General features: G+C 44.3%; 1 protein-coding gene and 3 long non-coding RNA genes across 8 annotated transcripts in view; 2 read left to right on the forward strand and 2 right to left on the reverse strand.

Moving 5' to 3' along the window:
* The window catches only part of LOC122709233, a 7675-nt gene extending 920 nt beyond the window's left edge, over nt 1–6755 (reverse strand). Inside the window, exons 1-2 of the long non-coding RNA XR_006345440.1 lie at nt 6639–6755; nt 6330–6405 (exon numbers count right to left, since the gene is read on the reverse strand). This is a non-coding gene — a long non-coding RNA (uncharacterized LOC122709233). The remainder of the gene's footprint in view (nt 1–6329; nt 6406–6638) is intronic.
* Nucleotides 6756–19963: 13208 nt separating this feature from the next.
* Nucleotides 19964–74500, forward strand: WDR11 (WD repeat domain 11). Of its 3 annotated transcripts, none has more exons than XM_043925499.1 (29): nt 19964–20119; nt 21121–21232; nt 27032–27185; nt 28142–28315; nt 30433–30619; nt 33170–33335; nt 33747–33861; nt 36289–36484; nt 36763–36866; nt 40624–40800; nt 43779–43863; nt 49613–49719; nt 51683–51758; nt 54564–54672; nt 56659–56783; nt 57477–57624; nt 61312–61418; nt 61837–61951; nt 62321–62492; nt 64786–64894; nt 66225–66287; nt 67571–67636; nt 68395–68572; nt 69184–69279; nt 69785–69950; nt 70663–70760; nt 71217–71362; nt 72147–72226; nt 73560–74500. In XM_043925499.1, the coding sequence occupies exons 1-29, from the start codon at nt 20034–20036 to the stop codon at nt 73712–73714; spliced, it is 3672 nt and encodes a 1223-aa protein (XP_043781434.1). In that variant the 5' UTR covers nt 19964–20033; the 3' UTR covers nt 73715–74500. The 3 variants fall into 3 exon arrangements, with proteins under 3 accessions (XP_043781434.1, XP_043781435.1, XP_043781436.1); XM_043925500.1 differs by having other exon boundaries at nt 36766–36866; XM_043925501.1 differs by lacking the exons at nt 21121–21232; nt 27032–27185 and having other exon boundaries at nt 19987–20119.
* An 11528-nt stretch (nt 74501–86028) lies between these two features.
* LOC122709524 lies at nt 86029–96114 on the reverse strand. Of its 3 annotated transcripts, none has more exons than XR_006345541.1 (6): nt 95694–96114; nt 95500–95542; nt 94087–94445; nt 93561–93748; nt 92307–92524; nt 86029–87456 (listed from the first exon to the last, which is right to left on the reverse strand). It is a non-coding gene; the product is annotated as an uncharacterized LOC122709524 (long non-coding RNA). The 3 variants fall into 3 exon arrangements; XR_006345542.1 differs by having other exon boundaries at nt 93561–93765; XR_006345540.1 differs by having other exon boundaries at nt 93561–94445.
* A 14247-nt stretch (nt 96115–110361) lies between these two features.
* Nucleotides 110362–128164, forward strand: LOC122709287. Its single transcript, XR_006345463.1, has 3 exons — nt 110362–110626; nt 118017–118081; nt 127858–128164. It is a non-coding gene; the product is annotated as an uncharacterized LOC122709287 (long non-coding RNA).
* The last annotated feature ends 16015 nt before the right edge of the window (nt 128165–144179 follow it).

Genomic DNA, 144179 nt, shown 5'->3' on the forward strand with positions numbered 1-144179 from the left:
TTAGCAGGATAACATATCTGTTCATCTGACCCAGTGGGACCCTTGAAAAACCATTCATTTAAGAGTCGTATCTGATGGATGCTTCCAAGACTGTACTTTGCACTCTTGGCAAATGGCACACTGTATTAAGAGGGACAAAATAGAATGATTTGTATATTTTAGAGTCAAGTGCTACTTTACGTAGAAGTGCTGGATTTCTCAACTTCAGCACTGTTGACATTTGGAGCAGGATAAAAATTCTTTGCTGTGAGGTCTATCTTTGTCACTTTAACATATTAAGCTGCATCCCTGACCTCTTCTTGTTAGATATCAGTAGCGCTCTCCTCCTCTGCTCCGTTTGTGACAGCCAAGAATATCTCCAGACATTGTCAAAGCCACTGGGGAGTTAAAGTCACCCCCGTTTGAAAACCATTGACGTGAAGATTCTTACAATAGGATTTCATGTACAAATCTAGGTAGATTCAGCCTCAGATAGTCATGACTATCTGAAATAGCACCTGACTTTAGGGGATGAAGGGACTGACTTCAGAGAGGCTTCCCAGGTGGCGCTAGTGGTAAAGAATCTACCTGCCACTGCAGGAGATGCAAGAACCTCAGGTTTGATCCCTGGGTCAGGAAGATACCTTGGAGAAGGAAATGGCAACCGACTCCAGTGTTCTTGCCTGGGAAATCTCATGGACAGAGGAGCCTGGCAGGCTACAGTCCATGGGGCCACAAAGGATTGGACACAACTTAGCATACAAACAGAGGATGAGAAACACTTACCTTTAGGGTTTAGAAGAATCTTGAGCTCAAGATTCAGAATCAGACAGATTTGGATTTGATGTGGCTCTACTTACTATGTAGCCTTGTGTAAATTACTCAACCCTTCTCAGCCTCAGTTTTCTCATCTCTAAATAGATTTTAAGAAAAATTTCTATCTTCCAAGGTACTTAGGAGGATTAAAAGAGGCATGACATACAAAGCATTTTAACCCAATAATATTGTAACCACGATGATGGTTGCTATTAACTGTTATTGTTATTGGACATTATGTGGCTGTTAAGTTGCTTCAGTAGTGTCCAAGTCTTTGCAACCCCATGGACTGTAGCCTGCCAGGCTCCTCTGTCCGTGGGATTCTACAGGCAAAAATACTGGAGTGCGTTGCCATGCCCTTCTCCAGGGGACCTTCCCAACCCAGGGATCAAACCCACATCTCTTGTGTCTCCTGCATTGGCAGACAAGTTCTTTACCACTAGTGCCACTGGGAAGCTCTATTAGATGTTGGACAGTCATATGATGGCTGAATGGGCTGCTATATTCTGGAAAGTACTGTGGACAAGGTAATTTTTCTTAAGAATAGGCCCTTTGAAAGAAAAATCATTATACATTAAATAGTTGGACCTGTCATATAGTTCTACTGGAGACCTGCTTTCCAGGTATCTGACTCAGTAAACAAGTGGGTACATGTTTATTGTATTAAAGGATTCTTAATACTCATGGTGCATGAGCCTCAATTTAGCTTGGCCCCCATGGCACAACCCTACCTCTCCCAAAATCTAACCTAAGTCTCAACTGGGGAGACAGTCACTGAGGTCCTGAGGCCAGGACTGCACTGTCAACCTTTAGTCACACACAATCACTCATGCTCCAGGTGACAGTCCTTCCAGGTCAAAGTCTACTCCAGACTGGGATATGCCAAGAGGGTGTGAGCCATTTGTGGTCCCAGGAGAGTCCCTGAAACTCAACTTCTCATGACCGATCCTGCGCTTTACCTTTATACCTGGCTGTGCTTATAAATGTTTACTTAACCCTCTCTGAACGTTGACATCTTCACCTGTAAAATAAAGACAGATAATGCCTACTTCTCAGGTGAGCATGCATATTAAATAAACTCATCGGCATGGCACCTAGACATAGTAAAGGCCTTACATGTACTTGCTATCTGTCTGCCTCTCAGATGCTCGTGGATGGGAAATGAAGCAACGCTGACCAGTGCCCGCTGTGTCCCTCCCACCCCTTCCCTCACCCCTCGCTCCTTGCTCCTTTAACGCCCTTAGGGAGGCATTTGCTGGGGACCCTGGGGTGCCTAGATTGAGGTTCCTTGTCCATTCCCGGGTGAGTGCAGAGGAGCAGAGAGAAAAGGGGCAGCAGCGTGAGGTTCCCCACGGCCCCAGCCTGAGCACCAAGAAGGCCAGTTTGTGAGAGAGGCTTTGCAGGTGGGAGACCCCCCTCCCCTGATTGAAGACCCCACCTCACTCAGATATACAGCAGGGAGGAGAAGGTATTGTCTTAACAGCAGGTCAACTGAGCCAATAGGAATAGTGCCCAGGGCCAGTGGAACTTTTAAGGACCTGTGTGTGTGTTAATCACTCAGTTGTGTCCGACTCTTTGCAACTCCATGGACTGTAGCCCGCCAGGCTCCTCTGTCCATGGAATTCTCCAGGCAAGAATACTAGAGTGGGTTGCCATTCCCTTCTCCAGGGGACCTCCCCAACCTAGAGATCAAACCCAGGTCTCCTGCATTGCAGGCAGATTCTTTACCATCTGAGCCACAAGGGAAGATCTCCTTAGCAAGTTTTAATTTCTCTTAAAATCAAAACTAAAAAAAAGAAATACAATACAACTAAGGTTATATTTTCCTTAAACCAACGTAGTCATAAATATCTGTGCTCAGTCGTGTTGTACTCCTTGCAACCCTTTGGACTGTAGCCTGCTAGACTCCTCTGTCCACGGAATTCTCACGGCAAGAATACTGAGTGAGCTGCTGTTTCTTTCTTCAGGGGATCTTTCCAACCCAGGGATTGAACCCAAATCTCCTGTGTCTCTTGCATTGCAGGCAGAGTCTTTACCACTGGGCCATCAGGAAAATCCCAGTCATAAATATAATTACATATATATAAATATATATATATATACACAAATATGTATAAAGATAGGTAGATAAATGAATGAGGTGGCCCATGAAAGTAAAAGTGCTGAGGACCCACTGAAGTCATGTGTCCCTGCCTCATGGTTCAGCATTCAATTGGTCTTAGGAAGATCTTATGATTGGCTTGAGGGCTTGGTGCTTATTTGGGAGTTATTTGTGGGGCCCCCAAATCACTTTCCTTATTTCTCTCTCAACTTATCCTAAATTTGATTCTACTAGTAAATTTTGTGCAGGTGGAGTTTAAGTGAAAAAGAAACTGAACGAGAGCCAAGTTCCAGCTTGACACAAGTGATGCCAAGTCAGCAACACAGTCTAAAAGGAGGATCCAGCACCAGGGTGGCGGCCTGGAGACCCTGCACCATCAGTGACTCAGGGTAATGGCTGGAAAGGCTCTAAATTTGGGGATACAGTGACTATCTTATCCAAACAACAAGGGGTGGCGTGGTCCTACACAGCATTAGAGTCACATGTCACAAACACCCTATCTCCCTTCTTCTCTGCTTGTCACTTTCACAGTGGATTCTCTACTTCCTAATGTGCTTATGTATAACAGAGAAGGCATCCCTGGTGTGAATTATCCCCAGTAGACATCCTCAATGATCCTCATGAAGACCAACGCTCTCCCTGGGCTGGGATGGAAGCCGGAGAGAGGAAGCCCTGAAGCTCAAGTGAGCAATGGCTCTACCAGCAAACTGCATGAAAACTGGAGCACTGATTCATGACTGCAAAAGGCTGCTGGGTGGGCAGGTGGGGAGTGACTGCTAATGAGTATTTTTTGGGACTGATGAAATTTTTGGAGTTAGATGGTGATGATAGTTGCACAATCTTGCAAATATTTTAAAAAAACAAAACCAAAAAAAAAAAAAAAACCCCTCTGAATTAAAAAAAGGTAAAGGTGGGACAAATCCAGGGCAGACTTTAGAAATGGCAGGATGCATGGGGCCTCCACAGTATCTGTAAGTCCCATCACTTTCCTCCTGTAGCTCTGCTCTGCTTTGGGTGGGTGGTTCCACATTTAGACAGACCGCCTCTCACTGGGCAGGGGGTCGGGGTGCCGAGGGATGCAGTGGGATTCCTGCAGCCCCAGGCTTACACATCCTCCCTGCTCTGTGCTCTGCCTCAAGCACAAAGAGGGGTTCTCTTAACATTGCAGAGAAGTTTTCAGGGCTTGACTGTTCCCATGGCCCTCTTCCCTGAATCGGACATTGTGGCCGGAGGTAGGATTTGCTGATTGCCTTAAGCCTGAGTCACATACCCATCCACCCCACTCACTGGGGGTTGGGGAGGGGAGGGCGAGACTGGGAGCGGGCAGAGGGAGTTGCCAACCTCAAGCAAACCACAGGCAGTGAGAGTAGGGGATGGGTGGGTGGCTCCCCGAGGGTAAACGGAGTATTGTTAGCAAAAGCAGCAATGGAGATTAGCTAGGCAAAAACAAAAGAGATTGAATAAGCAGCTGGGTGACCTTGAATTAGCCTCTAGGCCTTAGTTTCCCCACCTGTAAAATGAGAATAATAGTAATACCTGCCCCCGCAGGAAGTGACAATAGCAGAGCAAGCACAGTGCTGCGTTATCATCTGCACATATCATCTGTTAAATTTCTATAATGAGTGCGGGCTACTTACTTCCTCACCAGAGTGGATCTTTCCTTAGTTGTCAGCAACTTTTGAATGCTTTTTAGCAAGAGCCCGTCAGCTCTTGATTTTTGGCATAAAATGACTACAAAGCATGTGACCAATTTCTACATGAGACTGAAGTGACCATCACAGCCTCAATAATTGCTGTAAGACTGCTAGGATTGAGCTATATTCCTGGCCAGCCTTTCTCCTAGGTCTAAATTCCAGGCATTCTTGGGACTTCACCACCTGGTGGTTCAGGGGTTAAGAATCTGCCTTGCAAGATGCAGGGTTTGATTCCTGATGGGGGAAATAAGGTCCCACTTTTCTAGGCTATTCTTGCAGGTCCCTGGAGGTTCACTGTTTCTCCAAGGAAAAAGCAGCCTTTTGCGATTCTCACTGATACTAGGGCCTTTCTTTTCCCCACTGGTGGCTAAAGCCAGAGGGGGAAAAAGGCAGAACTCTGGGTCTATACATGTCACATTGCATTAGTGCTTATTTCTAGAGACAAATGGCTCCATTAAACACTGGGAAAGCCTTCTCATACCTGGACAGCCAGCTGAAAATATTTAAATTGAATTTCACTCTCATAGCAGAAATCCGTCTCTATAATACAGTCCCCAAAACTCCTTCAAAGGGTTTTGTGTGCACAGCTTCTGAGATCTGATGATAAGAAATGATTGCTTTGTGGGAGGGGGGCAGTGGAGAAGATTATTTCATTAGCTTTGTCAGCCTTGGCATGAGGTGACATTATGAAAGGAATTAGCAGCCCTGTGGACTATTCAGGGTATAAATAAATATTTTAATATAATTTGGAAGACACTGCAATAAGGTCCAGCCTGGATAATCCGCTCCTTTCATTATGATGTGCTTATGGTTGAAATTCATATCTCTGAAAAGTCAATGAAATAGTCCTACTCATTTTAAGAGAGAAAATACACATGACAATTTTCCAAACAAGGATTTATACAGGTGCAGCTGACCTCAAGGCCCATGCAGTGTTGGGGGCTGGGTTAGAGCCCTCTCAGGCAGATTCTGGGGCCTGGCACTGGGGTTGGCTTCTAGTTACCTGGACAACAAAGAGGGAACCAGGGGTATTTATGCTCCATCCAGACCTGACCCAGTGGGCCAGGGAAGATAGGGGGCAAGTAATCCCTAAGCTCTAAAAATCCCCCAGAAATTCATTGAGAATCTTTTGCAGGGCTTCCTTGGTAGCTCAGTGATAAAGAATCCACCTGCCAATGCAGGAGACACAGGTTTGATACCTCGTCCAGGAAGATCCCACATACTGTGGAGTAGCTAAGTCCATGTACCACAAATACTGAACCTGAGCTCTCGAACCCGGGAGCCACAGCCACTGAAGCCCCCCCATGCTCTGCAACTACAGAAAAGCTCGAGCAGCAATGAAGACCCAGAACAGCCAAAAAAAAAAAAAACAAAAAACAAATCCTAATAACTACCTAACTAAATAAAAAAATTATAAAGAATGTATACAAGTTATTTTTTTTTTAATTTTTAATGTTTTTTTTTAAACACCAAAAACATTTTGTATTGGGGTATATCCAGTTAACAAGGTTCTCAGGTGAACAGTGAAGGGACTCAGCCACAGCAGACAAGCTATTATTAAAAAAAAAAAAAAAAAAAAGAATCCTTTGTGAGGATGGATAAAAGAAGTATATTTTCACCATATCAGGACTGAGCAGATTCTCAGCCAGCTACCACCATCCTCACCCCTTCTCCCCAGGGTGGTCCATGGAGAGGGTCTCTAACGTGCTGCCTGCCAGCAAATTCCATCCCTTTCTTACCAGGAGATCTTAGGCAAGTTCTCTTGTTCCATTGAGCCTCCAAATGCAGATGCTTCCTCAGGATGTGCTCTGAGGACTGAATGAAATGAGGAACATGAAGCACTGAATACAGCAATGCAGCGTCTGGCTCCTGCAGGGTGTCCTCACCCCTTTCTTCTTTTCTGACACAGAGGTAGGAAGGGATTCTTAATTCCTCTTTAAATAGCAACAACATATTGTCATGGGTTACACATTCCTGTTTGTTGTAGGGTTCTAAGAAGCTGAGAAGTATGATCTTCCGAGGAGAATTAGACTCAATTTTTTTCTTACCTCTCATTTTCTGTGTGACCCTTGATAAGCCCCCTTGAGTAAGCTGGTTCCTGGTTACTTGGACCAGCTGGTCCCCTGACTGCCTCCCAGCTCTGTCATTTGCTGCCTTCATAGCTGAGGCTGTGTAGAGTGAGACTTCCAGGGATCATTTGTATGAAACTTCTCCTTTTTTTCAGAAACATCTCCCTCATGCACACAACTATATGGGGTCCCTTACATTTTTACATAGCCTGGCTTCCCCTGGCCAGTGGGGATTCTTCTAAGCACCTGACCCAAACAGGTAAATCAAAGTCCATCTCCAATCAAAAGAAAAGAAAAAATAAACAAAAGAAAAAGCAAAACAAATTCATCTCCATCAGTTGTTCTGGGATTGAAAAAGAGCCTCAGGAAGCAATGAAACTTAGCTCAAAGCTGCTGACAGCCATCTTGCCAGCAATTTAGTAGAAAAAGGGGCTGCAAGGAGAGAAAGAAAAAAGCCAACAGAGAGAGCAGCAGAGAGCAAAGATGCAGGGAGGGCGCTGAGTCTAGCCAGTACTTGACTTTCTAATTCGGTTCCATCAGATGCCTGCCTGCACCACTCTCCTCCTTACAGTTTGGATATTTCCTTTCTTTGGGTTTTATGAGCCAAAGAATTTTCTTTTGGCCAAAGTGAGTTTGAGTTGAATTTCTGTCCTTTGCAACCAAAATTCTTGATTTGGAGCACCATTTTTATTTGATCCAAATATCCCTCATGTTTATTTGGGATGGCATGGTTGTTTCTTTGTATGGGTTTTTATTTTTACATTTTATTTTATTATAAGGACATTTAAAATAATATCTAACTCTTAACAGAGATCTAAATATACAACATGGGCTTCCCTGGTGGCTAAGTGGTAAAAAAAACTTGTCTACCAATGTAGGAGATGAGTGTTCGATCCCTGGGTCAGGACGATCCCCTGGAGGAGGAAATGGTACCCCGCTCCAGTATTCTTCCCTGGAGAACTCCATGGACAGAGAAGCCTGTACCTGGGGTGGCAAAAAGTTGGACACAACTAAGTGACTAACAGTTTCACTTTCACAATGTATTTTCAACTGATCTCTGAAACAGGTGTCAAGAATACACAATGGAGAAAGGATAGTCTCTTCAATAAATAATTTTGGGAAAACTGTATATCCCTTTGCAAGACAGTGAAAGTGAACATTATATTTTATTCCATCAAAAAATAGAATTCAAAATGAATAAAGACTTAAAGATAAGACCTGAAATTGTAAAACTCCTAGAAGAAAACAGTGGAAAACCTTCTTGACATTGATCTGGGCACTGATTTCTTGGATATGACATCAAAAACACAGATAACAAAAGCAAAAATACAGTGGAACTATATCAAACTAGAAAAATTCTACACAGCAAAGGAAACAGTCAATAGAGTGGAAAAGGTCACCTTTGGAATGGAAGAAAATGGTTGCAAACTATATATCTGATAAGGACTTCATCTCTAAAATATATAAGGAACTCCTATAACTCAAGAGAAACAACAAAAAAACCCTAATAAATTGATTTTTAAAATGGATAAAAGAATGGACATTTCTCCAAAAAAGACATACAAGTAGCCAAGTATATGGGGACTTCCCTGTTGGTCCAGTAGTTGACTCCGCCTTGCAATGCAGGGGATGGGTGTTTGATCCCTGGTTTTGGAACTGAGATCTCACTTGCTGTGGAGCAGTTAAGCCCATGTACCACACAGGGAGGCTGGCGCTGAAATGAATGATCTCCATGACATAATGAAGATCCTGCATGCGGCAACTAAGACCTGATGTGGGTCTTTATTTATAAATAAACACTCAAAATTTTAAAATGGCCAAGTACAGGAAAAGATGCTCAAGGTCACTAATGTTCATCATCAGGGAGCTGCACATCAAAACAACCGTGAGATACCACACTTACTAGGATCAGTTCAGATCAGTTCAGTCGCTCAGTCGTGTCCAACTCTGCGACCCCATGGACTGCAGCACGCCAGGTTTCCCTGTCCATCACAAACTCCCGGAGCTTGCTCAAACTCATGTCCATCGAGCCGGTGATGCCATCAAACCATCTCATCCTCTGTTGTCCGCTTCTCCTCCTGCCTTCAATCCTTCCCAGCAATAGGATCTTTTCCGATGAGTTAGTTCTTTGCACTGGAGTTTCAGTTTCAGCATCAGTCCTTCCAATGAATATTCAGGACTGATTTGCTTTAGGATTCACTGGTTTGATCTCCTTATAGTCCAAGGGACTCTCAAGAGTCTTCTCAACACCACAGTTCAAAGGCATCAATTTTTCAGCACTCAGCTTTCTTTACGGTTCAACTCTCACATCTCACATCTCTTACTAGGATGGCTATTGTTTAAAAAAAAAAAAGACAGTAAATGTTGGCAAGAATGTGGAGAAATTAAAACCCTAGAACACCTTGGTGGGATGGCATGGTTTTTAATATTTTATTAAATCTGCTAGCATGCTACCCTTGAATTTCATCCTCTTTTGCAACATGCTATTATCTCTAGGGAAAACTGGGAATTCCTCAGGGGTGTATAATCTTCCATCTCCAGGTCCAAAAGCTATCTTCACCATGAGTGTCTGAAAAAGAACTCATCACCACCAGCCTAGCAGGTAGAAGACAGAACAGTCTGGAGTGCCTCCGAATGTGTTATCTTCAGTTATGCTTATAGGTGTGGAGTTTATTACACAGTAGATTTAACTTTCTGAGCAGGAAGTACAAATGCTCCTCCAGGAGGTTTCGACACATTTTGTTGTTGTTGTTCAGTTGCTAAGTTGTATCTGACTCTTTCCAACCACATGAACTGCAGCACCCCAGGCTTCCCTGTCCTTCACTATCTCCCTGAGTTTGCTCAAACTCATGTCCATTGAGTCAGTGATGCCACACTTAGGCAGAATAAAAAGTCAACCATGACTTCAAGCTCTGGAGTTCTGCATTCTAAAATGGATCAGCAGGGTTACCTTGGGGGCTCAGCTCTTAGAGGAAGTTGTGTTTCGTGAAGCAACAAGGACCCCACGTTTCTCAAAAAATTCCAAGAAGAATCTTGTTTCCCAGGCAACAGCTTTTCTATTGCTGACTCTCAGCTGGCTCCCCACAAATTAATCATGAATATAAATGAAAATGCTTCTCAGGGTAAGTGATTGCTGCCCTCCTGGGCCTGTTAGAATAGTAGTGGAGAAATGGAGAGCTGAAAGCAGTCTTAAGAAAATCAATGGCACAACTCAAGGCTAAGTGTCCAGACGACAGCTGAGTGGCTGAAATGTTGGTCAAAATGGGGTCTGCCGGACTCAGATGTTACAGGAGCAGGAATTGCTTTCACAGGAGCTTGATGTTTCCTGATAGGAGGCAGTGTGTACCTTCTGCATTTAATGACATCCCTGATGGGGAGTGTGGACTGCTCATCCACTCTTATCAAAGAATGCTTTCAGACGCTGCTTGCACCGATATTCTATTGCTATGATTTAACTTTTGGAGTATGTATTATTTCCAGTGTCAAAAGATGTCAGCCTTTAGGTGTTTTAGGCTTCAGTAACAGAAAACGAACTCAAACTGGATTAAACTGAAAATCCACCTACACAAGAGAAAGTCTGAAGATAGGGTGAGTCTTGGGGTAGCTGACATCAGGCTTAGGATATCACTAGACCCCAAACTCTTTCCATGATTCTCCTCTGATTCCAGAGTCAATTGCATCCTAAATTGGGTTTTCCTCCGGCTCATAGGGTGGCTTTAGCAGTAAGTAGGACTAATTCTCCCTTGTTCACATCCAAGAGGAGAAACGGAGAGTTGTTTCTTAAAGTCTCTCAGAGGACCAAGGAAGAATGTTCTCAGAAATCTCCAGCAAAACACTTCTCATATTTTACTAGCCAGAAGCGTACACGTGTGTGTGCGCTCAGCTGCTCAGTCATATTTGACTCTTTGTGAGCCCTTGGACCGTAGTCTGCCAGGCTCCTCTGTCCACAGAATTTTCCAGGCGAGAATACTACAGTGGCTTACCATTTCCTCCTCTAGGGGATCTTCCTGACCCAGGGATCAAACCTGCATATCTTGTGTCTCCTGCATTGGCAAGCATGTTCTTTACCACCGAGTCACCTGGGAAGCCCAGGCAGAAGCATATTTCATCTCAATTGTCAAAAAACAGCCACTGATAAAGAGGAAGAGGACTCAGTTGAACCGATCAGGCCCAAGCTTACAGCCAAGGGTAGTGAAGTCAGCGTCTCCTGAGGTTTATGGTTTATTTGGGAAGGGGTACACAGCTGAATCAGGTCTGAGTCCTATTAGATGAGACTCAAGGGAATTACACGATCGGCAGATGTGTATTTAGCTAGTGCTAACTAGCTATATGTTTGAACAGCCCCCTTTCCTTTCCAGGTTTCACTGTCAACACAAATACTCTTTCTAGTTTAATTCTTAAACCTCCACTTCTCTCTTATGGATGGAATGCTTGTATCCACTCAAAGTTCATATGTAGGAATCCTCACTCCCAATGTGATGGGGCCTGTGGAAGGGACCCTTAGTCGTTTTGGCTGCCCAGGTTGGGCCTCATATAGAAGCAGGAGGGGAAGGGCAGCAGTCAGGGGAGACCATGGTTTCCCGGGAGGATAGATCTGATTCATGGGGGCCACCGGGAAGGCTTGTAAAGTTTTCAGAGCATAAAGGAAATTTTTAGTGCACTCGGCACACTCCATTTTAGAGGAATAGGTACTGTTCAGAGGTGGACAATTTCCCCTTAATTTAAAAACTGATGTGTTATTATCACTTCCTTGAATCACTTAAGTTCATATTAAGGCACTTCCTACCTCCTATTGTAGATTAATGAGCCCTAATACAAATCCTGCAATACCAATATAGCCCTGATACGAATACATTACCATAGAAAGACTCTTCTAATGGGCTGAAGGAAGCAGAGAGCCAATGGATTCCTCAATCACAGACACCATAAATATCTTCAATAATGGCTGCTCTATCAGCCCTTACTACTCTGGCCTCAGGAGTAGCTCACGTCTTCTGCTTCCCAAGCCCACAGAGAGTGCTCAGCCAGGACAGGCAAGACTCAGTAGAACATTTTAACATCACTGCCATTTTACTAGATTCTTCCCTGGTAGCTCAGATGGTACAGAACCTGCCTACAATGTGGGAGACCTGTGTTCGATCTCCAGGTCAGGAATCTTCCTCAGAGAAGGAAATGGCAACCCACTCCAATATTCTTGCCAGGAGAACTCTAAGGATAGATGAGCCAGGTGGGCTATAGTCCATGGGGTCACAAAGAGTTGGACACTACGGAGTAACTCTTAGAGAATATTTGTATTTGTAATTATGTACATGTACCTAGTCAGAAATACAAACTTTTAGTGTACTGCTTCTCAATAAACAGCACTGTTACTCAGGTCATCAAGATTCATAAAATGTCCCTTTCTACAATTATGCAAGAATCCTAGTGGCTTTCCCTTTAAAATACCGTAAGTGCAATTTAAACCTGTATCCTACAGAGAATTAACTTTCATGACCGCTACGTTCTGTCATGAAGAAGATTTATGACTTTTCCTTCTCTTTATTGAAACCCTTTGTGCAAACGAGACAGATATGAGAGATATGGCCCACAAAAACACCAGGGGTCACTTTCCTAATGAATTTGGCTGGAAATCCCTAGGCATTAACTTCACCCTCAAAACAGCATCCTTCAAAGGCAGGAGCTGAATTCTCAATAATCAGCTTGTTTGGTGACCACCTGGTAGGTCTGTCTTGGGGCAGACTCGTGGGTCTGACAGCTGTCTCCCGCCCTCTGGACTAGACTCCCAGGTGTTGAGCTCAGTGACACCCAAGGGACCAGGAAAGACCAGAAAAGACAGGGAATCCCAGGCTCCCCAGGGGGACCATGTAGATAGTGAGTGCAGATTCTGGGAGACAGTTCCTGCTGCACCCAGCGTCCCCATGGGGAAAACAGCAGGCCAGCAAGAGGAGCAGGATAAGCAGGAAAGAGAAACGACACCCCCAGTCCTGGCACCTGGCTCAGCTCCAGACTTGGAATCACCTGGGGGCTTCAGAAAGGGCTCCTTTTCTTCAGTTTCCTTGATTGACACCAGGCCTAGAGTCGGGGGTGTTACGACAAACACGGAACACTGCACTGTCAAATGGTAGCCTGGTAGTCAAGCAATGAAAGACCTACTTTTGTTGTATGAAAAGGGCATACAATGGGCGATGCATTTGATTCCCGTAGAAGATGTTAAATTTCTGTATTTCCCCAAATTCACCAAATAAAGGGCAAATTAAATTAGGGAAATATTTGCAAATGATTACATCTCATTACTGAGTGGAAAAGACAGTAAAATTAGTTCTTAGACGATGACCTCAATTTTATTAAAAAGATGCATTTTTTAAAGGAAGAGATATTTAGTCACTTAAAAGAAGCCAATATTACCAGTGATCATATAATAATATTTTTTTTATATTTATGCTCTTCTGGAACTCCCATATTTTCTATAATAAGCACTTGTTTATTTTCTAATTTAGAAAAATTTTAATAGTAAAATAAAAGACAATTATACTCACTCCTGTGAATTATTTTAGGGAAATAACACAGAATTAAAACCAACTCTGAGCATGAAGATATTTACTGTGGCTTTATCTTTTTTATTAAAAATGGAAATAATTTAAATATCGGCAGATAGTGAAATAGCTAAATAAATAATTGTTTATCTATTCTATGAAATACTGTTAATTCATTTGAATGATAATTATGATGACTATATAAGTATTTTAAGTATACTTATGATGTGAAAGTGTTAGTCGCTCAGTCATGTCCAACTTTTTGCAACCCCATGGGCTGCAGCCCGACAGGCTCCTCTGTCCATTGAATTCTCCAGGCAAGTGTACTGGAGTGGGTTGCCATTTCCTTCTCTAGGGGATATTTCTGACTCAGGGTTCAAACCCGGGTCTTCCACACTGCAGGCACATTCTTTACAGTCTGAGCCACTACGGAAGCCCCATACTTACAATAGAAGGGTCAAAAAAAGATTAATAAAACATGTTTTATTATGAAAGTATGAAATACATCTTTATTTGAGCAGGATTGGGAGAAAAATGTAAAATAAATGCAAAAGGGCAAAATGGTTGTCTGAAGAGACCTTACAAAATAGATGAGAAAAGAAGAGAAGCTAAGAGCAAAGGAGAAAAGGAAAGATATACTCCATTTGCATGCAGAGTTCCAAAGAATAACAAAGAGAGATAAGAAAGCCTTCCTCGGTGATCAATGCAAAGAAACAGAGGAAAACAATAGAATGGGAAAGACTAGAGATCTCTTCAAGAAAATTAGATACAAAGGGAACATTTCATGCAAAGATAGGTACAGTAAAGGACAGAAAAGGTATGGACCTAACAGAAGCTGAAAAGATTAAGAAGAGGTGGCAAGAATACACGGAAGAACTACACAAAAAAGATCTTCATGACCCAGATAACCACGATGGTGTTATCACTCACCTAGAGCAAGACATCCTGGAATGTGTAGTCAAATGGGCCTTAGGAAGCATCACTATGAACAAAGCTAGTGGAGGTGATGGAATTCCAGCTGAGCTATTTCAAGTCCTAAAAGATGATGCTGTGAAAGTGCTGCACTCAATATGCCTGCAAATTTGGAAAACTCAGCAGTGGCCACAGGACTGGAAAAGATCAGTTTTCATTCCAATCGCAAAGAAAGGCAATGCCAAAGAATGTTCAAACTACTGCATAATTGCACTCATCTCACACACTAGCAAAGTAAAACTCGAAATTCTCCAAGTGAGGCTTCAACAGTATGTGAAACAAGAACTTCCCAATGTTCAGGCTGGATTCAGAAAAGGCAGAGGAACCAGAGATCAAATTGCCAACATCCATTGGATCACAGAAAAAGCAAAAGAACTCCAGAAAAACATTTACTTCTGCTTCATTGACTATGCCAAAGCCTTTGTTTGGATCACAACAAACTGTGGAAAATTCTGAAAGAGATAGGAATACCAGACCACCTGACCTGCCTCTTGAGAAATCTGTGTGCAAACCAGGAAGAAATAATTAGACCTGGACATGAAACAACAGACTGGTTCCAAATCAGGAAAGGAGTACGTCAAGGCTGTATATTGTCACCCTGCTTATTTAACTTATATGCAGAGTACATCATGAGAAACACTGGACTGGATGAAACACAAGCTGGAATCAAGATTGCTGGGAGAAATATCAATAACCTCAGATATGCAGATGACACCACCCTTATGGAAGAAAGTGAAGAGGAAGTGAGGAGCCTCTTGATGAAAGTGAAAGAGGAGAGTGAAAAAGATGGCTTAAACAACATTCAAAAAATGAAGATCATGGCATATGGTCCCATCACTTCATGGCAAATAGATGGAGAAATAATGGAAACAGTGACAGACTTTATTTTCATGGACTCCAAAATCACTGAAGATGGTGACTGCAGCCATGAAGTTAAAAGTTGCTTGCTCCTTGGAAGAAAAGCTATGACCAACCTAGACAGCATATTAAAAAGCAGAGATAATACTTTGTTGACAAAGGTCTGTCTTGTCAAAGCTATGGTTTTTCCAGTAGTCATCTATGGATGTGAGAGTTGGACTGTAAAGAAAGCTGTGCGCTGAAGAAGTGATATTTTTGAACTGTGGTGTTGGAGAAGACTCTTGAGAGTCCCTTGGACTGCAAGGAGATCCAACCAGTCCCTCCTAAAGGAGATCAGTCCTGAATATTCATTGGAAGGACTGATGCTGAAGCTGAAACTTCAATACTTAGGCCACCTGATTCGAAGAACTGACTCATTGGAAAAGACCCTGATGCTGGGAAAGATTGAAGGCTGGAGGAGAAGGTGATGACAGAGGATGAAATGTTTGGATGGCATCACCGACTCAATGGACTTTAATTTGAGTAAACTCCGGGAGTTGATGGACAGGGAGGCCTGGCGTGCTGCAGTCCATGGGGTTGCAAAGAATTGGACACGACTGAGCGACTGAACTGAACTGAATTGAATATAAAAATTACATTAGCAAGTAAAGATTATGGACACATTTTTCTCTTTTTAAAAACTGTGATATTGTTCTTAATATTTCAAGAGAGTAAAACTAGATGCTCTTAGATTAACACTTTCAGGATGCATCAGGGGGCTTACAAATTCACTTTTTTATCTTATGCTGGCTTCTAGGCCTCTGGATTTAGTCTGTCTACTCTCAAGACTTATTCTAGGGCAGACTTTGAATTACAAGCCAGCCATCTACCCTGAGTAGGAATACAAATATGACACCCAGAAGTGTCAAATTGGCATTTATTTTTAACTGCAACAACTGGAAGATTCTGTGAAAGACCAGACAATGTTGTGAAACCCTTAAGCCTGTTAGAGTGTCTCACAGTCTATTTCTACCAAGATCCAAGCTCGTTAAGAATGTGTAATCAATAGAATTACTTCTTCTCAAGAAAGCATGATTGCGCACCAGCTACAAGTTTGTAAAGTTAATCTAATTTATGAAATGCTATTCCATGAGCTCAATATTAAGACATGGTTTATTTGGACTAATAAAATTCTGATGAATGAATCAAATAAGGATGTCCCCTAGCTTATTCTTCTGTTAAAAACAGCCAATAATTTGATAAGCACACACTGACAGAGCCCCAGGGACCCCAGGAATTAGTTTTGCCTGCAGGTCAGTTATGTGGACCAGCTGGAAAGAGAGAAGGGGCCCGAATGGGTGCACACCTGGTTCCTTGTCCTTAATACCCAGGACAACCATTTGGAGCATCTTACATACAATATTTCAAGCCCTAAATTTTCCCAAAGTCACAGAGCTAGGAGGTGGCTGGGCCAGAGCAGGACTCCTACCTGTCTGTCTGTCTGTCTAACCACAAAGCCCTCGCCATTTCCAGAAACACCTGACTGCCTCTCCTTGTGCTCAGGATGTAAGAAAAACACATCCCTCACACAGCTTCCTCAGGAGAAGTCCATTTCACCATGACTGCTTTTCTCAGAAACCTCCTTTAGTCTAATAAACCTCAATTACCAAGTCATAAAGTGCAGTGACTGATCCATTGTACTGTAATAATTACCCATAATATGTGCAGACACAAAAAGAGATCAATAACAAGAGTAGTCAGATAATAATTCGGACTGATGATCATCCACAAGGAAGTAGAGGGTGGGTGGAAGGTATTTAAAGAAAAACCCAAGGAAAGATAAATAGATGCTAAGTCTAGGCTGTCAACCCAGTACTCCCTCCTGTTCATCCAGTCCCCCACTCAGCTGCCGACTGGGCCTCCCATGTTACTGGGTGCCTTTCCTTTAAAATGTGTTGACTGCACAAAGTGTGCATGCATGGTCCCCATTTCATCCCCGGCAACAATGCAGAACCATACCTAAACCTCACATGAGAGCAGTTCTGCGTCCTGGACTGAGCCCTGAGTGGGTGGAAGTTCACCTCTTTCACTGGCCAGAAATGTGATCTTGGGTAAGTCACTTCCCCTTTCTGAGGCTGCGTTTCTCCATCTAGAACTTGGAGTTGGCAATACCTACCACTGATAAAACAGGGTTGGTTTGTAGTTCAGATGCTTTCATTTAAAATAAGACAGGATTGACCAATTTAAAACAGCAGTGTTATAATAAAAATAATCTAACTAATGTAGTAAATGTTGTGGCCCATATTGATGTTAGAGGTAGTGGGAGGCTAAGTGACCTTCTCCTGACAGGAGAAGGGTTTGAGTAAAGACACAGCCTGAGAAGGGAAGCTCAGGAGACCCAAGTCTGGAAAAGAAGGGGGCATCGTTATCCTGAAAGATACACAAGTTGCAGTCTTTTAAAGCTAACTCCTGAGGCTACAGACTTGAGCTCCAGACTGCATCGTAAGCATGGTATGACTGCAGGGTGGCCAGAGGAGCACTGGTTAGGGCTTGCCTAGCAGCTCAAACAGCCTATGTCTTTGGCTTTGTGTACAGACAGGCTGGCTTTTTAGAAATAGCTGAATTACCCCTTCAGGGCCAAGGTCATCATGGTCCATCCAGAACTGCGATTCCCCAAAGCCTGTCTGATATGTTCACTATTGGGATCCCTTAAAGCCCTGCTCTTAAAGCAAATCACTGTGGTTTTGGTATCCCTGTGAGTGACTCAGCAAATCCAACTCCACTTTTAGCCAAATTCTCATTACTTCTTCTCTTGCAGGATACACCTTAGAGAGGGAAGATCTTTCTTCAAATTTAAGGTCGCTTAGAGGGACTTGGGCCCCCATGAGCGTCGCCAAGGAATGGGTCTCCAAGACTCTTGGAGAACACTCTTGAGGGTCCCTGGGACTGCAAGGAGATCAAACCAGTCAATCCTAAAGGAAATCAGTCCTGAATAGTCATTGGAAGGACTGATGCTGAAACTAAAACTCCACTACTTTGGCCACCTGATGTGAAAGAGCAAACTCATTGGAAAAGACCCTGATACTGGGAAAGACTGAGGCAGGAGGAGAAGGGGACAACAGAGGATGAGATGGTTGGATGGCATCACTGACTCAATGGACATGAGTTTGAGGAAGCTTCAGGAGTTGGTGATGGACAGGGAAGCCTGGCGTGCTGCAGTCCACGGGGTCACAAAGGGTTGGACACGACTGAGTGACTGAACTGATTGAGCTTAGTTGGGGGTGGGGGCTTCCCTGGTAGCTTAGCTGGTAAAGAATCCACCTGCAGTGCAGGAGACTCCTGTTCGATTCCTGGGTTGGGAAGATTCCCTGGAGGAGGGCACGGCAACCCCCTCCAGTATTCTTGCCTGGAGAATCCCCATGGACAGAGGAGCCAGGAGCCCAGTGGGCTACAGTCCACAGGGTGGAAAAGCACTGGACACGACTGAGTGACTAAGCACAGCACAGCTTAAAGGGCCAGTGCTGTCCCACCCCCACCCCCAAAAGGACCTGTATTCATATTCCAGCTCTGCCAGTAAATCATAAGGCACTTAGGAATCTAAGAGCTGTGTTAGGTTCTTTAACATATTATCTAACATAAGGTTTTTAATCATCCAAGGATAATTACCCTCCCCCATATAATAGAAGAAAAGGAGGCTTAATGAACTCAAGTGATCTGCCCAAAGTCACAATAAATGCCCTTCTATTACTGATAGTAACCTTTCAAGATGCCTAGGGCCAGAAGAAGGAAATCCAGCGTGAGCATCAAAGAAAAGGCTTAGCTCACATGGAAAGTCCTTAGTTTACTGCCTAGCACGTGGTAATTCCCAACAAATGATATATGGTATTAGTAATAGCAGTTCATTACAGGAACCATTAATGGATCATATACAGTGCATGGTTGCCATTGAAAAATTTTGTAATTCCGGCTCTTCATCTCATTCACTCTCTCCATTCATCCAGTGAATCCTATACATTCACTTATTCTTTTTTTTTTTTTTAGATCATGGAAACATTCTTAAATCCACAATCTCATTTATTCTATAAACTCGATAAGGGTAGAGACTTTGTGTCCTCTTCACCCCTATATCCCCAACACCTACAACAGTGCCTGGCATTGGTTCAGTTCAGTTCAGTTCAGTCGTTCAGTCTTGTCCAATTCTTTGCGACTCCATGGACTGCAGCACGCCAGGCCTCCCTGTCCATCACCAACTTCCAGAGCTTACTCAAACTCACGTCCATCACATCCATGATACCATCCAACCATCTCATCCTCTGTCATCCCCTGCCTTCAGTCTTTCCCAGCATCAGGGTCTTTTCAAATGAGTCAGTTCTTCGCATCAGGTGGCCAAAGTATTGAAGCTTCAGCTTCAGCATCAGTCCTTCCAATGAATGTTCAGGACTGATTTCCTTTAGGATTGACTGGTTGGATCTGCTTGCAGTCCAAGGGACTCTCAAGAGTCTTCCCCAACACCACAGTTCAAAAACATCAATTCTTTGGCGCTCAGCTTTCTTTACAGTCCAACTCTCACATCCACACATGACTACTGGAAAAGCCATAGCTTTGACTAGACATTGGTAGTTTTCCTAAGTTAACTGATCGAAGGCAGAAGGCTAATTGGGACTTGTAGCTCTTGCTTTTCACAATTTTCATCAGGACACATAGGCTTACATTTTCATCAGGGCACATAAGCTTACGCACTCCCAGTCTTAAGAAAACAGACGTAACCCCAGCCACCACCTTTTCCTTCAAGGCACAACCAGATCCTATGCTGAGCTACGGAACCCTCACGGTGGCGGAACCCTGAAGCAGACGGAACACAGGAGTGACGGAACCTGAAGGCAACGGAATCCCGGAGCTGTGGAACCTCGGATTTGGCGGAACCAAATTGCGGCGCCCAAGGAGCCACCCGGACTCTGTTTGGAACGGAAGCCCAGTGGCCGCTGGCTTCCTGGTTGCGCGGCGGCCCTGAGGGCCCAGTTTAGCCGTGGCGATGTTGCCCTACACCGTGAATTTTAAGGTGTCGGCGCGCACCCTCACCGGGGCCCTCAATGCCCACAACAAGGCGGCGGTGGACTGGTGAGGGCGCCGGGCTCCGAGGCCGCCAGGCTCGGCCAGGAGTCTGTGAGGGGAAGGGGAAAGAACAAGAGGTTTCATCCCCCTGTTTAGTTCTCGTCAAGAGTGGACGCTGCCTTCACACTTTATAGAGATTTTCATTTTTAAATGCTGGCTTTCTGTTGTTACTATAAAAGCTGTAAATACTCCTATGTGGGAACTTGCCTTGGGTGGATATATTTGCCCTCGTTCTCCCATCTCTTGTTTCTCTTTGCTCTTTCTTCTCAGTTTCCTCGCCGTCCCCGTTCCCCACTCTTACCCTCTCCCCCAAGTCTCCGGGCTTCTCGCCCCCATGTCAGTTCCGTTCTTCCCCAATTCTGTCTTCTTTTTCTTTCATCCCCGTTTCTTAACCTGTATCCATTCAACAGTGTGCTGGACGCTGTGCCAGGCCCCTGGGCTCTCTCCAACTCTTCATTTCACCTTTATCTTTTTACTATAAAGTGACACCGATAATTAATAACCAGGCAAATACAAAGCAGACTGCTTGTAGCTGTGGCTCCTGGGAAGGTTGGCAAGAGTACAGAAGCTTCCTGTTCAGGGTTTGTCTTTTTATCTGGTTGGAGGGACCAGGGCTAATCCCAGAGTGTGGAGTGTGTCCCACGCACTCTATGGATGCTCAGCATTCAAAGTTGACTAAGACGAGGCATAAGCTCTAGGAGACAAATAGACGATCTGAGTCGCTTTATGTCTTTATGCCTCTACAGGCATATCTCTCAGAACTTTTTTTTTTTAAATCCGGAAAAAAAAAAGAATTTCAACAAGTTTTTTTTTTTTTTTTTTTTGTTAAGCTTAGCTAGACCTTTTCTATTTAAATGGTAAAATGTAAAGTACTAGCCTTTGGGCTTACATAATAATTTTATTAATGGTGGTGCCTGTTGGTTAGATTTATCTGTTTATGATGCCTCTTGGCAAGAGAGAAGTTGTTTTGCTTTGCTCTTCACTTAAATGTTCACACTTTTTGTTAGGGGCTGGCAAGGTTTAATTGCTTATGGATGTCATTCGCTTGTGGTAGTGATTGATTCCAATACTGCTCAAACGCTTCAAGTTTTAGAAAAGCATAAAGCTGATGTTGTCAAGGTAAGTCAGATCCTACTTCCACCCTATTATAAATTGTCTGTTCTAAAGTTTTAAATATCGCTGGAATCTCATTAAAGTCATGTGTAGAAATGTTGAGTAGGTTTTACATGTGATACTCTATTTGGGGTAGCCTAATATGGGGTTTCCCGAGTGGCTCAGTGGTAAAGAACCCACCTGCCAGTGTAGGAGTCTCAGGTTCCATCCTTGGGTCAGGAAGATCCCCTGGAAGAGGAAATGGAACCCACTCCAGTATTCTTGCGTGAAGAAACCCATGGACAGAGGAGCCTGGCCCGCCACAGTCCATGGAGTCACAAAGAGTTGGACAAGACTGAGCACACATGCACATGCAGTATTTCCATATATACATTTACTGTCGCATCAGGATGAACTATTAAATGCTAGTTCTTAGGTCATTTTAATGCTAGTGGAAAACACTAATTTTGTCCTGTACTGCACCACTCATTTCAGTCATTAGTTTTGAGCATCTAGTATGTGCTAAGAGTATAGAGATGAAAGCCCTCAAGCAATTCATTTTCTAGGGAGGAAGGGTGAAAAGAAAACAGAGTGTGGTAAGTGAGACCTGTTTTATGTGCTCTAGGAAGACAGAGGAGCTACAGATCACCTGGTTGTAGGGATCAGAGGAGGGCTCAGAATTCTTTCCATTTTAGGGACTGGTAAACAGTATCTGGCTGAGTGAAAAATTAGGAAGTGCACTGCAGGAAAAAAGGAGGATAGATTCAAAAGGAAGCAGTGTGTAAAGGATGGCTAAAAGATGGAATACACATGTAATCAGTAGGAGTGACAAAAGAAGGCAGCCTGAGAAATTCACCTACCCTGAAAGGTTTATAAGATTATGATGGATTTGGGATTTTTAAGGAGGAGATTGATTTGATCATATTTGCATTTTAGAAAAACTCACTCTGGCAGTGGTGGAGGATCTGTTGGAAAAAGGCAAGACAATGCAATGGGGTCATTTAGGAGAGTTGTAGTAATTTTGGTAGGAAATCCTTAGGGCCTAAATAAAAAGGAGACAAAAAGGAGTCAGATTTAGGAGCTCTCTAAGAGGTGAATTTGATAGCATTTATGGTACACAGTCTTAAGGGAGAGTCATTCTGACTTCAGTGCAGGAGACCCCGGTTTGATTCCTGGGTTCAGAAGATCCACTGGAGAAGGGATAGGCTACCCAGTTCAGTATTCTTGGGCTTCCTGGGTGGCTCAGAAGGTAATCCACCTGCAGTGTGGGAGACCTGGGTTCATCCCTGGGTTGGGAAGATCCCCTGGAGAAGGGAACAGCTACCCACTCCAGTATTCTGGCCTGGAGAATTCCGTGGACAGAGAAGCCTGGCAGGCAACAGTCCATGGGTTCTGAGAGTCAGACATGACTGAGCAACTTTCACTTTAGAGGTGAACTTGAAAGCCTTTATAGTGAACAATCTTAAGGGAGAATCAGAATGACTCAAGGTTTCTGTTTGAGTAACTGAATGGTAGTTTTGTTTTGATGAGGTGAGTGTGTGTGAAGTCAGTGTTTAAGGTGCAAAGTCTGAGACACCTGGGGCAGTTGAATTATACTGATCTGAAATTTTAGGAAAGACATTACTATTGGAGATAGACATCTGGGGGCTTTTATTGGTTGTTAATTGTTTTATTAAGATACTCATACCATAAAATTCACCCATTTAAAGCATGCAGTTCCATGACTTTCAGTATATCCACAGAGTTGTGTAGCCATTACCACAATTTCGTAACCCCCCAAACGAAACCTTGTACACCTTAGCAGTTGCCACCCATCCCCTTTCCCTTCATCCCTGCTGCTGCTAAGTCACTTCAGTCGTGTCCGACTCTGTGCGACCCCATGCACTGCAGCCTACCAGGCTCCTCCGTTCAAGGGATTTTCCAGGCGAGAGCACTGGAGTGGGTTGCCATTGCCTTCTCTGCCCTTCATCCCTAGGCAACCACTAATCTGCTGTCTGTTCTGTAGATGTGTCTGTTCTAGACATTTGAAATAAATGAGATGATACAGTGTGAGCCTGGCTTCTTTCGCCTAGCATAATGTTTTTCAAGATTCATCCATGTTATATAGCTTGTGTCAGTACTCTCTTCCTTTTTATTGCTGAATAATATTCCACTGATACAACATTTATTTATTGATGGATATTTGGCATATCTCACTTTTGAGGTATTATGAACAATGCTGCCATGAACATTTGTGTACAGTTTATTTGTGTGAACCTCTGTTTTCATTTCTCTTGGGTATATGCCTCAAAGTAGAATTGCTGACTCACATGGTAACTCTCTATTTAACTTTTTGAGGAACTGCCAGACTGTTTACCAGAGAGGCTTCAGTATTTTACATGCCCATAGCAATGTATCAGAGCTGGAATTTCTCCTCAAACTCAACATTTGTTGTTACTTGTTCCTTTGATTATAGCCCTCCTAGGGGGTTCAGAGTGGTTCTCATTGTGGTTTTGGTTTGCATTTCCTTAATGTTTCCTTAATGTTTAGTATCTTTTCATGTGCTTATTGGTCATTTGTAGATATTCTTTGAGAAACGTCTATTCATTCCTTTGCCCATTTTAAAATTGTATTTTTTAAGATATTGGAGTTGTAAGAGTTCTTTATGGTTCTAGATACAAGTCCCTTATCGGATATATGCTTGGCAAATATTTTCTCTCATTCTGTGATAGTGCCCTCTGAAGCACAAAAGTTTTAAATTTTGATGTAGGTACAAATCTTTTTTTTTTCTTTTTTGGCTGTATCCAGGAACCATTGCTTTTCCCAGTGTCAAGAGGATTTATACCTTTGTTTTTGTCTAAGGATATTACGGGTTTAGCTCTTATATTTAGGTTTCAGATCCATTTTGAGTTAATTTTTGTATGTAATGTGCAATAGGGAAAAATACAGGGGATTTTTTTTTTTTTAATATCTACATGTATCCTATGATCTTGCTAAACTCATTAGAGCTAGTAATTTGAGTGGTATTGTTTTGTTTTTCTTCCATAGACAATCATGGTCTCTGCAGATAATGACAGCTTGGATTTTTCACTAGTAATCTGGTGTCTTTTCTTTCTTTTCCTTGTCCTGTTGTATTGACTGGGACCTATACTACAGTGCTTAGGACTGAGGGAGAATGCTCTTGTCTTATCCTGAGCCTAGGAAGAAAGCATTCAGTCTTTCACCATCAAGTCTAATATTAGGTATAGGTTTTGTTTTTTACTTTTTTTGCTTTTTGGGAAGAAATATTATCTCTCCCCCCATTTCTGTCTTTTTCACATTTCTGGAGTTTTCATTTCTTAGTATAGATCTGTGTTTTAGTCTGGTGTCATATTCCTTTTGGCTAAAGAATTTCCTTCAAGTCCTTGAGGCATGTATCTGATATTGGTTGATCCTTTCTGATTTTATTTGTCTGAGAAATTGTTTCACCAGTACTTTTTTTTTCCTTGTAGTGCTTTAAAGATCACTCCATTATCTCCCAGAGTAATTTTTGTTGGGAAATTTTTGTCTTTGTTTCTCTGTATGCAATGTATCTTTCCTCATCTCCTTATCTTGATTTTCAGCAGTTTGATTATGATGTGTTTAGGTGATTTTTTAAAAAATATATACAGAGATGGAATTCAAGTACTACACACACACACACATACACACACCCTACAGTAATTCTTATCTGTGATAGTTTTATTCTGTAAAGTTGTTGGAAACACTGAATTAGCAAATACTGCTGCTGCTGCTAAGTCACTTCAGTTGTGTCTGACTCTGTGCGACCCCGTAGACGGCAGCCCACCAGGCTCCTCTGTCCCTGGGATTCTCCAGACAAGAGTACTAGAGTGGGTTGCCTTTTTCTTCTCCAATGCATGAAAGTGAAAAGTAAAAGTGAAGTTGCTCAGTCATATCCAGCTCGTCGTGACCCCATGGACTGCAGCCTACCAGGCTCCTCCGTCTGTGGTATCTTCCAGGCAAGAGTGCTGGAGTGGGGTGCCATTGCCTTCTCCAAATTAGCAAATACTGAAACACTGATTGCTCCTAGGGGAAAGAATGCAATTTGGTTCCTAGTGAGCCTCTAGTTGCAATATTTTCATCAACTGATTGATATATAACCTTGTTTTGTATGTGTTTCTGTTAAAAGATATCTTATTTATTATATACTGTTGACTTATTGTCATTGAACTCAGGCCGACAGCACCATAACTCATGCCTGGACAAAGCTTATTTTCATGTGTTTTTTTCTATAATGCTGGCACAGCTTTTTGTGCTTAGGAGCACTAGACAGCACTTTAGCACTGTGCTGGGGGACCACTTTAAACAGTGAAGTCACAACTGGAAGCACAGGAATGCAAAAACACGGGAATACGTAGGCCTCCAAAAAGACATGTTTACGTTATGAGAATTGACACAAGAGCACCTTGTTCAGCGGCAGCTGGGATGCTCTTGTATGTTGAGTGGCTCAGATGTTTCACCGCTCTGCGTGTGTCCATTATCGACTGTAAAAGCACTGCAGATAAAAGCACTGATTTTACAAATAAAATTACAAATACGTTTTAGCGAGTAGGCAAATTCACAAATACAGATTCTGTAAATAACAAGGAGGGAGAGTATACTTAGCTTCACACATGTATAAAGTAAATATATACATACATACCCACTCAAACATATATACATGCATATGTGCAGATACACATTTTAATTTTAAAAGAACTCTTGCCTGAGGAAAAGATGTGTCTCATTAACTCTGAAGTTCGGAAAACTTTTTGCCATCTTTTTCATGAATGCTATTGGAATTGATTAGCATGCTCCCCTACCCTCGCATTTTCTCTGAGTGTGTTTACTTTTATATGTACATACATTTGTGTGTACATAGGTATATGCCTATATATTCAAATATAGCTATATGTTTGAGGAGTCTGTAGTGTTAAGTTTGTTTACTAAACACATACTTGAACGTCAGCTGCAGGCACTGTGTTAGGGTCTGGGAATAGAAATGTGAGCAAGGCCCCCATGATCCTGCCATATGGAGTGGGACTGGTGATAGGTCAAAACAAAGTAAATAAAATAATTACAGAGTATTATGTGGGAAATGGTCCAAAGTAAGCAAGTAGGACGCTGAGCTAGAAAAGGGAGGTTGTGGCCAGGGAAGACCTTGGCTCAGAGTAAGGACTCATTTTATTCCTTATTCTGTCAGTGTTCAGTGCTCAGGAATTAACCTGATTTGTGCTGGGATTCTTTTATTTTTTATTTAAAAAGCTATTAATGTTATTATAAAAAGTATGATGCATAAATTTTTTTAGAGAAAAACCTGTTAACAATTTTTTTCCGATTTTATGAGAGGGATACCCAGATTTTTTGTTTGATTTTGTTTTCCTTTTGCAGGATTTTTGTAGCTTCAAGTTTCCTTTTTATTAGAAGAATAGAATGCAAGAGAAGATTCTTCTTAACAATTTAGAATTTTACGTGTTTTGTCAGAATTAGATTTTATGGTCTTTACTGTGATTAGATGATATACCAGTGATCATACCATTTTAAGAGATGGTATTCTGGAATTTTTACCTGAATTCTTCAGATTATTAAGGCTTTGTGTCATTTCTGATATTTTAAAGGCAATGAAGTTGTGATATTTTCAAAACTATTTTAATTGTGACTTAAAAAAAATCATAATAAAAATGTCTGACTTTTGAGGAAGCTAATTTCCTATTTTTGTAATGTAAGTGTAGAATGTAGCTTTGAGTTCTGGTCAGTGTTTTATGAAAATTATATATGGTTTACATCCAGTGCAAGTATTTACTTGATTTGGTTTCTTCTTGATACTAGGTTAAATGGGCCAGGGAAAATTATCATCATAACATTGGCTCGCCATATTCCTTGCGCTTAGCTTCTGCTGATGTCAATGGAAAGATCATCGTTTGGGATGTAGCAGCAGGAGTAGCGCAGTGTGAGATCCAAGAGCATGCCAAGCCTATTCAGGGTGAGGAAAGTCCACGCTCGGCCGAGCGTCTGTAATAATACACTTACTGTTAGAGCGGTTGGTTTTTGTCCCTTTCATTTACTTTCATCACTTGTCAAGTTACCTCTTGATTGTGTGTAGCCAGTTCTGTGGATCTGAATCTAGCTTTCTTTTCCTTATCAATATACTTCTGGGCTTATTTCCTCAGATCTCAGTTGATTTGTGCTTTGGTAAAATGCATTAATTTCAACCTTGCCTTCAGTTGAGCATGAAGAGAAAAATTAAGCTCCTTATAAATGGTCTTGTAAATCTAAGCTATAAATAAACTCCCCTGAACTGCTCCTTTGAATTAGCCCTCAATGCTTACTTTCTGTTAATAGAGATAAAATGTTCTCATTTTCATATATCAATAGATCACTTGCTTGCTTGCTTATGTTACTGACCTAATCAATACAGTATTCCTGGCTTTGACTGAGTGGCTCTCTTGACTGGGTGAATCTTTTAAATGACTGTTAAAAAAATACTTATTGAGTACTTACTGTACCCATTGAACTAGATCTTTAACTTCTTTATTATCATGAAAAAACGTGCAATTCTGTAAAGTCCCATTAAGTAACTCCACAAAAACAATAGGAGAGTCTGACATTGATCATGGCTAGGACAAGTCTGTGACATAAAGTTTTAACTAATGAATAGTGTAAATTGCCTTGTATTTTCTTTGAAGTAATATTTCAGATTACTTTGGAAATGCTGACCTCGAGATTCTAATGTTCAGGCAGCTTATTTTTATGTAAAATTAGTTTTCCCTGTCAATCTTGACACATACACTTAGATGCAACATTGAAGAGGAGGGGGAAAGTTAAGGTTTTAAGGATTATGAAAACACATACACACAACTAGATATAAAGGATACATTAACCAAGTGTTTTAAAGTGGGTGATTTCTGAATTTTGCCTTTATTTATCTGGTCTTTGCAGATGTTCAGTGGTTATGGAATCAAGATGCTTCCCGGGATTTATTGCTTGCTATCCATCCGCCAAATTACATTGTGCTCTGGAATGCAGATACTGGCACCAAACTCTGGAAGAAGAGCTATGCAGATAACATTCTTTCTTTTTCTTTTGATCCTTTTGATCCCTCACATTTAACTTGTGAGTACTAGTTTCTTGTGGAAAATGAATTGAGGTATTTGTAATATATATGGTTAATGCTATATACATAAGATACACATAGACACACACCCAGTCATACATCATACATCTTAAAATGAGAAGCACATCTAGTTCATATCTTTTCAGCTCTTAGTACAGATACTAAATCATAACCCATATTTTTTGCAAGTATTCTGATGATCAGAAATTTAAATCAGCAAGCTAGACCTTCAGTGTGTGGAATTTGTGATCAGAATTAGATTAGTCAGAGAACGAGAGAGTGGCTGTGTTATTCTAATTCAGACTTAATTAAATTTTTTTTCTAGGAACATCAAAAGAACCTGAGTCAAGGGTTTCATTTAGTCTGTGGCCAAATTCATTTCTTCCTTTTCAGAATATTGTTCTAATTCATTCCAAGCCTTTTGAGTGCCATAAACAGATGCATGTCAGGAACAGACTAAGCCCAAGGGAGTTTTTTCTGGCAGAGACTGTTTTTGCCAGTATACTTTAATGTTTTACTGAGCCACTGATCTAAAAATCAGATTCTGGACAGATATTTTTGTGACTGAATTATTTAGAAAATATTTTTTATTCAGTTATCCAGCAAATATTTCCTGAGCTTTTACTTACTATATGCCAGGAGTGTTCTGGGAGTCTGGAATATATCAGTGAACCAAAACAAGGATTCTTGCCTTCATAAAGTTTGCATTCTAGTGAGCAAGAATTAGGTGATAACCTATGGGCGTAATGAATTGGTACACTGCAATATATTATGAGTGGTATAAAAAATAAGATAAAGGGAGTGGGATTGGGCTTGTTGTATTAGATAAAGTGGTCAAGGTAGGCTTCATTTTGATATTTGATGAACAACTTAAAAGAGATGAGGGAATCTACTATGGTAAAGAATGTTTTCCCTGGATTTGAATGACTCAAAATTCCAACTTGTATCCTCCAGTATTTATTGAGGGGTATGTGAGTTGATGGAGGGACAGAAGGTCAGACAAGTAGAAATTAAAATGAGAAACACAGCTGTGTAAATAACTGCAACATGGTGTGTTTAGGCTTTGTATGTGTAAATGTGCATACATGAACATATGTGTGCACTCATTGGGTTGCTGTGGAAGGCAGTGCTGTGGGAGCCCTGAGGAGAACAGGCTTAGCTGACAGTCAGGGAGTGAGGACATCACAGAAGGAGGGGACAGACCTCACCCTTGAAGGATGCCTTCTGTAATCTGAAATGGAGACAAAGCTTCAGGTTAATTTACTGCATCTCTGTAATTTAGTTGATGAAAGCACAAGATTTCAAAGCATCAGTTGACCTAACATCTTTGATTTGCTCATTGAATGTGCTGGGTTTGTCATAATTCTTGAATGCTTTGTTCCCTGTGGTTAAAGCAGCCTCACTCATTGCCAGGAGCCAGGGTAGATAAAATTTTTATGATCAGATAGGTGTTAGTCGGCCCCAGTTTTGAGGGGGATTATTTTTTCAGTCATAAAAAGGCGTAAAATATTTCTGTTTCCTGTACACTTAGTAAGCCCCTGTTGGCACTTTTACTCTAGATATTAAGTGAAAACACTCTGCACATCCTGAGCTTCAGTCTGACACTCAAGAAGAAAAAGGAAGTAAAGTTAGACAGAGCAACTCATGATAATGATAAAAAATTAGTATCAGCAAGTTAAATATTTGAACTTGCCAACTGTGGTATGCAGAACCTCATATATGGGTTTTTTTTTCCCCTCTTCTGTGAATTTTATATTCTGAAAGTCTTTGGATTTTGAAGTTATGAGATATAATGAGGAAAGGTTTCTAATGAAAGTCTGTACACTGAATTTATTTGGAAGAACAAACATTTGCTCTTTCTGCCAGTAACCTTCTGGTATCTTTTTAATATAAAACATTAATTTAGAGCACTGAGCTTGGAGGCCTCTGATGAATTGTAATGGACCACCTGTTTCCCTTTAACTTGGAGAACATTCCCATTATGTTATGTCTGCATAATACTGCCAGTTCTTTATTATTAAAATTATCATTACCTTGCTCTCAAAAGTGTATTGGAATAAAACTCTATGCTAAACTTGATTAAACTTTAATCAGAGTTTCACTTCTCTCAGTACAGTACTCACCAGCGAGGGCATTGTATTCATCTCAGATTTCTCTCCATCCAAGCCTCCCTCAGGCCCTGGGAAAAAAGTTTACATATCCAGTCCACACTCCAGCCCAGCTCACAACAAGCTGGCTGCAGCCACAGGGGCCAAGAAGGCTCTTAATAAAGTGAAAATCTTAATCACTCAAGAGAAACCTAGGTAAGTTGCAAGTATAAAACTAGCAGTAACATTCATGTAATTCAACGTTTATCTGTTTATTGAAAATATCATTTTTGGAGATGTATTAAGATTGATTTTCTTGTTCATGTTACCCTTTCTTGTTTCTAATTTTGAATTTATAAGAGGAAAAATATTTTTTTGTTTCCTCCTCTAAGAAGAGATTTAGCACTTAACATGGTTCCTTTGTTTCCAGTAAAGCAGTAAACACCCCCCACCAATTTTCACAGAGAACATCTTTGACTTCTGAAAATGAGAGAGAAAGATTCTAAGATGGGGGCCACTGAGCACATTAAAAATTGGGGAGCAAAAGTGGATTATGATTTGGAATACATTTTCCTGACTTAAATGCCGTGTAATGTCATTAGCCAGTAAAATATGGGTGTTTTTCTTCTGCATGTAAAGGTGTTTCCCATAGTGGTTAAGGGCCAAGATTCTAGGGGAACTATAGCTCTGTGACTTGGGAGTATACTTTAATCTTTCTCAGGTTTCACTCTTCCAATTAGCCAACATAGTGTTTTAAAGTATTTCATAGGGCTATTGTAAAGATTAATAGATACAGAAACTTAACTCCTTGTCATAATATCTGATACTTAATAAGCATTCTTTTGGTAAATGCTAGCTATTTTTGTTTATTTCAGAAATTTCAACTGAATGAAATTTTATTTTGAAGAACTAATTTTATGCATTAAAGATAGATTTCTGTTTTTTTCCTAGTGCTGTGGTTCTTAAATTTTTATTGCTTTGGTAGTTTTTTGGCATTCATTTTAAAAATGCTTTTATTTTTAATACACTGATTATTCTATCTAAACTTTGTGGGTAATTACCTGAAAAACACATGATAAAATACAAATTACTCTACAAATTCTGAACTGATGTGTAAAGATCAGTTTTATATATTAAACCATAGGCTGGTTAAATTTATCCCTAATTTATCCCCCACCCTATGCCGAAATGATTGAAGATTGCTCCTTAAGTATCTTAAGAGCTCATTTCTTTTGCAGTTATGCTGTATCATAGTTTTATAAGTTATGACCTACATAATGTATTTTCTCTCATGTGAATCATATGTTCAACTGTATGAGGAAATTGAGTCTTACATTTTTTAAATTTGTTATTTAAGCTTGCCCAACTGGGAAGTGCAGAGCCAGAATTTTAATGCAGTCCACATCCCTCTCCATGGTCCTCTGATCTAACTTTATTTTAAATTTCAAAACCTATGTAAAAAGATGGTACATAATTATATGCCCATTCCTATTGAAATAAATATAAATATGTAAATTATAAACACAAAGTTGTGATTAAGTATATACAACAATCACAAATTACTGAAATGATTTTTGAGACTCTTCAACAATCTTTACAGCCCTAATGTTGTTTCATCTCTCTTATTTACACAGAAGAAAATTCTGTGGTAAGTGAATAAAATACCCAACTTTGTTCCAAAAAATCTTTAAGACAGTTGAAGAGTGAAGGAAGGCAGAGTAGAGGAAGTGACTTGCTCAAGGCCACACAGATAGTCCATTGACTCGTGATCCAGTTGTCTAGCCCTGATTAAATGCTTTTGTTTTAAATCCAAGGCTTCTTTTCAGCAGTCCATCTAGCAGTTCTGATTACAGAATAAGAATGACAGTACTATCTTATGAGTGCTGTGTAGTACTGTCACTTACCATCTCATATCATAGACTTACTAGTTTACTTTAAAGTTTCAGTGATTTGGAAACTTGTCTCTCTAGCCTATCCAATGTTGTTGTCATAATTTGGATTTTGGCACAAAGGAGAGATCTAATTTTTAGATGCTAGCTCATGTTGGTTATTTCAGGAGACGGTTGTACATTCTCATTGATGGTTATTATGTGGAGAGTACAAAATTCAGTCCTTTTTTAGCTTTTTCTGATATGAATAAAGTCTCATTCATTTTTTAAAATTGAAGTGTAGTTGATTTACAATGTTGTGTTAATTCCTGGTATACAGCAAAGTGATTCAGTTATACATATTATATTACATGGGGCCTCGCTGGTGGCTCAGACAGTAAAGAATCTGCCTGCAATGCAAGAAACCTGGGTTCTATCCCTGGGTTGGGAAGGTCTCCTGAGAAGGGAATGGCAACCCACTCTAGTATTCTTGCCTGGGAATCCCATGGACAGAGGAGCCTGGCGGGCTATGGTCCATGAGGTTGCAAAGAGTCGGACACGACTGAGTGACGCAATGCCTGCATGCACACACACACACAGCAAAGTGATTCAGTTATACATGTTATATTACTATTCTTTTTCATATTCTTTTCCATTGTGGTTTATTGTAGGATATTGAATCTAGTTCCTTGTGCCATATAGTAGGACCTTGTTTATATAGACTAGTTTGTATCTGCCCATCTCAAACTCTTAATTTATCCCTCCCTCACTGCCACCCTACCTTTGGTAACCGTAAGTTTGTTTTCATGTCTGTGGGTCTGTATCTGTTTTGTACATATGTTCATGTGTGAGTCTGACTCATTTCTTGATGCCTGAAGTAAATGTTTACTTTTTCCAGTGCAGAATTCATAACTCTCAATGATTGCCTTCAGTTGGCATATCTGCCTTCCAAAAGGAATCACATGTTGCTGCTCTATCCTCGTGAGATTTTAATCCTTGATCTTGAAGTGAATCAGACAGTGGGTGTGATTGCAATAGAGCGAACAGGAGTTCCTTTTCTGCAGGTATCTACAGCTTACAAATTACATTACCAAAAGTTGATTATGAATTATATAGAGAAAGATAATCTATACTTTTGCATAGTCTTGCAAAAGTCCTTAGTTTTCACTTTTTTTCTATTATTTAAGGATTGACAATGTTATTTTACATTCCTTATTTTTCTGGATTTTTGATTGGTTTGATTTAACCTTAGAAATTCTTCTCGCATATTTGGAGATAGATACTGAACTATTTAAGATACATGAATAAAAAACAGATTTTTTTAGGATTGATGGATTAGGGGATTATATGTGTGCTTTTGTGTTTTTGTTTTACTTTTTGCCTGTGTTCTGTAAATAATGAGTTTATGAGTCTCACCATGTATATAATTTTAAAATGTGTTGTTTTAAAAAAATAAATACATCATCTATTTAAAGGTAATTCCCTGCTTTCAACGTGATGGTTTATTTTGCCTACATGAAAATGGTTGTATAACCTTACGTGTTCGAAGATCTTACAGTAGTATTTTCACCACTTCAAATGAGGAACCAGGTAAGTTTATATCTCACGATAATGTTCACTTTATTTTTCTTTAGAATTATTTTATAAAGCTTTATGTGGCGAATAGTAGCCAAAGCATGGAGTTAATCATAATCCTTGCCTTAAGATAATAGAATATAGTTATAGTATGAGGCATGAGAAAGCATAAACCCCGGATAGTCTCTGGGTATTACGACAGTGCACCTCCTGTAATGCAGCAAAAATAGTAATATTTTGTAATCCCTTCTTGACTGTATCCGTGAGCCAAGTGCATGTTATCTTTTGTGACTATTTCTTTAGCACAAGTCCAACCTTGTATATACCTTTATTATTACACTCCTTTGACTTTTCTTCTGCTTTAGGAAGGAATGTCTTAAACCTGTGTCACTTCCATGGTAAAGTAGCATAGGTTGTCTTCAGGGCATTCAGTTGTCTTTTTCAATCTTATCCTGGAGAATAAAACTGATGTTTTTAATGGAATGATGTGTGCTGTAAAGGTGAAAGTGACTTTCACATCTTTCATAAAATACATTTATTTTTAGGCTTACTGTTCAGTTCTGTCACTCAGTCATGTCTGACTCTTTGCAACCTTATGGACTGCAGCACGCCAGGCTTCCCTGTCCATCACCAACTCGTGGAGCTTGCTCAAACTCATGTCCATAGATTAAGTGCCATCCAGCCATCTCATCCTCTGTTGTCCTCTTCTTCTCCCGCCTTCAGTCTTTCGCAGCATCAGGGTCTTTTCCAGTGAGTCACTTCTTTGCATTAGGTGGCCAAAGTATTGGAGCTTCAGCTTTAGCATCAGTCCTTCCAATGAATATTCAGGACCGATTTCCTTTAGGATTGACTAGTTTGATCTCCCTGTTGTCCAAGGGACTCTCAAGAGCCTTCTCCAACACCACAGTACAAAAACATAAATTCTTCAGCATTAAGCCTTCTTTATGATCCAACTCTTACATCTATATGTGACTACTGAAAAAACCATAGCTTTGACTAGATGGACCTTTTCAGCAAAGTAATACCTCTGCTTTTTAATATGCTATCTATGTTGGTCATAGCTTTTCTTCAGAGGAGCAAGCGTCTTCATTTCATGGCTGCAGTCACCATCTGCAGTGATTTTGGAGTCCAAGAAAATAAAATCTATCACTGTTTCCATTGTTTCCCCACCTATTTGCCATGAAGTGATGGGACCAGGTGCCATGATCTTCATTTTTTGAATGTTGAGTTTTAAGCCAGCTTTTGCACTCTCCTCTTTCAGTTTCATCAAGAGGCTCTTTAGTTCTTCTTTGCTTTCTGCCATAAGTATGATGTCATCTGCATATCTGAGGTTATTGATATTTCTCCTGGCAATCTTGATTCCAGCTTATGCTTTATCCAGCCCAACATCTCACATGATGTATTCTGCATATAAGTTAAATAAGCAAGGTGACAATATACAAACTTGATGTACTCCTTTCCCAATTGGAACCAGTCTAGTTCCATATCTGGTTCTAACTTGGTTCTTGACCTGCATGCAAATTTCTCAGGAGGCAGTTAAGGTGGTCTGGTATTCCCATCTCTTGAAGAATTTTTCACAATTTGTTGTGATCCACACAGTCAAAGGCTTTGGCATAGTCAGTGAAGCAGAAGTAGATGTTTTTCTGGGATTCTCTTGCTTTTTTGATGATCCAGCAGATGTTGGCAATTTGATCTCTGGTTCCTCTGCCTTTCTAAATCCAGCTTGAACATCTGGAAGTTCTCGGTTCATGTACTGTTGAAGCCTGGCTTGGGGAATTTTGAGCATTATTTTGCTAGCATGTGAGATGAGTATAGTTGTGTGGTAATTTGAACATTCTTTGACGTTCCCTTTCTTTGGGATTGGAATGAAAACTGACCTTTTCCAGTCCTGTGGCCACTGCTGAATTTTCAAAATTTGCTGGCATATTGAGTGCAGCACTTTCACAGCATCATCTTTCAGGACTTGTAATAGCAAAGCTGGAACTCCGTCACCTCCACTAGCTTTGTTCACAGTGATGCTTCCTAAGGCCCACTTGACTTCGCATTCTAGGATGTCTGGCTCTAGGTGAGTGATCACACCATTGTGATGTAGAGCACAGTAAATTATTATGATGGGCTACAGGTGCACTGTTCATTATTTAATCATATATCACTGTTGATCCTTTTTTGTAGGATTTTCTTCACTTAAAAAATATTAAATAAGCTATTTTGATAATTGCTATTATGGACATTAAACTTGGCGTGGACAGTCATTAAGTTAATTGTCTTATATCCTGAAGAAATTAGTAATTGTAAACACAGGGAAGCCATTTTTGACAAACTTTGCCTTAGTTGAAGGGATGATGTTCTTTTTGGTTGAGGTATTATTTACATTGAAACAAGTAGCAGTGACATTAATATGGTTGCCTTCTAATACTTAAAGAAAACAATACTCTTGTTAAGATCCAGATCCTGTCCAGGAGCTTACCTATGACCTACGAAGCCAGTGTGATGCAATCAGGGTGACAAAAACTGTCCGTCCCTTCAGTATGGTGTGTTGTCCCGTCAATGAGAACGCAGCTGCCCTCATAGTAAGCGATGGCAGGGTCATGATATGGGAACTGAAGTCGGCTGTTTGTAATCGGAATTCACGGAGCAGGTAAGGAGCCAGTAGGATCTCTCTTTGTTTTGCTTTGCTTCCCCCCCTTTAAGGTTGCCAGAATCATATAAAAATAGGGCCTTTTTTCTGTAACAAATATTTAGACATTAGATTATAAGGGGATTATGTAAACCTCCTAGAGATATTTCACCTGTGGTTTAAAATATTAGTGTAAAAAATGGATAGAGTACTGTGATCTAAAGTTAGTAATTTCAGTTACTAACATATGATGCAGACTTTAAATATGTAAGAACTGTCTAATTATTATATCTTTGCAGTAGTTCTGGCGTGTCACCTTTATATTCACCAGTGTCTTTCTGTGGAATTCCTGTAGGAGTCCTACAGAATAAACTCCCAGACCTCTCCTTAGATAACATGATTGGTAAGCCACTTTTTTTTTCCCTTCTGACTTTCATGTTAGGTATACTTTTTGAAGGGCAAAATTAATAGTCAGTGATTGTAGTTACTATTAAATAAAAGTTAATACTTCAGAAAACTAAAATGTAGATTCATTCTTTTCTGATAAATCAGACGGGTGTAAAATAAATAAAATTTATGTGGTCCTGAGAGTTACCTGCCGATTGTCACTGTGATCTTACTTGTCTGTGTCTTCCTGTAGGTTATTCGTACCACGAGGGTGGGACAGAGCTTCATTCAGCCTTGCATTCCCAGCACTCGGCACAGGGTGTTGCCCATTCTAGATGTACAGTAAATAGTTACTGAAGAAATAATTAACTGAGCAGTATTAGAAAAAAATAGTCTTCCCGACTTACATTTTCTTATTTTTATGTTGGGAATTCTTACTTTCACCAAATATTTATTTGCAAATAAATTATTTCAGACTTACTTATCTAGTTATTATAGAGCCAGAATATAGTCAAGGAAGAATGAGGGTTGGTGATTTCAAATATTACACAACTAGCAATTATAAATATGCCAAGCAGAATTGACATGTAATTCACTTAAAATTGTGGCCAGTGGTCTATAAAGTATTTTCTTTACCATTATTTGTTATTCCATAATGTAGTTAAATGTGGACATTATTTACTAGGTTTCTTTTTGTTTGTTTAAATGCTATAAAGATAAATGATATACTAGAAAGAAGAGCATTAGCTTATTGATCTTCTTAATCAGAGATGACATTTATTGGGGGCTTAATACTATATTAAATGCTGTCTCAAATTCTCTACGTAATACCTTGACAACCCTGTGGACTAGGTACTATTATTATTATTTCCATTTTATATATGTGGGAACTAAGACCCAGAGAGATTAAAACACTTGCCCCAAAGTACACAGCCAGTAAGTGGAAATGTGGTCATAATTGACAGAATCAATTCCTAGGCAGATTGATAAGAAGTCCAGGGATCCCCACGGAGAGAGGGGTCTGGAATTCTCAAGGAGGAAGAAAGGATCAAACTTTTTTGTCCCTCTACATTCCTTAGGATTATGTAACAATAATGTATCCTGCTTGAGGACAGTCTTTGGAAAATACCTTCTGGCTAATCCTGTTATCTTAAGGTGTAAGCTATGGGAGTAGGTCTAGTGAGGTCTTTACAACCTCCAGACCTTCTTTTGATTCACTGTCATAACTAATTAGAGAGCGTATAACTCCATGGCTAACACTAGCAAGGGGGTCCTCGTTCTGCCCCCTTCTGAGGCCTGTGTCAGAAGCTTCCTCTATCTCCTTTATACTTTAATAAAACTCTACTACACAAAAGCTCTGAGCGATCAAGCCTTGTCTCTGGCCCCGGATTGAATTCTCCTCCAGTGGCCAAGAATCCCAGCGTCTTTGCGTGTTCAACAACCACCTTCATAATCATCCCAGTTTGGAGTCTGCTTCTTGGCCATGACCTGGCTGCTTCACTGTGACCGAAGCAAGGCTTGAGCTCTCCATACCCTGGTATTCTCATAATTCCTGCCAGTTTTGGAATCTTTGTGCTCACTGATGCTAACTTACATACTTCAGATTTTTTCTTCTCACCTTTCAGACAAAAATCCCTATGAAGAAGTTCAGACACATAATTGTTTTGCAAAATTTATTTTATTAGTAACATAATTTTCTGAGTTAATTGACCCTGTCTGCACTTAATATAAACTATTAAAGTGAAAAGAATTATGAACCCACATGCATAGAACTAATCAGCAATATGAAGCCCATAGGAGTTTGAAATTTTATGCTGTTTAGGTATCTAAGTGATATAAATTACATTTTTTAGGGGACAAAATGATACAGATTGTATAGCAGTTCTTGACAACGTTGTTGATTTGAAAGTATTAAATAATTAAATCTTTGTTACTTGAAAACATTTTAATTAAAACTTTTAATTAAACTTTTAATTTGAAATTCACTATGTACTTAGTGATAATTGAAAGCAATTCAGTTAAGTACAGAGGTCTGATTTATATTCATTGAGTAAAGGCTGTTGCTTATTAAGACCTAATCTGCCCTGCTTTATGAATCACTTCACATGGAAAATGCTGGAAGAGAAATATGCAGTTTCCTGGAATCAGCTCCAAGCTGTCAAAAGTTGGTAAACATGGCACCTACTTGTTGCCATTGCTTTAGACCCCATCTTTGTTACTAAAAATGAGTATCAGTTGTGTGGCTTATACTAAGGGATCATTTATTCAGATTCAGTTGATCCTTATTTTTTATGTATATCTTACTGATTTTATAATAACATTTTATTAGAACAACTTGACAGGTTTAAAAGGTTTATTTAGAATCCCATCACTCACTCTGAATAATTATTTACATTTTTCCCTTTCACAATGTGTGTATATGTGTGTGTACATATATATACACACACATGTACTAATACGTGCTTGTGTTCAGTCGTGTCCAACTCTTTGTGACCCTATGGACTGTAGCCAGCCAGGCTCTTCTGCCCATGGAATTTTCCAGGCAAGAATACTGGAGTAGGATGCCATTTGCTACTCCAGGGAATCTTTCTGACCCAGGGGATTGAACCTGTATCTCTTGTGTTTTCTGCATGGACAGGTGGATTGTTTACCAGTAGCACCACCTGTGATAAACACACATGCACATACACTCACACATATTCTTGTGTGATAACTTTGTCCCAGTCTTTTGGTGGTGCTAGTGGTAAAGAACCTGCCTGCCAGTGCAGGAGACATAAGGGACACAGGTTTGATCCCTGGGTGGGAAGATCCCCTGGAGAAGGACATGGCAACCCACTCCAGTGTTCTTGCCTGGAATCCCGTGGAGAGAGGAGCCTGGTGGGCTATAGTCCATGGCATCAGAAAGAGTTGGACACGACTGAAGTAACTTAACACACACAAAGGAAGGAAAATTTTAAACCCTTATTAGTGAATTAAAGTTTCAATTTTGCTGCACTCTTTTGTAGTCACATTTTGTTGCTGTTGTTCAGTTGCAAAGTTGTGTCCGACTCTTTGTGACCCCGTGGACTGCAGAAAGCCAGGCTTCCCTGTCCTTCACTATCTCCCTGAGTTTACTCAGACTGATGTCCATTGAGTTGGTGATTCCATCCACGTTTCTCATCCTCTGTCATCCCCTTCTCCTCCTGCCCTCAATCTTTCCCAGCATCAGGGTCTTTTCCAATGAGTCAACTCTTTGCATCGGGTAGCCAGAGTATTGGAGCTTCAGCTTCAGCATCAGTCTTTGCAATGAATATTCAGAGTTGATTTCCTTTAGGTTTGACTGGTTTGAGCTCTTTGAACCTATTTTTGTTTACCAATTTTATGTGCACTATAAAGAGCATCAGATCAAAACATAACCCTTTAGGAAGGCAGTGAGACAGGAATATGCTGTAATATGTCATGTACAGAAATTGTTCTCTAACCCTAGTCCTTCTCTATTTGCCTTTGATGCCCTGAAGCCAGCACCTTTGGCTAAAAGTGTTTCTTAGAAGATAAAGGCCCCTGAATTGAATTATGGATAGCAATACTCTGGAGTAATCGAACCTTTGAGATATTAGATGATACAAATTAAGTCCCATCGCTAAATAAGACCTAGTGTATAGCTAAGCCCCCAGAGTGCTACGTGACACCTTCTAGATCTGAAGAGTACTTCCATGGTAAAGTTCCTTTAGATTTTTAAGATCAGCATATGTTGCAATTAATGTATTTTTTGTTGTTATTTTATTACAAACCAGGGCAAAGTGCAATTGCTGGGGAAGAACATCCCAAAGGCTCCATTCTGCAGGAAGTGCAGCTCAAGTTCCTGCTAACAGGTCTGCTTTCAGGACTGCCCTCCCCACAGTTCGCTATCCGTATGTGCCCCCCGTTGACCACAAAAAACATCAAGATGTATCAGCCGTTGCTTGCTGTTGGTGAGTTCCTGTTTTAACTCTTAATGTCTGTTTTACATTTTTAAGACATTAAAGTTTCCTGGTTATTAGAAAATCCTTTATTCTCCTTTAGAATGCTTTAAGTGGAGGAAGAGGCTCCATGAAATTGTGTAAATACTCATCTTGAGGTGCTTTTTTTCCCCTGTCTTGTTAATCTTTTTAAATCACAACAATAACTCATTCACCTATGGCAGATGACAGATTCTGACACCATGGGTGTGTTTTTGAAAGGTCAGGAGGGTAGTTCTGTGTGATGCTGAAACCAGACTGCTGGTTTTTTCTTGGACCATCTCAAGCTCTTCCTGTACATGTCATTTTGTTTTCAGTTTTTGTTAACTAACATTGTGGTCAAAGTTAATATTTAGCATCAGCAAGGATCTATATTTGCTAAGAATTGTATGTTAAACCTGGTTTTATTTTGTTCAAAGTGGCTCTTGTCTTTGTAAACTAAAGATTTGCCTTCTGGGTTGAAATTGCAATTTTTATGTTTTAGATTAATAAAAAATTGGTCTGGGTTTCAGCTTGCTGTCACAGTAATTTCATGGTAATGTGATTAACCTGGTTTCTTTTACAGAGAAAACCCAATTTTAATTTGCTTTTGAATATGTAAGGTTAAAAATTCATTTCTCTAAAATTTTGAAAAATAGAATATTTGAAATTGTCATTACTTTTCTTAAGATGCTATTGGTTTGAGTTCTGGTTTTTTCCCAGTACTCTAAACATGTGATTCATGATTCTTTTTTTTTTTTTTTTCCTAAAATGAAAATCTGATCACATGTATCTTGCAGCCCTTGTGTCTTAGCTGAGTTGCTGGCTTGTGAGACCTAATGGCTCATTTGAGTATTACTGTTTGGCAGTACTGTTATTTTCTCATTTTTTTCTGTTATCATCTTTTGAAAGTAATTTGAATTTTAAGATTCAGTGATCTGTGCTTATATGTATCCAGATTTATATAAATACAGATAGATGTTTAATTTTTGCTCTAGAAACTATTGATTCATATTAAATCTCTTATTGAAATTTCAGTTGGAATTTGTCAATGTACATAGAATGTATGTCTCTGAATGTCAGTATACCTAATTTGTCAATTAGGATTTTATTAATTTCTTGGTGAAAATTATGTCTTGAGATAGTTAGATAATAAGAGTTGATCAGAATCTGAGATTTCCATTGTAGAATAAGCTGTATTATAGTGGTATATAGTGAATAGCAAGTCATTTATTGAATTTAGTATAATAGCAAAGTAAAAGCAAAAAATATATGTGCCTGAAGTCTTGCAGAGTCATTAGGAAACATAAGCAGAGCTCAGCTGGATTTACTTCTCCTTCTAGGGCCTGTAGATCATAGTTTCAACATCAAAATGTGCAGAATATAGAAATCATATAATCATTTTAAACATTTGCTAATTGAAAAGTTTGAGTAATTTAGATATTTTCTCAGTACTAGAACTAGAAGATATTGTGGCATAGGTAATAAATATAAAGTTGTAATACCATATTTCTCTAAAATAGTTTTGCAAGAAATTTCTGAAGCTTTAATTCAGCAAGTTAACCAAGATTGGAATTTGCCTAGCATTTTTGCTTTTACTATTATTACATGATCCCTGGGTTGGGAAGATCCCCTGGAGAAGGGAAAGGCTACCTACTCCAGTATTCTGTCCTGGAGAATTCCATGGACTGTATAGTCCATGGGGTCACAAAGAGTCGGACATGACTGAGCAACTTTTTCTTTCACTTTCACATTATTATATTATTATTTCTACAATCAATTGCTTTGTATGAATCCATTAATTCTTTCAGTCATGTGTAGTGAGAAAGTGATTATGCAACCACTGACATTGTTCACTTTTCTTGCTTCACTTATAAAAACATATTAAGGGCTGAAACATTAATTTCTGAAGAATTTCAAGTGGCCATGTCCCTTCTAATTAAATTTTAGACTTATTATCTGAGACTGTGAAAAGGTTTAGGCATAATAATCACTACAAATCATAATACAGTGCTAACAGTAATAGTAATAATCACATCCTTACATTGTGCTGAGTGTTGTACTAAGTGTTTTACACGTACGTTTCTCATTTAATCTCCAATGAATAAATAGATTTTCAATGCAAACAAGAAAACTGCAAGAGTGTAGGGCAGAGCCAGGGCTTAAACTTAGGCTTCTTTAACTGTGAAATCCACAGTAAGCCACTGTACTTTACCATCTCTTCATGATGTATTTAATGTTAAAGACAGAGCAAAAATCTTTGTAAAGAAAACTAGAAAAATCTGGTTAATGAGTTCTGCTCAGTTGCATTTTTGAGGACCAGTTATAATAATAAACATTCAAAAAGCTCAAGAAAGTACATCGTCAAATTTTGTGTGTATTGAATTTGATTTTGAAGTCTTTCTTTGAAAATCTGTTTCTGAGTTTAGGTAAGGTTACAGAGTTCATGGGACTTCCCTGGTAGCTCAGCTGGTAAAGAATCTGCCTGCAATGCAGGAGGCCCTGGTTTGATTCCTGGGTTGGGAAGATACCCTGGAGAAGAGATAGGTTACCCACTCCAGTATTCTTGGGCTTCCCTGGTGGCTCAGATGGTAAAGAATTCGCCTGCAATGTGGGAGACCTGGGTTTGATCCGTTGGATGAGAAGACTCTCTGGAGGAGGGCATGGCAACTCACTCCAATGTTCTTGCCTGGAAAATCCCACGGAGAGAAGAGCCTGGAGAGCTCCAGTCCGTGGGGTCGCAAAGAGTTGGACACGACTGAGTGACTAAGCACAGCGCAGCGCAGAGTCCGTGAGATTAGACCCATTTTGAAAAGAGGGAAGACAGAGAAATATACTCTTCCTTCACACCTAGCTTAGGTTCCTTTTATAAAAGATAGATGTTTTAAAAGGATTAAAATCTTGAGAGAAGACTTTTGTTAGATCTGGAACTTCCACTAGATTAATTCTCCTCTATCATGTCATTTTGATAGGTACAAGCAATGGTTCTGTCCTGGTGTACCATCTCACCAGTGGGCTGCTGCACAAGGAGTTAAGCATCCATTCGTGTGAAGTCAAGTGAGTCTGTCATTGGGATATTGAGCTCATAAACATACGTAATATCAAAAAAGTTCTTAAGGACTTTTCTACACGAAATGCTCTGCAGTGATTATTTGACTGAAAGCTTTGAATCATAGATATTCTTGTCCAACTAATGGCTGTGTTCATTAAGGATGAGTACTAACTGTTTACTTCCTAGAGGACCTTAATTCAGTGGAGAATTTTTTCTCACTTTATTTCTGCATCTTACTTATTTCCCCTAAGATCTAGGCTATTTTCTTCCTGGATATAACTCTCTTTCCTTGTTCCAGTTTATATAGTTATTTTTTCCACTTCTGTAAAGATCTTATAGTCAGACTTCTGATGAAAAATTTGAGTAAAGTCACTTTAATTTTTAATTAATGTCATTTATTCTTTCATTTGACTTATGACCTGTTTTATGAGTTCTCTGAATGCAGAGGTATCTGAGGAAAGGCTAACAGGTCAGAAGGAAGCCTCTTGCTCTATGTTTTAAAGTATTATATCCCACTCCAATAAAAATAAAAATAAAAAGCATATACCTACCTGCTCCATAGCATTATTTTGCTGATCACATGACTGTATTATTTTCTTTGCCCTGGTAATGACGGATTGTAAAGTTACACATGTAAAATATAAATTTGTTAATCTTCAGTTATTTTTGGATGATTTTGGAACAAATGTATCAGGCTATTTTCTTACTTCTGTATATTATATAAATTATAGGTCTCATGTATATGTTAAAATTCTTGGTGAACCCTTAGCGTACACGTTATTCTGAATAAATGCATTTTCTAAATGGGAAGGGTCAGTGCTTGAAGTATCACAACTTCTGATTGTGATGGAAGTTTCTGAGAGTTAATGTTGCCTTAATCTTTCAAATGCATGATTTTTTGGTATAGCCTAAGTGACTGTTTATCGTCACTTTATGCTATTTCCCCCCACTGCCCCCCAGTATCTCCATAAATACACCTACATGGAGGAATAATGTCTTCAAAAGCATTAGGTATCTATTTGGATTCTTTCAGATTGTTGGTCATCTTTTTCTCTCCTTCCAGTAGTCCCTGATGCCACTGATACCTTCTCTCTCCCTTTCTTTCCCATTTGTATTGACATTTCCTCTCACCCTTGGATTTTGTGTGTAGTGTTCCCTTTTATGGCAAACAGCAATGAATCAAAACTCATCATTTAATCAATACTTGTTCTAAGGATTATGTTAAATATTAATACTTGGCTTTCGTTGTTTCATTGATTCCTCACTACAACTCTATGCAGTAGGCACTATTATTGTTCCCAGTTTACAGAAGAAGAAACAGAGTATTGTAGAGTCATCTGTGAAAAGGTATATGGAATTCAGTCTAGGCCTTTTAGGCTTCAGAACTGAGCTTGTAGCATCCATGTCCTGGGTCTTCAGATAAAACAGTTCACGTAGATTAATTGGAAACAGTTTGGCAGTAAGATAAAAGTGTTGACTAAACCAAGATTAATACCAAGAATTTGGTACATGCTTCTGGGAAATCAAGCACATTTTCATCTTTTTCTGAACACTGAAATCTTATTTATTTATTTATATTGAGGTGCAGTAAGATATATTAGTTTCAGATGTACCATGTAATAATACTTGTATGTGTGGTGAAATGATCACCACAATATGAAGTTTTTAATAAAGACACAATAGCTAGTTAATCAGTGAGCTATTTGCTATAAGTAAGATGGTTATTCTGGATTGCTCAGGTTGTAGGTGTCACTAAGAACATGATTTACACATTATGATAGTATTTGTTATTGACACAAAAATTATTTATAAAGTGTTGCTTGGGGTACCAAATAACTCTCAAGGGTATGCTACTCAGTCAGGCTAGTGTTGTGAATGATCTCGTAACTACACTCATTTTTTTAATATAAATTTTCCCTCTTAATTGCTATTTTAAAGATAATTCACATTTTACATCCAGAGATGGTGCTCAAGAGGATGCTTAAATACTGCTGTCTTTGTGTTTCAGTTAATGCAATTATAGTATTATAATTAAAAACCATTATGAAAATTTCACAGATGTGTTCTAAAATTTGCTGAACTTACTAGCAATAAACCCAATACATTCTAGATACTCATATGTAAATTAAACACCAACTTTTAAAAGGTGGTTTTTCTACCTTGTACTAAATGTGTTTTTTAAAACCACTTAATCTTAAATACTTCAGTCTTATGCATACCCATGGCCTGGAACTCCCTAACTATAGATAGTTTATATCAGTGTGTTTTTCAAAACCATGATGTTTTAATCAGTTACACTTTATAAATATGAAATATATATTGAATCTCTTCTCTGTGCATGTAAGCAGACAAAATCTTGGAGGCTTATAATCCAGTGGAAGATACCTAGAAGTAAACAATGTGGAGTGGTACATACAGGTTTTCTTAGATTATTAGAGTTCTTATATTATTAGTTGGTATCTTTGTCCTGTAGACTAAAATTACAATAATATAGCCCAATATTATGCTCATGGTCAAAAATTGTTACAATGTGTATGGGTATCAGAACACTGATGGACTTAGTATCACTTTGAGTCCATTGAGTTATTTGGGCAAAGTAAAATGATCTCCATTTTGTTCCTCTGTAAATGTGCAGAAGTTAGTTTCATATCATTGTAGAACTTCAAGGCTTTTCAGAAAGTGTGTGCTTCCCTCCAACTCCCCGGTGTTGAGAGGTAGCCAGGGTGGCATCCCCAGTACCGGTGACCAGGGCAGAACTTGGGAATCTGTAAGTGAGAGCCTGAACACTTGTCGGTAGATTTTAAGGTTATGGTTGTTCAGTAGTGAGGACTGCTACAAAACCAACTTAGATTATCTGAGTCAGAACACAAGCTACAGTTCTTACAAGTTTTTTTTAATAGAGCTCAGTGTATGGTTAAACATAGATGGACAGTGGTTTTCTAATCCTGGGAGCAGTGTTGTGCTCAGCTGTTTAACAAGAGTTTTCATTCTTTTCTTTTGAGAAATAATCCCCTCCTTATCTCATACTCTTTGAAGTCCAACGTGATTTTTATTTTTTTTAGTCATTCACTAGGAGTCAGATATACAGGCTGCTGCTGGAATCTGTTCACAAGCAATATACTTGTGCTCAATTATAAATAAGCAGCCACTCATGTTCTGTTACATCCTCAACACTGGGATGTCCTGTAAACAGTGGGGAAAGCCCTTCTCTGGATATGAACAGCACTTAGAAACATAAGGAAGCGTGGTAGGCTTTTTTTGGACATCATTCTTTTAATCTAACAGAATTTGCTGAGTGCCTGTCATGTGCTTGGATTGCCAGGACAGGTACCTCCCTCCTAAGAGAGTACAGTCTAGAGCTGTGCTTCTCCATCCATTGCACTGTTTCCTCAGCTTTTCTGGCTCTCAGGCAAAGCCCTGTTTGCCCTTTGAGTCTCAGCTTTAATGTTTCTCCAGGAAGCCCTACCTGGCCCGTGAGATCAGATTTCTGTGTGACTCGTGCAAGCTCCTGTTGAACTTGGCGCTGCTCTGTTTTGTGATAGATAACTCCAGATGCACTTGTATAATGCCTCTTTCCTGCCAGATCACCGGGCTCTTGAAGGACAGTAGTTAAGTCTGCCTCATTTGCAGCTGTATTCCCTAGCCTGGCAAGTTGCTCACATGTCCTGGGTACTTAATAGCACAGGCACCAGCATTTATGGGGTACTTAACAGATGTATCTTTAAAATAATAATTGAAAAGTGAGAGGACTGAAATTTTTCCTGTCTAGAGATAGCAGCATTACTATACCGGAGTATCAGATTTCCATCAACAAGACTTGAAAAGTATATCTTAAGGTTTCTGTGGGTAAAGAGATCTGATTGAAGCTACCAGACTTATGTAGAGAGCAGAAGTCCAAAATGCTTCTTCTCTCATTGTATTCACTCTAAATAGAAAAATTAATGAGTGCTCCACGTTAGGGGAAAGAAAGAGAAACAAGAGACAAAGGAACTCTTCCAGTGAATAATTAACCAACTTACATTGTAGTTACTGTGGTTTGAGTGTAGTTCATGGAGAGGCTTAGAGATCCCGAAAAAAGCGTAATTGATGGTGATGATGAGTCTCTGCAGCACTGACTCTGTGCCAGGCCTTCTTTATGCGCTCAGTGTTGTTACCCCTCCACAGCAGAGGAGGAAGCTGAGCTGTGGAGGAGCACAGAGCCAGTAAGTGCTGGAGCTGGAACTTGAACCAGGTAGTAGTCGAAGAGAGAAGGAGAAGTGGCCACTCCAGGCATGAAAATTCTGAAGAGTGCTCAGTTTTCAGCAATCTAATCTGATTGTTTCAACAACAAGTTTACATTTAAAGAGGTATAAATTGATAATAGGAATTCCCGGCTCTTGCAAATGTTACTTTCAGTTCTCTTGGGATTATCTTTGCTCCTCTGAGAAAAGACAAGTAGACAGATACACAAGGGGTCAGTGAGGAAAAGTTACTCTTGTTGAAGTAGCAGACAGGTTCAGATGATTGAGAGGTACCTGTGTTGCTGGGTAGCTTTGAAAATCACAGAGAACAGCGTGGATGTGATGCAGGAGCCATCACACCTTTTCTTGGGCAGGTGAGAGAGGTGGTCAGAGCAATTATGCTAACTCGAGCAATAGTGTTCAAATTAGAGTAGACATGGAAAAATTAGATCAGTCAGCAGGCGTTCCCCCTTAAAGGACAGAAGGCAAATATTTTAAGCTTTGTAGGCCGTAAGGTTTCTGGCGCAGTTACTCAGCCCTGCCATGGTGCTGTGAAAGCAGCCATTGATATTCTGTTGTTGTCTTGTAAGGGCTGATGAGCAATCGTGTGTAGAACAGAGGTTTAGATTTGCCTCCTAGCCAGCTGTCACCTTGTCTAGTAGAGACTCTGTGACCCCATGAACTGTAGCCCGCCAGGCCCCTCTGTCCATGGCATTTCCCAGGTAAGAGTATTAGAGTGAGTTGTCATTTCCTTCTCCAGGGGGTCTTCCCAAGGCAGGGATCAAACCTGCGTCTCCTGTATTAGCAGGCGGGTTCTTTACCGCTGAGCCACCAGGGAGACCCCATTACCTTGTAAGCAGTGCAGGGTAATAATAGTGTTTCTCACTTCTTTTTGTGACTACTGTGATGAACTCACATGTCCTGAGTCCCCTCGTTTTCCATTGATGGTTAAGCCGGTTATGTCAGTGGAAAAAAAACATGGACTCACCCACTGCCAGTCCCAAGGAAACGGGACTCAACAGGGCATTAGGCTGATAGGTTAGTGTCTTGTCATACATGTTTATTTTTTTCTTTTGTGCTTTTCTTTAATTGATACACTGTTTGGAGCTTTCATCCACTTCCAGTCTAACAGTTCAGTCTGTTTCTTCAGGAATTTCTGCTTCCTAACCAGCTAGGAATTTTGATAAAATTTGATAAAGTTCCTTCATGTACTCAACTTTAAGCAGTCTGCTCAGAATATTTCTATACCACTTGTTTTAAACAATGGAATTCTTGGCAATGATCTGGTGCTCTCTGCCAGATTTTAATAGTCATTTTAATGCCATGACTTCTGATAACTAAGCTATCTTTGGAGATAAAGTTTTAATTAGAAATAATTTTTTCTATGTTGGAAATATATAATTTATTCTCAAATGTTGTATTAATAATATTCTTTAATTAACTTGTACAATAAGGTTTAGGACATAGAAAAAACAATTTTCAAATAAATTCTTCAAACAAAGAATTTTAATCTTTGTTTAATTTCTCTATATAGGGGTATTGAATGGACGAGTTTAACTGGTTTTCTTTCTTTTGCTACCTCAACACCAAACAACATGGGATTAGTGAGAAATGAACTTCAGCTGGTTGATCTTCCAACAGGTTTGTGTATTTAGACTATTAAAATGTTTGAAATGGTATCATCATGTTGATCAAAGATGCTACTATTTAGAAGACATGTTCAAAATTCTTTCTTTCACCTTGGAATTTTTTTCTCAATTTGTGTATTCATTTTTATATATTTTATGTTTATGTATTCATTTTTTGGTTGCTCTATAATAACTGCCTTAGAAAAGACTCATCATTGTATGCAAATTGTGTTAACACGAGTTCATGGAGTACCATTAGCCCAAATGACAGATTCATAAATGAGATATCAGTGCTACTTCCAAGTACATTGTTACAGATAACCAGAAGTACAGTTTTAAAATAAATCTTTGTAGTTACACTTTTTTAGAATCTCTTTTAAAAATTTTGGCCTTTTCATGAAACCCTTAAAAATCTTACAAGGATTGTTTTAAAATGCTCAGCTTTGAAACTTTTGATATTCTCTGGCTAACTAATAGGAAAACTTAATTTTGGAGTTTAAAGGCATTACAGTAGGAAATATTCCAGTAAAGTAACTTGTTCACAGTTGTTAAAAACCTAAAACCCAGTCAGTTTCAAAATAAGAACTTAAAAGCAGAGTAAGGTGAAGGTTTTATATTATTTTTTATATAGCACATGGAATGATTTCAGGCATTTTTTTTTTTTAACAAAATTATGGGGAGTTTTTTTTAATGGCTTAGCAGTATAAATATATGTTGTTTCAACCAATAAGTTAAATGTGTGTGTAGTAAATCATGTATATGGTTGCTTCCTTATATTGTCAATACATATTTACAATTTATAGTTCTTACTTATCAGATTATGTTACGAAACCTCAAAGAATTAGCTCCTGTTAGTCCAGTGTTGCTCTAGTCTAATCGGAAATGACCTGCCTGGTGACCCATATCCCTGCATTCCTGATTTGTTGGTAAACTGACACTGGTCACTGCAGTCAGATGGTAGCCCAGGGATGAAATGCTGTTCCGTAGCATCATTCACTGAAAACATGCCTGTGCATTTTTCCCATCAGCTCAGGTTCAGAACTCTTAGATAACTTAAAAGCGGTCTTTCACAGATTTCTTTTTGAAGAACAGATTTCTGAGTAAAAGATTCTGACTTTTTTTAGGTAGGACATTTAAGTTCATAAATTATAGATTTTTACAGCCTTGTCTTCTGAGGAGACCAGCAGACTAGCAGAGCCGGGAAAGGGTGTAGGGTGTTTGGCGAGTAATAAGAGTGAGACTCGATGTGATAGTCCTGAAGAGCAGGGAGACACGTAGGCGTCCATTTGTCTTTGAATTGAGTCTCTTCTCTCTTTTGTTTCATGTAAATAGAAATCTAAGAGATGCTATTAAAATATTTTTTCAAACATAAGGTAGAACTTGTTTGTTTGTTTTTTTTAAGTTATAGAAAACTGTTTAACTTCTTTGGCTGTTAACTCATTCTTAATATTCCCCAATTTCAGTTTATAGAGACATTTGGAGGAACATGTCAAAATATTGTAGTTGAGTATTTTGCACATGGGACAAGAAATCTTAAATACCTATTCAAAGAGTGCTTTCCCCATTAGTTAATATTTGTAAACATGGAAATGTTTATAATACTTTGAACGTACCAGTAATTTTTATAGTAGATAATTGCTTTACCATAGATGTATTAAAACTTTAGAAATTGATGTTTCTAAATTTCTAAAATTAAATTATTTGAAAGGTACCACAGAAGGGCGTCAAGAAATTCTGTAAACAAAATGAAAATACCTTTTTATAAAGTAGATATTTGAATGTAAGTAATACAGTGTTAGTCTTATAATACTTTTGATTTAGTTTTGAATTTAGATCATTAGAAACAGCTTAAAGCAAATGGAAGAGTGAGGAGGAGACTAGAAGGTACCACTGATCAAATTACATTGGTACAGCTTTTAGTTTCTTATGCGTTTCATATGCTGTTTTTACATTTTGTTTAATATTTATAATTAAAGGCAGGAGCATTGCTTTCCGTGGTGAACGAGGTAATGATGAGTCGCCCATCGAAATGATTAAAGTATCTCATTTGAAGTAAGTGTCAACCTAAAAAAAAAATCTGGTGTTATCACAAGGGAATCTCAAGCATTTTTTTTTTTAATCTTTAAGGAAATGAGAACATGCATGCATGTACATAGAATTTCTTAGTGGTAGCAAATTGTGATGTGCAGCTGTATCATAGAAAATATTTTAATTGCAAAATTAAGTTGCTATTGCTTTTAATTCACCATTTCTATAAAGACAAGGTGACTTATCTGAATCTTAACATTTCAGATTGGTAAAATGAGTAACCCCATTTTGTTCAACTATAGCTATATTGATAGAACTACCTGTTACTCACTAGGAAATGTTATTTGTTATTTGGTTAAATTCTTTGTTCAGCTTCTACCTCAGTATGTGCTTATTGAGTGAAAGAATTCATTTTCCTTATTTATAACTTAGATCTAATTCTAGTAAGTTTTTTGTTCCAAAGAAAAATATATGTAAAGCAGAATCATTGACAACAGAGATTGACTGAAAACTAATCAAAAGAACAAAGAAAGGAGTAAGCACTCTGAAATTGTTTTTAACATTGCTTTAGCTTTTTGAGGATCTCTGCATTTCCATATAAATTTTAGAATCAACTTGATCAGTTTTATCATAAAAGCTTACTGGGATTTTGATTGTGATTGCATTGAATCCATGGATCAACATGGGGAAGAATGGACATCTTACCAAGTTTTGTGATTCATGAGCGTGGTATATATCTCTCCACTTATTTAGTTCTTCTTTAATTTCTTTCAATAATATTGTGTAGTTTCCAGTATACAGGTCCTGTGCATCATTTGTGAATTATTTTTTGCTTTTTCTTTGATGCTATTATAAATTATATTTTTTCTTCTGTTAATTTCAGTTTTCAATTATTCATATACCAAAATAGTTGGACATAATATTTATTTGTAACATTATATAAGCTTCATGTGTACAACACTATATTTCTACTTGTATTTTATATACTTCACAACATGCTCACCACCCAAATTTTATTTTCTGTCTGTCACCATACAGTTGATCTCCTTTACCCATTTTATCCTCTCCCCTGAGTCTTTCCCTATGGTAATCACTACTTTGTTCTCTGTATATCAGTATGTTATGTCAATCAATTTTATTAATTGTTTCAAAGAAAATCCTTTGGGTTTCTTTCATTTTTCTCTGTGGTTTTCTGTTTTCTGTTCGACTGACTGCCATGCTTATGTCTTGTTGAGTTACTGACTTCTTTATCACTGAAATAACCTGTTTGTCTTTTCTCAGAAGTTTAAATCTGATTTGTCTGATTAGTATAGATACTCTAGCTTTCTTTTGATTAGTATTTGCATGGTATATCTTTTTCCTTCCTCCTATTTGTAACTTATCTCTGTCTTTGTATTTAAAGTTGATTTCTGAAAGAGAGCATATAATTGGACTTATTTTACTACTTGATCTGATAATCTCTGCTTCTAATTGCAGTGTTTAAATTACTCATATTTAATGTAATTATCAACATGGCTTATGTTTTCATCTGCCATTTTGGTAGTTATTTTCTCTTTTCTCATTTTAAGTAAATTAATATAGCTTATAATTATGTTAGGTTTAATTTCTCATAGGCAAAATATCAGTAAAACCCACATAAATAAAACTTCTTTGGGGGAGATCCTCAGTAATTTTTTCAAATGTAAGGGAGTCCTGCCACAAAAAAGTCTGATAATTGCTCAAACTATTTGGATGCCAGATTTTTCTATTTCTCGTCAGTCTTGACTCTACACAAGCCTACTAAATTAATACATCTTAAACGTCTGGTCACATTATCACCACTGCCTCAAAACTCAAGGATCCCCTGTTCTCTACAGAATGAATCTCTATTCACGATAGTGTTGCATTTTAGGGTGTCTTAGGGCTTTTAATGTGAATCCAACATTCACGTTATTCTTCTTTCTCACAATGATTGCTCTCATCTCACATACTCTGCATTTCAAGTAGCATATTTCCCCCACACACCCTGTCTCCTTTTCTGTCTTTTGCCATTTATCACACTTGTAACTCTGCCTAGAATGCCATTTCCCTATTGTCAAAGTTAATATCAGTTTTCATAGTGAATCTTTATAGCATTTACCAGGTTCTTTTTTATTTATATTAGTTATTTACATACATGTCTCTGCTTGTTTTTATATTAAATATAATAAAGTGTGACATATTTCATTTACATAATCCATTGTGATTTATAAAATCCTTTCATGTGTGCTGTCCCTTTTTCTTTATCCTTGTAGTGTTTAGTGAGATTGATGAGGCAGGTATTATTAACACCATTTTAAAGGTAAGTAGACTAACACTCAAAAGGTCACATGGTTTGTCTGAGGTATCAAGTGGGAGAATCTTAAGTCCTGTGATACACTGAGCTACAAGTCACATTTCCTACTCTGTCACAGTTCCTCACAGTCGGCATGATAGAAACTTTACTTCCTTTTTCATTTAGTTTTTCCCGTAACCTGCATACCAATCAGCCCATTGATACACGTAGTGGTATTTTCATGTCTCAATGAGAAAATTGAGCCTCAGGAGGGTTATTTTAAGATTTGGATGTGAACTCATGCCTTTTCTCATTCTTCATTCTGAGCTAGGCTCCTTGCCCTGAGGGTGTGTGTGACTCTCATAGGTCATCTTAGAGCTTTACCTTCTTAGGACTACTAATCAAGAGGGCTAAAAGTTAGTTTAAATTATCTTCATTTAGAATGTGTCATCTGAGCTTTATGAACTTTTTATTTGTACTACTTATGGTGAAAATACTGCAAAAAGAGCTTCATTTAGTAATTTTGTTTATTTTAGGCAGTATTTGGCAGTTGTATTCAAAGATAAACCCCTGGAGTTATGGGATGTTAGGACTTGTACCATTCTTAGAGAAATGTCCAAAAACTTCCCTGCAATAACTGCTTTGGTAAGTTACAGTTTTAAAGAAGTAAACAGTTTATTTGGGTATGTATATACGTGGTGAATATTTTTCTTTAGCTCAAATTAAAATCATTACTGCTGTATGTTTTATTGCAAAAAATGTATATTCAGAGAAGATGATCTAAACAAATGGAGATAATTCTTATTTTCTTGGATGGGTTAAGCTAATATTATGTGAAAGTCCAATTAAAATTTAATTTAGATATTTTGAGGAGCATGATAAACATATTCTAAAATATTTATGGAAAAATAAAAGTCCTAGTAGCTAAGTTAACCTTGGAAAAAAGAGAGTAATATAGGCAGTATGGGTGGAGGTAGGCCCCATCCCACTCCATAGAAATAAAGTAATGTCATATTGGCCCAAGTAAGAGAAATGGATCAGTATAATAAAGAGTTCATTAATAGGCCCATAATATTTGGTAACTTAGTGTACAGCAAAATAACTTACAAACCCAAGGGGAGGGACAGCCTGTTTAGTAGAAGGTGTTGGGAACCTCTAACTTCATAGAAATACTGGATTTATGCATAATACCATATTCAGAGGTGGGCTCCACAGGATTAATGACCTAAATGTGAAAATAAGTACAACGATAAAATTAATATAGTCAAATACAGAAGAATATTTTTGTGTTCTGGGGGTAAAAGAGGATATCACAAGCTCAAACCAAAAGGCATAAAGGTAATTAATGAATTTGATTACATCAAGATTGGTGCTTTCTATTCAATGAACCATACTACTGTCAAAGTTAAATACGGAAGACAACTTTTAAACTTTCTTTTAAAAAAAGAAATTGTCCAGTGTCTTAAGATGGACAGAGGACTAACTAATCCCTCTAAGGAATTAGTATTGTGGGAACTCCTGCAATGAAGCAGAAGTAGCCCCAGTGGAAAGATGGACAAGATGAAAGATATGACCAGTTAATGAATGTCAGAGAGACCTAAAAGGCCAATAAGCATGTGAAAAATATTAAGAATCCTGGGTTTTGAGATGTGCAAAGTAAAATGGCTATGATAAACCTTCTAGACAAACAAAAATTGGAATGCCAGTAGCATCCCGTGTGGGTGAGGTATGGGCTGTAAGAATTCTTAGGCACTGCTGGTAGACCAGTGAAGCCATTCTGCAGAGCAAGCTGGTAGCACTTAGTCAGATACAGACGTCCTCTTTGCCCCAACTGGTCAGCTTCTGGTCACACAGGAACTTCTGTGTGGATGTTGAAATTTCAGTGCAGGTAATTGCCCATGATGAGAGTATAGAGACAATCTGGGTGTCCTTTCCTGGGAAAACTAAACTAAAAACTAGACTGAAAATTGACAGATGTACCCATGAAGTACTGTGTAACATACAGAAACAACAGAGGTGGGACTTGAATACATTGTGCCGAGTAAAAAGAGCAATGGGATGAGATACATAATCCACTACTGTTCATGCAGACCACAAATACGTGCATGTAAAATAACTACATGTTTAAGAATTTATACATGTGAGAGGATATTAGATTAAATGTTTTAGAGTAACCAGGAGTAAATAAATAAAACTAGAGGTTTGGGGTGGGCCTATAGGTGATAATGGGCAATGACTGGAGGAGTGTGTGATCAGCTCATCTAAGGGGGAGGTGGGGAGGTAAGGAGTGGGAGGTACCATAACTAAATGTATTATTTTGATTTTGAAAAATGAAAGCATCAAAAGCTTAAGCCTTTTGGAGTTTGCCATTAAGCTCTTTTCCCTTAAGCTCTAATTGAAGATTAGAGGTGGAAGGAAATAGAGATAGATTATTGAAACCTTCTATCATAAGCTTTAATGAAAATGCATGCCTTCAGCCTTTCTAAAAATAAAAAAATGTAAAACCTAAGAACAAACTGTGAGTTCATGTGCAGTAACAAGAAGTGATGCTGGGCAATAGTGAGTATGGCCCGCTCTTCTGGAAGAAAGAGGAACTGAGCGCTTGTGGGTGTGTCTGCCTTTGATTCACAGGAATGGTCACCGTCTCACAACTTGAAGAGCTTAAGGAAGAAGCAGCTGGCCACCCGAGAGGCCATGGCCCGCCAGACTGTGGTCTCAGATACGGAGCTGAGTGTGGTTGAGTCATCTGTGATCAGGTGCCCTGCTTCCGCCACTGTCATTTGTAATAACCTGGTTATTACAGATAACCAGGAATTTATTATTTCCTGCTTGGGAATTTTGTTAGACAGGTGGCATCCTAAGGCACCTCTAGTCCACTTTGGAACAGTCTTTGATGTTTCAGTACACGCTCATATGACTAAAGAGTTAGTAATTGCATTGCTTGGTGCAGCGTGCAGTTTACATGTCAGCACCTGTTAGTGAGCATGATTGATTCTCAGTGCCCTTCGGCTCCATAGACTTCAGCTTCTGAAGTTCAAATGAACGTAGCGTTAACACCCAGGTGGACCCTGTTGTCATTTATGTTCACCACAGAAATGTATTGGGAATTCTAACTTTTGTACTGCCCCGTCCCCGCCAGATTAACAAATAAAAAACTTCAGAGAATGATGGGCCAAGATAAGGCCTCTGTTTTGCAGCAGAAACAGCAAAGAGGCTTCTTTCCCATGTGAAGTCTAGATCACTACATTCTTCTGTACAGGGTAAACATTCAGTCGTGGTATGAAGAATAATTTGTGTTTTCCTGTTATTGCCAGGCAAAGATTAGTTTCAGCCTTTTTTTTTTAAAAAAATGATTTGACCTCCTGTTAATCCATCTGTATTTTGGGTGAGTTAATTCATTATGTCACTCTAGGGGGGGAAAATTCTTCATCTTTTCCTCCATCCCAAAGCTTGTTGCAGGAGGCTGAAAGTAAATCTGAACTCAGTCAGAACATCTCTGCCCGGGAGCATTTTGTGTTCACCGATAATGATGGCCAAGTTTATCATCTCACTGTTGAAGGAAACTCAGTGAAAGACAGTGCTCGGATCCCACCAGACGTGAGTCCAAACTGGTTAAACCTGCATGAAGATTTCTTACCATAGACCTCATTAGTTCTATATCCAGTAAAGCCACAGTTAAGGTGGAAAACTATTTCAGAAAAGTTTAATCTAAATAAACTTTATTAAGGAGATGTTACCATTGATTAAATTTGTCCCATACTTTTGGAAAATAGCATTATAACTATTTTGATGGCATAACATGTGCTGCTCATTTTTGTCATTATAATAATTCATGAGGAACTATTTCCATTTTATCTGTGATAGGATTGAAGGAGAATCAGTAACTTTCCTCAGGTTGCCTGGCCTCGTGACATATCAGAGCAGCATGTAAACCAGGTCTATGTGTCGGACTCTGGTCTCTCCTCTTTCCATTTCAAGTATTACCCTGAAGGATTTGATTTAAAAATCTAGTATTATTTTTAGGTAACAGTAATCAAGTTGTAGGTATAAAGGTATTTATTAATCTTGACTAACATATATATCCCCTATGGCCTTGTGGAATTCTGTAACTAAGGATTTATAGTTAATAATTTGTGTCAGCATGTATCTCATGGGTTTTTTTCCTGAGTGGATGAAGAAAATGTTTTTGCTAATATTACTATACCTATTAAGTAGAGGATGAGATTTTATATATGTGTATATATATATCTATAACTATATATAACTAGCATGTGAAAGTGCTTTTCAAGCTGTAATTCCAGTTTTACTGTTACACAGAATGAGTCATATTTGAGAGTTAGTAATGTCTATTTTAAACTCTTAATAGTGCCAAAAGTTTTCACAAGTTTAAAAGGATAAAAATAATGCAAATGTGAAAGATTGATATTTGGCATTATGATAGGAGCAGTAACCTAACTTTAAGTGCGTAGATAGAAAAACTGCAGTTCAAGAGTGTGGCCTTAAGAGTTTCAGTGTAATGAGCTCTACTCTGGAAAATCAGTTGGCTTTCAGAGCTCCTCCTTTAGACCTCAGAGAAGGCCCCACCTTAGCTCCTCTAGTGCCACTTGCTAATAACTCATTCTCTTTGTTTTTAATTACATCATCTTTGAGATTAGAATAGAAATAATCCAATAATTTCTGAGATTCTAGGTCCCCGCACTCTAGAAAAAGTTTAAAACTTTTGAACACTAGACACATGAATTTTCCTTTTTGTAGGGAAGAAAAGGGGAGAGAAAAGTCCTGCTGCTTTTAGGATTATTGCACAACACAGCTTTTAAGATTCTGTCTCTTCTTATGGAGGTCTGGTCAGGATATAACAAGCCTTAATTCTGCCTGCCAGATCCTTTTATTCCACAGCTGGAAGCAAAGAATGACCAGCCTAATAAGGATCCAGCCTCCAGTGAAATTAATGTATATTTTAGAGCAGAGTATTTTAGGAAAAGAGAGTTATGTATCTACTGTATAAAACATGAACGATTGATTTGGGTTCATTATTTTTATTTTCAGTAATCAAAATATTTTTCAGTGACCAGTGTGTAGAATTGAGGCAGAGGTTTTGTTTATTTTAATCTAATATTTTCTTAACCTTCCTTCCAAATATAAAATACTAAGCCGCTAAGCCAGTTATTTTGAGTTGGAACTTTACCTTTAAATTTTGGCCCCAGAACTATAGAGCATATAAGAAATGGTAAAAAGAAGAAGCCTCATATATTTTAAATTACATTCCCATGGAGAGTTTATAGTTGACTGACTGCCTTTATTCAGAAAACTGTGGGAGAGAATGATTATCTGTTTGCTGCCAGCTTTACTTCGATCCTTTGAACATCGTGTTTTACATGTAGGCAACATATCAGTGCCAACTAAAAATACTCTACTGAGTTTTAAATCTTTCATTGGTTCTCTTGGGATTATTTGGAGCCAGAAAGCAAGTTTGTCCCACATTTCTCCAAAAGCACCTTAGAATCTTCATATGGCTTGTATCCCATCAACAAACTCTTAGATAGAAAGTTCTATATTGTTTAATTGTACAGTTGTTTTAATACATCACTTGTAATTCTAAGCTGGTGACAGATTTCTGGACTTAACTTTTAATATTCTAATTTTTAGAAGTTGGAAACTAATGTAAAAATGTTTAAAAAAAATTCTCAGGACTTAAAAAGGTTAAATTTAGAGTCAAACTCTTAAACATTCTGTTAATGTGGTCAGAATAATAGAAATAAGATCTTGGAGTATTGCTTTATATTGTACTGAATTCTGTTTATTTAACATAGCTTTCTAAGTTTTTTACTAATCGAATCATTAGAATAATTATTTTTAATTCAATTTTATCTTTTGTTTCTTGACCTACCACTAGGATTTATGCAGTATTTGGTGTATGTGCAAGTCTTTTAATAGCCAATTTAGCAAAACTCTGGAGCATTCCTACTTCTTACTAGCAATACCATGAGAACCAAACGTGAATTTTTAATATTGTTCTACAAATGATGAAAAAAGATTTCTTTGAATATAAGAATATAAGTAGAAAAGTAATTGAGCAATATTATTGAATAGCTAGCATTATATTGACTCTGTGACAAACATTGTCATAAGGCCTTTACCTGTAAAAATTTATTAACACTAATAGGAACTCCTCAAATTTTATGAGCTTGCCCTACTTTATTGATAATAAATCCAGACATATAAAGATTAAGTAAGCATGTCCCACATCACACAGCAAATTCAGTGATACGGCTGGGATTCAGGTCCACATAGCTTTCCTGAGAGCCCCAACTCTGCGTCTCTCCATCACAGTACCTCTGTGCATGTGTTAGAGCTGCATGCTCCTTCCAACCCACTTTGATTTGTTACAGAAGTGTCTCATTCTTGTATTTGTGTTTCCCTGTGTAACTTCTCTGCAGAACCTTCTGTGAATTCAGATTTTACAGATGCCTTCAGTGTACAGTATCTCTTCTCCTTCATTATTCATGAAGGTATCAGCGAAGCTATGAATCTTTTTTTCTTTTTTAATTGAAATATAGTTGACACACACTATCATGTTAGTTTCAGATGTACTGCATAGTGATGAAGAAGAAGAATTCTTCTTCTCAGTAGAAGAATTGCTGAACGGTTGTGAGACAGCTCTGAGTTCCCCCAGAATAAATGTGTTCATCCTTTAGCAGTGAGGGATAACTTGTGAAAGGATGTCCTTTCCTTCTGTTTTTTCTTCTTTTAATTTTCTTTTCTCTGAAGTAGTTCTTCCTCAAAAGACATCCCTTCTCTATAAATCTAGTTCAGATGATAATCTCTATTGAATTGAAATCTTCTGTTTCTTCTTAGTTGAAATTGAAATGCTAGGTAGCCCTCTTAGTGACTAAACTCTGTTAGTGTTTGATGATGTTCATACTAAAGGGAATCCATTTATAATTAGGTTTTATTACAGTATCTTAGGGGCTTCCCTGGTGGCTCAGTGTGTAGAGAATCCACCTGCAATGCAGGAGATCCAAGTTTGATCCCTGGGTTGGGAAGATCCCCTGGAGAAGGAGATAACAACCCACTGCAGTATTCTTGCTTGGGAGATCCCATGGACAAAGGAGCCTGGTGGGCTATAGTGTATGGGGTCATAAAGAGTCGGACACGACTTAGCGACTAAACCACAAGCAAAATATCTTTATTATTTCTTCACAGTTGTTAAATAAAAGTATTTCTCTGTTGTGACTGCTTAATAAGTGGTGAAATTGATGTGTGTTTGTTGCTGTTCTTTTCTAGGGGAGTATGGGTAGCATTACTTGCATTGCTTGGAAAGGTGATACATTGGTTCTTGGAGACATGGATGGAAATTTAAATTTTTGGGATTTGAAAGGCAGAGTGTCCAGGTATGTGTCAGAATTCAGGTGTATTATTTGGCTGAAACAAAAAATCTTGATATAGTTCCACTGGTGGCTTGTTACTTGGCAATAAGCATCACTAAATATAGTCACGTGCAGGTTGGACCCTTGGGTCTCTTGTTATAGAACTTGAGAGGAACGGCCTTGAACTAAACTCCAGAATAGTCATAGATGACCGTTACCTGCAGGTGGCCCACACAGAAGTGCTGGGACACTATTCCAACTGTTGTTAAAGAGCAGACCATGTCTGTCATGTGTGACCCCTGTCCCAGAAAGCAGAGTGATTCTCCTGTCATTTCACTGGACCTCATCAAAAGCAGAAATAGAAAGAGACATTGGACATATCTCTCAATAACGAGATATTACTCTACTTCATATTGGTGTTTTGGTTTCTCTTTGTCCTCAGAGGAATACCTACACACCGAAGTTGGGTGAAGAAGATTCGTTTTGCCCCTGGTAAAGGAAACCAAAAATTAATAGCAATGTACAATGATGGAGCTGAAGTATGGGATTCTAAAGAGGTAAGCCCAGCTCCACGTGGGTTCACTGCAAATGAAGCTGCTGGTCACAGGAACTATGTATTTTTTTCCTTCCTTCTGATTTATAAATGGGTTTGTCAGGCTTCTTAGAACAGTTTTCTTCCTTTAAAAATTTTTCTTTTATAGTATTTCTGTTCTAAAGGTGACAGCTCAACAGATTGTTAATGTTATCACTATCTCTGGGACCTTCAAAATGCAGTCTGCATGTGGAAGATAGATTGCCCAAGACTGCTCAGTTTTAGACATGAACTGGACCTTCACCACAGGCGCTGTCTTTCTTGCTCGTTTAGTCTGGAATGATAAACATCTTCCTTTTCTTTCTGAAAGTGACAACCAAATTCACTCTTGAAGGTTCAGATGGTGAGTAGTTTAAGAAGTGGAAGAAATGTAACCTTTCGGATATTGGACGTGGACTGGTGCACATCAGATAAAGTGATCCTGGCTTCCGATGACGGGTGTATCAGGGTTCTGGAGATGTCCATGAAGTCCACGTGCTTTAGGATGGATGAGCAGGAGTTGACCGGTACGGAGTTCTAAGGGAAGGATGCTTGGAAATGTCTTTATTTTGCACCAGCTGTTCTTTTCATGGGAGAGAGCTGCTTCTCTTTAATTTCGTTCTTTCTTTCTAGGAATCTACGTTTGAGAATGTATATTAACTTAAAGCTTGAGTGTTTTTACTGCTGAGATGCTAGAGTCTGTAATTAGATATCAGTCATTCCCCAACGCTGGTTTACACAGTGCCCCTTCCTTGACCTCTTTCTGAGTGCTCTGTCAAAAGATCAAAGATGTTTACATGAATAAAAATGACTTCCTCAGACTTTAGGAGAGCTCATCAGAGGACACAAATCTAGTGGTAAAGTGCTGCTGGCTTTTTAATAGTGAGTCTTGTGTCTTTTGCAACCATATATCATGGAAGAATAACTTTGGAAAGTGTGAATTGTAATGCCTGTCTTATGACTTGTTAAAGGGCCAGTCAAAACAGAATTAGATGATTGCACTACCCTGCCCTTTTTTATATGATGGTTTTGCGATTTTTTTTCTGAGAATGAAAGCTATTTTAGTAAAAAGTAGCTATGAATGAGAAGTTTGTGAATGTACTCATCAATCTATTTGAAAATGAGATGTCCCTTCATTAAATTTTCTCCAAGCATACCTTTGGTATACACACTGGGCTATCTCATCTGTAAAAAAAAGTCATAAGAGAATTGTTTAGTCATTTACAGAGTTTCATCATAGAAACTGTCAGCTGTGGAAATTGTCTGTACCTTCACAGAGTCAGTCTTTGGCACATTCAGAGACAGTAGGGTTTTAAAAACATGACCCCTCATGTTATGTTTGTGCTTGAGGCACTACTGAGTTGCTGTGTATGTTGACTGGGCTGCCTTTAACTTAGATTAAATGGGTTTTTGTTTGTGTCACTGCTCCACCCCTGCCACTGTATTTGGGAACCATCGCTTCTTACTCTGTAACTGTGACTGCCGTCTAGTGAGCTGCAGTGGAGCTCTGCATTCCCACATCTGTCCTCAAGATCCCTGCCAGCTCTGCAGAAGTAGCAGGACCTCCCTCTAGGGAAGGACAAGCATAGATACAAACTTTAAACATAAAGTTATTGAGGAAGTTAAGGGAATTTCAATAATGATTTTTTCTTTTAATTTAGTTATTAGTTCTAGGTAAAGAAGTATGCAAATGTAATCTAGATGTTTGAGAAGCTATTCTTTGACCTTTATCTTAAAATTTGAGTCTAAAAGTCTCCAAAACCAAGGTACTTGTTTTTAAATTAAACTCTTTATATAATGAATGAGAGCCCATTGTTAGCTTAATGGGCTACCATGTTTAATACCATGAATGAACAGGTGACCCTCAACCAGATTTTATATTACATTTTTCTTTTAAAATTTTCCTAAAAAAAAAAAAAAAAATCCTATCGAATCTCTAGTGGTGCAATCTCAGCCAAAAAGGGCAAGTTTTAAAGTAATAAAGGGGAAAGTCAATGAAATTGTGCATATATTCCCCAAATTGAACTTTAAACTCATAACAACACTCAATAAATGTTAAAGAATAAAGACAGGTGAGAATGTAAACATGGAGTTAGGAAAAAGATTTCTATGTGTTTGCTGCCAGAAATGTGCTGATTTGAGCTTGGAAAAATATGTTTGATGTAATATATTTCTATTCTGAGGAATTAGAAATATATTTTGGACCGTATTGATGTAGGATAATAAAATCTTTTGAGGTCATATGCAGTGATAGAATATTTAATATATTTGCTTCATTTCTCCTTTATGACAAGTAGAGAAGATCATAGGATGTTGATTCAAATCTGTTTTCTTAGAATAGCTTAGTCTTCTTCCTCCACCCCCGCCCCTTATTTACATTTTTCTGACACTGCCTCTTCTCCCAGTAAAAGGGGAAATCAGACAAATGTAGATAATTAGAATCCCTGTTTTTAAGTTGGAGAATCCTTCTTACCTGCTGCCTAGATCAGGGGCGTAAAATGGCATAAAACGATATTCTTTTTAGCAGTGTCTTAAAAAGGAATCCAGAACTATGAGACTTGTTTAATAATATTTTGTATGATGCTGTTTCCAAGAACGTTCAGTACTGTCTCTGTGGGGTGAGAGACTCTTCGGTGTAACTCTCTGCCAACACTTAGCCCCTGTGTCTTAAGCAGTGATTACACTAATATACTGTCTGAGTTGCCACCACCAGACTTACACATTGTTGTCTTCTGACTTCTCTGTGAACTGTCTATAGCAGAAGCTTTATAGTTGTATACAATTCTACTTGTTAAAAGCAAAATCTGTGTTTTTGTCTAGAGCCTGTGTGGTGCCCATATCTCCTTGTTCCCAGGGCTGCTCTCGCCTTGAAAGCTTTCTTATTACATCAGCCTTGGAATGGACAGTATTCTTTGGACATTTCTCATGTGTAAGTTTTTTTGCATTTTTGTTTTCCTTTCTTAATTGATTTAAGATTGAAGGACACCCCATGAAAATTAGCAGTGGCTGGTCTCCAGGGCTTACAGGGATTGGAACCTTAAAACTGAGTTGAGGCAGTGATGGCAGAGACCCTGAAGGAGTCACTGATCTGCCTCTTGTCTTTCCCACTCTGGGGACCTGGGCGCAGCTGTGAGTACACACAGGGCTGTCAGGTGGCCCTGTGGTCATATTACGGTCTGAACCTGGGCATGCCATTCTGAGTGTGGAGAGGGCCAGTTGAGGCCAAGAGGAATTTGGGGACAAGATTCAGTTCAGTTAGTCACTCCAGCCATGTCTGACTCTTTGCGACCCCATGGATTGCAGCATGCCAGGCCTCCCTGTCCATCACCAACTCCCAGAGCTTACTCAAACTCACGTCCATTGAGTTGGTGATGCCATCCAACCATCTCATCCTCTGTTGTCCCGTTCTCCCGCCTTCAATCTTTCCCAGCATCAGGGTCAGGGGACAACATTAAATCTTTTTAAAAGTAGCATAAAAGAATCTACTTCAGAAGTGTTTTATGTTTTATAGCCTGCCTCCTTGCAAAAAATAGTCACAGAAACCATTATTGGTAGTGGTTAGTTAAACTACCACAAGTATTATGGGACCTTTGCTGTGTGGAATGCACAGATAGACATGGGTTGTGTGTGTGCTGAGTCACTTAGGCGTGTCTGACTCTTTGTGACCCCATGGACTGTAGCCCACCAGGCTCCTCTCTCTGTGGAATTTTCTAGGCAAGAATACTGAAGTGGGTTGCCATTTCCTTCTCCAGTGGATCTTCCCGACCCAGGGATCAAACCCACATCTCCTGCGCTGGCAGGCGGATTCTTTACCACTGAGCCACCAGCAAAGCCCTGGGTTAGGAGAATTAAAACAATAAATGTGATGAGATGTTCTTTCTCCAAGAAGTATCTACTCAGAGAAATGAATGTTAATTTTGCAGAGCAACGAGCAGATTCCTGTAGCCATTGCTAAGTTCCTTATTAATATGAATCTAAACCTGATAGTTTTAGAGCTCACTAATAAATTTTCTGGTTTCTTGAAAGCCAGAGAAACTTTGTGTGTTCATTTCTCAGTTTTGACTCAATAAGATAAAAGCAGACATTAAAGATGATTGGTAGGTTCCTGAGTAGTCTATTGCTATTTCAGTCTACATGCAGTTTTTTAACCAAGGACTACAAAGAAGTTATTTCTGTATTAACAAAACTTTTTTTCCTGGTGAAGAAATAAATGGTGGTAAATAAAAAATGAACTCATTTAAAATATTTTCTTGGCACAGTGATTATCCAGAAAATGAAGAAATAAAGAATCTCCTTCAAGAGCAGTTGAACTCATTGTCTAAGTAAGCACTCTGACTATGTTTTATTAGAGAATAAGATTATGAAAAAGAAGAACATAATGATTTAGACTTTTTAAAGTTAAAATAAGCCTTGTTTTGGAAAATATTAGTGGCCCATGGAGAGACTCTTCTCTTCGCCTCAGTTTGTTTCCCTTTAGAGTCTTTGTTTTGTGGAAGTAAGTTTCACATTGCTGTGGTCTCATGTCAGGGCAGGAGATGAAGCAGTGGGGTAAGCCGCCTTGTAGCTAGCCTGCCTCCAGCACAAATGCCCTGCGAAGCCTCATGTTAGAGGATGGATGTACACAGGGCAATTCTTGTGTGTCAGCTTCTCTCTCCTGAGATAAGTTCTCTGTGTCAGCTGCTGTGTGTGCACAATTCTGGCTAAGAAATTAATGTGTTCCCTAGAGTCAAGAGCATTTACAGATAGGTACTGTGAATAACACTGGAAAGGAGTGTTATTCCTTTTCTACGGAAAGGAAGTAGAAAAACTTGACTCCACAAGGAGTTCTTGGGAAAACATATCTTGGCAATCTAGAATCCATCACATATATTTTAATACTTAATAAATTAATGCTAAGGGAATATTATATTGATGTCAAATTCAAAGTAATTACTTTTTTCTCTTCTCTGTCCCAAGGTTAACGTTTATGTTTAAATGGAAAAGAATAGATTTAAAGACTATCTCCTCTTCTTTCTGATTTATAAAGTCTATTTTTTTTTTCTTTCTTTCTTTTTTTTTTTCTGTTGAAAAGATCAGGGCAATGCCATTTCATTTATTGTTTCCACAATGGTATGGTGTAGCACACAGGTCATAGTCTATAATGGGCTATTGTAGAAATATCAATTTATGAAACACTAGCCTTTCTTCCTTATATATTTCAATTTTTCAGTACTTTGAAGAATAAATTCTGAATGCATCTTCTCTGAAGTATAGAGTGTTCCTGATGATCATTTACTAAAGTCATTTTATCAACAATGACTTTCTTATTCCTGTAGTTAGGTAGCTGTTCATATTTTTTAGAATGGGAGTTGAGCTGCTTCAAGAAGGTAAATCAGAATTAGAACCTTAAGCTGCAGTGGTTGATGGGTTCCACTTCTCCAAGCCTAGATGCTGTCTAAGCTCTGTAAGCTTTTGCAGTTTTAGGGCCGTGGCAAAGTGACTTCTTTTGTAGGTTCTTATCATATCTTTTGGGTAGAATTTTCCATTTTAAGAGTGTATTGATTTATCTCCTTTATTGATGGATTCAAAAATTCTGTCTTGCCTTTGTCTGGATTCCTGCCTGCAGTGACATAAAGAAACTCTTGCTCGATTCGGAGTTTACTCTCCTGCAGAGATGCCTGCTTGTTTCAAGGTAACACTATTTGAAGTGTCCTGTGTAAGAGACAGGGAATTTCAGGTTAACTCACTCCTTTCATCAAGAGTTGTTAGTTAAAACCAAACTCTTTGGAATTTTAGAAAATATATCAGTTCATCCTTTATAGTTGGCTTACAGATTGTTTTGAAAGTAGTATTACAAATAGGAAAAAGAAAAAAAACATGAGATCTAGGCCTTCTCTATTAAAAAGACTCCATTCTACAGATAGCTTTTTAAAATATCAGCTGCAAGGGACATGTCCTAAGTATACCCATAAGTTATATTTAGATTATATTTAGAAGTAATAACCTATAAGTTCTTACTTAGAGTAGAGCCATCCCTTATAAGAAAGACCATTCCCTTCACTCCCCAGAGAATAAAGAGCATATTATTTCCACACCTTATATAGTCAGTGATCCCAGAGGAACTTCTTCCTTAACTGGTGCAGATTGAAAGATGTGCTGATGGCAAACCAGGTAAATAATAGCACAGGCTACAGTACCATGGTGTTGCTCTTAACAGAACAAAGGAAGGCTTGGGTGGGAAGGGGCCCCGTGCAGTCAGGGCCCTGTGCTGTTTGAGAGCCAGTAACGGGGCTGGAGGACTTGGCAGCTTCAGCTCTTCCACCAGCCAGCATGTGGTCTCTCACGGGCCAGCACCATGCTCCTGGCACTTCAGGCTGCCGTGGGGAGCCCCCATCCAGGCCCCACGCTGCTGCGTGAGGTCAGTGGAGACTGTGGTCTCACCCTGGCCAGGCTTTATGGTGATGAATCGGAGCTGCACTTCTGGACTGTTGCCGCCCACTATCTGCACAGCCTGTCCCAGGAAAAGGCCGTGAGCACACCAGTGGCTAAAGAAGCCGCTCCTCGGGACAGAGTGAACAACCCGCTAGATATATGTTACGACGTCCTCTGTGAAAACGCCTATTTTCAGGTATTACGTTTCATATATTAAAAACCTTTAAAGCTATGTCTTTCTTTGTAAATATCTTAAAGTTGGGAAACTTTGTACTCAGTAAAGGTCCACATAACAGAAACGAGTCTCTCGGCACAGTCACATAAAAAAGGCCTGATTCAGGACTTGAAAAGCTCATAAACACTTACTGAGTTTTTAGTAGACATTAAAATTTTTTTATTAACAGCCTTTTAATTTTGGGGGGGGGGGGTCTTAAAAATTTTTAACTTGGTTCATTTTAATTTTCTCATGTTACTAATTTTCTATAAATAACAAATACTTAATTTACTTGGTTTGAATTTGCTGTTCTATATATATAAAGGTAGTTTCATAATTTGTTTAACCTCCAGTAGAGTACTGAATTACACATAGGGATTTTTCTTCCAGCTCTACTAAAGTGCCAGTTTCTGTAAGCAGGCAGACATGCACACAGATTATAGTACATTTCAACATTTTTTTCTTCTCAAATTCTTATTAAATTGTTGGACTTCTTCTTTGACTCAGAAGTCTAAGCAATGTTTACTAATAGTTAAATAATTCAAAACTTTTAAAATCCAGACTCAATTTTCTCTTTTTTTTTTCTGCTCTAGAAATTTCAGTTGGAAAGGGTTAATCTTCAGGAAGTAAAACGGTCAACTTATGATCATACAAGGAAATGTACAGACCAGCTGCTTCTCTTGGGTCAAGTATGTCAGTTTTTATCTGTTTTCATGTTTCAGGGAGTTGATGGTTGATTAGTATTTTAGAGCATCATTTATATCACACACAAACACCGTGCACACACACCATAACATTTCCCTGAAAGTATAAGTGTAAATATATGCTTTCTCTCAAAATAAGACCAACAGACGTTCTGAGAAAGCAAAAATATATGGTAAACCAACTTGTAATTTTGGTTTCCATAATGTCACATGAGGCCTGCCTAGTTTTGTTTTGTTTTGGTTTTGTCTGACTAGTACAGAGCTTAAATAAGTACCTGTGTAAACCAGACTGTGGTTTTACAGTTGTTCTAAAGAAGCAGTGTTGCAGTTTTGTTCAACTTGTATACATGTAAACAATGTGTTTATGGATAATTTTTGACAATGAAAGTCTTCTTTAAGCTGAAAACTTCAGTGTTCCAAATTACGAATCTTGAAGGGTTATGTTGGAGGAAAATGGCCTCATAACTAGAAGAACTGTTTGCCTTATTAGACGGACAGAGCCGTACAGTTGCTTTTGGAAACCAGCGCAGACAACCAGCATTATTACTGTGATTCATTGAAAGCCTGCCTGGTCACCACCGTCACCTCGTCAGGCCCCTCCCAGAGCACCATCAAGCTTGTGGCAACTAATATGATCGCCAACGGAAAACTGGCAGGTGAGGCATAGGGGTATATTTGTCAGTACTCTGAAAAATCAGACCCATTCCTAGGAAAGTATTTGGTTATTAGGAATATTTCTTTCTTTTTTATATACACTGGAGAAAAATAAATTATTGCTAGCAGTTTACATAATGAAAGTGTTAGTCGCTCAGTTGTGTCCAATTCTGTGTGACCCCATGGACTGTAGCCTGCAAGGCTCCTCTGTCCATGGAATTGTCTAGGCAAGGATACTGGAGTGGGTTACCATTCCCTTCTCCAGGGAATCTTCCTGATCCAGGGATCAAACCTGGGTCTCCTGGTTCTTTACCATCTGAGCCACCAGGGAAGCCCTCATATTATAAGATGACCATATAATTTAGGCATCTAGACCAGTGCATTTTTAAAGAGTAAAAGCGGTGTTATTAATAATTGCCAGAATAATATACATAAATTGGACAAACATGGGCACTCTAAACGTTAAAACCAGTGAGTGAGATAGTCTTGACTCTTGTTTTCTGGACTGTATTTGTACTGCCAACCCAGGTTACTTGAGTGACAACACTGTAAAACCCTATTTTAATACTTCATTTTAAAATTTAAGTCAGTCATGTCTCCAGTAGGTATAAGATGTCCAAGACCAGGTGAAGTCAGATGGTGGTTTTACCCTTCAGTGAGTCGCCAGAGAGACAGCTCCAGCCTTACTCACGGGGCTGCTGTCTTGTCTTCCAGAGGGCGTCCAGCTGCTCTGCCTGATAGACAAAGCTGCGGATGCCTGCCGCTACCTGCAGACCTACGGCGAGTGGAACCGGGCAGCGTGGCTTGCCAAAGTAGGTGATTCTAATAGGTGCCTGGAACTTTAGGCGGGAAAGTTCAATCTTGAATTTTTGACTCATGATTTTGAAGGTATTTTTTTGGGCTGCAAAGCGGCTTTACAAATATTTTCTTAGCAACTTTCATCTTCTTCGCATATAAATTGCATTTCTTCTTACTGCAAAGTGGAGGTTGCATTTGTAGCAATTAGTGAAAGCAGCTGCCTCCTGTCCCTGCTGGGGTGTGAGTCCAGACTACGTACAGTGAAGAGGTGGTCCTGGACCCATTGGTCCTGAGGTGTAGGTCCCTGTCACCTCTGGTCACGGTGCTGCAGCAGCAGGGGCTGTGTCATAACGCAGAGATGAGCTCTGTTTCATGGTAACAACATGAGATCTGTTGATCTATTTCAACTGAATTCTTTTTTCTTTCAGCATAGTGCAGGGTGTCCTTTTTAACATGAGCATCTTTCTCAGGTCCGCTTAAATTCTGAAGAGTGTGCTGACGTTTTGAAACGATGGGTTGACCACCTTTGCTCCCCTCAAGTGAACCAGAAGTCCAAGGCCCTTCTGGTTCTTCTTTCCCTGGGCTGCTTTTCCAGCGTGGCCGAGACGCTTCACAGGTACACCCGCTGTCCATGGCTGGTCAGAACCACCCGGGATTCACCACCTCACGCTCATGAGGCTCTGCCAGGAAAGTGGTAGTCCTTGATGTTGGGAGTGAAGGGAGAAGCATATATTTTAGGTTTATTTTTTAGAAAAAAACCTAAAGGGAGTGAAACAGCCCATGCTTATTCATTATTCTTTTGGTGTAGGAACTTTGCTACTTCTCTGCCAATCTGCTAGTCAAACCTAATAGTTAACTGTTTAAAAAGAATATTTAAAAAGAATTGAGGTCAATTTAGCTTTGAGTAGAACAACTGAGACAAAGGCAGAAAAGCAGTAGGAAGGAGGAAGAACGTGTGGCAAGTTAGAGGTGTCCCCTCTGAGAACCTTGAAGGGAAATTAATGCTTATCACTTACCATAGGACATTTTATTTATTTAAAACTAAGGGAGGTAGGTTGAGGCAGATACGACAGAAAGTTACTTGTGAAATCTGGACCTGGGTTTGTGGATTTTTGTCCTGTCTCTGTAGATCAGACAAGATAGGATTCTTGTCCTGTCTTTATTTCAATGATTTCACAAATGTTTTATAAGAGTTAATAGAAAACAGCAATGGGTTGGAGCATGAGAATTCTCCTTTCCTCTAAGCTGGGGCAGAGACCAGTGCTGGTGTGCCTCACGCAGCCCTCGGGCTTCTATGGAGAGTATGTACAAGTCCTTGTATAGAAACACTCCCTGGGATGGTCCTACCCCCAGATGATGAAAGCCACAGCTCCTGACGCGCTTTGTGTTCTGTTGAGCAGCATGAGGTACTTCGACAGAGCAGCCTTGTTTATGGAAGCTTGTCTCAAGTACGGAGCCATTGAAGTCAGTGAGGACACAGATATCCTTTGCTGGGACGTGTTTGCTGAGGGGGAACCAGATGCCGTGAGTGGGTTTTAAGCATCCCCGTTGGCTGTGCTGCCTGGGAGGAAAGTATTGTATGGAGAAAAATCTGTGTTCTGACTGCTCAGAGTCAGGAAAAAGGGAGAAATGGGAAGCGACAAATCAGAAAGAAGGTTGTTGCCCCACCGGCATCAGCTGTGAGATAAATGGAGAGCCAGGAAGGGCTGTGAAGTGGAGGGAGCCCAGATTTTGTGATGTTTTGTTTGAACTTACAAAGAAGATAGAGGAACTAGTAGTGTAGGAAAGGTACAGGAGGCTCTGCTGGAATAAATGCACACCAGAATGGATTAAAAAGAAAGACTGCTGTTACCGGCAGGGACGCGCTAACGTGGGACGAGACGCAGCAGCACTTCAGAGAGACGTGTTACCTGGGCAGGTCACGGTGGGCCCCGTGTGAGCAGGAGCATGTCAGTTCTTCCGCCCGTCACTTGAGTCACATGTTTTTCTTTGAAAAGAAGGAGCTTGAGAATCCTACTCTCAGGTCCTTGTGTTTGCAGAGGCCTTGTTGTTCTCCTTGCACTTTTTCTTGAATGGTTACATTGTGGCCTCATATCTACATGTCATGTTTTTATTTTTCTGTATTTTTTTTTAACAGAAAATTGAACTCAGTGTCATGCATCTCGGCACTGGTGGAGTTGGCTCTGATTCAGTGGAGCTGTTTTGGATATCAGAACACAGTGGGACAGGGCTGTCTAACATCCCCAAAGTGAAAGTGATAGTCACTCAATTGTGTCTGATTCTTTGCGACCCCATGGACTGTAGCCCGCCAGGCTCCTCTGTCCATGAATTTCTCCAGGCAAGAATACTGGAGTGGGTTGCTATGCCCTCCTCCAGGGGATCTTCCCAACCCAGGGATCAAAGCCAGGTCTTCCGCATGGCAGGCAGATTCTTTACCATCTGAGCCACTCAGTGAGGCTGGATCTGCCCCTTAAATGCCAACCTCTCAGGCTTGCAAGCAGCTCAAGGGTTTGCACATGTATTTCTCTTCTGTCATCCTTCCCTCTCTACTCCTTAAGTGCATTTAGACCTTGGAGTATCTGAGGGCATGTTAGTTGGGTCTTGTAGGAGGTCGGGCTTTGGGCTCAGCTGGTGCCAGTGCAGGGACATTGCAGACTGAAACCTCACCTCCCCCGCCGTGAGCTGCCCTCCCCCAGAAGAGCTCCCTGTGCTCCTCCCGCGCTGCCCTCCCCTGGCGGAGCTGGTCCTTGTTTCCAGCCTGTGGGAACCTGCTGGAGCCCTCTCTGCCCTTCTCTTCCTTAACTGCAGTTTACAGAAGCTCATCTCTGCTATTTATGCAGATTATGCCCGAAGTTTAAAGAACCTCGGGTTTAAACAGGGAGCAGTTCTTTTTGCTTCAAAGGCTGGAGCAGCTGGCAGAGATTTATTGACCGAACTGGAATCCCCCAAGCAAGAACTGACTGACTGAAGAGTGACCAGTCTCTGTGCCCCAGGGCACCTGGCCTCAAGAGCAGTGGCCGAGGTGTTGGTCTGGCTGTGGACGGTCACAGCCAGACCTACGAGGGTCCCGTCCCCTCCGGGGCCCTCGTGGACTGTTTACCATGTATGCACAACAGTATGTGAGCATTTATGCTATAAGAAGCCAGTCCCAGGACCTGTATTTATCTCAGAGAAAGACAGGAATGCTTCAGATATTGAAAGTATAACATTTTATACTTTGGCAGACAGCTTTAAGAGTCCCTAGAAATGCTTTTCATTTTTTAAAAATTTAAGATCCAAGCAATTGAATTGCTTTTCACATAGACTAGAATTAAATCTGTAGTAAAAGCAGCTTGTGAGAGCTATACTGAAATACGTGCTCTGCCTGTGTGTATATACAGCCATTCAAGGTATAAACAGAGCAGAAACATTTAAACAGTAAAGGTGACTTACCATGGTATTCCTTGTTTTCTTACCTTGAAAACAGAACTGTTCATTTCTTGGTTAGGCAGTTGCTGAATTTTGTAATTTCAAGTGTATAGGCTCTTAGAGAAATTGTAAGCTTTAGGTTTTGTCTGTGGAGTCTTAGATATTTGGGATTTTAGCTCCTTCTGTGATGGGTTACAGTAACCTCCTCTTTGAAGACTGTGCTCTAATAATTTTCTGTCTTTGTATTCTTCCAATGACTGAACTATATGAGATGTGACTTATAAATTATTGCTAAAAATTTAAATGTGTGTAACTTACAGAAATGATAAAAAGGGAATTAATTCCAGCCAGGCCTTTGTGTCCTCTCAGCTGCTCTGCATCACGTCGGGTGGTGTGCTGGCGCCTCAGGAGTTGGTCCAGCTGCTCGCCCTCCAGCGCCGCTTTGCTGAATCCAGAACCAGGCTGCAGGAACTCGGGGCTGCAACACAGAACAGGGTGGAACACCTGCGCTGGGGTTCCTGGGTGGGCAGGGCTCAGCTTGTGACTCTGAGTGGTGAGGTAATGGCCTTCCTGTCTTTCCCCTGGACGTCCAGGGTGGCATATGTACTAACACCCACCGGGAGGTGTTTTTACATAGAATCGTAGTCTCTGCCCTTAGATATCAAACCCCTCGAACAAGGAACTGAGGTCCATGGAGAGGAAGGGCCTGTCCCAGGAATGCTTGTTCCCAGGCCAGTGCTTTTGCTAAATGTCCTAGAAGAGACCCAGGATCCACTCATTGGTCCTGTGGCTGGTCACCTTCTTGCCCTTTCTTTGCCGGGGTAGGTGCCACCAAATTTTTAAAGGCCAGAGGCAAACCCAGCTCTCTTTATATTGTTTAGTAGGTAAAATGATTGTGAGGATGGACTTTATTAATTCAGCCATCAACTGGCTAAGGGAGAAAAGAATGCCGGCCTTAGTAAGCAAAGAGAAAGAAGTAGAAATTCCAGCAGAGGGCATTTGAAAGTTCAATGTGCTTGGGATTGGAGGCCAACAGATAGGCGGTGATCTCCTGCTGGATTGTGGGAGTGCGTAGAGGACCAGGCAGAGCAGCTCAGCCGCCAGTGCTGAGCAGAGAGGCCCTGGGAACCTGCACCGTGTCACAGCCCAGCTGGTTAGGGTGGCAGCAAATCTGGGTCAGGACACAACTCAAAGTCCGGTCCGAGCAGAACCCGAACCGCCCTCTCCCCATGACCTTGTGGGCTGAAAGCTGGAACTGCTCCACTGCTCTCTGGTGAGCATTTGAATTCAAGAGCAGACAAGGGTGAGTGAATCACTTTCAAGAGTCTGACCTTCAGCTTGCTTCTGCATGGAAGCACTTTAAGCACATTGGGTTATCTGTGCTTTAGCAAAGGAGGCTTCCCGGGGTGACACCAGCAGCGGGGCATTTGGAAGGAGAGAGACAATGACTTCAGGGCAGCAGGCATCTCCCTGTGCAGATCGCCCCTGGACGTGCTTGTCAGGCCTCGCTCCTTGGCAGTGAACAGGCTGGGCGGAGCGGGGAAACCGGGGGAGCTTCTGCCAGCGTGAGACCCACCCTCTCGCGCCTCTTGTCGCTCAGCGTTACCTTTTCCCTGTTCTGTTGCTGATTGTTTTGCAGATGGTGACCAGCCCTGGGCCTCCCCACGCTCTTGCTTTAGGTCTTTCCATCGCTTTGAAAGTGGGAGCAGGACATTTTGTTCTCCCAAAACGAATAGTGGGGCAGTGTCAATACCAGCCTCAGGTCCCTCCCAGAGGCACCATATATCAGAAGTTCTCTACAGAGTGGCCCTCACCTCCATAGGAGAACAGTGCCTCTCTCGGCTGTTAATTGCCTGGAGATTCCATCTTGCATGAGGACAGTCTCAGGTGTCTGTGATTCCTGAGCTCGTGATCACGCAGAGTATTTCATTCTCCTCAGCAGCACTTTGCAATTGAAGTCAAGTGTTCAGGTACACACTGGCAGTTGTACTAGAATAAAAGAATTCTGCAAGGCAGAAATTGACAGACAAGTGAAAATATTCTCTGAACCAGTAGGGCTTTATTTCTTTGAGATCTTGCTCACAATTGATTTGACTGACTCAAAGTGACTCATTCTCATTTTGTGAATGAAAGAAGTCCCTCAATTAAAATGTAAACGCATTTTAAATTGGCTCTACCAATACTTGAGTGTTCTGGTGTTTTAAAAAGAAGAAAAGCAAAGGAGCTAGGCTTTAGGAATGCAGTTCTCCTGAGAACTGCTGAACTCCAATTAGATGGGCGGATCCAGTGGACACTTGGATGAGCAGATTGCCCCGCTGTCTTTCCTGTCCTTAAAGGCTCCTTGCATGTGTTTGCTCACAAGACCCACGCAAAATAACGCCATGAAAGTCCCACCTCTCTCCCACTGAGATTTTCTGTGACTGTGGCTCTCAGATGAGTCCCTGCAGGCATCTTGCTTCAGTATTTGGCTCTTTTACTTAAAAAGGCCAACTAACACTACCAAGCCCACTTATTTTTTTTCAAGGACACTGAGAAATAGGACTTAGTCAAGGTGAAAGTAACTGTTCCAAGTACAAAAGAAGGAAAGATATTCTAGGTTCCATAGGTGATTTGGGTTGATTTTTAGCTTTTCTGTTTTCCATGTTTATTTATAGCAAAGTCAAGTGCAGTTAGGCAAGAAGGCTGTTAAAAACCATGTGATGATAGCTTCAGAAGGACTGAACAAATAGTTAAGAATTTAAGATCAGATAAAAGGATATTCTCCTGTCACTGCAAATGTAGCTTGGATCAGTTTTCCCTTGTGTTTATGGCCTTTTTGAAACTGAAGTAGGGTGGGCTGGTATGGGCGGATGGTGGGGGGCTGCACAGGAAGAGACCTCTCATTGAGACCCTCGAGGTAAAGGGCTGCAAAATGCAAGCTGCAGACCTGATCCCGCTCCTTGCCTGTTTCGTAAATAAAAGTTTTACTGGAACAACCGCGCCCATTTGTTCCTTGTCCGTGGCTGCTTTCATTTGACAGATTTGAGTACTTGGGACAGAGACTGTATGTCCTAAAAAGCCTAAAATATTTTACTGTCTGGCCTTTTATAGGAAAAAATTCACCCACTGCTACTCTAGGTCCATAATGCCAACTTGAGATGAAATTTCAGCTGCACCCAGTTGTCCTTGTGGGTGCAGATCAGTGATCCTCTGACTAGGTGTCCTAGAAAGTGAAAGTGTTAGTCATGTCCAGCTCTTTGTGATCCCACTGACTGTAGCCTCTGTCCACAGAATTCTCCAGGCAAGAATACTGGAGGGGGTAGCCATTTCCTTCTCCAAGGGATCTTCCCAACTCAGGGATTGAACCCAGGTCTCCCATACTGCAGGCAGATTCTTTATAGTCTGAGCCACCAGGGAAGCCCTGATGCACTGTAACTTAGCTCTTTTCAGAAAGATGTTAGCCTCATCCCAGGACTTCCTGATAACTCAGTTGGTTAAGAATCCGCCTACAGTGCAGGGGACCCTGGTTCGATTCCTGGGTTGGGAAGATCCCCCGGAGAAGGGAAAGGATACCCACTCCAGTATTCTGGCCTGGAGAATTCTGTTAACTGTGTAAGTCCTTGGAGTTGCGAAGAGCTGGACACGACTGAGTGACTCACTTTCACCTGACTCATGGACCCCTGTTCCCATGACAGTGGGTCTGGGAAACTACACACAACATGCATCTCTCAGACTGACCTAGTCTTATTTTTGACAGTTCTGAGTAAACAGATGGTAGTTGATGATAGCTGACATCAACAGGTGATAGAAAATTTTAAATCCAAGAGCTGTTTCATTATCAGCATTTTAAAATAAATCTCAGTTTTACTCCAGGCACCTCCTAACGTGTTCTGCTATAGCAAGAGCTCACTTTATTCCAATATTTTGACATTCTACCATCTAGAGCCTTAGTGCTTCAGCCAGGGTGAAAGTGAAAGTGTTAGTTACTCAATCATGTCCGACTCTTTGCAACCCCATGGACTGTAGCCCTCCAGACTCCTCTGTCATGGGATTCTCCAGACAAGGATACTGGAGTGGGTTGCCATTTCCTTCTCCAGGGGATCTTCCTGACCCAGGAATTGAACCCAGGTCCCCTGATTTGGAGGGAAATCACTCAGATTGTTTTCTTAAAGAACCACCTGTCCGAGGACAAAATATAATTCTACAGATTAATTTCACTGCCCTGTGGTCTAGAGCTCATACCAGCTGGGAATGTAATTGAACAATAGGCCCTTGCTAAAGTAGCTAATGTTTGGCAAGAATAGGCCAAGGGAAATAGACTGTGTCCCATGAAGCAGTCTGACAGCTGTCCTGGAGGATAGTATTCTAGCGAAAGTGTAACGTTAGTTAATTCAGGGGATATTAAGAATCTGATCTGCTTGTGTTCTTGGAAATGCCATGGCACATTGCAGAGAGCCAACTGGAGCCCCGCTCCGGCCAGCTGAGTGACTGTCAGTCAAGCCCTGGGTTTTGCTTTTTGCCTCTGCAAACTTGCTCAGGCGTGCTTCTGAACACCAGTGCCCACACTGTGGAACAAAGAGGAAAGCGTGGCCTGGGGATGGTGTGTCCCTGCCATCTAACTGACTGACCTTGGACAAGCTGCCACCTGGGCCTCACAAGGATACTGATACAATGATACTGCCTGCCTCCCGAGATGGTTGAGCGAAGATGACAGGTGACAGATGTGAGGGCTCGCCAGTCTAGACGCTGCTCAGGTCTTTAGAAATTCTTCAGGAACGTGTGTGGTCTGCTTGCGTTCCTGTTCATGAGAAGACAGATGAGACTATCAGCTTGCATTCAGGACTGAGAGTCTTGCTTCTGTGACACAGGCCAGGAGCAGGGATCAGAACGGGACAGGGAGGAAGGGAGCGAGAAAAGGAAGAAGGGAAGTGACTCTGGGCATCCCTAACATCCCCCACTGGCATCATGGAAAACTTGTTTTGAGCAGAAAGGACCTGGTCTGGAGCCAGGGTGGACCTCCTTCTCTCCGTGAGGCATCTCCAGAACCCTGCTCCATCCGCTTCCAGTGGTTCCTCTCTGACCGTCTCCAGGACACTCAGCAAGCCTCCTCCTGCCTGAGACTCACCTCCCCTTCCCGCACCCCAGCCTTTGAGGCCTCCCCATCTCCCACCCCAGCCCTACCCATGGGAACCACCAAGCTCCCAAGTACCGACTGAGCCACCACTGTCTGCCAGGGACTCAACACACCTGGTTGGGGGGCAGGGGCCCTTCCCTAGAACAGGGGGCTGGGATGGAGTGGGGAGGTGAGGAGCAGCCCCAGGCCCAAGAGGGAAGGACACCCCACCCAGGGGAGGCGGAACAATCCACTGGGAGTGGCCTTGAAAGGACACAGCAGACACCAGAGCTGGAGAGGCCCACAGCAGGGTGCCCCACGGTTCAGAAAGGATGGGGAGCAGGCGACACTGGGGGCTCCTGGGGAGGGGCGTCAGCATGGCCCTGAAAGATGAGCAGGCAGGAGCCCAGGGTCTCCAGGCAGATGAAAAGCGCACGGAAAGATGTGGTCAGGACAATGGGCCTACAACCAACTCAAGCAAATGGTTCCATTTTTCAGGAATGTGGGACTTCTCCCCCAGGGCCGGGTGGGAGGAATGTGTGGACCAGCTGCTTGGACGCCCATGAGGGCCCAGCTGGGGGCCAGCTCATCAGAGAGCCGGGCAGCAGCTCCCACCAGCTGCTCCAGGTGGCAGCTGACATCTGCTTCTCTGACAGAGGGGTGAAGAGGAAAGAGCAGAAGCTCCTGACCTGCTGGCCAGTGAGACTGTCCACTGTGGCCAGGCCAGCGCATTGCCCCTGAGGGGAGTTCAGGTCTGGTGGAGAAAACCGCAGCTTAGCCATCTCCCCGCTCCCATGTTAGTCCTGTGGTCTAGTCATAGAGCGTGTGTGCGTGTGTGCTAAGTTGCTTCAGTCCTGTCTGACTGTGACCCTATGGACTGTAGCCTGCCAGGCTCCTCTGTCCATGTGGTTCTCCAGGCAAAAATAGTGGAGTGGGAAGTCATGCCTTTCTCCAGAGGATCTTCCCGACCTAGGGATCGAGCCTGTGTCTCTTACATCTCCTGTACGGGAAGGAAGGTTCTTTACCACTAGCGCCACCTGGGAAGCCCTGAGAGCAGTCAGAGTGATGTTTTAGACACAAGATTCTCATCAAATGCTGCCCTGGCCACATCTCTCCAGTGGCTCCCAACACACTTAAAAGTCAAAGCTCTTAACCACGCTTGTCCGTAAGGGAGGCCCTGCATTATCTAAGGGCTTCCCGGGTGGCGCAGAGGTCAAGAATCCGCCTGCCAGTGAGGAGACACAAGAGACACACGTTCGATCCCTGGGTCAGGAAGATCCCCTGGAAGAGGGCACGGCAACCCACTCCAGTATTCTTGCCTGCAGAGTCCCATGGACAGAGGAGCCTGGCAGGGTACAGTCCCTGGGGTCACAGATGAGTCGGCGTAAGTGAGTGACCGAGCAGTGGCAGCGGCTGTGTTGTCTAGCCCCGCCCACTAACTAGCCTCTGTCCATGACTCTGGCCTTGGAACGTGCTAATCCACTCCGCTTCAACACTTTTGCACTGGCTGTGCCCTTTGCCCGGAGCTCGCTCTCCCTCCGGTCACAGGGCTCACTCTTCCCTCCCCAAGACCTCTGCTCAAATGTCACCTCAACCTCAGCCGGGGCCCTCTGATCTCCTCTTACAAGCAAGGTCCCATACTCCAGTAACCCTGATCCTGCTTGCCTTTTTCCAGAACCCCTGGCTTCCTCATGAGATTGTAGGCTCCATGAAGGCAGGGCTAGGTCAGCCTTGTGCTTTCCTGAACCCTCAGATCCCAGCAGAGGGTCAAGCACACAGAAAGCCCTTGATAAATAAATGCGGAGTGAAAGGATGCGTGGAGAAGGGGGCCTGGGGGGGGCTGGAAGAGGAGCAGGAGGGCTGGGCTGTCCCAGTGAGAGGTGGCAGGGAGCGTCTCCTCTGAGGGGCCCCTGAGACCTGCTTCCTGTCCTCCCCTCCCCGGCCCATCATCTAAGATACTGCCTGGGTCTCTGTCCCGGGTCCCCTGTCCAGGAGCCCGTGCATCTTGGTGGGACCTGATCCGTGTCCAGGAAGGGCCTCGAGAGGTCTGCAGAGTCATCTTGGCTGTCAGGTCCACGACTCACCTTCCAGGCAGGGGCTGGCCTGCCCTTGTCTGGCTTCCCACAAAAGCAGGTGGAGGCGCGGTGCCCTTGCAGGAAACCCACACCCATCAAAGTCTCCTTTCCTGTGAATGGGCCTTTGCTCAGTATGAACATGTGCCGAACCTCCATTACTGTTGTTGACATCCCTGAGGAAAGGATGTGGAGGCCCCGGCCTCAGTCTTCAGGAGCCTGAGAAATGACAGAGCCACAGAGGGCAGAGTGGGCCACTGGGGGAGAAAGGTCAGGATGCCAGAGGGGAGGGTCCTAGGAGCCCCTGCCTTCGCAGCAGGAAGCCGGTGTGTATGACTTATTTATTACCGTCCCTGCCTCGGGGCAGTAGTCATGTACGGATATGAGAGCTGGACTATAAAGAAATCTGAGCATGAAAGAATTGATGTTTTTGAACTGTGGTGTTGGAGAAGACTCTTGAGAGTCCCTTGGACTGCAAGGAGATCCAACCTGTCCATCCTGAAAGAAATCAGTCCTGAATATTCATTTGAAGGACTGATGCTGAAGCTGAAGCTCCACTACTTTGGCCACCTGATGCAAAGAACCGACTCATTGGAAAAGAATGTGATGCTGGGAAAGATTGAAGGCGGGAGAAGGGGATGACAGAGGATGAGATGATTGGATGGCATCACCGACTCGATGGACATGAGTTTGAGTAAGCTCCAGGTGTTGGTGATGGACAGGGAGTCCACGGAGTCACAAAGAGTCAGACACGACTGAGCAACTGAGCTGAACTGCCTCGGGGCAGGGGGCGAGGCAGGTGGGGACGATGAAGAGGGCTGCTTTCCGGAGGCAGAGGCAGAGGCAAGCCAGCCTCGCTGCTCTTGCAGGAGCACAAGCTGGAGATAGCAGCTCCGCTCACCCCAGCCTTGTCCGGAGCCCCATTGCAGTGCCGTCATCAAGGTGCTTTGGGAGAAGACATGTGAAAATGGGGATTTTTCTCAGAAATGCCATGTGCAATGCGCTCTCTCCCACGACTCCACAAATCTTTAATAAAAGTAGGAAATTCACCTTGTGGTTGATGCAACTAGGCTTTTGGGAGGAGGCTGGATGTGAGTGGAGGCTGGCACAGTACTGAGACAGCCTTGGCCCATGAGACGGGAACAGGCTCACACTAAAGTCCCCAGGGAAGGGCCTGGACTGGCTCGGACAGCCTTCTGAGACCAGCCTGGCACCAGCCTGGTCCTCACCCCTAGGGCACCAGAGGCCTTCCCATCTGACTGGGCCCTGGGGTGGCCCCCACATTCTGCAGTGTTCCAGAAAGGTTACCGACAGGTGTTGGGCAATCGTGTTCCAAAAGTTTCCATTTTCCCCTGGCACCTGCAGCAGGACAGGCCTCCTCACACATCTTTTCCTCATCATATTTCATTTCCTTTAGCACACGGTATCTTATTTAAATGCGATTATCTGAAAACTTACTAACTGAAGGGTAGTTACTAACTGAATAGTATCTCTACTGTGGTTGATGAATACAGAAAAAACAAAAAAAGCACTTTTGAGAGAGGAAAATGATGTTCATTGCTTTTTCTTCTCTGAAATCTGTAGATAACCAAGATGCAATCTGTCCAGGAAAGCCGGTACTTCACTCTGTACTGTGGGGAGTGAGGGAAGCCAGGAGGGGGTCGCAGGCAGAGCAGGCGGAATGACCCCTGAGTGCTGTCACCTGCCACCTAGGTGTGCTGGCTCTGCCCACTCTGTCCCTCTCAGCAGCTCTTTGAACCCCCTGAGCTGCTCCTCCATGGAATCTTGGCCCTGTCCCCGGACTCCCCACCCCACGTCTGACTCCTGGTTCTGCCTTTGCTAGTTCTGTTATCCCTGACCAGCGAATCTAGTATCCCCATGCCTCAGTTTCCTCATCTGTACAATGGGTTCGATGATAGTCCTTCCCTCGTTAAGTTGAAAAGCTCTTGGGACACAGCTTGGCAGGATGAATACTGACGAATATTGGCTCTCATTTCTGGTGCTGTCTCGGGGGAGACGGTTGTTGGTAAGAGACTGGAGGCCCCTCTGCTCCAGAGGGAAGCTGCGTGCTTTCCTGGGGGTTCTGAGAAGACTCACCTCCTCCCCTCTGCGTTCTCACAAAGAGCCCAGTGAGGATCAGAACATCCCTAACGTTCTGATTAATGAGGCTCCAAGTGTCCCTGGAAAACGTCCTCTTCCTCTCCATCAGCGGAGCCCAGGGAGGTGTCTTGTGTTTTGTGAGCAGGAGTAACTGCCTGTGTAGCTCCAGGAAACTCAGGTTCTCTGTGGTCTCATGAATCATCAGGAAGGAGCTGGGAGAGAACCAACGTGCTCATTCCACTCCCCCCACAACCGGCAGGGTGTCAGGGTTCCCCCATAACACGCACTGGTCTGCGGTGAGAGCCACACAGCCCCAGCCTTCAGACCCAGTTCTGCCCTCAGATCTCCGCTGCCCGCAGCCCTGCAGCCCCCTCCCCGCTTCACTGGGGCGGTGCCTGCCGGGGCCATCTCCACAGCCAGAGCCATGTCTCCTCACCCCATCTGGCTTGGAGCGCCCCGTGGCCTTGAGCCCTGAAAACAGCTTCCCAGTCCCGGGGAGATGTTGGAGGCCTGGATGCCTGAGCACGAAGTGGAGCCAGGGAGGAGAGGGAAGACAGAGGGAGGAGGGCCGGGAGGAGGGAGGAGACCTTTAAAGGGCCGTCCTTCTCTGGGTCTAGCCCGGAGGTCCACATTTTGCCCCTGTGGAAGGAGGGGAGGGGTGCCGTGTCCCCTCCTTGAGCAAAGAGGCCCATGAGAAGCCCTAGCCTTGAGTTCTGAACCCAACTCAGAAAACCACAGGAGAGATGAATCCTTCCCTGAGATGTCCCCAGAGCACCTGGCCTCCTTGCTGGCTCACCCTAGGGACTGACTCCACAAATATTTGTGGAGAAAAACATCTGCGGAGAGAAAAGGTCCTAATAGAGGACAGTCTAAGGTTATTTCCTCCAAAAGGCGATGCCAAGGAACATGTGCAAGAGATAGTCCCTTGATACATCCCTCAGGAAAAAACTCAGCGGGGGGTGGGGGCTCCAAATAATAAAGTCTCTTAAAAAGGAGGCAAGAATTAAATAATTCAGGAAAACAAGATAGTCTAAAGTCTCCTTGTCACAATGCACATAGACACCTAAAGGCTCTGAGAAGTCCTGTAATAAAGAATCCTGCGTAACTGTGTTTCAACCAACAATAGCTAAACACACTTAACCAGGAGTGCCTGTCTCCCCTCTTTGCTCACCCTCTCTTTCTCCTCTGCTGTCTCCAAGCATCACGTGGAATCTGTACTGAGGACTGGGGTGGACATGGTCCCCTGAGATACGTGGAGATTCATGCAGGGTATGGGATGTCATTCTCAGGGGTCAGAGCAATGACTCCACACTCTCAGCAGGATTTCTGGGACTTCCCATGTGAAGGGACCAAGGGTGACCCAGGGACTTGCAGGAGGCTGGCCCTTGAGCCACACAGATGGAGCCTTCCCAGAACAAGCCTCAGGGCTCTCCTTGAACTGATCTGCCCTCAGCTGAAGCAAAAGGATTTAATGTCTTTTCCCAGAGAGAAACAAACTCTTTTATACACACAAAGCGAGGATTGAGATCATCAAACAATTTCCTCCAGGTCTAGAAGTTTCATGAGAAGGAAAGAAAACAAAAACACTTCAAAAAACAAAGCAAAGAGCAAACCCTGAGAACAGAACACACTTAATGAGATTGCTCAGCCCTTGGAGTTTCTGAATAATTCATGCCACCGCAGCTTTCTTTCCACTTTGTTTCTCAGGCTCCCCGGGGGTGGGAAGCCAGCCTTGTCGTGGTCTCGTCCAAGCGGCCATCCTGCCTCTGCTCACAGGCCTCCTGGGACGGGTGCTCACTACCTCCCAGGCTGTGCCCGGAGTGGGTCATAGGTTCTGCCACTAGAATGGGCATTAGGTGACAGCAGGCTGCCTGCAGAGGCCCCTCACGTGGCAGCCGCAGTGCGGTGTAACAGCTGAGAACCTGAACCCTGGGTCAAACCGGCTAGTCAGAATCCCGGCTCCATCGTAGCTGTGTGCCAACAGGCAGCAAGCCATGCCTCTCTGAGCCTCAGTTTAGTCCCCTGCCAAATGGGGGTGGTGACTTATACTTACCCGCTAGGGCTGTTGACTGGTTTGATCTCCTTGTAGTCCAGGACCCTCCAGTCAATCCTAAAGCAAATCAACTCTGAATGTTCATGGCAAGGACTGATGGCTGAAGCTATAGCTCCAATACTTTGGCCACCTGATGCAAAGTGCCAGCTCACTGGAAAAGACCCTGATGCTGGGAAAGACTGAGGGCAGGAAAAGCAGGGGAAGACAGAGGATGAGGTGGTTATATAGCATCACTGATTCAACAGACATGAACTTGAGCAGACTCCAGGAGATAGTGAAGGACAGGGAAGCCTGGCGTGTTACAGTCCATGGGGTTGCAGAGTCGGACATGAGCCTCCCTGTCTCTTGGGACCCTATGTGCATCTGTGGCTGTCAATGGTGGGGAACCCCTCCTAACTTCTCCCCGACTCTGCTTCCAAGCCTCTCCTAACTTTTCCCCCTGCGCTTCCAAGTTCAGGGCCTGGGGAAGGAGCAGTGTACCCCAAAGGGCTCCCCAGAACCCCTGGAGCCACTTTGTCCAGCAACAAAGAAAGTCCATCCCCAAGGTGATTACAGAGTTTCCAACCACTTCTAGAAACAGAGCCAGCTCATGACTTCAAGAACACAATGGCAGGTTAGAAAAGCAAAGAGACAAAGGAAAACCTCTAAGTTCCATCACAACCCTGAGTTCCCGCTCACTCAAGTTTTTGAGCCAAACTCGACTCCCCGTGAAATTTCGGTCTCTCGTGCCTCAGCTGGCTGGTGGGGACATGAATAGCATAGCTGTGTCTGAGAGGTGGGGGCTCTGGCTTTTCACAGGGTAACAAGAGAGGCTTGGTGAATTTCAGGGCTGCAGCCCAGCCTCCGAGCTCCCAGACCTTCAGGCCATGATCGAATCCAACTCAACACAGAGAGAGCCCCACAGACACACATGTCAGCCTCTGCCAAGAGGAAGGCCACGGGAACACCTGCTGGAGACTCGGGGAATTGCTGACTCCCTGTAGGGGCTTGAATGGGATCCCCCTCCCACCAAATTCATGTCCACTTGGAACCTCAGAATGTGACTTTATTTGAAAATAGGGTCTTTGCAGAAGTAATTAGACCTTGAGATGACATCATCAGACAATGATGGTGTCTTTATAGGAAGAGGAGAGAACACAGAGGGATGAAGGCTTTGTGACGACAGGTGGAGATTGGAGTGATGTAGCTGCCAGCCACGGACGCTGAGGCTCACTGGAAGGACAGAAGCCGAGATGTGGCAAGAAGGATTCTTCCCTGGAACCTGCGGAGAAAGCATGGCCCTACCAACTTTGATTACAGACATCTGGCTTCCAGAATCCCAGGAGAACAAATTTCTCTTGTTTCAAGCCACTAAGTTTGTGCTCTTTTTTTTTTTTTTAATGGCAATTCTGGCCAACTAAGACGCCTCCTCTGAGCAAAAAGGAGGACTGGGAATTCCTCAGGGACCTCAAGCGGTAGGGCCAATGCCCTCCTTCTTCACCTGGAACGGTAAGAATTCTGCTTCCATTCCCCCGTCCTCATCTCCTGGCCAAGTTGGAGGAGGCTTTCTGCCTTTGTTTATTTTGTTTGCCTTTGTTTCTGCGTTTGTTTTACTGAATCCGCTTTGTCAGGGAAGAGTCCACAGTTCCAGAAACAGAGGAATGGTTTTCAGTTGCACTTCTGGACTAGAAATTTCACTGTCAACCAGGTTGACATAACCAGGCTCCCCGCCTTCTGTTCCCATCTTTCCAGAAGCACTCGTGATGCTTTGCTGGCCTTTCTTTCCGAGGCCCGCTGTGGATTAGGGAAAACCATGGACAGCAACAGTTCCAGCACCCACAGCCCAAGGAAGCCCTGGGTAGTCAAAGCTATCCAGACCCAGGATTCTGGCTCGGGGAAGATTCCAGTGTCTGGGATTCTTTGTGGTTTTAGCTTTCCAGGCTTCTGGAGCCGAAAATCCATTTTTCCAATTTATCCCAGTATGTGTTCCTTAGAACTGTAATGTCCTGCAAAAATATTAATAAATATGTTTTAAACATCATAGTCAAATAAGTTTAGAAACTGCCAAAATAAACATAGTTGAGCAAATTACTGTACTGCAGACCTTCTCGGGACTTTTCATATGTCATATACAAATTGAGTCCCTTCAAGCCAAGGACATGGTATTCAAGGTTACCAAACCCGCTTGATCACAGGTCCTCTCTGCATTCTGCTTGCTTTTAGCCAGTTGTGCTTTGTTGAATTGCAACAGTGAAGATGTCCCTCCCTTCCTTCTCTGCTACCAGAGCTTCACTTCCAAGTTTAAAAAAACCACTTTGCTCCTGTCTTCCCCATAAATGTAACTATGTCACTGAACCCCCTAGGCTCAAGTTAAATGGCATGAAATACCCTCCATCATCTAGGGTCAGGCCACGCCTCTCTCTCAGCATCTGTTCTCTGCACCTTACAACGTGATCAACCCAAGACACCTGTGATTGCTGACCATGTGACATAGTCACAGCTTGGCCCTTGCTGTCTGGGATGCCTTTCCTGCCTCATCTGCCTGGAGAACATCTACCCATCCTCACATCCTCAAGACTGAACATCCTCTCCCACCTCATGCCTCCCACTCCCCCACCACCCAGATCAGGTGCCCCACCTCTGACCCCACATATTATATCGTGTTCCCAAGCCTCTCAGGGTGCCCCACCTCTGACCCCACATATTATATCGTGTTCCCAAGCCTCCCAAGCCTCAATCCCCTTTTGTCTGCTGAAAGCTTCACTCTGGTTCTCAGCCTCTCTGTCATCACATATCAGTTCAGTTCAGCCACTCAGTCATGTCCGACTCTTTGCGACCCCATGGACTGCAGCACTCCAGGCCTCCCTGTCCATCACCAACTCCTGGAGTTTACTCAAACTCATGTTCATTGCATCCAGCAATCTCATCCTCTGTCGTCCCCTTCTCCTGCCCTCAATCTTTCTTAGCATCAGGGTTTTTTCAAATGAGTCAGCTCTTCGAATTAGGTGGTCAAAGTGTTGGAGTTTCAGATTCAACATCAGTCCTTTCAGGTATAAACCCAGAAAAAAACCATTTTTGCCACTTGAAGAAAACGGTAAGATTCAGTAGCCCTGGTTCCTCACCTGCATGGTCTCTGGACCGCACTGTGCACTGTAAATGCCACATAAGCACCCTCCCCCAAGGCAGCCAGAGAAGGCAAGTCACTATTGAATCTTCCGTTGGCTTTGATAATGCTTGCCTTGCATTAGTGAGCAAAGGAGCAGACACAGTGTACAACAGGGAACTTGGAAATGACCAGCAACGTCAAAGTCAGCAGCTTTTTTTCCCCTCTAGATATGTTTGTGGTTACAATATTTTAAAAATGAAAACAGACAGTGTTGCTATAATTTTGACTAGTTGGCTGGTGGTGTTTGGCTGGTTCCTGGGGCAAAATGAAGTGTATACCCTTTTCTGTTTTGGAAAGAACCGTGAGCAACTCACTTTGTGTTGCTCGATTTCAGCACAGATTAGGTTATGATGGACGATAATTTTTTTCTGTGATCTGATGACTGGGGTCCACAGGCTCAAAAACAAATCAGAAAGTCAACCATAAGTGCCAGTAAGACTGTTGGGGTGCAGTGCCAAAGCCCACCCTATATTAGGGGGTCCCAGGGCAACAGGCTCAGCGAAGTAAGCCGTAGCCCCTGCTCATCACCTGCTGTCTGTTGGCCCAGAAATAGTGCCATCGGGGCACCAAGTGTCCGAGCTTTTGATCTTTCTAAAGAAGCTGCAAGTCCAAATAACTCCATGAGATATCCAGATTTTTAAACGTTGGCTTGAGTTTTAAAAAAAAAAAATCCAGTGCATGCCAAACAAAATACCTCTCTGGGCCAAAATCAGCTCTTGTGCTGACAGTTTGTGACTTCCATAATCATAAAAATAAGACAGCATCAGCATCACGCTTCACCTCTTAGCTTTACTATGATAAAAGGCAAGAAATTTTTTAAAAAGCTAAAAGATATGCAACTCTTTGGAGTACCCTGGTCTCTCTGAGCTACGGAGGCCCCTCCCTGATACACTTGTGCTCTGAGAGTAGGGTCCCAGGCAGTTCTGCCTCCCTCCTGGCTCTCGGATATGTGTGTGTAAACTCCTTTTTAAAAAATCACATAACCACCCAGCCTTGTTCAGCTGGAGTCTCGAGAGCTGGGGTCTGCGTGTCTGAGGTTTGCACAGTACCCCCAAGTGGCTTTAATGTGCGGCCAGGATTGAGTTTATTTGCTTATCCCTCTGTTTTCCTCCCATCACAGCGAAGGCAACTAAGAGTTGACGTGCCTGCCAGGCTACCTGCCTCATAAAAGACCCCGATGGCTTACAAAGGTCCGTCTTCTCAGCACAGGGGTGCGTCCACCTCCTCCTCTTGCCGACTCTCTGGACCCTTCAGAGATGAGTGAAGACCCAGGCAGGGCCTTCCTCCGTCACTGGCTGGCTGGCTGGAGCACTTTGCTCTGTGATCTGGGTTTCCCTAGTTTAAGCGCAGTCATCATTCTGATACTGACACAGAATTCTGTGAGCAGCTGGTCAGCCGTGAACACAGCACACGTGCATACATCGTTTTCTGGGCTTTCTCCTGCCCCTCGTCCTCTCTCTGTGTCCGAGTTCTTCACCTGCCCTCTGCACGAACACCCCCACACTGCTTCGAGCAGACCTGTGCGCTGGGAGCTGTTCCCCCCTCCACCCTGGCTCCTGCCTGTTGTCACCAGAACCTTGTGGAAGGCTCTGTCACCCTCAGATGCTGAGTCCCGGGGCCATGTCTGGTCCAGGGCACAGTGAGGGCACATGGCTCCACTGTGGATTGGCAGTCTGTGGGGAGGAGACTGATCCTCGTTACGATGTTGGTCCCATCAGTGTCCACCCAGGGAAGCAAGTGGGCGGTGAGCGCCTCAGCCCTGATCTCTCTGCTCCCAAGCAGGCTCTGCCTTTCCCAGTGTGACCCCCACCCCCCCAGATCCACACGGCTGTCTCCCTTCTCCTCCCTCCCAGTCTCCACCTGGGCAGGAACCCTCCACCTCTTGCTTGGAGCTTCTTGTCCGATTTTATGCTCTTCTGGCCCTTGGGGGATTATTATCTCTCTGACTGTGTAATGATTTTTCCCACAGTAAGCCCCAGAACACCACCACTGCTATCTTAAAGTTACCACATTTTTATTTATGAGTTTTTTGTTTGTTTTTCGGTTGCTTTTTTCTTTTTTTTTTTTGGCTGTGTCCGGTCTTAGTTGCAGCATGCATGATCTAGTTACCCTGACCAGGGAACGGACTCTGGCTCCCTGCACTGGGGGCACAGAATCTTAATCACTTGATCACTAGAGAAGTCCCAAAGCTACCACATCTTTCATAAGAAAGATCCCCTCCCAGTGGTCTGACATGTTCAGGGTACACTTAGGGATGAGGGGACAACTTAAAATGAAAGAAGCATTGGATGTATTTGAAACAGCCAGGTACTAGCAAAGAGGTATTCACACACGAAGAGCAGGCAGGAAGAAAGAATGCCCATGTACATTGTTCATTTAAAAAGCCAATCACCAAACAATACATAGTATGGTGGTTTGTGGTGCCTCAGACGGTAAAGAATCTGCCTGCAATGCAGGAGACCCGGGTTCGATCCCTGAGTCAGGAAGACCCCCTGGAGAAGGAAATGACAACCCACTCCAGTATTCTTGCCTGGAGATTCCCACGGACAGAGGAGTTTGGTGGGCTACAGCCCACGGGGTCACAAAAGAATCAGACATGGCTGAGTGACTAACGCTTTCACAGAGTATAACAGTATCACACAGACTGACATAAAATATTCAGCAGTCTTTAGAGCAAACGCTTGTCAGTGGTTATGTGTACACAGTGGGTCTGTGGTTTAAGACATTTACTGTGTTATCTATATTCAAAACATTTTTAAGAATAAAATGTCTCATAATAAAAGTCAAGTTTAAATTCTAATAGTAAAAAGACTTAGCCCACCAACCCTCAACCTCCGTGAGGTCTTTTTTCTGGGTTCTCCCTGCAGCTCCCGTGGGAAAAGGGCATCCCTTCTCCTCCCATAGCCCTTGGGACCACCTCCTTCATAAGACATGTCATCACACTGTTTTATAATCCTCTCTCCCTAAGCTGTGCCCTCCTGCCTATCAGAACACCCAGAACGTCCTCTTCAGGGAACTCATTACCATTATGACTAATTAATTTCAGTGGAATTCATTTTTCTGTGCAATTTTTGGTCTCCTATCTGTCTTTCCTACTGGATTGTATCAGTAAGGGTAGAGACCAAAGACCAAACAGCCAACAAAGTCTGCAGAATTCATAGTTGGTGCTTGATAAACAGTTGCTGTATAAGTGAAGGGGTGAATCTATAGATGAATGAATTCAAATCAGGACTGTCTTGAAAAAGTCCAAAGCCTTTCCCCTGATGCTGCCAGTCATCAGATGTGTCTCTCCAGACTGCAGAAATCCTGCTCGATAGCAGAGGCTCTCTGTCAGTTACTGGAGTGGCACACACATCACCCAGATCAGAGAAAAAACTATGTGTCCCCAAGGAGTCTCAGCAAAACCTTGAACGGAATCCACCTGTGTGCTATGGGAACCCAGCTTTCTCACAGCGCTGAATCTAAGGATGAAATAAAAACCAAGTAGTTGAACTTCTGCATTTTCATGTATCATTTTAATTTTAAAGATGTGTGTGTGTGCGCGTCTGCTTAGTCACTCAGTTGTGTCTGACTCTTTGCTACCCCATGGACTGTAGCCTGCTAGGCTCCTCTGATGCACAATATGATTTTTTTTTTAAGTCTATTCCTCCTCTGAAATTCCATGTCCAAAGCGATAGCAAAGGTTCTCACCTGGAGTATGCATGAGCATCACGTGGAGGGTTTATTAAAATGCTGAACCCGGCGGCCGCCACCTGTTTCTGAGACAGGTCTGGAATGAGCCCCGAGAAGCTGCCCTCCTGGAGGCTGGTCCAGGCCCCAGGAGGGGTCATGGGGCAGAGGACCCTCTGGCCTGCTGAGCTGTTGCGTGGCCTAGAGGAAGTCGCTGTCCATTCTGAGCCTCAAGTGCCCTGCAAGTAAAAAGAGAAGCCTTTAGAAAGGAGTTTCTGGGCTCCACTTCTGTCCTCTGATTGCATCGGCCTGGCCCAGCCTGCTCTGGGCAGCAGAGGGCAGCAGAGACCGGGAAACGGAGAAGAGTCAGGCAGCTGGATGAGTCCGCCGAACGCTGCATGGGCGCTGAGTCTTCTGTTTGTTCCTTGGTGGCCCAGACGGTAAAGCATCTGCCTGCAGTGTGGGAGACCCTGGTTCGATACCTGGGTTGGGAAGATCCCCTGGAGAAGGAAATGGCAACCCACTCCAGTACTCTTGCCTGGGAAATCCCCTGGGTGGAGGAGCCTGATAAGCTACAGTCCAAAGGGTCGCAAAGAGTCAGACTGAGTGGCTTCACTTCCTCTGGTAACTCAGTGCTCCAAACACTGCTAGACCAAAGGACAGAAAACTTTCTAATCCGTTTGCCCTCTCTTGTGACCAGGAGAGGTGAATTGCTGCCTTATGTGGAGTTTTTTTTTTTTCTTTTCCTGAATCACCTTTATAGCCCTGGGAAACTGAGGCCTGGAGAGGGGAAAAGAAAAAGGCCCACAGTCACAGTTAGTGGCAGGTCAGAATAATACACAGGCCATTCACTGCCTCCTGTTCTAACTTTTGCATCCCCTCCTCTCCTGGAGGAGAATCAGGCCAGGTGGGGCTCTGGGGGCCTCTGGATGGGGTGTAGGACAGACATGGGTGGTTTTTTAAGTCAGGCCCCATGAGTCTGGAGCCCTCTCCATGTGCAGCCAGAAAAGGGGGTACCCTACAATGATCTGACCCCAGGGCCCCCAAACATCTATTCAGAGACAGCAGGCAAGTCCCAGTCTGCATTTCCCTGCTGGGCTTTAAACAGAGAATTCTGTCCCCTTCCCCACGAAGGGCTCGCACTTCTGAGTCACTTGATGGAGGAAGGGGAACGGGGGAAAAACACACAGCTTCCCAAGACCCTCCCCCGAGACTCTGTTCATCAGGTCTGGGGTCAACCCTGGGACCTCATGTTAAACCCAGGCTGGTCCTCACCTGAAGGATCAGGGTGCAGAGGTTCATTCAGGGAGGATGCAAGAAAGGGGGCACGGGCTCAGCTGTCCCCATGAGGAGGATTCCTTGGTTCTGGTAAATTCCTCCAAGAGCCTCCTAACTTCCTGACATTTTGGAGGCCAGGACAAGCGTGAACGTGGAGGCCCCAAGCCATGTGTCGATTACCATTCCTAATCAAGATAATAAGCTGTGAGATAAAATGTGTTATTTTTCTACCTTGATAAACATCTTCCTCCAGGTTTGAACTTAAGAATCTTGGGAGTGGGCTGTCAGGACACGGCGGTGTGGGGAGCCAGGCTGTGGCCCATCCCTTGGAGGTCCACCCCCAGCTTTTTGTGGGCCCACTGGAGGGGTCTTGAACATGTGTGTGAGGGCACACGAGCATGTACCCACCAGCCTCACGTGTCCAAGTTCTGTCCACCGCCCCCCCCCCACCCCCCCCACACACACATCCAGCTGCCGTGTCACCCGGAGGAAAACAGATGGAGGGGGACAGGCACACACAGACCTGGGGCCAATTCAGGACTCCTTGGACACGAGATGACCTCTGCAAGGACAGGACGCAGGCCCCGCCCCCAGGCCGGAGACTCCGCCCACAGAGGGGCGTGGCCCCAGGAGGCAGCCCAGATGCCCATTCCCGCCCGGATCTCCCACCGGACAGCCTCAAGGGGGCGAACGGGCTCCTCCTTCCGTGGAAGACGGAGGACTGTGCAATGACCGCTGTGCTTTGCTCCTCAAAGGGCGGGGGGCACCTCTGGGCTCCCGGAATCGCCCTGGGTGCAGACGCCCATCGGACCCCAGGCTCCCATCTGCTATCAAAGCAGAATGTAGACCTTCAGCTGATTCCTGCAGGCAGGATTCTCAGTTCTGTCCAAGAGGAAATAGATATGGATTCAGGAGGCTGCTGGGGGACCCGCGGAGCTTTCTAATAAGAAAATGGTTGACAAAGCTATCAAGTGCCATCACCCGTGCCCAGCCCTAGGAGGCTCTCAGAGGCCCGGGAAAGAGAAGGCCAGCTCATCTGCCGCCAAGGAGACATCTGGGCCTTGGAGCCTCCATGTGGTCAGCTGCCCCCACCACGCACAGCCTGGGGCCTGGGCCTCCCCCTAAGCCCACCTGGGCTCTGACAAGCTACCGGGACTGGCTTGTTGAAGTTCCATGAGCTTTGGGTGTCCACAGCCTGATTGTGGGGGCTTCCATAGTAGCTCAGCTGGTAAGGAATCCACCTGCAATGCAGGAGACCCTTGTTTGATTCCTGGGTCGGGAAGATCCCCTGGAGGAAGGCATGGCAACCCACTCCAGTGTTCTTGCCTGGAGAATTGCTATGGACAGAGAAGCCTGGCAGGCTACAGTCCATGGTGTTGCAAAGGGTCGGACACGACTGAGCGATTAAGCCCAGCACAGCACAGCCTGACAGTGAGGGCTTTCCAGAACCTCAGGGAAACCTGACAGGACTGATGGGGCTGCAAGTCCCCAGAAGGTTCTAATTCACACTAAAATGTTAAACTTAGAAACATTTTTTAATTCATTCAGTCAATAGGTATTTACAGAGAGCCCCTTCCCTTGGCACCACCAGACTCTTGTCCCCTATAGCTGAGAGAATGCCACCTCTCCCCCACATCTTCCCTCCCTCCTCAGATCTCAACTGCAATTTCATTTCCTTGGGACACCCTAGCCAAAATGGCTGCCACCTCCAGGCCCTCTCCACCATATCCCCTCACTTTGCTCCATCTCGACCTTTACCACAGGCGCCTGTGTGCATTTATCTTACTCACTGCTGTGCCTCTCCTTCCAGAATGTAAGCCTCTGCCCCCCAAAGCAAGGGGACATATCACGATCACCCCTTCCTCCCCAGTGTTGCTGGCACATAAGAGGCTCAAGGAATAGTTATCGGATGATGAATGAGGCCATGACGACTTACTGATTCATTGTCTCTTCCAATAATAGGACAATGGGGCAGGCTCCTGTTGGGAGAAAGAGGGCATTTGAAAAGAGGGAAGGTGTAGGTGGCGGAAGGCCCCAAGCTCTGCAGACCTGGAGTGGCTGGCTGCCAGCCCCTCTCCAGGGACACTCTCCCATGAAAGGTAGAGAGGAAGCGAGATCAAGAGAGCTCACCAGCGGGGCGTCCTCCCTTGTGAGGAAGGATTCAGGGCTCAACATGCTTCCTGGGGCCGGGTCTGTACAGGCAGAAGGAAGAGGCCGGGTCGCTCCCAGGCGGGGCCAGCCCGAGGCCTGGCGGTTTGCAGGAACCCTTCCTCTCCAGCCCCTGCTTGTAGGTACTTGCTCTCTGGCACACCATGAATTGTTTTCTAGCTGCCTTGTGAGGAGATTAAGCTTTCATTTTAAAAGATGAACAAAAAAAGTCTCTTGCAAAGGCTTGAGTAGAGCTGACCCCGAGGAGGGGCGGTAATAGCTGATGGGCACTACGTTTGTCTAATTAATCTTCTTGTCAACAAAGTTGTTCTTCACCGCTGCCAACCCTGACATCACCCCACAAGCCTGCCGCAGTGGTTCATACCCAGCCACAGAGGCCGCTTCCGACCCACCCTGAGCTTATCGACTCTCCCCCTGCCCCAAATGCTGCCCCCCTGCCCCTGTGCTGCTTCTGGACTGGGGACCCATGGATGAGAGCCCAGGTGTCCCACATCCACTAGCTTGAGGGAAGGGGACCCTGGGGCATCAGTTTGAATGAAAGATGGTGGAGACCTGGAAGGTTCAGGGGTTCTCCAAGCCTTAAGGAGGTTGGTTCGCAATTAGGACTATTCAGAGATCCTGAGATTTTTCTTTAAACTTTGAGGGGTTCAGTTTTGCAGGGCTGATCACTGCTGTTTGGCTGGTTCGCCCCAAAAAGCACAGTTGCAAAATCAAATGCCTTTAGGGCCTAGTTGTTGTTGTTCAGTCTCTGAGTCGTGTTTGACTCTTTTGGGACCCCATGGACTGTAGCCCACCAGGCTGCCCTGTCCATGGGGAGTCTCCAGGCAAGAATACTGGAGTGGGTTGCCATTTCCTCCTCCAGAGGATCTTCCTGACCCAGGGATTGCACTCCAGTCTCCTGCATTGGCAGGCGCATTCTTTACCACTGAGCCATAGGATGTAAATGAGTCTGGGTTTTAGGAACGGGGGCGGGGGCGGGGGGGGGGGGGGGAGCACAATGGTCAGAAAGTAAAAACAGGTCTTTCACTGGAGAGTCGGATTTTTCACTGTGCAGGGTTTATGCTACTTGGGGCCCCTGGTGGCCATTTCCTGCCTCTGTAGGAGGCTTTGTAACATCAAATGTCTTCCAGGCTTTTTGTGACATCCTACAGGAGTCAGGCCCTCTCTTCTGTTTTTATTGTCAAAATCACCCTGTCGATTTCCTTCAGGGCCTTCAGCACCATCGATACTCACCCTGTTTACTTACTTATTGTCTGCTCACCTACCAGGCTTCTTAACCAAGTGTTCTGTGGATAGAATCCAGAAGCTTCTTGAACTTGCCTAGGGAAGCATTTACATCACTAGTCTGAGTAACCTCAAACAGAAATGTAACGTTTTTTCAATTATGAATACAGGCAATATGTCACAGTATATTAGCAGTGACTGTGGCTTCCTAACCAAGAAATCTCAGCTATTTTCATATCACCTTGCAATTGGTAGTTATCCTGAAATACCATTTGTGCTCAATGCTATTTTGAAAAAACTGGTAGTTAACATAAAGGTCTGCAGTTCTTGTGACATCATATATTAACACAGAACACGACCATTCTAGAACTAAAAGGATCCAGGGGCTTCATGTGACCCGCAAAGCCACCCACTCTACTCTAAGCCATCACTTTTAGTTTTTTCTGTATCGAGAGCCACCTAGAGTCCCAGTGGCAATAGGAGGAACTCATGACATTTTTGTGAACTGATTTACTGGATGAACCTACAACAAACGAACGAATGCTAGCAGGAGCCTTCATATAACCTTGCCCTGCTTCCTGCCCAGAGTCTGGTGCATCCTCGAAGCAGCAGAAGACTCCCAGCAGCCTTTGTCACCAGCGCGCCTTTCTCTGTGGCAAACCTGGTCCCCCACGGGGAGAGGCTGAGTGGCTTGCTCCCCACGCTGAGAGTCCAGGTCTGACCAAAGAGTCCTCACCCAGCAGGGCTCCACCGGGCCATTCCCTTTGCGGCTGCAGCCACACAGTCCGCCCACGCCCAGAGCTGGAGCCCAGGTGATGTTCCTCTAGGACAGGGCGGTCTTTCCCCATCCGCAGGGGTCGCCTAACCCATTCTGGTCCTGGAGAAGGTGGGAGCCGACGGCCCCAACCGTGCTGCCCTCTCAGACCACACGATGGCGCTGTGGGCCCGGCCTCGGAGCCGCGGCTGCTCCAGACCCCGCGCGCGCTCACGGAGGGCTCCGCGCAGGGAAATCGCGGGTCCTCTTCTGGTTCCGAGAGACCGCGGGGCTCCCGGCCTGGGAAAGGGGCTCGCGGGTCGCTTCCAGCGTTGCAAAAGCCCCGCTCAGGTTAATCAGTTACCCATCAGTTAGTTACCCATCATTTCCAGGGGGCTGGAAATCATCTCCAGGGCAGGTGGCCGGCGTGGGAACTCAGGGGTCCCGACCTCGAGCTGGGCAGGGGGCGGGGGTGGGGGAGGCGAGAGGGACAGGATTCTCGCCTCCCTGGAAGTGAAACCCCCGGTGCCAGACGGTGAGAACCTCTAATTCGCTGTACACACCTGGTGTCCGCCGAGGGGCCATGGCCTAGAAGTCCATTGCCTTATTGGTGGTGGTGGTAATGGTTTAGCTGCTAAGTCGTGTCCGACTCTTGCGACCCCATGGACTGTAGCCTGCCAGGCTCCTCTGTCCATGGGATTCTCCAGGCAAGGATACTGGAGTGGATTGCCATTTCCTTCTCCACAATTGCCTTGTGAGGAGTGCCCAAAGGACTTGAGTTCCAAATACTGTCCCTGACTTTCCACCTCCCTTTTCTGTTTTGCAAAGTGGGGATGGTATTAGTCCGGACCGGTTGGGAGGATTGAAGGAGATGATGCAGGAAAAGATTTAGCACAGAGCCCTGTGCTCACTGAAGAGTCACTGACCACGGTCATCCCCTGACTCGGGCCAGGCTGGTCTTGGGTCACCGTCCACAGAAGAGGGCCAGTGTCCTCTCTGGCTTGTTGTGGGTTTGAATGAAAGGCATACAGGGCTCACATTTGCCGGGCACGGTCCGAATAGCCAATGGCCATTAACCTTTCCACTGTTCCAGGAGGTGTACTGCGGACCCAGACATTCTGTTGCCTCTCTAACCACAGTTCACCCTCCTCCTGGGGGTGTTTGCGGGGAGTGTGGGAGGCCTCCCTGCGCTAGGGCCTCCCGTGTTCTGGAGAGAACTTGGGCGGTGGCGTTAGGGCCCTTAGAAGGAAGGTGGTGAAGGCGCATCCCATATCCTTTTGAATCAGGAAGATTCACGCCTGGGAAACCAGTTTCAGGTCAGAAGGAAGGTGTTTAGAAGAAGCAAGGGGCTTGGCTGAAACGCAGCTGAGGATTTTCAGGAAAATTTTGAGACTTGGGTTTTCCTCTGTTGGGATAGGTCCCTGCGCCGCCCTGGCGACAGCCCCTGGGGCCTGTCCCTGTGTGCACGGTCACTGGGGCGTGCAGGCCCGAGCCTGGCCCTCTGTGACTCAGGGACTCTGGTGTCCATAATTAAGAGACACACGTCAAGAATGTAAATTCCTGCGGTTTCCAGCCTGAGAAGGGTTCATTCGGAGCCTCAGGACAATTACAGGCTGAGGGAGTCTGAAAGAGGCAGTGTTACCGTTTAAAGTGTTATCAGTTTAATGAACTGCTTATGAAGTGTTAAATGCATGCAAGTGTGAACACAGCATCTGGGCTTGGATTTTATTTGTGGACTTCAAATTGGGTGCGGGTTGTTTTGAAAATGCCAATTAATGGTGTAAAATCAGAATTTCTAATGGGGAGGAAGGTGGCTGCTTTGTGCTGTCCCCCTAAACTATCTCAAAAGGCATCTAAAACATTGTCCCCTGCCCCCACCCCCTGGCATTTACATGCAAACGAAGCAACCACCAAGGCTTAAAAGATTTTTTTTTAATTAAAGAAGCAGGAATTTGCTCTCTTCTGCCTTGTTGCAAGATTTCAAGTGTTTTTACTGAAAGAAAGGATGAAGATTTTAAAATCAGAGGTACCATCAACACAGATTTCCCAGAGTTGTCTAGGAAATTTGTCATCTCTAGCCTTTTCTTCCAGGTCAGAAAACAGACAGTCTACAGGAATATTTACTGCACTTTCAGGAGAAAAATTTCCAAGCTACCCCCTGAAGCAATGAAGTTGGATATGGAGCAAATGGAAACATTGTGAAATTGCTTATTTTCTTCCAAAATTTGTATTTTTCTCCCTTATTTCCTGTTAAATCAGTGCCACTCATTAGCAACCATATTTTTGCATTATATACTCAGCAGAATTTTCTCTCCATGACTGGATTCCAAATTCAACTTTTAAGTTTCCAGGAAAAGTGTAACAAATGTTTAAATCGGTCAGAAGTTAAACTAATGAGAGGGAGGGAAAAAGAAGCCCACAAATTTCTTCTTCTCTTGTACTGCTGTTGCTTTTATCTGCTTCACGCTTTGGGGACAGCTTTATTCCTGGGATCTTGAAAGGATCATTCACAAAGCAAGAAGGCGCAGGAAAAACAGGAAGATGGCTACACTTTGACCTATTGAAAAGTTCAGACAGATGCTGGTTTCCAGAAAGTAAAGGCAGTTGGAGGATTTCATTGTAAGATTTGGGCACTGCTGTTTGGAACCAGTGGCACTGTGTTAGAGCCGGAGCCCATCCAGTCTGGAAGACTCATTTTATAGATGGTGTGGCGGAATAGCAGAGAGGAGCAGCCGCACACTCAAGATAATTTAGTGATGAAGTTACAAGCAGAGGGGCTTCCCAGGTGGTGCTAGTGGAAAAGAACCCACCTGCTAATGCAGGAGACATGAGACATGGGTTCAATTCCTGGGGAGGAAAGATCCCCTGGAGAAGGAAATGGCAACCCACTCCAGTATTCTTATCCATGGACAATCCTATGGACAGAGGAGCCTGGCAGGCTACCGTTTCATGGGGGTCACAAAGAGTTGGACGAGACTGAAGTGACTTAGCACACGTGCATTACACATAGAGCCCCTCCCTCTTGCTGAATGTTCTTTAATGAGCAGCTACTAGTTTCTTTTGTGGGTGTCTCTCTGCTAAGTCTCAATGAAAACATAGCTAAATGGAAGCTGTTGCTTTCTAGCAACAATAGGCACTTGACATTCAAAAGGTGGCCACGTATATTAGTTTTCTATCAAGGTGGCCCAGCAAGGCCCAAGCTCTCTCTTCCTTCTGCCCTTGTTTGCTTTTCCATTCCAAAACAAAACACTGGGATGAGCAGGGGAAAAAAATTCAAAAGAGTAGGTTCCTGGGTGAAAGTTGTAAAGTTGATTATTATTATTATTTTTTTAATGACTGCCATACAGCAAAGTGATTCTGTTATACGAGTATTTATATTTTTTCACTTTCCTTTCCAATATGGTTCATCAAAGTATATTGAATCTAGTCCCCTTGCTTACACTGCTGCTGCTGCTGCCAAGTCGCTTCAGTCGTGTCCGACTCTGTGCCACCCCATGGACAGCAGCCCATCAGTCTTCCCCGGCCCCGGGATCCTCCAGGCAAGAACACTGGAGTGGGTTGCCATTTCCTTCTCCAATGCATGCGAGTGAAAAATGAAAGTGAAGTCGCTCAGTTGTGTCCGACTCTTGGATACCCCATGACTGCAGCCTACCAGGCTCCTCCGTCCATGGGGTTTTCCAGGCAAGAGTACTGGAGTGGGTTGCCATTGCCTTCTCTGGGAAAGTTGATTATTATCACAAAAAGACAATGGCTACTCAGATCAACAAGGGTTATATTCAGACAAGACTTGGAGTAGCCTGGATTGCTCCTTCTCAAGAAATTTTGGTAGCTTGATCCAGCCCAGATTATTTTGAGAACAAAGTCTATTAAAAATATTATACCATTGAGGGAAAAGAAGAAACACAAAGATATTGTAAAACTTCAATAGTCAAATCAAACCATCAACAGATGGATGGGTATAACAGAATGTCTCAAGAACAGACCCTAGTAGAGATAAAAAAATTAGTACGTGGTAAAGATCAGTGAGGAAAGGGAGATTAGTCAATAAATGATGTTAGGACCAACCATGTGGAAAATATTAGACATAATCCCTAGCTCTCCCCATATAGCAAAATAAATTCCACATGCACTTAGCAGTTATATGCAAAAATAACATAAAAATAGAAGACATGGGGAAATTTCAGATCTCGAGAGGAGAATTTTATAGATATAAAAGCTTAAGACATAGGTTAAAAAGGAAAAGATTATTGTGTTTGACCACAGAAACCTTAAAACTTCTAGACATCTGTAACCCTGGAAAGGTGTTTGTGATGAGTATTGCAAAGAATCTTATTTTTATGTGAAAGGCTATTGCAAAACGATGAGAAAAGTGCTAAGGTAACTATATTAAAATGGACCAAGAACACAAGTAAAGTACAGGAATATAAATGTTTAACAAACGTGCAAAATACTCAAATATGTTAATCAAAAATGTAAATCAAACCAATAATGAAAATTCATCTTGCGCATTCATTTACTGTAGGACAGACTCTCTTTCACATTCCTCATGGGTGTTCACACTGATAGAAACTTTCTTAAAACAATAATGTTAATCAAGAGCCTTAAAAATGATCGTATTCTTTCCTTATATTTTCCTGTTGCCACGAATGCTCCACAGTCAGATTAAAAACACAAAGACTTAATCACACGGTTTACTATTTTTGCAGAGGCTCAAAAGTTTTGGGAGGTGCCCTCTACTGTTAATTAGAGTTGTTAGCATCCAAATGATGGAATATTATATAGCCATTATTGTCATTTTTTTCAAAGTGAATCTTTTTTTAAAGCATCTCACCAGGTGTAAGATCTGTTGGTACATTAAAAAAAATAATAATTTTTATTACATTTTGGCCACACTGCACCACAAGTGGGATGTTCCTTCCCCAATGAGGGATTGAATCCACACTCCCTACAGTGGAAGTGTGGAGTCTTAGCCATTGGACTGCCAGGGAAGTCCCTATAATCATTATTTTTTAAGGAAATGACCATGATGTAACTCTAAGAGAACAACTTTGGATAAAACCTGTGTATACTATTTATATAAAAGGCTAAAAACAAAACCCCAAAGTTTTCTGTTGGGATAGTGGGTTTGAGTGTGACTTATTTTCTCCTTTGGTGCATATGTTCCCCCCCCCACAGAGTAGAATATATTAATTTATGATTTAAAAAAAAAAAGCTGTTGAAATGGCATGACTTTCTCGTTCTGACCACCTTAAGTAGACTGGGATGGTGATGAGTGGGGATAGATTTTTTCCCTGGGTGATGGTGGGAGTGGTGTGTGTAGACACGCGGTCTCCCTAGAAATGTGGCCACGTCTCATGAAGCAGGCCCAGCACTCCCAAAGCTTCTTGTACACAAGTTTGTTCTGCATTTGTCAAGTCCCTTGGGACAGGTTTTCCCAGCCTAGTTGTGGAAGCAGAGTCTTCAGAACCCCAAAGAGCTATGGTTTCACTTGCCCATCCCTTAAAATATCTATCCCTTAGAAGGTGAAGGGCTTCCTCCACTACATTTTTCAGTATTAGGAAAAGATGCTGTCAAATGAGGGGTCCTTATGTGACCCCGTAACACAGTTAAGCATCACAAATTCGAGTACCACAGGGCTCTGGGCTCAATCACATAAACTGGGGAAGGAGCTTTAAAACACATCCAGGGGCTCCGTTTGGGACTGCAGAGGGTCTGTCTTTGGCGCTGGATACAGCTCGATACACTGGGGCAAGCTCATGCAGTTGACTGAACTGCTGCATCTCCTCCCAGCTCGACAGTCACCACGGTGGTAGCTGAAGTTTGGCCATTGTGCGAGTATTTATACCATGGAGATAGTAAGTACAAATCTGGATTTTTTTTTTTTCCTGGAGAGCCTAGAATTATCTTTAAAAAAATCTACCAACACAACTTTGGCTGTGCTTAATACAGCAATGATTTTTATTATCTCACAGTTTCTGTGGGACAGGAAATGAAGGACTTGTTTGGATGGATTTGGGTCTCGTGCATTTGCAGTCAGATGATGGCTGGCGCTGGGTGAGGAGGGAGCAGCTGGTGGCTGGCTGGAAATCTCCCGCTCCTCACAGTGATGCGTTTTCTCCATGTTGGGGAGTTCGGGCTTCTGCAGAGCATCATGGCTTTGGAGCCATCAGAGTGCTTACAGGGTGGGTCACGGCTTTGGGGAGAGTGTGCAACTCACAAGGCAGAACTCAACTGCTTTATATGACCTCACCCTGAAGTCAGACAGCATCACTTCCGCCCATTCTGTTGGTTACAAGTGAGTCAGAAGCTCATCTAGCTTCCAGGGGAGGGGAATTAGAGCCCACGTCTTAATGAGTGGGTGTCAGGTTTCCCAAAAAGCATATAGAATGAGAAATATCATTAGAGATATTAGTTTTGGAAAATATAATCTGCCACAGTTTAAAATGCACTTTGGAGTTTGCCTTCAGCAGCTATAGCACATTTTTTTAGATATGGATTCACTGGGCGTTGCTTCTCTTCCATTGCTAAGTAGTCTCTTAAAGGGACTACTTCAAAGGACAAATTCTTTAGGGTTAAATATTACAAAAATGGCATGTTTTACTACAAAACCGGTCTCATTGCCATATAGCACACTGTACTTTTCTTTTCATCAAAGTATTTAGCATTGTGCCAGGCAATGAGAAGGACAAAGTAAATACCTGAGTGATTGATTTACATTTCAGAGCAAAACTGAGACAGCCTCTGGTTCCACAAGGTCCTTAAGTGCTCCTTGGAATTGGCTAACTGTAGAAAAAGAGAAGCTAACTCTTTCTTTTTGAAACCTCTTAAATCTTTTCATACTGTTCATGGCGAAGAAGTGACTCATTTGAAAAGACCCTGATGCTGGGAAAGATTGAAGGCAGGAGAAGGGGACGACAGAGATTGAGATGGTTGGATGGCATTACTGACTCAATGGACATGAGTTTGGGTAAACTCTGGGAGTTGGTGATGGACAGCAAGCCTGGACAGGAAGTGCTGCAGTCGATGGGGTCGCAAAGAGTTGGATACGACTGAGCGACTGAACTGAAATAAAATCTAATGTGTTTAGACTGGAGGATTTAGGGTATAAATAAAAATGCATATTTCTCTAGATATATACTCCTGAGTTTATCTCTTTCCAAAGCCCACAATTATGTGTATCTGTTTCCTCTTGTCCTTTTTGGAGGGAATCAGAGAAGGTAGAGGTGACGCTCCAGGTACTGCCCCAGATGTCTTCGTGGTCTGTAAGGCAGACACCAATGAAAAAATTGGCTTATTTCTCCTCAGGCCACCAAGTGTCCTGTTTTAGTTCCCAGGCTCTGCTTGAGTAATCACTCTTGAAAGTGAAAATGTTAGTCTCTCAGTCTTGTCTGACTCTTTTTGACCCCATGGACTGTAACCCCACCAGGCTCCGAGGTCCATGGAATTCTTCAGGCAAAAATACTGAAGTGGGTAGCCATTTCCTTCTCCAGGGGATCTTCCCAACCCAGGGTCTGAACCTGGGTCTCCTGCATTGCAGGCAGTTTCTTTACCATCTGAACCACCAGGGAAGTCCTCTTTAGCCATCAATCACTCCTTAGCCATCAACTATTTCTTCAGATTCTCACCTGTTCTGTCACTAGGACAGAGGTACCAGGAAAGTTCTTATGCATCCATGCTTTCCCCTAATTGAAGCCTAGAATATCTCACCTGTCCCCACTAAAGACTAAGGAAAGGACTGGCTTCCCAGGTGGCTCAATGGTAAAGAATCCATCTGCCAATGCAGGAGACACAGGAGATGTGGGTTTGATCTCTGGATTGGGATGATCCCCTGGAGTAGGAAATGGTAACCCACTCCCATATTCTTGCTTAGAAAATTTCATGGACAGAGGAGCCATGGACAGCCCATGGGGCTGCTCGGATTAAGCATGGATGCTTGGGAATGTTTTTCAGTAGCACCTGATTGTAGACATGTGGGTGCTTACATGGGAGGGCAGAGAGGTTTCCTGCCCACCATATATGGTGTTCATTTCCCATGTTTCCCAGTCTCCTTACAGATAGGTGGGCCCGTGTGACTAGTTCTGGCGAATGGGCTGTGAGAGGAAGTGAACTGTTACTTCTGGGTTAAAATATAAGACAGAAGGAGTGGGCTATCCCAGGGGACTCTCTCTTCCCCTTCATGGTAATCACGGAGGACATCTGTTCTTGAGAGTGTAACTCTAAGATGCAGGCGCTGTCATTAGCCTGGGTCTTTAAGGGACTACGTGGAGAAGGAGTTCATTGACTACCTTTCAGCCTCTCCCCAAGCCACAGTGGGTGAGGAATAAGCCTTTGTTATGTTAGGCACTAAAGTTTGGGAGTTAATTAGTTATTGTAGTATAGTGAGCCTAACCCACTAATGCAATGATCTACAACAAAAGAACCAGCTCGTGAGCTGGCTCACAAAAGGCTGGCCTGGTGGTTTTCTTTAAGCAGGAGTCCTCATGGGGCCCCAGGCAGGAAAAGCTAGGCTGCTGGTGGGAAGACGAGTGGAGTTAATTTAAACAAACGAATACATAAATGCTTTATATGTTTCACAGTTTCAATTTCAAGTATGGCAAATATCAATAGATGCAGCTCACAGCCAACAAAAGCTCCCTGGGATCTTCAATGATTTTCTTTTTTGTTTCTTTATAATTTCATTTATTTATTTTGGCTGTGCGGGGTCTTCATGGTGGCGCTGGCTTTTCTGTAGTTGTGGTGAGCAGGGACTACTCTAGTTTTGGTGCCCGTTCTGCTCATTACAATGGCCTCCTTTTTGAGGAGCACAGGCTCTAGGATCATGGGCTTCAGTAGCTGCAGCCCGAGGGCTCAGTGGTTGCATCTCCCAGGCTCTAGAGCTTGGGCTCAGTAGTTGTGGGGCATGGGCTTAATTGCTCTGCAGCATATGGAATCTTCCTGGACCAGGGATTGAACCCGTGTCTCTTGCCCTGGCAGGCAGATTCTTTACCACTGAGCCCCCAGGGAAGCCCTTCAGTGATTTCTGGTGTTAAAGAGGGTTCTGGGGCCAAGGAGTTTGAGAATCATGGCTTTCAACAGTAGGATGTTTGCACTCTGAGTGTCCCCGTGATACTTAGTCCACTGTGACTGACTATCCTTTCCTACCTCCAGGCCAGCGGTTGGCAAACTTTTCTGTAAAGCACCAGAGAGTAAATATTTTAGGCTTTGTGGGCTGTACAGTCTCTGTTGTAACTACTCCAGGCGACCGCAGGGTCACAAAATCAGCCAACAACAGTTAGGAACAAATGGGTGTGGCTAGGTTCCAACGACATTATTTATGGACACTGAAATTTGAGTGCTGTATAATCCTCACGTGTCACAAAATATGATTTTTCTGCAAGTGTTTTTCTTCTTCCCCATAAGTAGATTTATAAATGAGATAGCATCCTTGTTTCCGACTTTTCGTTTGGGACATGGGCTCATCCATGCTGCACTCCCACTGTGCTCGGTGATTCAGGGGGTGACAAAGGATCAAGAGTGTGACCTGGACTTTGCATCACAAGGGGACGTGTAAGGTGGGTGCTTGTGCCTCAGAGAAATGCCCGTAGAGAGCCACCCAAACGTGGTGGGGTAGGGGAGCACCCCAGTTCCAAAAGAGGAGGCAGAAGAGTTCATTATGCTGCGTTGTGGTCCAAATTGAATAACCACCTCTGACTATTCCCCCCACTCATTCAACACACGCCATATATAATGAATGCTTATTATGTATACCAGGGGCATTAAAAGTTTAATATCCAACATTTGAATCCTATTTTCCTTAGAGACTTCTAGAACACTTTGGGGAATGCTTGTTGAGAATGTGCAAACAGAATCCATGAATAATGAGGAGAGACTCTTGTCAATGTATTATTGTTAGTACCTGAAAGGATTTCAGGATAAAACTGGTCCACTCATTCTAGAGAGCAGCTGGGTCATGTGGCCCTAAGCTCTTTAATGTCTCAGAATTATCCAGAAGTGAGTGAATCTGTATGTGCAAAGATGCTCACTGAAGAGTTGTTTATGATATAATGGAATACTATGTGGTTCTGAATAATAATTAAATGAATATTTGTTAATATTAATATGAAAAGTTCATGAAATGCTGTAAAGTGAAAATAGAGTAAGCAATACATACAACCATGTTTATGGATAAAATTTTTGTGTGAATAAGTACATTCCATTTATGCTGTGTGAGACAGACATATCCAGTTTATTTGTTGTTGGTGGTCAGTCACTGAGTTTTGTCCAACTCTGTGTGACCCCATGGACTGTAGCACACCAGGCTTCCCTGTCCTTCACTATCGTCTGGAGTTTGCTCAAAGTCATGTCCATTGAGTTGATGATGCCATCCAACCATCTCATTCTCTGTCACTCCCTTCTCCTCCTGCCTTCAATCTTTTCCCACATCAGGGTCTTTTCCAGTGATTCAGCCCTTCGCATCACGTGGCCAAAGTATTGGAGTTTCAGCTTCAGCATCAATCCTTCCAGTAAATATTCAGGGTTGACTTCCTCTAGGATTGACTGGTTTGATCTCCTTGCAGTCCAAGGAACTCTCAAGAGTCTTCTCCAGCACCAGAGTTATACAACTTTGTCATACTCCTTTCCCAATCTTGAACAAGTCAGTTTTTCAAGGTCCTAATGTAAGGTCCTAACTCTTGCTTCTTGACCTGCATACAGGTTTCTCAGGAGACAGGTAAGGTGGTCTGGTATTTCCATCTCTTTAAGAATTTTCCACAGTTTATTATGATCCACACAGTCAAAGGCTTTCTCATAGTCAATGAAGCAGAAGTTGATGTTTTTCTGGAATTCCCTTGCTTTCTCTAAGATCCAGCGAAAGTCGGCAATTTGACCTCTGGTTCCTCTGCCTTTTCTAAACCCAGCTTTATAATATAGTTTATTATATTATAATCCAGATATATTGAGTTTATGAAAAAACCCTGAAAGGACGTATATCCGTAACGTCCCATGTATGTGAGTTTGGATTGTAAATGATTTCATTTTGTTCCTCGTACATCTCAGTATTTTCTAAATTTGTTTATAATGAGGCAGCTACCTTTATCACTAGAAATGTATTATTTTCATAATGACCATTTGGGGGGTGCTTACTCTCTGCCTGGTACTGGGCTAAGTTCCTTAACTCTGGAGTCTTTATTAAAATTCTTTGAAACAAGTTTTGTTTGTAATTTGTAACAAAAATAGAAAAAGTCTCAAGATCCCCTAGCTTCATTCCATGGATCTGGAAGGCTCTGGAAGGCCAGCTCCCTCTGACATGCCTTGCTGCCACTCTGGGAACCAGAGTCAGGGGTGGAGACTCTGGCCCAAGTCCCCAAGTCTGCTCAGAAAAGTGCTGAGGCTGGAGTCTTCCCCGCCAGGGCAGAATTCCTGGGGCTTGGCCACAGGGCCAGGGCAAACGGATTCAGGCAGGAATTTTGTCTGTCTCCTTCTTTGTTTTTAAAAGAAATAGCCACTGCCTAAACTAGGCTGAGCCCAGTATTATCTGGCTTTCTTCAAAGGCACACGAAGATGAGCTGCTGCTATTTGGTTCTGTGGGGCTGTCTGGGGAGCAGCAGGGTCTGGGGGAGTCTGTGCTCAGGGGCCCAGACCCGAGTCGGCTGTCAGCAGGACCTATTAGTACACGGGATGAGCTTAACAGATGGAGGTGCATCGGCTCAAGAGCTTCTGCTTACAATTTATCCTTTGGAGCATGGCTGTGTTCTCAACCTGGATTTTTCTAACAGTCAACAAATCAAAAAGTAACCAAAGGTGATAACGGGGACCAAATTCAGGCCCCAATCTTTTCTGCAGGTGCCCTTCCCCTCCCAGTACCAGCCTCTACAGTGGTGCTTGGTCAAATTTTAGCTTTCTAGCTTGTTCTTTGTACTCCACGTCTTATGAACTGCAGAGTTCGCTTGACTGAAGGCCGGAGGACTTGGGTACAGATCCCGCTCTGCTACATTCTGCCTCCTTGACCTTTAATTAAGTCATTAGCTCTTTCTGATCCTCAGTTTACCCATTCAAAAAATTGGGTCTAAAAATTAGATCATGTGTTGATTTGCTGACAGTTTACAAAAAATACGGGTTGGGGTACACAGCAGTCAGACCCCGTCATAAAGACTGGGTGCGCCTCCTGCCCACTGAAGTCAGTGTCTGTGGGAGCAAGCTCAGTGTTTGGATTTTTGCGATGCCAAAGCACTAGGATGCTTGCACGACTCGACTGTCAGCCTCAGTGAGCAGTACCAGGGTATTTCTGTGGGCAGGAGCAAGGCTGGGGGCTTCCGAAATTACACCACACAGGGTTCCCCTGACCTACATAAAACAAGTCAGCACACACCCTGGGGCCGGCCGATCGGAGCTCCTCAGATCACGTGGCAGAATTAGGCACGGTTTTTGGTTCTTTTCAGGGAGCTGGAGTCTCTGAGAAGGGTGTACATGTCAGTTTCATGAAAATCCGTTCGAAAAGGCCCGATCAGCTTCTCAATCATCCACTTCCCTTTCTCCTCCTCGCCCTCCCAGAGTGCCCCAGGCTGCTTCTGAGATCAGAGAGCATAATTACAAATGAACAGGGACTCTGGGGGCTGGCTTACAGCTTAATTAGCTCCTGTCCCTCCGCACTGTCTCTGCTGCTGGGCCTCACGCTTGGGGCATCCTGACTGATGAAGAATTCAGAGCGGGAGCGTCCTGGCTTGCTCGTTTACCTGCAATGGTTGGTCCCTCCTGACTCTCGCATCCAGGCTTCACTGCAATTAGGCCAGCCGCGGAGCGGGAAAGGCCTCTGTGGGTGCATCCGGAACTGGGGAGGGGTGCTAGTCTGAGCCAGCCCGGAGGCGAGGCGCAGCGTGGAGTGGAATGTGGAGCGCACACCTGTCTGGCCCAGCCCAGGTCAGGAGGCTTCCGGCTGCAGGTGTGTTTCCGGGGGGGTGGGGGGCGTCTGGCAGGGAGGGCAGTGAAGACACCTGGGGTTAAAGGGACTCATATTTAGAAAAAATGTAGAGTAGGGAGGGTAAGGAGGGCCAGAGATGAGTGCCGCCATGGCCCTTGGGCTGCAGAAGTGCTTTTTCAAGAGAAGTCAGGCCACTAGAAAGGGCCCTGGGCCGGGCAACATCAAAGAGAAGTAACTGTACAATCATACCTGGAGATTGTACCTCTCAAAGAAAAATAGAAACCCATAAGTTGACTTCTGGGTCCTCATGACTTAGGTGGCTTAAGGAGTGGGCTGTCACTTGAGTTCCTGGCTCAAGGCAAATTACTCTATTCGACAGGGAGCTCACTCCCCTTGCTCCTGCTAAGGAGAGAACTTGGAGGAAGAATCCAGCTTGAAGGCAGGAAAGAGACGCCGTGAGCAAGACACTGATGCTTGTCCAAGAAGATAATGGGAGAAGAGAAAAGGGATGCCTCCCTGCCTCTTACTCCCTTCTCCCAATGCCCACGGCCCAGCCAGGCGGGTCTGCCAGGGCCCCAGAGGCACGGGGCTTGCTTAGGACCCAGACACAGAACGGTTTAAGCCACATCCCCGCCCTCAAAGAGAGGGAGTGAAAAACAAAACTAAAATCTACTGTCTACAAAACAAAATGCTGCATCTAAAAGTCAACTCCACTCTAATACTTATATGAAAACGTGTTTGAGTATTAGCCAGGGATGTATTTTAATCTGTTTGATATAATAAGAAATGTGTGTGTGTGTGTGTGTGTGTGTGTGTGCGTGCGCGCGTGCACTCCTGTCTGACTCTTTGCAACCCCACAGAATTTTCCAGGCAAGAATACTGGCGTGGGTTGCCATTATTTCCTACTCCAGGGGATCTTCCCGAGCCAGGGATCAAACCCGTGTCTCTTTCATCTCCTGTATTTTCCTGGAATAGCTTCCCCCTAAGCGAGTTCCCTGGGAGCTCTACAGAGCTCTTAACAAAGGCCTACCCCTCCCCTAAAAGAAAGAAGAGATGGAAAAGCCGTGAACCTGTGTGCGTGCTCAGTCATGTCCGACTCTTTGCAACCCCGTGGACTGCAGCCTGCCAGGCTTCTCTGTCTTTGGGATTCTCCAGGCAAGAATACTGGACTGGCTTGCCATTGGAGCCTATCTCATCACTGAAAGGCTGAGGCCTCCGAGACAACAGCCCCTTGGCCTTGGCGGGTGCCTTGGACCGGAACCTGACCCTCCCCTCGTGGGGGATGAACTTCTTTGTCAAAGGGATCCTCAGGGCTCACACCATGAGGTTTCCATACACCTGCTGGTTCCGAGGAGGCCCGTGTTGCAGACCTGGGGCTTTTTCTTTAGCAAAGATTAAGGGGGAGTGTCAGAGCGAGAGATAACTTTTCATCTATCCCCTCTTATCTCAGCGCCGTCCTTCTCTGCCCTGCCTGTGATCCGGTACTGAGAATGCCCTTTGTGCCCCTTGGGCTCTGAACCGGGCTGCATTTTTGTTATACTGTTAGGGAAAGATTTCTTCTGTGCACAGGGGGAAGCCAGCTTGCCCTATTTATATTTTAAAGAGGCATTGACTGCCTGGGACCCGCATGCCTGGCAGGTGCTATTTTTAAGGTGCTCAGAGGCTGGCAGAGGAGACAATTATAGCGCAGCAAGGAAAGCTGCAGAAGAGGGGTCTGAACAAGGTGCTTCAAGGCCTGGGGACACGGGGGTCATTCTAGCAGAAGGTGGGGGGACCACACAGGGGAGGTGGCTAGGAGCTCAGCCTCTGCCCAGGATGGGGTGTCCTGGGTCCCGGTCTGAGAGAGGATAGGGGTCAGGGGTCAGGGACAGGGATGTGGGGCAGCAGGCTCAGGCTGGAGAGGTGGGTTGAGACCCGAGGGAGAGACCCAACATGCTGCCCCAGACTTTGGGAAGGTCTCACCTAGTCTAAGGGAGCTACAGAAGGAATCTGACAAGGGGATACTGTCTCAGCGTCTGGGCTGTGGGGTACAGGCTAGAAGGGAGAGAGATGGGAGGCCTCTTCCACTGGTTGCCTGGGGGCAGCGTCATCATGGCTCATCAGCCACAACCATAAATGGGTCACCCTGCTGTGTGGACCTTCAAGTGTCCCCCATGGCTCCCTTTGGAGCTTGTCTGCTTATAAGCAAGTGATGTTTCTGTTAAAGCTCCAGCTGGGTTTGGTCCTAGATGCAAAGCCCATTGGAAACCCCCAGGCCTTTCTACTCGAGGTGTGGTCCAGGTCCCAGCCTCATCGACCTCCTCTGGGAGCTTGTGAGAAATACAGCACCTCGGGCCCATACTGGACCCACTGGACCCAGCTTCTCCAGTTCACCAGGGCTCTGCGTCTTTCCGAGGGCTCCCAGACCAAGTGCTCACTGCCTGGGGCTGCGTGACCTCAAGGATGGTCCCTCCACTCCCAGGCTCAGGCCAGGGAGGCTGAGCAGGACCAGGAGCGCCCTCCAGGTGCTAAGCAAGGCTTCAGCCTTGGGTTTTCAGGTTTGCAAGGCTCCAGGCAGGAGGCCAGCCAGAAGGGGCTCAGTCAGTCTCAGGCACAGGGCGTCGGGCGGGTGCAGAGTCAAGAAACAAAAACAACCCGGGAATGCAGGTGAGCTCACGCCAACGAGGAGCCGCGGCAAGTCGTGCTGGGGCATGTTTGTGGGTCTCCGTGAGGAGGCAGCCCGTACAGGTGGAGCCGTGCACCCGGACCTGTCGGCACTTACATTATCCACGATTATCTGGATTTTCTTTCCATTTGGCCCCAGAGAAGGAGCCGCCACACAAAGAGTTTAGCAGAGCGAAGTCAGTGGCCTCGCACTTGGATAGAACAGTATCCACAGATGCAAAGAATAACCAGTTTAACATGTGAGCGTGCGTGTGTGTGTGTGTGTGTGTGTGTGTGTACAGGGGGTGGGGCTGCTGAAATACGACGCATTTTGTCAAAAGGGAACTTGCAGAGTTCTCTGGCTTTCTGCAGGTTTCAGCGTGAGAAAAGTTTTTCATCTCATGTAGGGCCTTGAGCCTTTGAAAATAATAAAAAGGAAAAGTTTTGAATTAAAATTTATGGTTGAGCCTGCCTGTCTGGGAGGAGCTGGCTTACTGGGCAAAGCTGACGCCAGGCAGGCTGCGGGGGCTGGGAGAAATTGGACACCAGCATCCCTGTGAGTGAGGGGGGACCACTCTCCGGCGGACCTGCGCGGTGGCCCCTCTTGGCTAGCCGCTCCCAGCTCCGGCTGCTTCTGCGGGAGTGTTTCAAAAATGCTGAGGCCTAAGCTGCGCTGCAGGCCGAGCCCATCTGATCCTCTGAAGATGGACACCGTTCTCAAGAATATTTTCAAAGCTCTCCAGGAGATTTTAGTGTGACACCAGGGTTGAGAACCGTCAACAATTCCAGAGCTGGTGGAAAGGGAAAGTGGGGGCTCCTAGTTTCTCTAGGGGGTGGGATGGCTTCAGTAGTACACGCCTCTGTGGGTGCAGGAAGGATGATGCTAGCATCCAGCTGTTTGGGAGTTTTGTCCGCCTAGAGAGGGCCAGAATCAATAAGGAGGGTGAATCTGACCAATCCAGCGGCCAGCTCCACCCCTCCATGTCTCCTGGCTGCCCAAACACTTCCAGTTTCCATGTAGGAAGCCCTTTTCAAAGAACTGGAACATCCATGATTTTATTTTAACCTGTGTACTAGTTTTCTATTGATGATGTAACCACTCAACACAAATGTAGTGAATGTGCCTGAAACAACACAAACCTCTTACCTTACCGCCCTGGAGGTCAGTTGTCCAACACCAGCTGGCGGGGCTAAAACCAAGGGGGTCCCAGGGCTGTGCTCCTTCTACAGGCTTTGCTGGGAATCCATTCTTTCCTTTTTTGAACTCTTGAGGTGCCCACATTTCTTGGCTTGTGGTCCCTTCCTTGAATCTGTCTCATCTCTGTTTGTCTCATGTTTCCTCCTCTGACTATGTTCTCTCTCCCTCATCTAAGAACTCTGTGATTATGTTGGACTCACCAGGAGAATCTTTCCAGCTGAAGATCTGTAACTTAATCTTTGGCCAGGGACTATACAGAAAGCTGAGTGCTGAAGAATTGATGCTTTTGAACTGTGGTGTTGGAGAAGACTCTTGAGAGTCCCTTGGACTGCAAGGAGGTCCAACCAGTCAATCCTGAAGAAAATCAGTCCTGAATGTTCATTGGAAGGACTGATGCTGAAACTCCAATACTTTGGCTACCTGATGAGAAGAACTGACTCACTGGAAAAGACCCTGATGCTGGGAAAGATTGAAGGTGGGAGGAGAAAGGGATGACAGAGAATGAGATAGTTGGATGGCATCACCGATGTGATGGACAGGAGTTTGAGTAAGCTCCAGGAATTGGTAATGGACAGGGAAGCCTGGAGCGCAACAGTCCATGGGATTGCAAGGAGTCAGACACGACTGAGCGACTGAACTGAACTGAACTGGCTGGAACCTTTATTCCATCTCCCACCACAGTCATCTGAATCTGAAGGGCATTATTACCCCTATAGACGGGAAAACTGACACCCACCCAGGGACAGGCTCCTAGATGGTAAAGGTGAACCTGCATTCCTGTAACCCCCTGCCTCGTCACTACTGCATCTTAGCAGCCTCCTCTTGGGATAGTCACCCATCTTGACCCTCTAGCCATAGGCCTCCCTTTTTCTTTCCATAAAGTCCAAGGTCCCTCCTGTCCTCCTGTGGAGCTGGTTAGTCTCGCATCCTTGTAGCAGCTTCATGGGCACCCTGTAACTGATAGAAAGTGGTGTCACAGGGGAACGCGTTGCTACTACCAGGCCAGCACACATCACGATGGAGCCCAGGAAGTCAGGTTCTCTCTGTGGGTCGGCACACAAGGTTCTGGGTTCTTGGATCCCCTGACTAGGTCTGTAGACACACACACCACATACTTCTCCTCTACGACATTTGTCAGAATTCCATCATGATTTATGTACTTCTATAATTAATTTAGGTCTTTCTCTCTCAACTGTAATCTCCATGAGGACAGAAAACATACTTGTTTTTGCTCCCTAGTACCCGGGCATTTAGGGGATGTTCAGTAGAAACCTGTTAAATGAAGGAATGGTTGCCAGTAGTCCAAGGCTTACAGATTGCAAGTAACTACTTTGCCTTGTGGAAGCTATGGTTGATGATATTAATGTTCCCATCTACTGCCTTCCCTGTAGGAGAACCAAACATTCCCATTCATTGACATGTGACCAACTGCAGGGGATTCTTCCCTGCCCTGCTTCCAGGTTTGGCTGTGTGACTTGCTTTGGCTGATGGAATGAGAATGGGTATGACAGAAGCCACATCTAAGCAGCATTAAGGCTAGTTAAGTGGCTTGACTTGGTCTCTTGTTCTTTTCCCTTTGCCAAAAGAACACAATATCCCAAGTACGGTTGTTCCCTCTCAGGACATGTCCCAGAATGAAAAAGCACATGGAATAGAACCAGATTGGCCGCCTTGCAGTTCCCAGTGTGAGTGAGACTGAAGCTCTTGTTGCCGTAAGCCAATAAGATTTGAGGACCTTTCTTATTGCAGAGTTTAACAAACTCTGACAAATACAGACATCTTTACTGGATGTCTCAGAACACATCCATCTTTCCTTTCTCCCAAATGAAGATCATGGTTCTGCCACCTACAAGCGGTGTGATCTTAATTTTTTACACCAAATTTTTGATGTTTTTTACACCAAAAAACATCAAATTTTTACAGCAACATATAAAGCTTTTTTCCCGACTTTATTATCAGTGATCATGAAGAATGAGCCCATCATTTGAAACTTGACCCCATCCATTATAAATCATCTTTGTACATGGTAGTATGATACCAGAGAGAGATATGGTACTATATCTCTCTTGTTTTCTGCTGGTGCCATATGCTCAAGCAAGGGGAAAATTTTCCTGTTGCTTAGCTCAAAGGGAATGACTGAGATTTTTCAAAGATAACTTTATTAAAAATTTTATAAGAGTAGAGTAGGGAATAAAAATATAAATGCCTAAAATATGAAGGAGTTAAAGATGGAAGAGTGCTGGAGTTGAGATTCCTTGCTGTGTAACAGCCAGGAGTACAAGCCAACTCATGGATCTGGAGTCCTTCCCACCCACTTGGCTCCATCTGAGAAAACCAACCCTGAAGCTCCCTTTGGAAGCTCTGGACAGTCTCCTCCGTCCCTCCTTCCCTTTCACGTTAGGACTGAGCACCAGCTGGTCACAGTGTGATGGGAATGGTGGCAATGAACTTGTTAGTCCTTTCATTATAGATTGCCACCTTCTTCCCCTCTGAACCCAGAGACCATTGGAGGGTGGGTGGGAGACAGCATGTATAGAGATCCCCAGTTCTTCTTCCAACCTCACCCCATAGAAGGAGAGCAGAGGGCTGTTTCCTCACCCTGCTGGACCTATCACCCAGAGCCCAGAAATTTATAATTTTGCTGCCCAGTAGAGTGTAGGTCCCTTGCCCCATCTTCAATCCATAGGTTCAAAGATGACCAAGTTGATTGTTAGAATGCCCTTGAAAATGAAGACAAATAAAATAATTACTCTCCCCTGCTTTTGCTTGTGTATTTTCAGACTGAATCATAGTGTACCCAGCCTAATCACTGGGTGTGTTTTGGATTGGTCTGGGCTCTGTTGACTTCTACAGGTCAACTTGCACCAACTGGGAGGAAGCAGCCCACACGGAGAAGAGACTGGACTCTCTAGCAGCAATCATCCCATCACTGGTGTCTGGGGAGGTTCCTTTTCCTTGCCAGGCTCCCTTACCTCTGAAGGGGTGCAAGCGTTAGCTAGAGAGAGTTTGGAATATGGGAACATGACTTGTCTCTTTCCTCAGAACTTTAGAAGCTTATTTACAAAGCCCTCCAGTTCCTGGGTCAAAAGGGCTCACCACAAGACCTAAGATATTCCCCCAAACGAGTCAATATTTATCATCTGGGGCCTCAACTCAGGTGGCTTTCTGAGACTATTTGAGTTCCACTTAACTACTGTACATTGATCATTTGCAGGAGACCTTTCGCCCGCTGGCCCCTCGCTCTTTATTCTACTGAGCAATTGGGAATACACTTGACTTTCAAAGGCTCAACTTGCGCCATTCAAAGGAAAAATGTCCACCTCATTTTTAAGGCCTATCTTGCTCCCCTGCAGTCTGAGTAAACATTACTCACTAGTTGAAGTTACTTAGGCATCAATCATTTCCACTTCAAGGCAGAGGTAAAGAGAACAGAGACGTAAGAGCACAAAAAGATTGAAATTTAACCTCCACCGCTGGGTGCTTTCCAAACTTGTTCAGATTAGTTCTTCAAAAAGAAGCCCCAGAGAACTGACGTTCCCTCAGGTTCACTGAAATTCTCTTTCTCTCAAGGATTATACTTGAATTTGAAGCCAGTCTCCTGAAAGCCTCAGGCAGGTGGTCAACTCGGCTAGTGTGTGAGTATTTGCTTTCTCTCTCCTCTTTGGAGTAATTTCCACATGCTGTTGACATTCCTTTCTTCTCTGGTATGCCTTCCCTCAGATGGGTTTCTGACTAAGTGCATGTGTGTGTGCTAAACCATTTCAGTTGTGTCTGACTCCTTGCGACCCCATGGACTGTAGCCCACCAGGCCCCTCTGTCCATGGGATTCTCCAGGCAAGAATACTGGAGTGGGTTGCCATGCCCTCCTCCAGGGGATCTTCCCAACCCAGGAATCGAACCTGCATCTCTTACGTCTCCTGCATTAGCAGGTGGGTTCTTTACCACCAGCGCCACCTGGGAAGCCCTCTGACTCAGTATCTTCTTCCAATACAATCTCCTGGTCTATGAGCATTTATGTACCTCTCTTTTTCCTTTCCTCCCTTATGTCTACCCAGCCTCTGGAAAACAAAACAAACAAACTAAAAAACTTGACCTCTGTAAGTTCCACTTTCTCTAATTTTATTGACTATTGGGAGCCATGTTTGGCCCTGAGATGCTGACGCCCTCATTATATCAAGCAGGGGATATCGGTTTCTCAGACCACCTGCACTCAACTCATGTGGATCTTGTGGAACACAAAGATTCCCTGAACCTCACTGCCTTTACTGAACTGGACTCTAGCAAGGGGACCAGGGAATCTGTATGTTTCACAAACTCATCATGTGATTCTTCTACCTTGTGAGTTTGGGGATCTGCTAATACTAAGGAGGGAGATGCTTTGGAGTAAAAGAAAAAGCTTAGCGGGACCATGTGCTTTACTCCTTACCAGTGGCATGATTTTTTACCAGCTCTATTGAAATGTAATACACATATCATGCAATGTGATCATATACTTTGTACCTACAGCTCAGTGGTTTCTGGTACATTCACAGAGTTGTGCAATCATTACTACAGTCCCTTTCAGAACATTGCTATTACACCAAAAGAGAAACTCTAGGTCCATTAGCAGTCACTCCATTTATTCTTAACCCTTCAGCCCTAAGAAGGGCTTCCCCAGAGACTCAATGGTAAAGAATCCTGCTGCAATGCAGGAGACGCAGACCTGGGTTCGATCCCTGGGTTGGCAAGATCCCCTGGAGGAGGGCATGGCAACCCACTCCAGTATTCTTGCCTGGGAAATCCCATGGACAGAGGAGCCCGGCGGGTCACTGTTCATGGGTTCGCAAGAGTTGGACACGACTGAAGTGTCTGAGCAGCAGCAGCAGCTCTAAGACATCTCTAATCTGCCTTTTGTCTCCATGCATTTGCCTGTTTTAAATTTTATTGTCAATGGAATCATAGAATAGGAGGCTGGTTCTTTCATTTACAATGTTTTCAAGGTTCATCCGTGTTGTAGTATGTCAGCACTTTATTCTTTTTTACACCCGAGTAGTATTCCATTGTATGGCTATGCCAGTGTATGGATGAGCTGCCACCGTCTCCTAGACTGACCTTCAGAGCGTGAAGCAGCCACTGCGAAGCATAGGTGGTGCAGTAGCCATTTCAGGCTTCGAAGGTCAGTCTAGGGAACGGTGGCAGCCCGTGTCTGGGGCGCTGCTTCGCTGACTCACTTTGTTGACACTCAGTAGCACGTGTACCAGTAGCTTCAGCAGTTCTGCTGGGTCTCCTGCTTCAATTTCTCCAAGTCCTGGGCCAGGTGCCTCTGACTTCGCTGGCACAGGACATGCTTTCCCCAGGAGGTCACATGACCAAGGTTGTACAGGAGATAGGCTTGGGTTCCAGTTTCCAGGCAGATCCCAGCTGACTCCTGCTCTCCTCTGCTTCATAACAGCCTTCTTTTCCTCACTGCTGCTCTGCAAACCTAATCAACTTCAGACTCAGTGCCAGAGGCAACAGCCTTTGATAGAATGTCCCACCAGCTTCCAGTATTGGGTAACACTCAGTTCTTACAATACATCCCTGATTCTACCTCTCTGAGTGAATCCTGGACAGTAAATCACAAGGCAATTATGATACCTCCCCATCTAGAGAAACCTGGGATTTCTGAAAGGTGGTCTTCCTAGAGAGAGCAAATGTGGTCACACAAAGTTCTTCTCAGACCTGTAACCCCAGGTTACCCCACGCAGAGGGAGGAAGTGGGATCTTCCACCTACTCCTACTGTGTTAGGTTCCTGTTAGGACTGTAATTGGGCTTCCCCGGGTGGCACTAGTGGTAAAGAACCCACCTCCAGATGCAGGAGGCATAAGAGCCGCGGGTTCGATCCCTGGGTCAGGAAGGTCCCCTGGAGAAGGAAATGGCAACCCCTTCCAGTATTCTTGCCTGGGAAATCCCATGGACAGAGGAACCTGGTGGGCTACAGTCCATGGGGTCAAAAAGAGTTGGACAGGACTGAAGCAGCTTAGCACACACACAATGCTGTAATAAATTATCACAAATTCCATGGCTTAAATCCTAACACAGATTTATTATCTTACAATTCTAGAGGTCATAAGTCCAAAACAGGTCTCATTAGGTTAAAATAACGAAGTCCTCTGGGCTGTGTTCCTTCCATAGGCGCTAGGGGAGAATCTGTTTCATTGCCTCTTCCAGTTTCTAGAAGCTGCCTGCATTGTTTGGCTCATGGTCTCTTCCTCCATTTTCAAGGCAATAGCATCTTCAAGTCTTTCTCTGTCTCTCTCTCTCTCTCTCTCACACACACACACACTATATAGTATATATAAAGAATGTATGTGATATATGCATACAACTCAATAATAAAGGCAAACAACCCAATTAATAAATAACTTATAAACGGGCAAAGGGCTCGAATAAGCATTCCTTCAAAGAAGCTATACAAATAACCAACAAGCACATGAAAAGATACTTAACCTTCTTAGTCAATAGGGAGATGGAAATGAAAACATGAGATCCCCCTCACACACACTAGGATGGCAATAAACAAAACAAAAGGAAAATAGCAAGTATTGGTGAAGATTCAGAGAAAGTGGTACCCTCGTACACTACCGGTGGAAATGTAAAACTGTGTAGCCATTGCATAAAACATTTTGGTGGTTCCTTAGTAAGTTAAACATAGAATTGCTATACAACCTAGAAATTCTATTCTTAGGTATAGACCAAAAAGAAAACAGGTGCTCAAATAAAAACTTGCACGTGAATGTTCATAAGCAGCATCATTCACAATAACCAAAAAGTGGAAAGAATTCAAATATACATTAATGGATAAGTGGATAAACAAAATAAGATATATGCATACAGTGGATATTATTTGGCAATAAAAAGGAATGAAGTCCTGCTACAAGCTACAAGATGGATGAACCTTGAAAAATTATACTAAGTGAAAGAAGTCCAATGAGATGGCCACATACTGTAAGATTTCATTTATATAAAATATCCAGAATAGACAAATCCACAGAGACAGAAAACAGATCAGTGGTTGCGAGGGGTCAGGGGAGGTGAGATTGGGGAGAACTGATTAATGGACACGTGGTTTCTTTTTGGGTGATAAAAATATTCTAGAATTTGATAGTGATGATGGCTGTACAGAACTGTGGATGTACCGAATGCCACCGAGTCATACACATCAAAATGGCTTAAATGTTGTTTCACACCATATGTACAAGAGTTTCTTTTAAAATTACCTTAAATGTGCCGTAAGACTCCCGCCAGGACTCAGCCCTCAGACTCTGACAATTCCACCAAGGTGTCACCGTTTCTACAACTGGACCCTAAATCTCAGCTGATCCTACACATTAGGAGAGCAACTGCTGTTTACCTGTGGGAGAATCCTTCCTGTAAAAGCATTCCTACTTCTAGAAATGCATCTAAATTCCCTGCAAACGAGGGTCCGTTCATCTCAGCAGCCTCTGCTGCCCAGAGCATGGCGTGGAGACCACAGCAGGGAGCGTGAGGCACAGATTCCAGGAGCTTTTTGAGCAGTGCTGGGGCCTACCTGGGGTCACCATAGGCACTTCCGACAGCTCCATGGGGAGCTGAGGACCTTCTGTTCTCTGTTGGCCTCCAGGGGTGGCAGGAGGTGGGGGGCGAGTGTTCCAGTGTTCCCAAACTACCCCGGACACTCTGCCCAGAGAAATGACTGTATTGCTGGAGATGTGGCTTGGCAGAGGTTAGGAAGCCGCCACTGGCCCAGAGTCCAGCTCTGTACTGTCTTCTAGTCACGTGGGACCCCTGAACTCCCCTCATTCTCTCCCTGCCCCGCCAAAGGCCCTTCCTGGCTGGTTGTCCAGGTGGAGGCCCTGGCTGCAGGCTGACGTGGGTCCCCAGGCACTGCCCTGTCGGTCACCCCTCCTTCCTTATCCTCACATTCGTGATCTCCACAAATACTCTCCTTTCATGAACGCTCAAATTCAGGCCAATCTCTCCTGGTTTAAAATATTCACTTTCTGCCGATCACTCCATCCCAGCCATCATTCTCCTCCCTCACTGTCATCTCTGACCTTGGTCAGTTACATTTCTGTTTCCTTGCTTCCAGGCTATGAGGCCAATGCCTTGTTTCATGACACAAGGATCCTCCCAGGCAGCTCCAATGTGTGAGCTGAAAACACCTGCTTTTATACGCTCTCTCAGCAGATAATTTGTGTCCAGGGATGGCAGAAGAGCCAAGGTGAGGGAAGGGAAGGGCGGTTCATTGTCCAGGACCGTTCATCACAATGCGATACAAAGTTCAAGGTTGCTGCCAGCCAGGCTGTTTCCCAAGTAGCTGGGGCGGGGGGCGGTGCATGTCTAGAGAGGCCTCCGATTTATGGGGCTTTAAGATCAAAACAAGGTCAGGGGAAAAATTGGCAGACTACTGTGAGTCCAAAGTGATTTCAACTAAAATAGGTAGAGAAGATAGAGATCGTAGAAAAGGGAATTTCAGATTTAGTGTCTGATGTTCCAGGTCCTAAAAATAGGCAACCTCCCAGGCTGCAATTTTGGCTTTCTCTCTGCGTTGTCTCTTTTGGAACTCGTTGCGCAGATGTTTCTGTGCTATAATTCTACCTGATGGCGGCAAAACCTCTATTTGGAGTCAACAGCTCACTTCAAATGCAGTATATCTCTGATTGAACTCATTCATTTGATTCATTCCTTTGCCATGCTTCCCTTATCATTTCTAAACTTCTCAGCATCCTGGCTTCCCCATCCGTTCCATTTCCCACCCCAGCAGACCGTACCCCCAGCTGCCTGCCAATTCTCAGGATCTCTGCCTACTGGTTCTCTGGATTCCAATCTGCCCTAAACCCCCAATCCAAATTCTCTGAAGCCTGCCTCCAAGCTGTCTGTCCTTGCTACAAGGCTTTATTTTTGTGAAAACTGTATCTCATTTATTTTGCATCCAGTGTTTTTTACTATCTGTTATGTGTTGGGCATTGTGTTAGGGGCTGGGATTGCAACAGTGGACAAGACTCTTGGGGCTCACAACCCAAAGAGATATGGAGGAGATAATCAAGAAGCTAAATTGCAAGGGTGAAAAGTGCTGTAATAGGAAGGGAGGCTGTGTGTGCCTTGGGCCACAAAAGGACCATAGACCTCAGACTTGGTGGGTCAGGGAAGGCCTCCAGTACTTGAAGGATCAATCTAGATTCCTTAGTAAGGGTTCAAGATTGCCCATACAGGGCCTATACCCTCTCCTCAAATGTGCCAGGAAGCAGTCACAAAAGGCTCCTGCCTCTTTCCACACAGACCAACACTCTCCTAAACTTTTTTTTTTCATTTTTCTTTCTCCCTGTTCCTTATCTCTATATGTCAAATGACTACTGAGCTTTCAAGAGCCACAGAAACACCACCTGCTCCCTGAAGCCTTCCTTGATTTCTTTACTGCCCTAGTCTCTATCTGTGGCACATTGGAGCCGTCTGTATAGTTCTTCTCTGTGCCATTGAACTCTGGGGGCAGAGACCACATTCTGTTCATTTTTGAAAGCCCCAAAAGACCTTCTTATCATCGTACCCTGCACTGAGGTGAAGGTGATGATGAGTTAAGGAAGATGCCCATGTACTAGTCTGGGGAAAGGTCAAGAGCTAATCACATATATCTGTCTGTCCCGGGGAGCCTCAGCTTGCACCTTGTAGGTCCACAGCAAACCTCTCCTGACTGACTCTTTCCCCCGTGCACAATCTTAGACTGTGTTGAGACAGAATTAAAGCTCTTGCAAACATAACCAAGTCTTTCTCATATTTGACGAAGAAGAACTCACTTTCATTCTGGGTTCATTGCTCTCTGCTATCCTTTTCAATTCATCCTTCTCTACTTCTTACCTGGCTGGCAAACCTTCCCCTGCTAATCCAGTTCTATTTGAATTGACCGCCAGCCCAGCCCATTGGACCTTCTCCCATCACCCTCCTTGCACTTCGGCCCCTCACCTTGACTTTGTCTTGGAGAAAGTTTAAAACTGTGGTTTTCTCCGACCCCTTTAATCACACTCGATTATCTTGATCAGCATTTTTACTTTGCATTGTTAAGACATTCTGCCTTGAATTCTGACTTCATCGGGGGAGGGGGGAGAGTTGAAAGGAGGACTGTTAATGATGGCTATATTTTATCAGGTGTGATGGTCATGGGTTAGACATGCAGCTTGTTGGGGGCCGGGTGTTGGGAGGGGGAGAAGGACACTAAATACCATAAGTCACAGTGCAAAATATTTTTCAAGGAAACATCAAAGTCTTTTTCCATGGTGTCTTGCCTTGACCCCATTTCACACTGGCAGAACACAAACGCAAATTAAAATAAAAATACCAGGCTGGCTCCATGTAGCCAGTTGGGCTGTTGGACTAAGTGACCGATTTTATTGAAGTCACCAAATGCAAACATTCCAAGATTAATTTTCGTTGCTTATAATTTTTTTTCTGCCTTCCCACTGGTGGGCTGTTTATTTCTAATACTTTGGTAGGAAAAAACATTTGCTCATACCAGTGGAGGTCTTATATGCCAAGCTGCAAACCAGAGTGCCTTTTATTGAGGAATAAAAACCCTGGAAAACAGGCTCTAGGGGGACCCAAGGACGGCAAATTTACAAGCATAGTACAATTGACGCCATTATAATTAGTTCCCCCCAAAAGTCTTATTTTAAGGGCAGAGATCTGAATCTTTCCCTTTGCACACGGATATCTCCGGACTAGAGCAAAAACATTACGAAGGGTGAGTCATAGACCAGCTTTGGGCTTTAAAGACTAACGCAGATCCTATAAATCTAACCCACATTCTTTTACTGGGAATGACTGACTTTTATGAAAACCAAGGATTGTAAATCAGAAACCTAAATAGCTTACTTTGCAGCAGATAAACACAGATTTATGTAGTGGTGGAGCCCTAACTTAACCCTTTCATGGTGCCACAGAGGACCTGGGGCTATGTGTTCAGTGGCAGTTGCTTATATCCAGCTCCAGTATTTCTTCCTAAAAGCTGGAGAGCTAGACAGGTCAGGTTATCTCCAGCAGATGGAGGTGGGCGACAGGAGAAGCCCATCAAGCGTGCTTGCTACTAGCCCATCTCAGCTGGGTGCACATCAAGTCACCAGGAGGAGTTGGCCCCTGGTTATTCCAAAGGATAGTCCCCAGCCTATTGCGTGCATACACGCCAAAGCTAACCTAGAAGGTGCTTATATGGGAAGCTGATCCAGCCTGGGCTTCTAATCCCTACACGTGTGACCTCTGGCAAGGCGCCAGTTTCTCCCTGGACCTCAACCTTTTCATCTGCAAAATGGTACACCTGGCATGTTGTAAGAGTTAAACAGGACAACCATATCAGGTGCTTGCATACTCTGACCCAGTGCGCCTGGGATTCCACATTTCTAACAAGTTCCCAGATGAGGCTGATGCTTCTGGTCCAGGCACCCGGCTCTGGGTAGTGGAGGCGACAGAATTTGGAATTTACAAACCATGCCCACATCTTTTCTCATTCAAGTCTCATTTGCAAGCTTTGACCTGTGCACAGGTCGAAGCATCCTTCTTGCGGCAGATGCTGTTAACTCCATCCACATGATCCTCGTCAAAGAAGTCCTTCCAAATCCTCCCCTGCTCTCAGTGCATTGGGCCGGCCAGCGGGGGGCGCTGGCCCCCCTGCGCCCCTCGCCCCATCCCCGCCCCCCAGAGCCTCGTGCTTATCTCTTCCGACGGCAGCCTGCAGCCCAGGCCAGCCGCTCGCTCACGAGTTTAAGCGGGGCACGCCCTGTACGGCCCACGCAGACTTTAAAGGGAAACAGGACCAGTCGATCCGATCGAGGGAGGAAAGGGCATCTATCATTTTTATGTGGCATTTCAAAGGAGGAGGCTCCGAGGCGGCTGAAGACAAAGGCCGGCGGCGAGGTTAATGGAGAACCCGGATTTAATCATTAACGCTTAATACTAAAGCAGCGCGGGGAGGCCCGCCTAGATGCCTGTGGAGGCGCCGGGGAAGCTCTGGCTCAGCCATTGGGGGTTGGGAGGGGGATTGGGGGGTCTTCCTGGGCTTGACTGTGTGGGTCAGCTTCCGTGGGTGAGGTTGAGGTCTTGGGCTCACCCTTGAAGACCAAGCTTTGGGTGGAAGAACGGGCAGATGCATCCTGTTGGTTCCCAGGGGCCCCTGAAAATCTAGGGAGAATGGGGGACGCCTAGGTGGTCCCAAATTAAGGACCTGGATCTTTTCCCCAGGATCACCTTGAGCCGGGAAGGTACAGGCATTGGCTTCCATTCTAGACTAGACGTGAGATCTGGATGGGTACACAGCCCAGAGCAGAACACCTGCGGTGAGGGCCCTGCCAGTCCAGTGCCCTCCGTGTGTCTCTTCCTTCCCCCACTTGGGCACCTCCAGACTCCTCCCAGCACCCACCTGGCTCATCCTCAGCACCGAGGCCTTGGACTGCGACATCTACTGGTCCCCCATTGCCCATCCTCTTGCCAGCCCACATGTTCCAACCCTGCAACTGACTCTGCCCCACCCCCACCCCCCCAACCTCCAACTCTCTACACTTAGCTCATTTTAATCATTTACCTGGGGCTGGGAATAAGTCACCTCCTTCAAGTTTTCCCAAGTGATTGGACAACCTTGAAATCCCACAGTGAGAAAGTCATTCTCCCCCAAACTTTCTGATGAGGAGGAACAGGACTTTGACCCCTCTTGGGCACTTGTGACTCCCTCTTGACTATCCCAGCAGAAGCTGTAGCAGACCTTGGCTTCTCCCCAGGATTTAATAAATGGCATCTTATGGTTTTTCCAGTAGTCATGTATGGATGTGAGAGTTGGACCATAAAGAAAGCTGAGCATTGAAGAACTGATGCTTTTGAACTGTGGTGTTGGAGAAGACTCTTGAGAGTCCCTTGGACTGCAAGGAGATCCAACCAGTCAATCCTAAAGGCAATCAGTCCTGATTATTCACTGGAAGGACTGATGCTGAAGCTGAAGCTCCAGTGCTTTGGTCACCTGATGCAAAGAACTGACTCATTGGGAAAGACCCTGATGCTGAGAAAGATTGAAGGCAGGAGGAGAAGGGACGACAGAGGATGAGATGGTTGGATGGCATCACTGACTCGATGGACATGAGTTTGAGTAAGCTCCGGGAGCTGGTAATGGACAGGGAGGCCTGGTATGCTGCAGTCCATGGGGTCACAATGAGTTGGACAGGACTGAGTGACTGAACTGAACTGATCTTATCTTCACTGTGTTTCTAGTTATTTTTAACATTTTAAAAAATATTGACATTTAGTACTACAACAGATTTTATGTTGGATGTTAAACTGGGTGAATTAGATCAAACTGAAAAGTCTGTAAGGCCAACAGTCAGGTCAAAAAACAGAATCTGGCAATTCTGAATTCAAAAACAGAATTTCCTGTGCTCCCAGACCTGATACTGGCAACGATTGAGGGCAGGAGGAGAAGGGGACAACAGAGGATGAGATGGTTGGATGGCATCACCGACTCCATGGACATGAGTTTGAGCAAGCTCTGTGGAAGACGGGGACACCTGGAGTGCTGAAGTCCACTGGGTCACTAAGAGTTGGGAACGACTTAGTGACTGAACAACAGAAGCCTCCTCTGCCCGTTCCTTTCTAATCACTACCCACCCCTTCCCAAAGTGTGGCCACTCTCCTGACTTCTGATCACACATGTTAGATTTGCCTGATTTTTTCCATCTGTCAATAAATGCAGTTTCCTGGGCCCGCCTTCTTTCACTCAGCGTTCTGTTTGTGAGATTCATTCATGGAGTTTCTGACCCTGTTCCCCATGTCCAGATTGGGTCAGTTTTAAACCCTGTCATATAGGAGCTTATTATAACCTGCCAATGCATTTGGCTTTCAGCTGTCTTGAAGGCCAGGCACTATGGTCCCCACTCAGAGCTTCCTACTGTGTCTAGAAGGACACTGGGGCCTGTGGAGCACCTGTGTGTGTGGGTTCTGCCATGGCCCCTCTACAGCAGAAGGGACTGAGCCTGCTCCAGGGCTCCTGGGACACACTGCTGACCTTTCCCACCTCCCTGTGGGAAAATTCCGGAGGAAGAGATAAGATCAGTGTAGTTAGGGCCTTGCAGGGGGCCCACATTCCTGGGGAGCAGGATAGAGGGAAATAGTTCAGACCTGGCTTAAGCTGAGTGCCCCCCCACCCCCCCCGCAAGGCTCTCTATCTGGAGTTTCTGTGACTTCTGCTCTAGTTTCTCTGCTGAAGGGGAGACCCTCCTGGAAACAGCACCTGGCCAGAATCTCCAGGGGGCTGGCAGCAAAGGCTCCCTGCCCGAGAGAAACCTGAGCCCCTGCCCTGGGCCGGATTAGGTATAGATTTCCACCTTTGTCTCCCCAGAGGGAAAATGTCACTCGCAAACCCTCGGTGGGAGGTGATACTGACTTGTTTACCTTCAGATAGCAGCTTGAGAGCCTGTTGACTTGTTAATCTTGGAGATCTGATCGCCCAGCAGTTGATGGCTCATACTTAGGAGGCTGAGAAGAAAGGCCTCTGGGCTCTCCTGACAAACCCAAGCTGGAATCCCAGCCCCCTGTCCTTTCTGTGGCTGCACGACCTCCCTTAACCCCTCCCAACCTTAATTTCTGGGTGTGCGTGGTGGAGGTAGTAATATACCCCTCAGAGGGCAGTGGTGGGGAAGCATGGGAGCCAGCCCAGGATTTAGCTTCAAAGATCAGTAAGTGGTGGGGTGGGGGGAAGAAAGGAGTCCTAACTTTGAACCCAGTTGCTTGATTTTTAACCCTTTTTCTGGGTACTTCTCCATTTAAGTTCAGGTTTTTTTTTTCCTTTGAACAGGAGAGATGTATGAGAGCAAGAGGTGGAGCCTTGCTTGTTACTCCAAGGGTGCCTCTGATTGGTATAGGATCTCGGCTTCCCTGGCAGCTTAATCCTCTGGGGGCTTCTTTCTTTCCAGTTCAGGGGTCTCTGAGAGGAGCTGGGCCTTCCAAAGGGCCGTCTTAGCATCCTCAGCAGAGGCTGCAAAGCGGGATGCTGGCAAAGGTTCTGAAGGATAGAGCCTTTGCCACTCCGGAAGCCTTACTCCCTACCCACTAGGGGCCCTCCATTCTACTCTGCAACATTGTTCTACACTTCAGGTGCTTAAGGATGTCCATGTTGATGGCAGTATTATTCATAACAGCCAAGAGGTGGAAGCAACCCAAGTGTTCATCGAGGGATGAAGGGATAAACAAAAGTGGTATATTCATACAATGGAATATTACTAAGTCCTAAAAAGGAGTGAAATCCTGACATAGGCAGATGGTATGTGGATGAAGTTTGAGGTTTGTTGTTGTTTAGTTGCTAAGTCACGTCTGACTCTTTTGCAACCCCATGGATTGTAGCCAGCCAGACTCCTCTGTCCTTGGGATTTCCCAGGCAAGAATACTGGAGTGGGTTGCCATTTCCTTCTCCAGGGGATCTTCCTGACCCAGGGATGGAACCCACGTCTCCTGCACTGGCAGGCAAATTCTTAACCACTCAGACACCAGGGAACTGGAAGCTTGAAGACATAATGCTATGTCTCAAAACCACAAAGCCAAATAATTCCACTTACATGAGGAACCAGAATAGTGAAATTCATAGAAACAGAACATAGAATGGCAACTAATTACCAGGGGCGGGGGGTGGGGGTTTGGGGGAGGGTAGGAGTGGAAGTTGTCTGAGTGTTAAAATGGAAAATTCCACATCTCGGGAACATCCTCGATCTTTGACCAACAGGAGCAACTGCTCATCTTATTCAAATTGCTTTCTCTTCTGCTGCTCTGGTTACTTCCCACCTCATCCAAACTAATAACTGAGCAGAGGCTGTGCTAAACACATTTGCTACATAACTTCCCCAATGATCCCATGAGATAAGTATCGCTGTTATTGAAACCAACACACCTTATTGTTCTTATCCTAAACAATACGGAGACAAAGCATGCTAAAAGAGAACTGTGACTGTGCAAAATAATTTAACTCCTGGCTCCAGGAAATACTTGCCCGAGTCCATAAAGACCCAAATGAACCATGACTATGCAGTTCTATACCCAGCCTATGACCACTGAGCGTAGCTGTGGGTCCCGCAGCCTCGTATAAGCCCCTCCCTGAGGGGAGTAGGTACCCCAGGCACAGCCCACCCCCTCTGTCTTCAACGTCTCTCCCAGGGCCTGGGGTGTGGCTGCCATGTCTGCCTTGACGAGGAGAGTGGGGCTGAGTGAGAGCAGCTGGATTAGAATCGCCATGCTACCAATCCTGATAGGTCATTGAACCTCTATTTTGTTTCCACATCTATAAAGTGAAGCAGTTCTGCTCAGTGCCCTGACTGACAGCATTCTAGAAGATCAAAAAGAGAGTGCATAGCAAAGTCTTGGCAAACCGTCAAGCGCCACACAGACAAGGGAGCTGGTGTCAACCTTACGTTCTTAATAGCTCAGCTGGTTTGCAAGCTTGGTTTTTTGACTGCAACATTCTTTTCATTCACTTAGAAAATTTACAAACAATTAAATGCATATTTTTGGTGTAGTCATGTAGCTACTTTCATGATCAAGATACAGAATGGGTGTAACACCTTAAAATATTTTCTCGGCTTTCTCTTTTATAATCAACCCCTCTCCCCACTCCCAACTTCTGACAACCACTGGTCTGTCCTATTTCTTTAATTTTGCCTTTTCTTCAATGTTACATAAATGAAATCACATAGTATGATTATATGTTACAGAAATGGATGTTATGTGAATGGAATCTCATATTATGTGTAGCCTTTTAAGTCTGGCTCCTTCCTCTTGTTGTTCAGATGTGTGCGACTCTTTCTGATCCCATGGACTGTAGCATACCAGGCTTCCCTGTCCTTCACTATCTCCTGGAGTTTTCTCAAGTTCATGTCCATTGAGTCGCTGATGCCATCCAACTATCTCATCCTCTGCCGTCCCCTTCTACTTAGCATCATGCATTTGAGATCCATCAAAGACATCATGTACCAATCACCCCCTCCTTTTTATTATTGCATAGCCTTCGATAGTACCGATGTACCGGAGACTGGTACAGAATTTTCACCAGGTGGAAGACATTTGGGTTATTTCCATTTGGGGATAACGGTGAATCAAGCTGCTATAAACATTTATGTTCAAGGTTTTATGTGGATGTAAGTTTTGCTTAACTTGGGTAAATGCCTAAGAGTAGAATGGATGGGTCATGTGGGTATATTTAACTTTATAAGAAATGGCCAAACTGTTTTACAAAGTGGCTGCACCATTGTACTTCCCCCCCCCAGGATTGCATGAGAATTCCAGTTGCCCTGCATCCTTCCCAACACTTGGAATTGTCTGCTTATTTTCCTTCTTTCTTTTTCCTTCTGAGTCATTCTAATAGGTATGCATGGCCTTACAGTTTACTCTTTAGGTGGTGTATTAGTTTCTTCGGCTTCCCTGGTATTCTTGACAGTGGTAAAGGATACACCTGCCAATGCAGGAGACACAGGTTTGTCCTTGGGTTGGGGAGATTCCCCAGAGGAGGAAATGGCAACTCACTTCAGTATCTTTGCCTGGAAAATCCATGGACAGAGGAGCCTGGTGGGCTACAGTCCATGGGGTCACAGAGTCGGACACGACTGAGCAACTAAATGATGACAATCCATTTTGTAGAGCAGGTAACAAAACAGATAGTGTCCAGTCCAGTCCAGTTCAGTCTCCAGTCATGTCTGACTCTGTGCAACCCCATGGACTGCAGCACACCAGGCTTCCCTGTCCATCACAAGTCCAAGAGCTTACTCAAACTCATGTCCATTGAGTCGGTGATGCCATCCAACCATCTCATCCTCTGTTATTCCCTTCTCCTCCTGCCTTCAATCTTTCCCAGCATCAGGGTCTTTTCCAATGAGTCAGTTCTTTCCATCAGGTGGCCAAAGTATTGGAGCTTCAGCTTCAGCATCAGTACTTCCAATGAATATTCAGGACTGATTTCCTTTAGGATGGACTGCTTGGATATTCTTGCAGTGCAAGGAACTCTCAAGAGTCTTCTCTGATACCATAGTTCAAAAACATCAATTCTTCGGCGCTCAGCTTTCTTCACAGTCCAACTCTCACATCCATTCATGACTACTGGAAAAACCATAGCTTTGACTAGATGGATCTTTGTTGGCAAAGTAATGTCTCTGCTTTTTAATATTCTGTCTAGGTTGGTCATAACTTTTCTTCCAAGGAGCAAGCATCTTTTAATTTCATGGCTGCAATCACCATCTGCAGTAATCTTGGAGCCCAGAAAAATGAAGTCTGCCACTCTTTCCACTGTTTCCCCATCTATTTGCCATGAAGTGATGGGACTGGATGCCATGATCTTAGTTTTCTGAATGTTGAGCTTTAAGCCAACTTTTTCACTCTCCTCTTTTACTTTCGTCAAGAGACTCTTTAGTTCTTTGCTTTCTGCCATAAGTGTGGTGTCATCTGCATATCTGAGGTTATTGATATTTCTCCTGGCAATCTTGATTCCAGCTTGTGCTTCATCCAGCCTGGCATTTCACATGAGGTACTCCGCGTATAAGTTAAATAAGCAGAGAGACAATATACAGCCTTGACGTACTCCTTTTCCTATTTGGAACCAGTCTATTGTTCCATGTCAAGTTCTAATTGTTGCTTCCTGACCTGCATACAGATTTCTCAGGAGGCAGGTAAGGGGGTCTGGTATTCCCATCTCTTGAAGAGTTTTCCCAGTTTGCTGTGATCCACACAGTCCAAGACTTTGGTGTAGTCAATAAAGCAGAAGTAGATGTCTTTCTGGAATGCTCTTGCTTTTTCAATGATCCAGTGGATGTTGGCAATTTGATCACACTCACAACACACACTCACAACACTGTAAGTGGCTTAAATAGCAGAGATTTATTATCTCATGGGTCTGGAGGCTGGAAGACTGAAATCAAGAAGTTTGGTTTCTTCTGAGGCTTCTCTTGGCTTGCCGCTCTGTCTGTGCACATTTCTGATGTCTCTCCATGTATCCTCATTTCCTCTTCTTATAAGGACCTCATTCATTGGTTCAGTGTGTGTGTGGTGTGTGTGCTCAGTAGTGTCTGACTTTTTGTGACCCCATGGACTGTAGCCCTCCAGGCTCCTCTGTCCATGGGATTCTCCAGGCAAGAACACTGGAGTGGGTTGCCATTCCCTTCTCCAGGGGAATCTTCCTGATCCAGGGATCAAACCAGGGTCTCCTGCTTTGCAAGCAGGTTCTTTACCACTGAGTCACCTGGGAAATGGGCCCCTCTCAAACGTCTCATTTTAATGTAATTGCTTCCTTTAAGATCTTATCTCGAAATATGATTACATTCTAAAGTACTGGGATTAAGAATTCAATTCGTAGGGCACAATTCAGCCTGTGACAGGTCATCTAGATAGATCTCAGCCCAGGCACACAGAATGGGAACACAAGTGGACTTTAGGTGGGGAAGGTGGAGAAAACCCTTTAAGTCCGTATAGCTCAGGGTGGGATCAATCACACGGGGACAAAATACTGGATGCATCCTTTCCTCGGACGTGTGGGAAAAGCACGGGTTGTAGAATCAACCCCCAGTTCCAGTCCCAGCTCTGCTGTTTCCTGGCCACATGACCTTGAGGGGGTCGCCCCCTGTCTAAGCCACACTTTCATCATCTATAACAGAAGGGAAATTGCGATCATCTCCCCACCTGGTGGCGAGGAGCCGAGAGGATAATTCATGTGTAGCAGTTCCACCAGCTGCGACGTGTGAGAACTACAACTTCCTTTATGACTTCTTTCTTATTCATTTTTGCTTCTCTTTAGCTGCACTCTAGGGAAACTTTTGGCATTTTCCCCTACCTCCTGGGGTTTGTGTTAAGGTCCAAGTCCTTAGTAAATGTCAGCAGCTGGATTTAAAGATTCTCAGTAAAATATTCTACCGGAGACTTGAATGTGCTTGTAGATTTGTATGTGATTAGAAAACTGTCAAGTGCTGGAGAAAGTTAGCCACTGGGATTATTTGCCAAAGGTCTAAGATGTCTCTGCCTCCCTGCCTTTCTCTAGCAGCTACCAAGTGCATTTCTCAGGGAAAGGTTGTATACATTCAGTAAAGATGAGTGAGACTCATCCCTGCTGTGAAGGAGTTAGCATGGACCAGGGGAGACAAGACGGACAGGGCAGTAAGCAAATGACAAGATAGAAGAGCATCTTCTCACCCCTGAGAAAGCCAAGTCAGGCATCAAGCAATCTTAGAGGAGACCGATTTGGGCTATCATTCCCAGAGCATCCGGGACTTGAAAGAAGAGGGTCTACTTGAGCATCTTTGGACTGGGAGAGTATTCAAGGTGATGGAGGCAACATAGGCAAAGCTGGCGAGATGGGGAGGGCAGGGCACCGAAAAGGAACCTATGGCTGGCACACAGCAGGAAGAGAAGTGGTGGAGAGGAAGGCCAAGGAAAAAGCTGCTGGTGACCTTGGATGCCAGATACAGGCATCTGGATCCACATCCTTGGGCAACAGGACACTCAAAACAATTTTTAAATGGGAAATCTCCTTACCTAAACAGAGTTTCTGGATGATAACCCCAGCATCTAGATGGAAGGACTGAAAGGGAAATAACTTTAGGCAGGTGGCCTAGGTGGAGTGGATGCCAAGAGATCTAAGAAGGGGAAAGGAGGAAGGTGGTCTGGTGGGGAAGGCGGGGATGGAGCAGGAGAGAAGGGACCTGGAGGAGTGGGAGGTGGGGCAGGTTGGCCAGGTGGGAGCGTGGGTGGAGACGAAAGGGTGGAGTTTAGGAAGGTCTTTTGTCATGACTTTTGTCATTAGCTTTCTGCTGTTGTTCTCACTAATGGCCATGGACATGTTAGTCACTCAGTCGTGTGCATCTCTTTGTGGCCCCATAGACTGTACCCCATCCGGCTCCTCTGTCCATGGAATTCTCCAGGCAAGAATACTGGAGTGGGCTGCCATTCCCTTCTCCAGGGGATCTTCCTGACCCAGGGATCGAACCCAGGTCTCCTGCATTGCAGGCAATTCTTTACTTTCTGAGCTACCAGGGAAGCCCAATGACCATGAACATGGTGGTTTAAAGCAGCACAAACTTACCTTATAGTTCTGTAGGTTAGACATCCAACATAGTCTTCCTGGGCTACAATCAAGGTGTTACAGTAATCTGCTCTAGGGAAAAAATTATTTCTTTGTTTTTTTCACCTTGTAGAGGTAACCCACAATCCATGGCTTATGGCCCCTTCATCCATCTTCAAAGTTAGCATCTCTCTAACCCTTCTTTAGTCACATTCAGTTCAAGGACTTGTATGGTTAGACCAGACCCACCTGGATAATCCAGGCTAATCTCCCTATCTCAAGTCCCTAATTTAATCACATCTGCAAAGTCCCTTTTGCTTGACCTGTAAGGTGATGTAGTCACAGGTTCCAGGGATTAGGATGTAAACATCTTTGTGTGTGCGTGCACATATGTGCTGAGTCACTCAGTCATGACCGACTCTTGGTGACCCCTTGGACTGTAGCCCACCAGGCTCCTCTGTCCATGGGATTCTCCAGGCAAGAATACTGAAGTGGGTTGCCATTTTCCTTCTCCAGGGGATCTTCCTGACCCAGGGATTGAACCCGGGTCTCCTGCATTGGTAGGCCAGTTCTTTACCACTTGAGCTGCCTGGGAAACCTTTTGGGGGTTGTTATTCTGCCCACCACACTCACGGAACTACAGGACCTCCTTTCCCCTCCTCTTCTGCTATGGATGCCTCCTTGCTGGTCCTTTGTCTTTTCCGAGTATCAGACTGAATTTTCGGAGCTGTCTGCACCTGTCTCTCCAGCTCCTCCTCCTGTTAAGAAACCTACCTAAGAAACTGACGTTGGCCAGGCCCCTCTCCTGGCCTCTTGCTCTCTTCCAGACCTCTCTGTCTTTGCCCCCATCTCCTGCGCCCCAGTTGGCAGCTGGCCACAAGCCCCCCTCCCTCCATGATTATCCCTCAGGTGTCCGGAATGAGGCATGGGTTTTCTTCAAGGAGCTCTGGGGACAACTGTGAGGGGACCATCTCCCTGGTCCCCAGCTGGGGAGGGGAGAACACTTCCGGGTCAATATCTCCTCTTCCTGCAGGGCAAGGTCAGCAGTTTGCACTCAGGTCTGGCCATTGTGGAAAGGAACCCCCCCACATCCATCCCCACGTGGTTGCTGCTGCCTCCCCCAGGCTTAGAGGATTCAGCTCCAGAACTCTCACGCTGGTGAGGAGCTGATGATAACTAAGGAGAGAGGAGCTTCTGTCTGAGTATGCCAGATTTGAGGATGTTTTATTTCTCAAAGCTTCAGGAGCAAGAAATGTGAAATTAAAGCCAAAATCTCAGCCCTGATCACTTCATCAGACCAACTCTACCCAGCGTCCCCTTACCTCTCACACCAGTGCCTGCCAGGGACTCACCTGATGCTCTTTCAGTCAGCTCAGCCGGAGGGGGCAAAACAAAGGACACAGTGATTCTGCAAAGAAGGGATGCCTGGGGCATTTGGGCTCAGATGTTATTTGAATGGATGTGGAAGAAGCCATGGCACTTTCCCCAGGATTCCTACAACCGTAGCACTGACGACCGTGAGGACCTGGGGGAGAAAGCTGCCTCTCCAGGGCCAGCTGCCACCTTGCTGCTCTAGGAGCCCACAGCCCCAGGCAAACCAGGGCCTGCCACCACCCACAAGCCTGGCCATTCCTCTCATCCCTGGTTCTGCTTACCTTCCCCTGTCCCACTCCTGCATGCATCTCAACAAAGTCTCCCAAACCCTTTGGCCTTCTTGACCCAGGCTGGCCAAAGGGGACCCAGAGGAGGAAGATGTGGCAACAGCATCCTCTATGGCATAACCCAAGGGAGGAGGCAGGGTCTTATGTGACTCAGTGCACTAAGGGCCAAGATGGAAGGGGCGCAGGGTGTGTGTGAGAGCCACACCCAGCCCTGCCTGGAGAGGGAGGCAATCAGGGGAGGCTTCCTGAAGGAGGAGAGTTTTGTGCAGAAGGGGAGGTTGGCCAAGCAGAGGAAGTTGAGGATACTATAGGCAGAAGGAATGGCTGGAACGGATGGACTTTGAGGAGACCATTCTTCCCCAGATCTTCTTACCCTCAGCCCACTCAAGGCTTTTTTAGTATCCATTGCTCCCCATAGTACTGTGATCATACCGACTGTGCGTGTGTCTGTCTGACGAGAGCGATCTACAGTCCCGTGTCCCTTCTGTGTCACCCCCGGGTCATCCTCTGCGCTTCTCCATTAAAGCTCATCGAGTGAATATAAATGGCCGTGTTTGCAGCACAGCTGTCAAAGCCTCGCGCTTTGTCTCTGGCCTGGGATCCAGGAGGCTCTGCCCCGCCCGGCTGTTTCAACTGTATTCAGGGCATCTGCCTCCAGGGGTCTTGGGGTGACCGTGACTATTCCTGGTGGTGTTCCGGAGTTCCTAGTCGCCAAGGCACTGGCTGGCCCCTGGGAAGCCCCAGGACACAGCGAGAGAAGCTCGCATTTGAGAACCAGGTCCCAGGACTGTCTCACCTTAGCTATGGCCCTGCAGGCTGGCACCCAGGAGGACTCAGAGCTTCTGTGACAGCTCGCTTTCACAGGATCGTGATCTGCATCCCAGCTGCCCTCCTCCCCCTGGGCCAGCCCAGTTCCCAAATGCTTGGTCAGTGCCCTGCTTTGGAGTCACAGACTCTGGGCCTGTTGAGGCTGGCCGTGGGCCTCAAAGCTGCTTCTTCACTGGCCAGGAGCCTTTCTCGCTCCTTCCAGGCGCCCTCCTCCAGTGTGTCAGTGGCAGCTGCAGGGTTTACAGGCTGTTTCCCGTCTGGCCTCTCCCCTCCAGGGTGGGGGATGAGCCCAGCCATGCTGTGGTCAGAGCTACTTTGTGGGAAGTTCTCGGCTACCCCCCACTTTGCTACTGAGCATCTTCATAAAGAGGCTTCCCTGGTGGCTCAGATGGTAAAGAATCTGCCTGCAATGCAGGAGACCCAGGTTCCAGCCCTGGATCAGAAAGATCCCTTGGAGAAGGGAACGGCTCCCCACTCCAGTATTCTTGCCCGGAGAATTCCACGGACAGAGGAGCCTGGCGGGCTGCCCGCTGGGGAGCTGCTGAGTCCTGCAGGAGAGCCTGCAGCCCGTGGTGCCCAGGGAGGCCGTGTGGTGTGGTGGTTAGGCACACACTCTTGGAATGAGGCAGCCCTGGGTTCATGTCCCAGCGTTGCCCTTCCAAATCGTGAGCCTTTGGGCATGCCAGCTTCTCAGAGCCTCGGTTTCCCATCTGTAAAACTGGGAAAATAATGGTGCTCACCCCCCCAGGATGGTGAGGACTGCATGGTGTTTGCCCTGAGCCCAGTCTGACCTATGTCAGGGAGCAATAAATGTGTCCTTTAAAAGGACCATGAGATTAGACCAAAACCACCATTCAAGTGCCAGGAGCAAAGAGCACTCAGGACAGGCCATCTCCTGGGTCAGGACACGTGGCTGTCCTTACTGCTTGGCTCTGGGACTCGGAAAGGTGGGTGCAACAGACCAGAGGAGACGTGAGTGGAGCCATGGGAGGAGGGAGAGGTGCAAACGTGGGTGCAGGCCCCCAAGGCTTCCGGGGAGAGTAAGGGGAGGACACCCGTGCCGGAGGTGGCAGGCACCTTGGACTACACTCAGTGTGGAGGAACGGCCGGGCTGGGGGTCTCTGTCCGAAGTTGGGTACCCCTGGCGTTCAGCCCAGCAACAGTGCAGAGCAGAGGCGGCTGGGGGAGGGCAGAAGACGTCTCACCTGAATGCCAAGCTCGGGGGCAAAGCGGGTGCAGGGAAGAGGTGAGGAGCCACTTCCAGAGCCAGATTCATATTGCAAGTGCCGAGAGCCTGTGTTCCTGCATTTGGGGTCACCGGGGGTGGGGAGGGGAGTCGAGATGGAGCAGAGGTAGGGAGGCCCTGTGTTTGTCATCTAGGCAGGGAGTTGAGGGCACAAGGGCGTAACGCAGGACGATATGGGAGCCCGAGGGCAGTGCTGGCCACCCTCTTTGGGCTCTGGGGAGGAGTCTGAGGGGGCGTGGGGAGCCCTGGGCTGTCGAGCTGGGAGTCAGGTGGTGCAGACACAGGTGTGAACAGATCGGCTTACCCCAAGCGTCACCTCCCTGCCTGGGGCCCCCAGCCTTGGAGGGTGGACTGCTCTATTCTTTCCTCTCTGCTGGGATTTCTTTGGAGGGACCCTGCCATCTAGACTTGATCAGATGGCTAAGGAAGAACAGGGGTGCTTGGGGGTGAGGGAGACAAGGAGGCTTCAGTCCTCAGGGTCTTGGGCGAAACTCCTGGGGTGGAGGGGCACCTATGCAAGCCCCTGGGGGCCCAGGATTGTGGGGCGTGAGCTGGCCGGGCTCAGGGGTCTCACATCGAGCTCTGCCAACCCACTTCCACCACAGATACACTTCAGAGCTGAAATAGAGCCTCTTGGTGACAGAGGAGGCAGAGATGAGGTTCTGGAAGCCGGGGAGCTTTGAGGATGAGACGGCATCTGCCTGCTTCTGCATCGGGTCACTGTTGAAATGCCACCTCCTCAGCAAGGCCTTGCTGAAGGCCCAGTCTTCTCTATTGCCACGTGCTGTCGGCTTCTTCCAAGACACAGATCACCATTTGTAATTATACATTTGTTGAGTCATTTGCTGTCTAGAACAGAAGCTCTGTGAAAGGGCCAGGTGGGCTCATTCTCGGCTGTATCCCCAGATGCACCACCAGAGAGCACAGAAGATGTTGTTGTTCAGACCCGCAGTCGTGTCTGACTCTTTGTGACCCCATGGACTGCAGCAAGCCAGGTTTCTCTGTCCTTCACCAACTCCCGGAGCTTGCTCAAGCTCATGTCCATCGAGTCAGTGATGCCATCCAAATATTTCATCCTTTGTCGTCCCCTTCTCCTCCTGCCCTCAATCTTTCCCGGCATCAGTTTTCCAATGAGTCAGTTCTTCGCATCAGGTGGCCAAAGTATTGGAGCTTCAGCTTCAGCATCAGTCCTTCCAATTCCTTCCAAGGAATTAAGGACTGATTTCCTTCAGGACTGACTGGTCTGATCTCCTTGCAGTCTAAGGGACTCTCAAGAGTCTTCTCTAACACCGCAGTTCAAAAGCATCAATTCTCCGGCGCTCAGCTTTCTTTATAGTCCAACTCTCACATCCATACATGACTATTGGGAAAACCATAGCTTTGACTAGATGGACCTTTGTCAGCAAAGTGATGTCTCTGCTTTTCAATATGCTGTCTAGGTTGGTCATAACTTTTCTTCCAAGGAGCAGAGGATGATAGGCTTCGAAGAAAAGCCTGGGACTGCCGCAGGCAACAAATCTGACGCCAGGGAGAGGAAGAAGCAACGTTTTCCCAGCAGGTTGGCTGCGTGGACTGAGTCGGGTTCTGTGAAGCTGAGCCTGGCAGCAGAGCAGGGGAGACACGCTCTTAGGTGCGCTGCCCCTGTGAACTGGGCACGGCCACTCGGTGGACAGGACCAGAGACTCTTCAACCTCATAGATTCCGACATAGACGCATGTGTTTGGCTCCTGTGTGTGTTCATATGTGTGTGTGTGTGTGTGTGTGTGTGTGTGTGTGTGTGTGGTGAGAGAGAGGGGCCCGTTGATGGGAGGGGGCTGCTGGTTCTCATTCATTGGCGAGGCGGTGCCATCACCCATCACACAGGAGGGTGGGAGAGGCTGGGTGCACAGACTCGCGGAGGACACTCACCAGGATTGGAAAATCTAAGGAGAACAAGAGAGACAAATCTCCACTGCTGAGCTTCACCCTGAGACTCTTCTGGCTTTGCAACATGCTTCCAAGCTGGTGGGCTTCTCCCAATGCAGAAGGGTGAGAAGAGAGGGGTGACTCACCAGATGCCGTCTTGCCTTTGGAAGGGGGCACTTAATGTCCCCTCAGTGGTTTTGCATTTGCTACCAGCAAAGCAGCCCCTCCCCGCCCCCTGCTGCCATGAAGCTGCCACAAGAAGTCCCTGAAGATGCTCTGAAAGCTGAAAGCTGTTCATTTTAAGTGAACCACCAGCGCCTCCAAGAAAGCCCGCCAGGGTGGAGGAGCCCTCCCACCCTTGCTCCCCGTTCTCTGTGTGTGATGTCAAAGTGGGTCCTGGGCCCGCCCCCCTAAAGTCCCGAGAGTGATGATGCACCAGGGAAAGGAGAAGAAGGGGGAGAGGAAATGGAGACGTGGGGACAGCCAGGGTGTGCTGAATCCCCTCAGGCTGCGTCCCTTCCAGGTTTAGAATGCGACTTCCCCTGGGGGCAGCAGCCCCTCCTCTGTCTGGAATCCCGTGGATGCACACGACACTGCTTCGCCCAGCGGCCCTTCTCAGCCGCAGTGGGTCACAGCCACTTTTGTAGCTTGAAATGGCTAAAACCTCAGTGTGTTCCAAGGAGAATGCCAAGGAGCCCGGGTCTTAACCCAGTCCCCCTTGTCCTTCACTGGCCTCTCACACATCCACCTCTGCTTGAACCTCCCGTGCTAGCCTGCAGCCACCAGCTCTGAATCACAGGCCCCCCATGGCCTCACCCCCCTCCTCTCTCCCGCCCCTTCCACCGAAAATACAAACCTTCTGTGTTTAGTGCAGGCCCACCAGTGAGTGTAACAGGCAGACAGCAAACCATCTCTGTGGGTGGCTTCAGGGCTGTGTGGCTGCCAGAGCCCAGGGAGAGGGGCAGGCTGCTGTCTCTCTCTGTTCTGGAACATTCGCCGAGCGCCTACCCTCTGAGTCTGTCTTCTGGGTGGGCTTTGAGCATGCCATCTATTCCACTGGTTCCTCCCCGCAGTCCTGAGGGTGGGCTCTGCTACCCTCCCTGACCGATGAGCAAACGGAGGTGTTTGAGTTTTCTGATGCTGCCCTTCGTAAAGGGGCCAGCACCAGGATCTGAATGTGAATTTCAACCTTGGATCTAGAAAGTTCTCATTAGTGTCAGCGGGGTGCATAATCTAATAAGGGGACAGAAGCTTCTTAAGCAGGACTGATCCGGAGAAGGTCCCTGTCCGGACACCACCTGCAGGGCTTGGTCAGGTCTTGACCCGCCCATGTAACGCCTGACACCTGGAGTGTGCTGGACCGGGCTGAGGTGGATGCCCACCCTCAGGCTCAGGTGAGGTCCCCTTGCTTCTGCCTGGCCCAGATACCTCTATCTGGCAACTCCCCCATCCCTGTTTTACCTACCTTACTCACACTTACTCCTGCCAACATATTTCATCTCCTGTTCCTCTCCGCCAGGCGCCTTGCTGAGCACACAGGTGTTTCTGGACCCTTTTTCCAGTCTGGTTTTTCTTGCAAGCCGAGTCTAGATCTTTGGCACCAATGGCGGCTGCCTCAGGCCCCCTTGGAGGTGGCGAGGACCAAGTGCAGGTGTTCCCGCCTCAGGAAAGTGTCTGCTGGGCTACCAGAGGTCTGATGCTATCAAACTACCTCAGAGCCAAGGAATGTGCGTCTCAACAGGCTCCCCGGTTGGCTGACGCTGGTGGTCTCTGCACTCCCTCAGAGAAGCTCTGAATAACAGCAACCCAAGCTTTCCAAAGGCTTAACACTGGAGAAGAGAAGATACTTTGAAAAAGGAGGTGGAACAAATCACTTAGAGACATGGTGGAGGTGGCTGGAGTAACAGGTATGCTTGGAATTAACTCATGCAGAGCTCCAATGGGTCATTTTAGCTACTCATCTCCTTTGGACCCCATCACAGCCCTTTAAAGATAAACGTGATTAGCACTTTTCACGAAGGAAGGAAGTTGAGGTTCTGGGAGGCTTAGAAACATACCCCAGGCTTCACAAGCTGTCTGTAAAGACCCAGACTTTGTTCACAGGCTGTCTGTAAAGACCCAGACTTTGAAGCCATGTCCGGCTGACTCTTAAAGACTTCTTTGCAAATATCGTCCCGCCAAAGACTGAGCTGCTACCAGGTAACTTCATCCAGGGCAAGGCACTGAGTCAGTGTTCAAAGCACATCTGGTAAATGAGTGAAGAATGAATGAGCAAGTGAGAGAATAAAATGGCTTCAGGATTATGGAAGGGAGCCCAAGAGGTTCCCTTTATGACCTCAACACCCAAGCTTCTCCTCCCATAGTTTCTGTAATCTGAAAAGTGACCCGGCTAAGTTTGCCCAGTTGATAAGGCTGTGCAACTCACCTGCACCTTTTATCTGCAACCCAAATAAAAACAGGAAGCAGGGGGCTGAGATAAAGGCAGAGGAAGGCAATGCCTGGAATCCTCATAAGCCTGGAATGAGCCATTTAGTTTCATGTCCCAAATATCTACTGAGCACCTCCCAAGGGCCAAGCTATGTGCACGGTCCTGAGGATGGAGCAGGAAACCAGACAGTCCCTGCCCTTGTGTGGCTTGAAATCTACTGAGAATCTTGTCTTAAGGAGGTCGTTGCAAATGAGATGAACACATAGAAAGGGAGAAGAATGAAGCCAGGCAGTTGCCGCCACCCTCCTGGAGACTTGGCTTTAAGTTGAGACCTCAGAAGTGAGAAGGAAGGAGCCAGGAGTCAGTGAAGGGATCCCTTCATGTTGCAACCACCTTAGGGCAAAAGGTGCTTGTTCTGGGTTTTCCTGTTCCTGGTCAAGCTGCCTTTCCACAAGCCACTGTCCATTTTCTGTGCCCGCTCCCCAGCCCTTCCTGGGCTCTGCCTGCAGGAGACATGGCCCAACTCTGCCTTCCCCTCCCCGGTCAGCTGGAGTGTGTTGAAGCCAGCTGCTGCTGCTGCTAAGTCGCATCAGTTGTGTCCGACTCTGTTCGACCCCA

The sequence above is a fragment of the Cervus elaphus genome, chromosome 15 (assembly GCF_910594005.1).
Source record: "Cervus elaphus chromosome 15, mCerEla1.1, whole genome shotgun sequence".
NCBI classification, from domain to species: domain Eukaryota; kingdom Metazoa; phylum Chordata; class Mammalia; order Artiodactyla; family Cervidae; genus Cervus; species Cervus elaphus.

Coding starts and splice junctions, on each gene's coding strand:
- WDR11 (XM_043925499.1), top strand. CDS start 20,034: ATGTTGCCCTACACCGTGAATTTTAAGGTGTCGGCGCGCACCCTCACC. Junction 64,895..66,224: donor TCTTTGGACATTTCTCATGT/GTAAGTTTTTTT, acceptor TTCTTGGCACAG/TGATTATCCAGAAAATGAAG. Junction 69,280..69,784: donor AGCTGCTTCTCTTGGGTCAA/GTATGTCAGTTT, acceptor TTGCCTTATTAG/ACGGACAGAGCCGTACAGTT.